Source organism: Nycticebus coucang, chromosome 16 (genome assembly GCF_027406575.1).
Source record: "Nycticebus coucang isolate mNycCou1 chromosome 16, mNycCou1.pri, whole genome shotgun sequence".
Lineage (NCBI taxonomy): Eukaryota > Metazoa > Chordata > Mammalia > Primates > Lorisidae > Nycticebus > Nycticebus coucang.
This window is the reverse complement of record NC_069795.1, coordinates 77,158,524-77,282,117: the sequence shown is the minus strand read 5'-3', so window position 1 is coordinate 77,282,117 and position 123,594 is coordinate 77,158,524. Positions and strand designations below refer to the sequence as shown.

General features: G+C 43.0%; 3 protein-coding genes across 9 annotated transcripts; 1 reads left to right on the top strand and 2 right to left on the bottom strand.

Annotated features, from left to right (window-relative positions):
- Positions 1 to 21,778: 21,778 nt before the first annotated feature.
- NCBP2 (nuclear cap binding protein subunit 2) lies at positions 21,779 to 58,603 on the top strand. Of its 5 annotated transcripts, XM_053565070.1 has the most exons (6): positions 21,779 to 22,346; positions 41,853 to 42,063; positions 45,173 to 45,318; positions 52,868 to 53,049; positions 56,213 to 56,351; positions 57,156 to 58,603. In XM_053565070.1, the coding sequence occupies exons 2-6, from the start codon at positions 41,853 to 41,855 to the stop codon at positions 57,225 to 57,227; spliced, it is 750 nt and encodes a 249-aa protein (XP_053421045.1). In that variant the 5' UTR covers positions 21,779 to 22,346; the 3' UTR covers positions 57,228 to 58,603. The 5 variants fall into 5 exon arrangements, with proteins under 5 accessions (XP_053421045.1, XP_053421044.1, XP_053421047.1 ...); XM_053565069.1 differs by lacking the exons at positions 21,779 to 22,346; positions 41,853 to 42,063; positions 45,173 to 45,318 and adding an exon at positions 49,146 to 49,295; XM_053565072.1 differs by lacking the exons at positions 21,779 to 22,346; positions 41,853 to 42,063; positions 45,173 to 45,318 and adding an exon at positions 49,305 to 49,459.
- On the bottom strand, positions 43,383 to 49,089 carry NCBP2AS2 (NCBP2 antisense 2 (head to head)). Of its 2 annotated transcripts, none has more exons than XM_053565075.1 (2): positions 48,724 to 49,089; positions 43,383 to 43,582 (listed from the first exon to the last, which is right to left on the bottom strand). In XM_053565075.1, the coding sequence occupies exons 1-2, from the start codon at positions 48,989 to 48,991 to the stop codon at positions 43,398 to 43,400; spliced, it is 453 nt and encodes a 150-aa protein (XP_053421050.1). In that variant the 5' UTR covers positions 48,992 to 49,089; the 3' UTR covers positions 43,383 to 43,397. The 2 variants fall into 2 exon arrangements, with proteins under 2 accessions (XP_053421050.1, XP_053421051.1); XM_053565076.1 differs by lacking the exon at positions 43,383 to 43,582 and adding an exon at positions 48,253 to 48,622 and having other exon boundaries at positions 48,724 to 49,087.
- Positions 58,604 to 59,834: 1,231 nt separating the features above from the next.
- On the bottom strand, positions 59,835 to 122,793 carry SENP5 (SUMO specific peptidase 5). 2 transcript variants are annotated; one of them, XM_053565048.1, is made up of 10 exons: positions 122,598 to 122,793; positions 99,477 to 101,014; positions 90,994 to 91,099; positions 90,734 to 90,872; positions 90,438 to 90,485; positions 85,486 to 85,563; positions 70,906 to 71,043; positions 66,100 to 66,183; positions 64,605 to 64,655; positions 59,835 to 63,735 (listed from the first exon to the last, which is right to left on the bottom strand). In XM_053565048.1, exons 2-10 carry the CDS (start codon positions 100,981 to 100,983, stop codon positions 63,625 to 63,627), a joined length of 2,262 nt encoding a protein of 753 aa, XP_053421023.1. In that variant the 5' UTR covers positions 100,984 to 101,014; positions 122,598 to 122,793; the 3' UTR covers positions 59,835 to 63,624. The 2 variants fall into 2 exon arrangements, with proteins under 2 accessions (XP_053421023.1, XP_053421024.1); XM_053565049.1 differs by lacking the exon at positions 66,100 to 66,183.
- Between the last annotated feature and the right edge of the window lie 801 nt (positions 122,794 to 123,594).

The following is a 123,594-nucleotide window of genomic DNA, read 5'->3' as shown; positions in this document are numbered from 1 at the left end:
CTCAAGAATGTTCACCATCCTCAGACGTGACCTGTGAGCTTCAGTAAAAGAGGGTCTGGCAAGCGTGGTTGTTCATGCCTGTAGTCCCAGCACTTTGGGAGAACAAGAATGGAGGATCACTTGAGACCACAAGTTCCAGGCCAGCCTGGGCAATATAGAGAGACCATGTTTCTATTAAAAAATGGAAAAAAAATTAGCTGGGTGTGGTGGCACATACCTATAGTCCCAGCTACAGGCTAAGGTAGGAGAATCTCTTCAGCCTGTGTGTTTGAGGTTGCAGTGAGCTATGATTAGGCCGCTGCACTGCAGCCTGGGCAACAGAGTGAGACCCTGTCTCTGAAAAAAAATAATCATTGGCTATATCCTGCCACTAGGACTCTGGAATTCTGCCCACTCCCTCCTTCCCTTCCTGCCCCCTTTGGAAGGCTTCCTCCAGACTCCAAGTCCAGCCCTTGATGGAGTCACCATACCCCTCATAAACCAAATCCGTATCTTTGGAGCACATTGCAGGGGCAGAGAGGAAACCTCTTCTTTAAAAACAATAAAAAGAGGTTTTATTGATCATAGGTTCACCTACATCTTTTCACTTGCAAAGATCTATGTTCAAGCTGTGTGTGTGTGTGTGTGTGTGTGTGTGTGTGTGTGTGTGTGTAGGGGAAGGGGAGCTGTAACCATAATGATGAAAGTTACCCTCCTAATATTTCTTAAAATATTGGCCTTGTAGAGAAACTACTTTGTATGATACCATAAGGGTGGATGCATTTGTACAAACCCATAGAATATACAACCCCAAGAGTAAGCACTGATATAAGCTATGGACTCTGAGCGACAATGACGCGTCCACATAGGGCCAACAATTGTAACAAATGCACCCCTCGGTGAGGAATGTTGAGAGTGGGGGAGGCTGTGCACGTGTAGGAGCAGGGGGTGTATGGAAAATCTCCGTACCTGCTGCCAAATTTAACTGTGAACCTAAAATTGCTTTTTAAAATAAAGCCTTTTTTAAATGAAGGGGCGTGCCTGGCCAAAGAATAGACTAATGGAGTAACTGCCCCCAGTACCTCCAACCCCCCTCCTTATGCCCCTCTGCTTGCCCTACCCTGTGCATAAGAATTGTCACCCTATAATTATGCAGCTGTGGGAGTAAGAATGAATAAATGAGTGAATCATACAGCACCAAGCCCAGGTTTCCATCCTGGCCTGGAGTCCCTCTGGCCCACTACCCACTAGCATCCTTTGGGTCAAGTTTTTTTTAGGTTTTTCTGTTTGTTTGTTTTTTAGAGACAGAGTCTCACTCTTTCACCCAGGCAGCAGCATGACCATTGCTCACTGTAACTTCAGACTCCTGGGCACAAGCAGTCCGCCCACCTCAGGCTCCTAAGTAGCTGGACTACAGGCACACACAACCATGCTCAGCTATTTTTTTAATTTTTTGTAGAGATGAGGTCTTGCTGTGTCACTCAGGCTGGTCTCAAACTCCTGGTCTCAAGAGAAATTGGCCTCCTAAAGTGTTAGGATTATGGGCGTGAGCCACCACCTGGCTAGGATTTTTTAGCTCCCTTTCTAACCCAATTGCCTCCAAGAAGGAAACCAAGTCCCTTGCTGAGTTGTAGGCCCTGAGTAAGTACCTGCAGACTCTGGCAGGAAGTCAACCGGACTGATCCCTGGGGACAACTAGTCACATTTTTGGACTTGGACTTAGAAATTTCATAGTTTGGATTCCTCTTGTGCCTTACCCAGAACTTTGCAAAGAGAAAGTTGTCTCCCTGAGTTGTGGCTCTGCTGTCCTGTGATGAGACCACCCATAATGGAGGCCACCAGCCCTTGGGGAAGAGCCCCAGGTTTCCTGGAAAACCAGGATTTCATTCTGGAAAACCAGAATGAGGCATCAGAGTGGCCTCCCTTGCTGTAGGGGATTTTCTTTTTAAGACAAGTCTGATAAAATGTATCCTAGAACAGTAGCTGGACAAATGGCCAAGACAGAGGTGTAGTAATGTTCATTCTAGATTTTTGCTAATAGCAAAATACTGGAAACAACCTAAATGCCCATCAGTATTGGGTTGGGTAAGTAAAGATGCTACTTACTTCCATCTGCAGCCATTAAATGAAGGGTAGAGCTATATTTGCTGATGAGGAAAGGGTTCCATGACATATTGTTGAGTAAAAAGAGCAGGTTATGAAACAGTATATAATCCCATTATCATAAAATCTCACATGCACACTCACACACACTAACACACACAGAGCCGTCTGGAAATCTGTTCACCAAACTGTTAACAGTAACTATCTCCAGTTGGTGGAATTTAAGGGTAATTTTTACTTTCTTTAAACTTTGAGTTTTGTTAAACTCTTTATTTTGAATTTTAAAACATTGGAAACAATCGATTTCATTTCAGACTGAATAAATAAACAAGCAAACAACAACAAAAAATAAAACCTGCTACTTGTACTATGCCAATCAAATTTGATGTCTCCTGCTCTGGTCCCTGTATGGGCTTGGGGGGCGGGGGGTGGCTCTGCCACCAGCCATGTGACCTTCAAGGTCACTCAGCCCTTCAGAGCCTCCATTTCTTCCTTGAGCGTCTGCCTTGTGGGCTAATTGGGAGGAGTAAATAAGAGATGGTCTTCTGGGGTGAATAGAGTGAGGCCCTGTCTGCCAGGCCAACCCAGAGCTCAGTCTCAAGGCTTCACACACCAGAAAGCTACGGCTGACATTCTGTCCTCTCTGATTTCTGCAGCTGCCCGAACCCACAGCTTCTGCCAGGCATGGACAAATATGGGAGGACGAAAGGGAAGTCTACAAGGCAAGATCAGCCTAACAGACATGGACTAAAATCAGGCGTAGTGGGGCAGCAATGGGTAGCTGGGCATCAGAACCCAAGGGCTGAGGGAAAAGTGCGGGTGGAAAGGAAGGGCCTAAGCTGGGCAGTCTGAGAACTGCATTGGACAGTCTGCTTCAGGCAAAGCAGGGGTGTGGGGCGGGTGGCAGAGGCAATCTCCTCCAGAACCCTCCACTCAGCACCCCTCACTTATTCACACTGCTGGCTCCAAACCCCCTTTCCCTGAAGTGCATGGGCTTGTGTAGGATGCTAGAGCTGGAAGAGACCTCAGTGAATCAGCTTGTCCAATCAGCTCATCTCACCCCCTCATATTTCAGGAAACCAAAGCCCACAGCCAGGACTTTCCGCTGATGGGATGTGGCAGTCACGGCTGCAGACTCAAACCCGGAGTTTGGTTCCCAGCTGTGGAATAACAGGACACGGTGTGCGGCACCCAGTTGCAATAGCAGGTTCCCTCCCACCAGCTCCCAACCCGGTTCACCACCTGGGAAGGTCTGAACAGTTGCACCACAGCTCTGAGGCCCTCGTTGCCAGCTGGCCAGGAGGTGATCCAGCGCCAACATCCCTTTTTAGAGTCTGTTCCTGGATCCTTCCTGGCACCAACTGTTATAGGTTGGATTCCCAGGAAAACACACTGTGAGACAGAGATTCGTGTGCAGGTTTGCTGGGGAGTGCCCTCAAGAACAACGCTGTAAGGGGGTATGGAATCATGTGGCAGCCAGAGAGGAGCTTCACGCCTGAGGGTATGCCTTCCGAGTTATCGTGCCTTGGAGCAGGAGGGCCTGGCCTTTAAATCCCTGCATCAACCCTCATGGATGCAGGTGTGACTTTGAGCAAGGCGACTGTCTTCAGCTGAGGGCAAGTCTCAGACAGAAACGCTGCTGGGCTCCATCAACACCACTCCAACACCACCACTGCAACACCACTGCAGCAAGGGAATGAAGGCCTTAGTCCTGACACGGGCTCTGGGCCGTGCACTGACATGTCCACTGGAGAGGGGAGGTGACCCGCCTGAGGTCACATAGCCAGTGAATGATGGTGCAGAATTCACACCTAAGGAGCCAAAGCCCATACCTTAATCCCAATAATAATATGAATATCTAACACTTAGAGGGCCTGTTAACGTGTGCCAGGCGCTACCTCTAAATGTTATCACTTAGCATTCAAAACAACATCAAGACCAGCATTCTGGCTCACACCTGTCATCCTAGCACTCTGGGAGGCTGGGGCAGAAGGATCACTTGAGCTCAGGAGTTTGAGACCAGCCTGAGCAAGAGTGAGACCTCATCTCTCCTAAAAATAGAATAACTAGCTGGGTGTCTTAGTGGGGTCTGTACTCCCAGCTACTTGGAAGACTAGGCAGGAGGATCACTTCAGCCCAAGAGTTTTGAGGTTTCTGTGAGCTAGGCTGAGGCCATAGGACTCTAGGCCTGGGACAACAGAGTAAGACTCTGTTTCAAAAAAAAAAAAAAAAATCGTGGAAAAGATGTTAATATTACAGCCACAATTTACAGATGAAGAAACTGAGCAGTTTGGAGATGAGGAGTAACTTGCCCAAGGTCACTGGACTAATAAACCAGGATTTGAGCCCAGGCAATTTGACACCAGAGCCACTACCTGATAAGGATATGCTGACAAATTGAACCTTGCCCAGTAGCTTGTGGCTAACATGCATTTTTAGAATATTTTTGTAGTAAAGGGAAAAAACGGTGAAGCTTCACCTTAGCCCTGTGGTCTGCAGACTGACAGCCACTCTGAGGTGTCCAGCTAGGCACCCTGTTTGAAGCCTTCAGAGCTCAGGGAGTGCCCCCCGCTCTGAGGAGTCATCTCCCTCCCCCTGTGCTCAGGGAGTGCACCCCATCTGAGGAGTCATCCCCTCTGCTCACACCTGTCATCTGCACAGAGCTGCTGATGCCCACTCCCGCCAGCCAGCCTGGGGTTCAGACATATAATCTCTACAGAGCCCTGGACTGGGAGAACCTTGGTTTACAGAACTGAAAAAATGGATCATCACTATTATCATCATTGTCACTGCTCCCTCGAGTCTGTTTGAGAGAGCTGCTAGTGAAAAATGACTATAGCACACATTTTAAAATGCAGTGTCACCAGTCCCAGTAGAAGTTGACCTTTGACAGCCAACCATTCCACATTCCTTAGAAGTAGGACCTTTCCTCCCTGCAGAAAGGGGGCCCTCTCCACCTGTGACAAGCTGTCCTGGGAACCCAGATCCTCATTCCTCAAGGCCTGGCAGCCGCATGAGGGAAAGGGACTACCATGGAGGAACAGACCACAGGTCCCCTGGCTGTCCTCCAGCCCCACCTTCTCTGTCCCACTCCATTAAGAGGCTGCATTTGGGAAGAGTCTTCCTCCCCACCAGGCTACATGTGAGCTCTTTTAAGACAGGGATGGAGTGTGCCTTCTGCTCAGTGCATACCCAGTCCCACGCTTCACCTGTAGGGACCCAGTAAGGTATGAATGAATAAGTGAATGAATGAGATGAGGTGAGAAGATGTTAATTTTATGTCCAGATGTTGGATTGGTCCCGGGGGAGTTCCAGGAGTGCTGAGTAGCTTGGTCCTCCCAGCAATTCCTAGAGCAATGATTTTCAACTGGTGTGCTGAGCCATGGGGATGTGGCATGAGAGGATCATAGGTGTGCTGTGAAAATTTTCAAAGATCACTAATTAAATTATTTTCAAAAGACGTTCAAAGCACAGCAAGTAAATTCTTTTTTTTTTTTTTTTTGATCAACATAATTTAAGTGTGCCACAAAAGTTTAACTACAGGTTCAAGGGAGCCATGAGATGAAAAAAAAATGGTTGAAAAACACTGTCCTAGATGACAGCGTTGATAAAGAAGGGACCACCATTTCCATCTCCTCTGGCCAGTGTCTATCCCGGTTCTGAGGCTGACCTGGGAGCGTCAGTTTGCTAGGGTTGCCCAACTAAGTACCACAACTTGGTAAACACAGCAGTGTAATATTGTCTCCAAGTCCTGGAGGCTGGAAGTCTGAGATGACGGTGTCAGGAGGCTTAAGTCCTTGACTTGAAGAGGCAGCAGCCAATCTCTGCCTTTATCTTCACACAGCATCTTTCATGTCACCAGGTGTCTCTGTGTCAAAATTTCTCCTTTATATAATGACACCAGTCATACCGGATTGGGGCCCACCTTAGTGATCTCATCTCAACTCATTCCACCGGCAACAACCCTATTTCCAAATGAAGTTGCATTCTGAGATAGTGGGGTTGGAACTTCTACATATGAATTTTGGAGGGCTGCAATCCAGCCCCTAACACTTGGCTACTGTTCTATTGGTCAGGGCTGGGCACAGAATGCCTCGTAGTCTCTGCCCCACCCACCTCCTGTCTCTACTCCAGTCAGTGCTAAAATACCGGGATGGGTGATGTCTAGGTGAGATGCTGGCCCCGACAAGGTCGATCCTCCTGGGCATCACTGTGCCAGCCACAGGTGCTTGGACCCTCCACTCACCTTCCCTCAGCAAAGAGGCAAAGAAGCAGGTGTGACAGGTCTGACCGGCAGAAAGGCTGGCTTGGGGATCTTTCTGGCACCATTTTTGGCACATCTGGGAGGAGGAGAAGCCAGCCTTCCCTGTGCCAGGCTCTGGCCCCGGGCTCAGGGCTGCTGGGTGCACTCCTGCCGGCCCAGCTCCCTCATCCACTCCTTCCTTTCCTTTCTCTGCCTCCCTCCCTCCCTCCCTCTCTAGCTCTTCCTGTTGCTGGTTGCTAGAACCCTGGCTCACCCCTGTGGGCTGGAAATGAAGCATTTCCCAAGGATGTCATGTTTTGACTGTCACTTACCATCATTTGGTGTGGCCTCCTCTTCTCCCTCCCACACCCCCGCAGGGGGCTGTTTATATTCTCCCTGTCCTGCAGGACTGGGAAGTGAGGGATGAGAATTGAGGGACTTGGGATTTGAGAGCCGGCACACCCAGCCCCACAGTGTGGTGGTGGCAAATCTCCACCAGGCCCGACTGGGAAGGCAGTGCCTGCCACGGGGCTGACTAGGACTGTCAGCAGCTTCTAGGACACCCCAACCAAAGTCCAGGTGCAATTTCCTTTATCTCCTCTGCTGCGTATCTCCATAATCATCTCGGGGCAGCTGTCAGGAGGCCCCAAGAGCAGGAGGCCTGGTCAGTCTCTGTCTGAGCAGGGGCTCATGGCTGATAACAGAACTGCAGGCTTTGCCAGTGTTGGAGACAGGTTGGGGACTGGGCTTATCTTTGGGAGAATGAAATTCCACAGCAAAGCTTTTCAGCCTGCACTGGCCTCTCAGCTGGGCCGTGGTCAAGGTATGGGCTCCCTTCCCCTTCTTGCACGGGGTACCAGGAGAGGGGGTCTGCCTGCACATCTCCTCTGTTATCAGCCCTCCTCGCTGAGGGCTGTCTGGCTCCAGGAAAAAATGACTTGCAGGGATGATCAGAGTCACCTACCCTGGATAGAAAGTTCCAGAGTGTGGTTTGATTTACTTATTTCTTCCAGTACTAGATGCCAGCCTGTCTGAGTGCTGAGGCAGGTACCCACGTGTACGGGATGGGTGTGTGAACACACAAGGGCAAGCATGTGCACCCCTGTATCCAGAACAGAAAATACGGATCCTGCCCAGCCGAGGGCATCAGGAAATGTCCTCGCACAGGAGACTCTCAGGACTCCAAATTTTTTTTAATGTCAGATTAATATGAGGATACAAATGTTTAGGTTACATTGTTTTCATTTCTATGTAAAGTTCAAGTTGCAGTTGAGCCTTTCACCCGGGGGGATGCTGAACACTCTCACACTGTGCACATTAGGTGACACCCTGCCAATCACCTTCCAGCTTCCCCCACCCTACTTTCTTCTCCCCTCCCCCTCCCTAGACTATACTTGTCTTTTTCTTTGGTGTGGACTTGTAGTTGTCTGTATATCGGTTTCATATTAGCATTGAGTACATTAGATACTTGCTTTTCCATTTTTGAGATACTTTACTGGGGTTGATGGGCACTTGAGTTGATTCCACAACATGACAGTTGTGAACTGAGCTGCCATAAACATTCTGGTGCAAATGCCCTTGTGTAAAATGATTTTTTTTCTTCTGGGCAGATACCTAGTAATGGGCTTGTGGGAGCAAATGGAAGGTCAACTTTTAGTCCCTTGAGAATTCTCCATACTGCTTTCCATAGGTTGTATTAGGACTCCAAATATTTGATGCCCTCACTCTGTTTTTCCCATTTTCATCCTCATCAGAGGCTAAGAACTTTTTAAAAGCCAGGCTTCCTCTCCTTCTACTCCAACCTCCACTTCAGCAACTTCACCAAGGGGTAGAACAGAGGTTACATTGAAATGCAGCTGCTTTACAGAGTCTCCTGTTAGGCAATTTTATTTTTTCTTATTCCAAAAAGCACATAACATAAAATTTACCATTTTAATCTTTTTTTTTCTTTAGACAGAGTCTTGCTCTGTCATCCAGGCTACAGCACAGTAGTACAATTATAGCTCACCTCAAAATCCTGGGCTAAAATGATCCTCCTGCCTCAGCCTCCTGAGTATTAACCATTCTAAGTGTACAGCTCTGTACCAATAAGTACATTGACCTTGTTGTGCAACCATCACTACCATCCATCTCCAGAACTTTTCAGCCCCAATTAAACACGAACCCTCCTTTCCCCAGCCTCTGGCAGCATTGTTCTATTTTCTGCCTCTATGAATGTGGCTTTTCTAGAAACCTCATATAAGTGGAATATACACAGTGTACAAAAAAAAATATACACATTTTAAGAAAGGAAAAAACTGTATTAAAATTGTAATACTCGACCCGGCACCTGTGGCTCAAGTGGCTAAGGTGCCAGCCACATACACCTGAGCTGGCGAGTTCGAATCCAGCCCAGGCCCGCCAAACAACTACTATGGCTGCAACCAAAAGAAAAAAAATAAATAGTTGGGTGTTGTGGCAGGCGCCGGTAGGCCCAGCTACTTGGGAGACGGAGACAGGAGAATGGCTTGAGCCCAGGAGTTGGAGGTTGCTGTGAGCTGTGATGCCACAACACTCTACCCAGGGTGACAGCTTGAGGCTCTGTCTCAAAAAAAAAAAAAATTGTAATACTCAAGTCACACTTGACTTCTACAGTAATAAGGAGTGTTCAACGTGACATATTCGTCTTTTGTTATGTATGGAATATTACGATTTTAATATACCTTTTTCCTTCCTGAAAATATGTACATATTTGTTGGCACCCTCTGTACACACAGTAGTTATCCTTTTGTGACTTGCTTATTTCATTTAGCATAATGTCTTCACGATTCACCCATGTGGCAGTATATGCCGGAATGTCCTTCCTGTATAAGACTAAATAATATTTCATAATAAGTATGTGGCGCATTTTGTTTATTCTTTCATCTGTCAGTGGACACAAGTTGCTTCCATTCTTTTTTTTTTTTTTTGAGATAGAGTCTCACTCTGTCATCCTGGGTAGAGTGCTGTGGCATCACAGCTCACAGCAACCTCAAACTCCTGGGCTCAAGAGATCTTCTTGCTTCAGCCTCCCAAGCAGCTGGAACTACATGCACCCGCCACAACACCTAGCTCTCTTTATTATTTTTAGTACAGACTGAGTCTTGCTCTTGCTCAGGCTTGTTTTGAACTCCTGAGCTAAAGTGATTCAACCCACCTTTGCCTCCCAGAGTGCTGGGATGACAGGTGTGAGCCACCATGCCTGGCCCGGCTTCCATCTTTTCAATGCTGCTATCCACATAAGTATACAAATATCCAAGTCCCCACTTTCAAGCTTTTTCTGTATCTGCAATACAGAAGTGGAGCTGCTGAATCCTACAGTAATCCCTTGTTTAACATTTTTAGGAATCACCAGACTGTTCTCCAAAACAGTTGTACCATTTTCCATTCCCACCAACAGGGCAGCAGGGTTCTAATTTCTTCACATTCTCACTAATACTTGTTATTTCTTCTTTAGAATAGCTATCCTAACCTGTGTGAGGCAATATCTCATCATGATTTCAATTGGAATGTCCCTACTAGTCATCTTTTCATCTTTTCATGTGCTAATGGCCATTTTTCTATCACCTTTGGAGCAATGTCTATCCAAGTTCTCATTTTTACCTTATAAAACAACTCTTTGTGATGTCCTGAAGGCCGCCATTTGGGAACATTTTCCTCTGAGATTCTTCTCCTAATGCAGATGTCCCTGTGGCAGAGGGTTGAGTACAGGTGGGCAAGAAGGGTCCTTGACCCACCTCAGAACCTGCCCAAGCCAACTGCTGGAAAAATATGGAAACTCAAGCTGGGCTGTGGCCGCATTCTAGAAGATTCCAGCCAGTACGTTGTGCTTCATCCAAGACAGATGCTTCAAGGGGCTTTGCCCAGGTCAGGAGGGCAGCTGACACTGTGCCTCCAGACCTCCGGGACTCCAGACGCTGATAATTTTCCAGGAATTTGCTGTCCACTGGCCACATGACGTCCAGGGTCACACGCACAAACCTTTCTACTGATAGGACAGATTGCAGTCATGTTAATGCCCGGAGGGTAAGTGTCCAGGGCTACGAGTTCATCCTTTACCTCATTTCAGAGTTTATCGTCATTGGCAGCCTAGGAGGCCCTTCTACTGTTTTATTTATCCTTCCCCTTCATCCCTGGGCCCAATTTCTGTTCCCACCCCCCACCCCACCATGGGAGCCATTCTAACGTACCTGATGTGTATCCTTGCAGCTTTGTAAAATACGTATGTTTTCATGTGTGTATCTTTTACTAACATACTCTGACCCGGGCTAATAAGTCTATTCTCTTTCTCACTTTTTCACTTAACATGTTTTAAAAACCAATCCATACTTGGCCAGGTGCAGTGGCTCAAGCCTGTCATCCTGGCACTTTAGGAGGCCAAGGCCAGAGGACAGCTTTAGCTCAAGAGTTTGAGACAATATAGTGAGACTCCGTCTCTACTAAAAATAGAAAAATTGGCCAGGCACCTGTAGTCCAGCTACTTGGGAGGCTGAGGCAGGATCGCTTGAGCCTAGGAGTTGGAGGTTGCTGTGAACTTTGATACCACGGCACTCTACCAGGGGTGACAGACTCTGTCTCAAAAACAAACAAATGAACAAAAAGTCCAATTCATACTCCAGTACATGTTTCTGATTTGCAGAAGATTCTACCCTGGCCCTCATATCTGAGAGACAGGCAACCAGAAGCTACCATCTCTCTATACACTTTCACGCTTCAGATTATTAACTAAATTAATCGAACCATCTATACCAGTGTTTTTCAACCTTCTTTATCTCAAGGCACCTTTGAACCTGTAGTTAGTTACTCTTTCATGGCACACTTAAATTATGTTGATCAAAAAAAGAATATAAAACAGAATATACTTACTGTCCTTTGAACTTCTTTTGAAAATAATTTAATTAATGATCTTTAAAAATTTTTGCTACACACCTAAGATCCTCTCACAGCACACCAGAGTGTCTCAAAAAAAAATAATAATAATAATAATTAGGCAGCACCCACAGCTTAGTGGGTAGGGCGCAGGCCACATACCCCAAGGCTGGCAGGTTCGAACTGGCTCTGGCTAGCTAAAATAACAACAATGACAACTGCAGCAAAGAAAATAGCCAGGTGTGTGGTGGGCGCCTGTAGTCCCAGCTACTTGGGAGGCTGACACAAAAGAATCGCTTAAGCCCAAGAGTTTGAGGTTGCTGTGAGCTGTGATGCCATAACACTCTACCACGGGCAACATAGTGAAACTCTGTCTCAAAAAAATAAAAATAAACTACCAAAGGTGTCATCCCGAGAGGCAAGTAGAGGGAAAACATAAAGGAAGCACTAATTTAAAAATATGTGTGCACACATGTGTTTGAAAATGAAGATATAAAAGAATAAAATGAAGAATAAAGAGAATGAGGGAAATAAAATATTTAAAGAGATAATGGCTATGAAGGATTTAGAACTAGTGAAAAACATACTACCAAAAGTCTAGGAATAAAATTATATACAAAGCATGAAAACTAAAAATAAATCCATACCTAGACATGTCTCAGTAAAAGTGAAGACACAAAAAAACAAGATCTTAAAAACAACCAGAGAGAAAGAACAGGCCCCCTAGAAAGGACGGACAATTAGCAAAACAACAGGCTCCTCAGCAGCAGCAACAGAAGTCAGAAGATAGCAAATGCAATCTTGCAAATGTTGACAAAAATAATTGTCGATCTAGAATTATGAACCTCCTGAGACTATCTTTCGAGATGGAGGGTTTACCATCCAAAACATCCATGAAAGGAAGAAAAATTTGTCTGGTGCAGTGACTCACACCTATGATCCCGGGACTCTGGGAAGCCAGGGTGGAAAGATCACTTGAGACCAGGCATTCAAGACCAGCCTGGGCAACATAGCAAGATCCTATATCTATAAAACTTAGAAAATTTAGCTAGGCATCTTGATGTGGACATGTAGTCCTAGCTATTTGGGAAGCTACAGCAGGAGGATCACTTGAGCCAGGAGTTGAAGGTTGCAATGAGCTATGATGATGCCCCCACACTTCAGCTGGGGCAACAGAGACTCTGTCTCTACAAATTTTCTTTTTATTTTAGAAAAGGAAGAAGTCTGGGCAATAGAAGGACCCTGTCTCTAAAAAAAAGTTCTTCTTTTAATTAGCCAACATGGTGGCACACACCTATAGTCCCAGCTACTTGGAAGGCTGAAGCAGGAGGATTGCTTAAACCCAGGAATTAGAGGCTGAAGTGAATTCTGATGATGCCACTGCACTGTAGCCTGGGTGACAGAGCAAGACCCTGTATCAAAAAAAGTTTTTTAAAGAAGAAAAATTGGATCTCAAAGAATCGTCAAAGGTACAGGATAAAAGAGGCCTTAGCGTAGGATAACGGCCTTCAATAAATGAAAATCATGCATATAAATCAAACATTACCTTTTAAAAATTACTAGTAATTATATTTATGGGTATTATCATATTGCTGAACTCGGAAGCTGTACCCATACAGTCACCAGCGACATAAGAAAGTACCCATTTCCACATCTCTCTGATAGGCTGTTACCATATTTTATGATTTTTAATAACCAATAGGTGAAAATGATACTCAGAGACTTTTCACATTTCTCTCATTATGATATGTTATAGTTAATATTTTCTAATTTTTTGTTTTTGTCTTTTTGGTTAATGATGCCATTATTATAGCCCAATAAGATAAAGATACTTTAATTTCTTTTTTGTTTTCTTTTTTTGTTTTGTTTTTTTGAGGCATAGTCTCACTTTGTCACCCTTGGTAGAGTGACGTGGCGTCACAGCTCACAGCCACCTCAAACTCTTGGGCTCAAGAGCTCCTCTTGGCTCAGTTTTTCATTTTTAGTAGAGAGGGTCTCACACTTGCTCAGGCTGCTCTCCAACTCCCAAGCTCGTGAGCTCAAGCAATCTACCTGCCTCGGCCTCCCAGAGTGAGACATTTTCATTCCTGATAAATCTTGTTCCCTCTCAGCTGTCCTGAATATTCTTACTTGTTCTTGATATTCTTACCAAAAAAAATTCTCTTTGTACTTTTATTGGACTCATTAAGTTTATACACCAACTTAGGGCAAATAGACTTTCTTTTTTTTTTTTTTTGGCAAATAGACTTTCTAAAAATGTAATACACGTTTCCATTTGTTGAGATCTTTTGTATCCCTAGTACAATTCTAAAGTTTAATTCATAAATAGATTGTATATGTCTCATTATGTGTATTTCTAATTGTTTCATTGTGTTGTTGCTATTATTTATTGCTTTTGTTGTTGTTACTGTAAATGGACTTTGTTCCATTAGTTTTTCTAACTAGTTGTTTATCAATGCTAAGTATATAAATTCTGAAAATCAATTTCAAACAGACATTTTACTGCATTTTGCTGTTTGTAATACTTTGTAAATTAATGTATTTTTTTTTTTTAAAGAAGTTTTCGGTTCACAGTCAAAGTGGCTAGAAAGTACAGAGATTTCCTACATGCCTCTTATACATACACAAACCCTCTCTGCCCACAATGCCACACCAGAGTGGTATATTTGTTACAATCAATGACACATGGTTATCAACAAAAGTCCACAGTTTACGTTAAGATTTGTTCTTGGCTCAGCACCCATAGCTCATTGGTTAGGGCACTGGCCACATACACCGAGGCAGGCAGATTAGAACCCCACCTGGGCCTGCTGAACAAAAATGACAACTGCAACAAAGAAATAGCCGGGCGTTGTGGTGGGCACCTATAGTCCCAGCTACTTGGGAGGCTGAGGCAAGAGAATCGTTTAAGCCCAAGAGTTAGAGGTTTCTGTGAGCTATGACGCTACGGCACTCTACCAAGGGTGACATAGTGAGACTCTGTCTCAAAAAAAAAAAAAAAAAAAGATTTTTTTCTTGGTGTTGTAGATTGCATAGGTTTGGACAAATGTCTGATGACATGTACCCACCATTGTGATATCATACAGGATGGTTTCACTGCTCTAAAAATCCTCCGTGCTCCACTTATTCATTCTCCCTCCCCCTGCCCTTATCTCAGTTACTTAGTGTAGGATAACGGCCTCCAGTTCCGCCCAAGCTACCGCAAAAGACATTATTTCATTCTTTCTGATGGCTGCATAGTAGTACTCCACGGTGTATGTGTGTGTGTATATAAACATGCATGAAAATGTTTATGTCAATTATAATGTTTATATATAAGGTTACATATAAACATCAGCATGTATGTTTATATACATACACACACATATGGTTCATTCTTGATCCTGTACATGCTATGGGTTTGGACAAACGTATAATGCCATGTACTGACCATTATAGTATCATGCAGAGTACTTTCACTGATCTAAAAATCCCTGAGCTCTGCCTATTCATCTGCCTCCCACCTATCCCTGGCAAGCATTGATCTTTTTACTGTCCCCACAGTTTTGTCTTTTCCAGAATGTTATAGTTGGAATCCCACAGTATGTAGCCTTTTCAGATTGGCTTCTTCCACTTAGTAATATGCATTTAAGATTCCTTCATGTTTTTTCATGGCTTGATAGCTTATGTCTTTTTAGCACTCAATAATATTCCATTATGTGGATATTCAACAGTTTATCCATCCAACAATTCTTTTTTGGGTGACAGAGTCTCACTTTGTCACCCTAGTAGAAGGACATGGTGTCATAGCTCACAGCAACCTCGAGCTCTTGATCTCAAGAGATTCTCTTGCTTCAGCTTCCCAAGTAGCTGGGACTATAGGCATCCACCACAACGCCCGGCTATATTTAGAGATGGGGTCTTGCTCTTGCTCAGGCTGGTATAGAACCTGTGAGCTCAGGCAATGCACCCGCCTTAGCCTCCCAAAGTGCTAGGATTACAGGCATAAGCCACTGCGCTCAGCCTATATCCATACAACTTTTGAAGGACATCTTGGTTGCTACCAAGGTTTGGCAATTAAGGATAAAGTTGGGAGAGACATTCACGTACAGGTTTTTGTGTGGACAAACATTTTCAGTTCATTTGGATACATATCAAAGAGCTTAGTTGCTGGATTGTGCAGTAAGAGTGTGTTCAGTTTTGTAAGAAACTGTCAAACCACCTTCCGAACTGGCTGTACCATTTCGCCTTCCCATCAAAAATGAATGAGTGTTCCTGTTGCTTTTCATCTGTGCCAGTATTTGGTGTGTGATATTTTCTGAGTCAAATATTTTGAGTTTTCCAGGTATAAAATTATGCCTTCTGGGAAATAATAATGTTTTTTCCTTTCTGATTTGTCTATCTCCATGTTCTGTCTCTTGTAAAATCATATTGGCTAATAAATCCAGAAAAATATTAAATAATAGCTAGGAAAATGGACAAATCTCTCGTTTCTGACTTTAAGTTGGGAAGAGCTTCCATTGTATCCCCCTTAAGTATGATATTGGCTTTTATACTGAAATAAAAATATTTTATCTGTTAAGGAAATACATACCTATGCCCACTTTGTTAAGAGTACTTACCAAGAATAGACTTGAAAAAAAAATTAAAAAATAAATAAATAAGAATAGACTTGAATTTTTCAGTATCTGTGGGGATGATTATTATTTTTCTCTTTTGATATATTAATATGGCAAATTACATACATTTCTTAATATTAAATCATTCTTATATTTCTGGAAGGTAACCTTTCTTAAAAATCTCCTTAAATGCTTAAAAAAGCAATAAATTTCTCATCTGAGCTAGCTTTTATTTCTGAAGAGAATGTTAAATAAATGAACAAATATGAAAAGGCTGCTCACGGAATGCTCCTGTTTCTTTGACACATCCAAATTTATATACCTGTGTGACAATTTCTAGGCCCCTTTGTCCAGAAAGACTCAGGCAGAGCACCCAAAGGAACCTGCCCCACACCAAATAGGAAGAAGGTTCCTTACCTGAGGACCTGACTGGGGCCCCACCCAGCCTCCAGGTGAGTCACTCCCACTGTTAGGGTCACCAGTCAATTCTGTGAATGATCTGAGATCTTTCTAATGTTTCTCAACTTCTTTCACAATGCTGGGGGCCCACAGCCAGCCAAGCTCATTGACACCCAAGAAACAAGGAACAGAACGTCTGGGTCACCCGGGCATGATATGACCTCTGAGTTCTTTGGAAATGCTTCCTGGGCTCACCAAGGAAATCTGCACTAGTGTAAAATGGGAGGCCTCTGCTGTACAAGTCATATGCGTGTCTTTGCAGCCTCTGTCCTTAATTCTGATGCTGTCTTTATAACTCTTTCTACCCAGCTTGCATGCCCTTGACTCTAAGTCTCTGGCAGCAAGGCCTGGCTGGCTCCTGGGCAGCCATCCACGTCATAGACACATCCCCGGCTTTCTTGGGCAGCACAGAGAATCCTAAAGGCTGTAAACAGGCCAGTAAGTCCACGGGTCGGTCTGTGTTCAGCTGACATAAAGCTGAAAGGAAGCAACCCAGGGCGGTGGGAACCTCAAATATTAGGTAGAACCATAGGAAATTGGATATGATGCGCTGGTTTTGACCTACAAAAAGACGGCAATGTTACATAGTTCAACCAATCCCAAAGCTGCCTTCGAGAATAAAATAGTCTCAGAATCAAATCTGTGGCGCCACCCAGTGGTCTGAATAAGCAAACAGGTTGGTTCACTGATAACAGTGGCAACAAAGGACTAGATAACCTTCCCGGAGCTCCCGCTACGTGCTGGGAATTGGAGTTTCAAGCAAGTGATCATCTAACGCTCTTGTGTCCAGGTAATAATTACACATACTTACTATAATACAAACAGCCTTGCCGAGGTAAGCAGATAAGTACTGTTATTGTCCCCATTTTAGAGGTAAGAAAACGAGACTCAGAGGGTTTAAGTGAGCAGTGCAAGATCACATGGCTGAGAAAGGCAGACCCGGGTCTGAGCTCAGTCTGGTGTGGAGTCACACTCTTCAAATTCAGTGGTTTCTCTCCCACTGTAGGCAGAAGGCGGGACTCCTGACCCTGGGAGGTCCTCAGGCAAGACCCACTGAGGTGCACACAGCTGAATGTCTCAGCACTTCACACCTCATCAGGAACAGAAAGTGTCAGTGAAGCCACTAAGTCAGGCCGATAAGGTAATCTTTCTTTTAGATGCATGATTTTTTAATTTCAAATATTAAGGGGGCACAAATATTTTAGGTTACATGGATAACTTTTTTTTTTTGCAGTTTTTGGCCAGGGCTGGGTTTGAACCTGCCACCTCCGACATATGGGGCCGGCGCCCTACTCCTTTGACCATAGGCTCCACTTTTTGGATTACTGGATAACTTTTGTAATGCTTTAATCTGGCTGTAGGTGTGCCCATCACCCCAATAGTGTTCACCATCCTCAGCAGGCAGGTTTTTGCCCCTCTTTTCCTCCCCCTTCCCCTATTTTAAAAATTGTATTAAAGGCTTGGCGCCTGTGGTTCAGGGGCTAGGGCGCCAGCCACATACACCAGAGCTGGTGGGTTCGAACCCAGCCCAGGCCTACCAAGCAACAATGACAACTACAACCAAAAAAAAAAAAAAAAATAGCCAGGTATTGTGGTGGGCGCCTATAGTCCCAGCCACTTGGGACTGAGGCAAGAGAATCGCTTAAGCCCAAAAATTTGAGGTTGCTGTGAGCTGTGACACTACAACACTCTACTGAGGGCAACATAGTGAGACTCTGTCTCAAATAAATAAATAAATATTGTATTAAAATAAGTTCATTAAAATAAAGAAAAATTGTGTGCTATAAAGAACATTGGTCAAGTAATTAATTATTGGCTTAGTGAAATTCATTTTGGAAAACTCTCTGTCTAAAAATTCCTTAGTATAGGTAGGGAGTGGTGGCTCATGCCTGTAATCCTAGCACTCTAGGGAGGCCAAGGCAGGCAGATTGCTTGAGCTCAGGAGTTCCAGACCAGCCTGAGGAAGGGCAAGACCCCATCTCTACTAACAATAGGAAAACTGAGGCAAGAGGATTTCTTGAACCCAAGAGTTTATTTGAGGTTGCTATGAGCTATAATGATGCCATGGCACTCTACCCAGGGCAACAGAGTAAGACTCTGTCTCAAAAGAAACCAAAATCATCAGCATAATTTGTTTGTGTAATTCATAGAAAATGTTTTGACTCAAATTTTCTTTGAGGATGACAATATCCTTTAAATCTAATGGCAAGATCCAAACATTCCCTTTCCATGCCACCATCAGCTTCCTCCCTTCCTGCGAAACCCAGTGTGGGTAGGTGGATGCGGAGAAGCTGTTTGTCACCCAAGCTGAGGAATGGCAAAGCAGGCAGGATGCCCCTTCCCTTGAGCTGGGCTCCAAGCAGGGGACCCCCAGGGATATCTGCAGACAGCCTCCCCACTGACACCAAGGGATTTTCAGTGCCTGGGCTGTATCAGGTACCTTACCTCCAAGACATTTAGCTGTGTTGCTTTCTAGGGATCACAGTGTCGTGTTACAGATGGGGAAGCTGAAGCGCCCAGAGAATTCACTTACTCAAGGTCACACAGCTCAGTGGAGGCAGAGCTCTCACAGGCATGGTCAATCTGAAAGTGGCAGAGAACCATTATCCCAGCAGAATATCCTCCGCCATTTTGGTTTCGGTCACCAGGTCCTGTGGCTTCTACCTACTGAATTTCACAGCATTGATTTTGGAAAGGTTATTCTTAAACATGATACCAAAGTCAAAGTTATCTTCCCATCATCATCCCTGTGACTGGCCGTCCTCCTCCACTCTGACCTCCTCCCATTCTCCCCCTACAGCTTTTGGAAATGTTCTGAACCAGAAATCTGTCCTTGTCTGCCTAAAAGCATTTCAGTGCCCCACCCCCATCACCCCCAGGACAGTACATGCTCCTTAGCAAGCCACACAAGGCCCCCAATCCCAATGTGCCCCTGGTTACTTCTGTCCCTGCATGTCCCCAAGCCCCATGATGGCCACATAATGCAATCCACAAAACTCCCCAGTCGGTAAGCTGTCAACATGCCCTCTGCCTGAATTCCTTTGATGACCCTCTGTGGAGCCTTCCTGAACCAGACCTGGCTGGATTAATTCAATGCCCCCTCTTTAGTGTCCAGAGCACCAATTGCTTGCCCCTAGAACTAAATCAACCACAATTTATTTTTAACAAAGATGTCAAGGTAATTCAAAGTGAAAATGATAGTCTTTTCAACGAATGGTGCTGAAAAAATGGCTGTCTATGGGGGCAGGGAGTAAGCCTTGATCCTTACCTCAAACCATACATAAAAATCAGTTTGAATGTGTCATAAACTTAAACAAAAAGCCAAAACCATATAATTCTAGAAGAAAATATAGGAGAAAAATTTTAAAACCTCACCCTAAGAGAGTCAAAGATTCTTAGGATAGAAAGTATGAACAAGCCGGGCCCAGTGGCTCACACCTGTGATCTTAGCACTATGGGAGGCTGAGGCAGGTGGATTGCCTGAGTTTTGGAGATGGAGACCAGCCTGAGTAAGAGCAAGATCCCACATCTACTAAAAAAAAAAAAATAGAAAAACTAGCCGGGTGTTGGGGCGGATGCCTGTAGTCCAGTACTTGGGAAAGGTTTTATCTGTTGTGTTGCCTGTTCTGTCTTACCTGATACATCCAAACCTAATTTGTTCCCTGGTCAGAGTTCTCCTAAAGAATGGCTGTCTTGGTAGGAATAAACTGGACACTGGCCAGACAAGAGCCATAAATAACTTTCCTGTTGGGGGGGACACATGGTCAAGGGTGGGAAATGTAGGTAGCCGGCCAGGATAAAGACGTGCCCAGTGAAAAGCACACTGTAAATGCCCACCCAAGTCCCCACGGGCTCAGTCAAGGCAAAGCTAAAGTTTATAACCCTCCTCCAGAGACAGACCATAGGCTCAAATTAGAGAAACCATCACACAAGACCACATGGATGAATCTCAAAATCATTGTGCTAAGTAAAAGAAGCCAGGCACAAAAGATCACAGACTGTATGGTTCTATTTATATGAAATCCTGCGGAGGGCAAAGTATACTGATGGAAATCAGATGAGATTTGCCTGGAGCCAGGGGAAAGGGGACACAAAGAGCTGACTGCAAACGGAGGGAACTGTGGGAGAATAGGATTGTGCTTCCTCCACGGGACCAGTGGTCAAGCCTAACTTCATTTGTCAAAAGTCACAGAACTTGTTGGGATTGCAAATTGATACAGCTTTTTTGGAAAGAAATATGGAGAATCCTCAAAGAACCCAAAATAGATCTTCCATTTGATCCCACAACTCCATCATTAGGTATCTACCTACAAGAAAAAAATCACTTTACAGCCGGGCGTGGTGGCTCATGCCTCTAGTCTCAGCGCTGTGGGAGGCCGAGGCGGGTGGATTGCCTGAGCTCAGAGGTTCAAGACCCATATGAGCAGCAGTGAGCCAGAGTAAGACCCCGTCTCTACCAACAACATCAAAAACAGCCAGCACCGCAGGAGAAAGAAGAAAAAAGAAAAAATCACTTTACCATAAGGACATTTGCACTAGAATGTTCATAGCAACTCATTTACAATCACCAAGATGTGGAATCAACCCAAGTGCCCATCAACCCAGGAGCGGGTTAACAAGCTGTGGTATATGTATTCCCTGGAATACTATTCAGTCATAAAATGATGGAGACTTGACATCTTTTGTATTAGCCTGGATAGAGTTGGAGAACATTCTTTTTAGTAAAGTATCACAAGAATAGACAAGCAAATATCCAATGTATTCAATACTAATATGAAGCCAGTAGATTAACTAATACACATCCACACAAGAGAAAAACTTTTCAATTCAAGTTGAGGGGAATGGGGGAGGGAGAGGGAAGGAAGGAGCCTAATGGCCACAAGGTAAGAATATATGGCACACCTCCTGGGTAAGGGCACACCTGCACAGGGACTTACCTAATGAATGCAAATGTTGTTACCTAATCATTCCTACCTTCATATTAATTTGAAAAAAAAAAAGTCACGCAGCTAATTTCTGGTATTTATTGTATGTAAATAATATCTCATTAAAGTCGTTTCTTTTTGTTTGCTTTTTGCTTTTAATGTGAGGGTTGCTGTGAGCACGAGGGGGAACACAGGTGAAGGGATATTGCCCAGGACTTTGCAGGAACGCATCATGGAGAGGAGAGGAAGGCCGTCCGCCACGCCGGCGCAGCTCGCCCCGGGCCCGCTAGGGGGCAGCGTCGGGGCCGCCGGCCGAGCGGGGCAGGTCCTGGCGGGGACCGCGGGAGCCTGGCCCTTGCCCCGAGCAGGGTATCGGAGGGGTGGTCCCGACGCCGCCTAAGCCCTGCCCTCGCGAGGCAGGGACGCGGTCTCTATCCCCGGGCTCCGCCACGCGTCGCCCAGCAGCTCGCCCGGGCCTGGCTCCTGGGCACTGGCTCCTAACGGACAGTGACCTCCTTTCAGCCCTGGCAGTCGCCTAGGGCAGTCTCCTGTCCCGTACCCGCAGAGCACGGAGAGGGGCAGCAGGACCCTCGTGCGGCTGCTTCCCGGGTGACACGCAGACTGCCGCCGCGCCAGTCTCCTCCCTGACCTTCCCGGCAGGAAAGCAGGTGGTCTCAGCGATAGGAGACCGCGCCCGCAGAGAACTCGGAGAGGCTCCTTTCCAATGACAAAAGAAATATGGCCCCTAGAATTCCTTTTTTTCAATTGCCCCATGTGCTAAAAAGGCTGTTGGCCAGGCGCGGCTCGCCGCGGAGGGCGCTGCTGTGGGAATGAGCCCGAGTGCGGGCGGGGCGCGAGCAGTCACTGCCCCGAGCTGCACGGCCGGAGGGACGTCCGGGCCCTCGCGACCCCTCCACCGTGGCCGCAGCTCGCCACGGGACCGCGGGGGGAGCCCTCGGGGACCCCGCCCGCCCTCGCGTGCGTCCCCATCCCTCTCAGCCCGCCTGGCCCACAGAGAGGTCTGCCTAATTTTCTGGGCACAGCGGCGCTTCCCTCCGCCCCCTCCCGCCCGGTGGTCCCTCAGTTCACCGGGACCGCCTCGGATGCAGGCCGGACGCCGGCAGCGCTGCAGGTGTGGCCCAGACGCAGCGGGTGAGTGGGCCCCGCTGCTCCTGATGGAAGAGGGGTGGGAAGGGAACGGCGATTGGAAACCAGCAGGTGCCAGAGACCCTGATGAAGGAAGGGGAGCTAGGGACCCCCGCATTCTTGCCTGAAGCTTTCCCCTACGCTGGGGTCCGCAGGCTCTGGGCACTGAACTGCCCAGGCCTAGGGGAAACTGGAGGCTTGTGGTGACATTTTCTCCAGAAGGGAAGCTGTGGGCATATTCCACTTTAGAGCACTGGCTCTGGGCCCAAACAGAGGCCTAGGGTTGAATCCTCTCCTGTTACTGGCTGGTGTTCTTAGCTGGTTCTGTAACCTTACGGATTGTTTCCTCATCTATTAAATAGGAGTATGAGCCAGGCATAGTGGCTCAGCCTCTAATCCTAGCAGTTTGGGAGGCCCAGGCGGGAGAATTGTTTGAGGTCAGGAGTCTGCTACCAACCTGAACAAGAGCAAGATCTCTACAAAAAAATAGAGTGGCCAGCTATGTCAGAGCCTGAGGCAGGACCATCACTTGAGCTCAGGAGTTTGAGGTTGTAGTTATAGGATGATGCCACTGCATTCTAGCCTAGAGACAGGGAAAGATGCTGTCAAAACAAACAAGCAAAAAGGAGTCTAATGCTACTTGGCAGGGTGTGAGGTAGAAACCAAAAGATGCTGCAGAGTACTGAGCAAGAAGCTTCGATAGATAGATCAGTGTAATTTTAGCTGAGAAGAATCTCTGGTTCCAGCCTTTTGGCTGCACTTCTGGTCAGGCCTGCCTTCCCAGGGTGACAGGATGGCTTCTTGGCCCAGAATTTGAAAGGCAGAACAGACAGGGCAAAGGCAACCCTGTGGGCAAACACCGGTGTGCTGTTGGTGGCTGGCACAGTTGCTGCTTTCCCTAATGGGGACATTCCTCACTTGGCACAGTTGCTGCTTTCCCTAATGGGGACATTCCTCACTACTCCTCTAAAACGCCATTTTTCACACCCAAATACCTTCTCCTCAGAAAACTGGAAGCCACTGTTTTAATCATTAACATCTCTAAACTTCCTGCTACAGAGCAGAATTTCCATTTCGCAGATGTCAACTTCAAGGTCATAGACGGTTAAATGATGTGCGCCACTTGATGAAAGTACTTTGCTCCCTTCCACTCTCTTTCATGCGTGTTTACTGCTGTGTGTTGCGTTCTTTGTTAGGCAAAGGATAAACATGGGCCTGTTGGGGCAACCAGAGGAAGGAGGCAGTCAGTTAGATCTTCCAAAGCGCTAGCGTTGGCGCGTACTGCAGGGCTTACTGCAGCCCTCAGGGCCAAAGTGAGGATAAAATACTACACCAAACAGGAAAATGGAATTGGGGGAGGCCTCTCACCCTCTACCTCTGGGATGGCGCCCCGAAGATTTGGAACAAGGTCTTGGCCTTGAGGGACAGGGCTATTGGGCGTTTCCGGCCGGAGAAGCAGCCTTCGGTTGTTGCACTAGGGCCCCTTTTCTCCTCCGTAAGTCATAAGCCTGCCCCAAATGCCAGGTCCAGAGAAGGGGCTGAACCTGGGGCCTGCAGCCTTCTCCCACAAGCGACGACCTAGAAGTTTCATCAGGAAGAAGTTTAAATTTGAAGGAAGAGACATTCCTTGGGATGAATCACACCCGGTGGCTGTCGTGCTCGCCAGGGCTGGCGCGCTGCTGTCCCCAGCATGGACGCAGCGCTGCGCACACCTTGAGCGCGGAAGAAAAACTGGCCGCCAGAAGCCACCCACTGGACCGGACAAAGGTCTCTGCTCGCCGTGGCTGCCCGAGCCATCCCTCCCTTCCTCCTTTTCCCTCCTGTCACCCCATGAAGTGGTCCCTTCCCCGGCCTCCCCCGCCGCCGCCGGCCTTTCCCTTGTCACTGAGATGGTCTCTCCCCGCTCGCTGCCCTGCAGCTTTCCTGGCACACGCGAGCAGGATGCCTCTGTCTGGTGGTCACCAGCGCCCATTCCTCCGCCGCACAGTTCAATCCCCGCGGCCTGGAGCGGTCCTTTTATTCTAAAGCCTCCTGTCCGTTCCGCCCCCACCGACCCCCGCTTCCCAGTGGGCCACACCAGGGGCCAGCAAGGTTTGGACCCCCGGCCTGACTGGCGCCCACGCAGAGCCCTTATAAACCGGCAGGCTCGCGTCCTGATTGGGTTTAGGGGTGTGTTCGCACACCCTGTAACCTTGGCTCCGCCCCTAGGACGCGGGGCCCAGGCGGCTGGGCGTGCGGCTCGGAGACCCCGGCATCAGCCCGGGAGGAGCCGGGCGGCCGGCGGATCTCGTGCCCTAGGACTCGGGCACTTGTTCTGGTCAATGTCCCCCTGTGTTGCCACCTATTTGGGCCTACCGTCTGTTCTGTCCTTGACAGATGGGCCGCAGTGGACCGTTGCAGGCTGCACTCGAGGGCTTGAGATGGATCAGAAAGGATCCTAGCCTTGGGGCACCTCAGCCCGACCGGGCAGAGACATAATCGCGCAGCTGTCCCTTGCGCCGGGTGGTGCAGAGGTCTGCACCGGGTCCTTCAGAAGCGGGGTTAGGGAAGGCTTCTTGGTAGTCAAGGCAGTTGAGCAAAATGGGTAATGAGAGCAACCACTTACTATGTCTGCCTTTCTTTTTTTTTTATTTCATCTTCGTAACAGCCCCGAGATAGGTACTCATCTTGTAGATGACATATAAATTGTGGTTCAAAGAGATGAAGTGCTCTTTCACGTGAGCAAGTGACAAAGTGAGGACTTGAACCTGCCTTACTGGTTGCCACAGCAGAACCACATTGGCCTGGCCCGGCGCCCTTGGCACAGTGGTTGGCACTGGCTGGGCCAGGTAAACAACAATGACAACTGCAACCAAAAAATAGATGGGCGTTGTGGCTGGCGCCTGTAGTTTCAGCTACTCGGGAGACTGAGGCAAGAGAATTGCTTAACCCCAAGTGTTTGAGGTTGCTGTGAGCTATGATGCCACCGCACTCTACTGAGGGCGATGGTGTGAGACTCTGTCTCAAAAAAAAAAAGCCACATTGGGCAAGGGAGACAACTAGAGCAAAGAAGCTGAAGTGAGAAACAGTACAGAATAGGGGAGGGGGCTACAGAAAAAAAATATGATTACAGAAAAATGATGTTTCTGCAGCACTTAGTTCCACTCAACAAAGACACGAGAGTGGAGGCTGGAGAGAACAGTGGAGCCATGAAGGCTTTGTCAGCCACAACCAGGAATTTGAACCTGGCCCTGTGGGTGGTCAGGGGCCAGCCCCTCTGCCCAGAGGTTTCACAAAGGGGAGTGATAGGAGGAAGGATGCAGGCAGGAGAGGGAATGCAGAGAGCCTGGTGCAGTCTACTCCAGAGCTTGCTTTTCACCATGTTTTTCATCATCACACACGGAAAATTATTCCTGCCCCGTGCTGTACCAGATTACAAAGGAGGCGGCTGTTGGCAGCCAGCAGCAACCAAACCAAGGATTCCAGCCATCTGAAGTCCCAGCATAGCCACTCCTAGGGCTGAGGAATTCCCAGGCACGTGTACCCCAGTCTCAGCATACCCAGGCTCAGATAATGTCAGTGCAGAATGAAAAACAAGAGCCGTTTCAAGGAATAAGAAAGCAAAGTTAGTATCGCATGGTGAAGGGGCAAAGAAAAAGGAAGACAACTTCTAGGTTTCTGGACTAAATAACTGGACAAACTGCGTTTTTATTATTTGAGGTTTGTTTGAGGTATGTGCAGAAGCCCAACAGATAGTGAAGTAGGCTATGGAGTCAGACAGATTAAGTCCAACTCTTAGCTTCACCAACTTACTAGGTCTGTTACCTTGGGTGAAAAGTCCATTCACGCATCTGTAAGACAGGGACATTAATAACATTATAGTGTTGTGTGAAAGTAAAATGAAACAATGTGCAATGTCTGGAACGTAATAATAGATCTAATAAATGGCAATGCTGTTATTGTTGTCATATTATTTATTATTGTTATCAATAAATCTGAAGCTCAGAAAAGAAGCAATTTCAGTAGCCATCAAGTGGGAATTGAAAACATAAGAATAGGCCTGTGGCTCAAGCGGCTAAGGCGCCAGCCACATACACCTGAGCTGGCAGGTTCGAATCCAGCCTGGGCCCTCCAAACAACAATGATGGCTGCAACCAAAAAATAGCTGGGTGTTGTGGTGAGCGCCTGTAGTCCTGGCTACTTGGGAGGCTGAGGCAGGAGAATCGCTTGAGCCCCGGAGTTGGCGGTTGCTGTCAGTTGTGATGCCACAGCACTCTACCCAGGGCGACAGCTTGAGGCTCTGTCTCAAAAAAAAAAAAAAAAGCATAAGAATAAATGAGATTGATCCAAAAAGTGTGTGTGTGTATATGTGTGTATATATATTTTTTTTAAACAGAGTCTCACTTTGTCACCCTTGGTAGAGTGCCATGGTGTCACAGCTCACAGCAACCTCAAACTCTTGAACTTATGCAATTCTTTTGCCTCAGCCTCCCAAGTAGCTGGGACTCCCGGCACCTGCCACAATGCCAGGCTATTTTTTTTTTTTTTTTGTAGTTGTCATTGTTGTTCAGCAGGTCTGAGCTGGGTTCTAACCCGCCATCCCCAGTGTATGTGGCCGGCCCCCAAGCTGCTGAGCTATAGGCACCGAGCCAAGAGTGTATATATTGAAAAGGGAGGACGCTGAAGAGAAGCACTGACATTGACCGGGTGAACAGAGCAAGAGGAGGAGGAGGAAAACCACGAGAGCCTGGTGTCATGGAGGCCACGTATAGCAACCAGCGGTTGGCCCCCTGCCTCACTTCCTCCTTCCTTATAGAAACCAGTTTCTTGGGCTTAGGTAAGCACTCTTCTCTCAGCAGTACTGCAGAGGGGGCCGGTGGAAATCCCCCATCTCCAACCAGGAGGTGACTCAACATCAGTAATCCCATTTCCCATGCCAGTGATTGGTTTAGGAAGGTGTATTCAGTACAGTTCTGTTCAATGTAATTTGATGGAAAATTTGCTGGGGGACTTCTAGAAAAGATCTCCTTGATCTTATAAAGAGATGTGCATGCAAATCAAAATCACAGTGAGATACCACTTCACTCTCACTAAGATGGATAGAATAAAAATGCCTGAGACAGGCTCGGTGCCGTAGCTCAGCGGTTCGGGCAACGGCCACATGCACCAGGGCTGGTGGGTTCAAACCTGGCCTAAGCCTGCTTCACCAACAAACAAACAAAACAGCCAGGCATTGCAGCTGGCGCCTATTATTCCAGCTACAAGGGAGGCTGAGGCAAGAGAATCTCTTGAGCCCAAGAGTTTGAAGTTGCCTGAGTTGTGACACCATGGCATTCTACCAAGGGCAACATAGTGAGACTCTGTCTCAAAAAAAAAAAAAAATGTCTGAGATAACAGCAAGTATTGGTAAGGATATGGAGAAATCAGAACTCCCAGACACTTCTGGTGGGAATGTAAAATGATACAGACACTTTGATGAACAATCTGGAAGTTTCTTTAGATTGATTACCATAGAGCTACCATATGATCCAGCAATTCCATTGCTCAGTATATACCAAGAGAAATGAAAACATATGTTCACACAGAAACTAGTACACAAATGTTTATAGCAGCATTATACACAATAGCCAAAAAGTGGAAACAACTCAGATATTAATCAACAGACAAATGGATACACAAAATGTGGTATATCCATCCATACGAGGAAATATTATTTGGCCATAAAAGAAAGAAAGTACTGATAGGTGCTACAACATGAATGAAAGTTGAAGACATTCTGCTAAAGGAAAGAAGCCAGCAGCAAAAGATTACATACTTTATGATTCCATTCATATGAAAGTCTAAAGTAGGGAAATCTACAGAGACAGAAAGTGAACTAGTGAGGCCAGCACAGTGGCTCACGCCTGTAATCCCAGCAGTCTGGGAGGCCGGGGCAGGTGGATTACCTGAGCTCAGTAGTTCCAGACCAGCCTGAGCAAGAGTAAGACCCCATCTCTAAAAATAGCCAGGCAGTTGTTGTGGTGGGTGCCTGTCCTCCCAGTTACTCAGGAGGCTGAGGCAAGAGGATCACTTGAGCTCAAGAATTTGAAGTTGCTGTGAGCTGTGACACCACAGTACTCTACCAAGGGTAACAAAGCGAGACTCGGTCTCAAAAAAAGGAAGGAAGAAAGGAAAGAAGGAAGGAAGGGAGGGAGAGAGGGAACTAGTGGTTACCAAGGACCGGCTTAGGGGGATGTGATACCTAAAGGATACAAGGTTCTTCTTGAGGTGATGAAAATGTTCTAAAATCGATCACAGCTCCTATGAATGAATGTACTACAAACCATTGAATTATACACTTTCAATGAGTAAATGGTATGGTATATGAATTATATATCAATACAACTGTTCTATTAATAAAACCAGACACTTCTCAACGTTGTCATGTCTGGGTGGGATGGCAAGGACTGCTCCAGACATCTTGCTGCCAGCATGAGGGTGATATCCTCATAAAGAGAAAAGGGGTGGTGCTTGTAGGTCAGTGGCTGGGGCACCAGCCATGTACACGAAGGCTAGTGGGTTCAAACCCGGCCTGGGCCAGCTAAAACAATAATGACAACTGCAGCAAAAAAAAAATAGCCAGGGGTGGTGGTGCCTGTGGCTCAAGGAGTAGGGCACCTGTCCCATATACTGGAGGTGGCGGGTTCAAACCCAGGCACCCGTCCCATATACTGGAGGTGGCGGGTTCAAACCCAGGCCCGGCCAAAAAACAAATAGCCAGGGGTTGTGGTAGGTGCCTGTAGTCCCAGCTACTTGGGAGGCTGAGGCAAGAGAATCACTCAAGCCCAAGAGTTTGAGGTTGCTGTGAGCTGTGATGCCACGGCACTCTATCCAGGGTGACAGCTTGAGACTGTCTCAAAAAAAAGAGAAAGGAGAGGCCAGGTTCAGTGGCTCAAACCTGTAATCCCAGGACCTTGGGAGGCTGAGATGGTAGGATCACTTGAGGCCAGGAGTTTGAGACCAGCCTGGACAATATAGCAAGTCCCTATCTCTACAAAAAATTTAAAAATTAAAAGAGAAAAGTGGCATCAAGATATTGCTGAGAAGCAGCAAGAGATCCCTAGCAGTACCACACCTGGGTGTCCTGTTATATGACATGATGAATTGTTGAAGCCAGCTTGAGGTGGAGTTTTTGTTGTTGATGTTATTTGCAAACAATCAGGTATTTTAATCACAAGGATTTTAATATAGGGAATTAGCTGCTTACAAACCCTTTGGAAGCACTGGGCAATCAAGTTCTGGCCTGAATTTCCATAAATGACTCCTAGGACCCTGCAAAACTGACTCAGTGGTGGCTACAACTTCTGTCTCCCATCAGGAAAGTGGGAACTTGGGAGGCAACCACTGGAACTATTGCATTTATGAATAGTGCTTTGTGACTCAAGGGTCAGAAAGCCATTACCAAACAACCATAGCTGCCTGTCAGCACTCGCCCCACAAAGCTGGTGAATGACCATGGAGCCCTACTTGGGAAGGCATGCCCAGCTCCTGACCTCCCTTGCCTGAAGAAAACAGCCAAAGCAGCAGAAAGAGAACCTTCACTTGACTCCCACCTTCCTGATGTCTCCCACCTAATGACCATCTTTGCTCTAATTTATTCCTACTTTCACCTCAGATCTTCTATTTGTAATCATTTTTTCTTCTGCCTGATACATATTCTTTAAATTTTTCTGAAGGTCTGCTTGTGAAGATTTTTAGTTTCGGTTTCCCCTGAAATATCTTTGTTTTGCCCTCATTCTCAGGAGATTTCTTTTCTGGGCATAGAAGATAGATTGTAGTTATTTTCTTTTAGTATATGAATATTCTCATTCTTAAGGGCCTATTGCCTGCAGACACTTCTGATACCAAATGGTCAAGGTTCAGTACAAGAAATAGAAACCAGCAGAAAAACAGTTTGATCCAGGGAATTGGTACTAAAAATCACTACGTGTATTAAAAAAGGAACTCTGACTAGGCCTCCAGGAAAGACTGTCTGGACACTGAACACTCTAGAGGAGCTACCACTTCCCCCCCTTTTTTTTTTTTAATAATTGACATTATTTACCTATGCACCCCCATTACGCCCCACTTCCCAACACTGTTGCATTGGGGGTTAAATTTCCAATACATACTTTGGAGGGGACACATCCTTCTTTTTTTTTTTTTTTTGGCCGGGGCTGGGTTTGAACCCACCACCTCCGGCATATGGGACCGGCACCCTACTCCTTGAGCCACAGGCACCGCCCATGAGGGGACACATTCTTTGTCTTCTTGTTATTTATTATTTTTTTATTATTTATTATTATTATTTTTTATTTTTTTTTTTTGGAGACAGAGTCTCACTATGTCGTCCTCAGTAGAGTGCAGTGGCATCAGAGCAACCTCAAACTCTTGGGCTCTGGCAATCCTTTTGCCTGGGCATCTCAAGTAGCTGGGACTACAGGAGCCTGCCACAATGCCCATTTGTTAGGTAAAGTCCCTCTTACAATCGTATCTTGCCCCCAAAAGGTGTGGCACCCCACCCCACTCCCTTCTTCCCTCTCTCTGCTCTTCCTTTCCCCTACCCCTCCCTCCTTCTTTCTCTCTCTGGAACTACCACTTCTGTGACAATCAGAATAATAGAAAAGCCACCTTTGGAACTCAGTCAGGTTTAGTAACACAGCACTGTTGCCACCAAAATTGCATCTGTGACCTATTCCCACAAAAGGAGGCACTGGATACTAGAACGGTCCCAGAGAAAAACCCTATGTCTTCATGATTTTGTTCGCAAGGAGAAAACAAAGAAAACATCAAAAATAGGGCCTGGCATAGTGGTTCACACCAGTAATCCCAGCACTTTTGGGAGGCTGAGGCAGGAGGATTGCTTGAAGTTTAGAGTTCAAGACTAGCCTGGGCAACATAGTGAGACCCTCATCTCTACAAAACATAGAAAAATTAGCTGGGTGTGGTGGTGCATGTCTGTAGTCCCAGCTAGTCGGGAGCCTGAGGCAGGAGGCTCACTTGAGGCCAGGAGCTTGAGGTTGCAGTGAGCTATGATGATGCCACTACACTCTAGCCCAGTGACAGAGCAAGACCCTCATCCGAAAAACTGCAAAAATACAGTTTGTCTCACATCTTCTTTCTAAATTCTGAAAACCCGATTTGTATAACCAACTTAAAGGGAATCCACAAAGTGTGGCTGTTTCCTTTCCAAAATACACTAAATAGGCTCGGTGCCTGTAGCTCACAGTATGACATTTGTACAGGGAGATATTCTAGAAAGAAATAGGAATAGTGGAAGGGAAATCCCTGTTGTTAAGTGGCAGGCAATGGAGGGCCCTGCAGTGGCAGTGGGTTTGACAGTACAGAAGCCAAGGAGACTCCTGGGAGGGCTGTGTCAGCGCAGTGGTGGAAAAGCCAGATTGTACTGGGTGAATGGTAAACAAGGAGTGAGCTGCGGATTCAGCCAATGCAGATGGTTTGAGGGTTCCTGTGAAGAGGAGAGGAGAAAGAGATAGAGAAGACACACACAGCTTCAAGGGGAGTTTGGTTGCTTGCTTTTCTAAGAATGGGAGAATCAAATGTGTTTCTGGGTGGAAGAGAAAGTGTCAGCCAAAGAGAACAGAGGGAGGAAGTGGATACATGACGGGTGGAGAGCTTGCAGCTGGGGGGAGGGGTGCTTGTGATATATGGAAAGATGGTTCTGATATTTTGCTAAGTGACAAAAGCGTATTTTAAAACAAACATTTGTATGATCATTTTTCTGTTTTCAAAATACATTAAATAGGCTCAGTGCCTGTAGCTCATTGAGTAGGGTGCCAGCCACGTACACCAAGGCTGGTGGGTTAGAGCCCGGCCCGGGCCTGCTAAACAACGACAACTGCAACCAAAATAGCCAGATGTTGTGGCCGTTGTCTATAGTCCCAGCTACTTGGGAGGCTGAGGCAAGAGAATGGCTTAAGCCCAAGCGTTTGATGTTGCTGTGAGCTGTGATGCCATGGCACTCTACCAAGGGTGACATAGGGAGACTCTGTCTCAAAAAGTAAAAATATATTAAATACATTGACAGGGGCAGCGCCTGTGGCTCAGTGAGTAGGGTGCTGGCCCCATGTACCGAGGGTGGTGGGTTCAAACCCAGCCCCAGTCAAACTGCAACAAAAAATAGCCAGGTGTTGTGGCGGGCACCTGTAGTCCTAGCTACTCGGGAGGCTGAGGCAAGAGAATCGCCTAAGCCCAGGAGTTGGAGGTTGCTGTGAGCTGTGATGCCACAGCACTCTACCGAGGGCAACAAAGTAAGACTCTGTCTCTAAAAAAAAAATTAAAATAATAATAAAAAATAAATAAATGAATGAATAAATACATTGACAATAATCACTGAGTTGTCAGACAGCCCTCATAGAGACAAAACTCAGTTTCAGGTTCACTGTTGTGAGGCTACACCACTGAGCTGGAGCAGCCCCTGCCAACAGCACCGGCTTGGGCAGGATAAGAGTGGAGAGAGTGAGGTGGAGGCCAGTAGACCCATACCCAGCCTCATGCCCATGAGACTGGCTTGTTCATAGTCCTCATGCCAAAGTCATGATCCCAACTTGCCCATCCTCCCAAACTCTGAGGAGCAACCTGCCATTAGTTCTTCTGGAACCCAATTTCAGAGCCTGAGGCAAAGCATCTCCCCATCTTACTTACTCTCAACAGATGTCCTTAACAATTTTGTCAGGGAAAAGCCATATTCCAGTAAGGGGAAGTTAAGTAATTGCATATGCAAAGCCTTGCAATATACATAGCTTTCCCGTAGCAACCAAATTGTTCTCAGCCACAATTTAATAAATTGTCCCCCTCACACTCAAATCGTACCGGAAAGGTCTACTGACCACGGTTGTCATTTATAAATGACTTAATAAATCATATTAAGTTCTGATAAAAAGCAATAGTGGAGGCTTGGCACCTATAGCTCAAGTGGCTAGGGCACCAGCCACATACACCAGAGCTGGCGGGTTCAAATCCAGCCTGCCAAACAATAATGACAACTATAACCAAAAATAGCTGGGCATTGTGGCGGGCACCTGTAGTCCCAGCTACTTGGGAGACTAAGGCAAGAGAATCGCTTAAACCCAGGAGTTGGAGGTTGCTGTGAGCTGTGATGCCACTGCACTGTACCCAGGGTGACAGCTTGATGCTCTGTCTCAAAAAATAAATAAATAAATAAAAAAGAAAAGAAAAGCAATTGTGGAGACATCCAAGTTCCCCAGAGCTGTCTTGGAACACATCCCAAAAAGCCCTGGTATGACTGCAACACTTCCCTCATGTTTCCTGTCCCCCTCACGTTCAAATCATACCGGAAAGGTCTACTGACCAAGGTTGTCATTTAAGTATATGACTTTCTTAAAAATAACTTAACATGGTTTATATTAACTAAGCTCTTCTCAACTCCTGTCTAAACCCCTCATCATGGCTATTTCTTAAGCCAACCTTACATCAAAGTATTTATATATAAAAAGTATATAAATATATATATATATTTATATATAAATAGTTACAAATATAAACATTTTCCAAGAAAATCATATATCAAAATGTTAATAGCATTTTTCTGAATACTACTTCAGAACTGAGTATAATTTCTATTTTCTCCTTTTTGTTTATTGTCCTTTTTACTTTTTCTACAACAACTTTGTAGACACAAGGGACATAAGTTGTGCTTGAATTACAAAAGGAATATATTTCTGAAAATAGCTAAAATGCTGAATAATATATGTGCTGAATAAAAAGGAAGTTAAACTCAGGAATGAAGGCAGGAATTTAGAGAGGTAGGCAAAGCACTGAAGCCAGATTTGAACTCAAGGACGTATGAAAAAGGGGTGGCTCTGAGTATGTTTTTGTAGCCTCTCAGGACTAGCAGGACAGAAAATAAAGCCCACCCAAGAGAGAAGCCCAATAGGAAACTCCCCCAAAGCTGGGACTCAAGAGGGCTACCTTCTCAGTACAAACATGGCTTAGAAATAAACTCTTCCATCCCCAAAGGACTGCAAGGAAAACTGTCTTTGTCATATCCCAAATCAACCCCAAATATAACCCCAAATCAATGTGTGGGGTATCTCCCTTGAGAATTTGTATATGGTATTTGGTATTTGTATATACCATATGCCTGCCCTCCTGTAGGGTTTCAGCCTGAATTCACATGACCAGGCACTATCTCCCTCCCCAAAAGGAAAAGAGAAAACAAAAAATCCTAGAGCAAATAATTTGATTAAAAATGGTTCTAGGAGGGGATTGTGGGAAGATGGCCAACTAGAAGTGGCTTTCAGGACAACCTCTGAGCTCGATTGGGCAGGTGATGCCATGCTTAAGTGACTTTTGACTGAAATTGGACCTGCTCCCTTTACTTGGTGGAGGCTCTCTGAGCTTAATTGGGTGGGCAGTGTCTGGTACTTAAGCGACTTTCAACTGAATTTTGGACCTTTATCAGAAATAATAAAGGGGAAATAACAACAGATGCCACAGAAATAAAAAGATTCTCAACAATTATTACAAAAAACTCTATTCCCAGAAATATGAAAATGTAGAGGAGATGGACCAATATCTGGAAGCACAATTATCTTCTGAAACTCAGTTGGAAATATTTAGAAATCTTGAATAGACCAATATCAAGCACCAAAATAGCATCAGTTATACAAAATCTACCAGGAAAGTCCTGGATCAGATGGCTTCACACAAAAATTCTATCAAACCTTCAAAGAGGAACTATTTCCTATAATGCATAAACTATTCCAAAATACAGAGAAGGAAGGAATCCTCCCCCAACACATTCTATGAAGCAAATATCACCCTGAACCCTAAACCAGGAAAGGACCCAACCAAAAAAAAAAAAAAGAAAAAGAAAAATACAGACTAATATCATTAATGAATACTGATGCAAAAATATTCAATGAGATATTAGCAAGCAGAATACAACAACACATCACAAAGGTTATATATCATGACCAAGTGGGTTTTATCCCAGAGATGCAAGGTTGATTCAACATATGTAAATTCATTAATATGATACACCACATAAATAGAATAAAAAACAAAGACCATGTGATTCTTTCAATTGATGCTAAAAAGGCTTTTGATCTCTAGCATCCTTTCATGATAAAAAACACTTGAGAAAATAGGCTTAGATGGAATATTCCTTAAATTGATTAGGGCCATCTAAAGCAAACCCACAGTCAATATCATATTGAATGGAGTAAAACTTAAAGCATTTCCACTCAAATCTGGAACAAGACAAGGATGCCCACTGTCTCCACTGCTATTTAATATAGTGTTGGAAGTCCTGGGCAAATTCCACGATAAGGCAAGAGAGAGAGAAGGCAAGAGAAGGAGATCAAAGAATCCAAATGGGGACAGAGGAGGTCAAACTCTCCCTCTTTGCAGATGACATGATCTTATACCTGGAAAACCCCAGGGATTCAACTACAAAGCTCTTAGAATTGATCAAGGAAGATAGCCAGGCAAGAGAAAACAAAAAATCCTGGAGCAAATAATTTTAGCAGTGTCTCAGATACAATCTCTGATTAATACCCCAAATCAGTAGCCTTCATATATGCCAACAATTGTCAAGCTGAGAATAAAATCAAAGACTCTATTCCTTTCACAATAGTGCCAAAAAAGATGAAATATCTGGGGCTATAGCTAACAAAAGAAGTGAAAGATCTCTATAAAGAGAATTTTGAAACTTTGAGAAAGGAAATAGCAGAAGATGTCAACAAATGGAAGAAAATGCCATGCTCATGGCTGGGATGAAACAACACTGTTAAAATGTCCATACTACCCAAAGCAATCTATAAATTTAAAGCAATCTCCATCAAAGCACCAATGTCATACTTTAAAGAACTTGAAAAAATAGTACTTCTATTCATATAGAACCAGAAAAAACTCCAAATAGCAAATACAGTTCTTAGAAATAAAAACAAATCTGAAAGCATCACATTGCCAAGATTTCAGGTTATACTACAAGTCTATAGTGATCAAAACAGCATGGTACTGTAGTACTGGCCCAAAAATAGAGACGTAGATATATGGAACAGGTTAGAGAATCTAGAGATTAACCCAGCCGCATATTGTCATTTGATCTTCTATAAGCCTAACAAAAGCAGGCACTGGGGGGAAGTTATCACTTTCAGAAGACTGAAACTGGACCCACACCTCTCACCATTGACAAAAATTGATTCTCTTTGGATAAAAGGGGGGGGATGGGGAAGACAATTGGCAGAAGGAGGGAGGACATGAGGTGGGATCTCACCTAACATGCACATCGTGAGGGTGTATAATACACCTCCTGGGCGAGGGGTTCTTTTACAACTGGAACTTTACCCTGGAAGTGAGAACAATGTAACCTAAAAATGTGTACCCTCATATTAATTTGTAAAATAAATAAAAATAAAAATGGTCCTAGATTTGCAATACCCATAGTACCTGACAGAAGCAAGTGTAAATCCTTTCCAGTGGAACTCAGGAATTTGCCTTCATCCCTGTCCTCAAAGAATTCCCACAAGGAATATTCCAAAGAAAATAAAATAATTCACTAAATCTGCATGTAAACAGGGCACTAAGTGAGACCAGCAGAAATAAGACAGCATATTCAGACCTAAACTTTAGATGTTGGAATTATTAGAACTAGTAATCAAATAAGTATGTGTGTGTAATTTAATAGATAAAGAGAGAACCTTGACAATATCACTAAAGAGAAAGCAGATGTGGAAAAAACAAACAACTTATAGAAAAGAAAAATATGGCCAGCGGTGGTGGCTCACATCTATTGGGGAGGCCGAGGTTGGAGGATCACTTGAGGATAGGAGTTCAAAATCAGCCTGAACAAGAGCAAGACCTCTACAAAAACTAGAAAAGTGAGCCAGGTGCAGTGGCCTATCGTCCCAGATACTCAGGAGGCTGAGGCAGGAGGATCACTGATTAGGTATGGCTGAAGGAATGATTAGACATGGAAGATAGAACTTATGTGTAATATAGCCCAGAGAGATAAAGATATGGAAAATATAAAATGGAAGTTTAAAAAGACATTGAATATAGACTGAGGCTGTCTACATTTAATCATAGTTTGAGAGAAAGAGAGAGTAAATAAAGAGTAGAAAAGATGATATTTGAAGAAATAATGGAGGAATACTTTCTGTAAATGACACAGACCCTAGTCCACAGGTTCAAAAAGCAAAAAAAAAAAAAGATTCCAACAATGATAAATAAAAAGAAATGTACACCTAGACCCATCATAATGAAAACAAAAACCACAGTACATTAAATATTAAATTATTAAATGGTATACTGTATTTTATAATATAGTGGAAATCCAGGACATAACTTCCAAACTGTTAGGAAGAGAAAGGAATGGAAAGAAAATCAATCCAGGGCGGCACCTATGGCTCAGGGAGTAGGGTGCCAGCCCCATATACCAAGGGTGGAGGGTTCGAACATGGCCCCGGCCAAACTGCAACAAAAAATAGCCAGGCGTTGTGGCAGGCACCTGTGGTCCTAGCTACTCAGGAGGCTGAGGCAAGAGAATCACCTAAGCTGAAGAGCTGGAGGTTGCCATGAGCTGTGACACCACAGCACTCTACCAAGGGCAACACAGTGAGACTATCTCAAAAAAAAAAAACCCAAAATTCAACACTAGGAGTAGAAGGAAACTACCTCAACATAATAAAAGCTAAGTATGAAAAAGCCACAGTGAACATATTCTTTTTTTTTTTTTTTGGAGACAAGAGTCTGACTCTGTCACCCTGACTAGAGTGCTGTGGCATCATCACTGAAACCTCAGACTCCTGGGCTCAAGACATCCTCTTGCCTCAGCCTCCCAAGTAGCTGGGACTATGGGCACCCAGCACAATACCCAGCTATTTTTAGAAACAGGGTATTGCTCTAGCTCAGGCCGGTCTCAAACTCCCGAGCTCCCGATCCCAAGCGATCCACCCATGTCGGCCTACCAGAATACTAGGATTACACTGTGGTGAGCCACACGCCTGGCCTGGATATTTTTTATAATTCAATGTATTGGGAAGTGCCTGTGACTCAGTGAGTAGGGCACCGGCCCCATATACCGAGGGTGGTGGGTTTGAACCTGGCCCCAGCCAAACTGCAATTTAAAAAAAAAAGTATAGTTCAATGTATTTTAATAGTAAACTAACAAGAGCAGCACAGAAGACAGACAACATTAAAAATATGTATTTGCGGCTCAGTGCCTGTGGCACAAGCAGCTAAGGCACCAGCCACATACACCTGAGCTGGTGGGTTCGAATCCAGCCTGGGCCTGCCAAACGACGACGGCTGCAACCAAAAAATAGCTGGGCGTTGTGGCAGGCACCTGTAGTCCCAGCTACTTGGGAGGCTGAGGCAAGAGAATCGCTTGAGCCCAAGAGTTGGAGGTTGCTGTGAGCTGTGATGCCATGGCATTCTACCCAGGGCAACAGCTTGAGGCTCTGTCTCAAAAAAAAAAAAATGTATTCACAGGTAGGACAACTCAGTTTAAAAAGTACAGTGATGGATGGATTCTACTGTATAATAAAAATTCTACAAATACCATTTAGTGGCCATCAATAAGAAGTTTACTTGTTCTTAAAAAATCCAAATGCTGGCATTGTCTAGAAAGATTTTTTTTTTTTTTTTGTAGAGACAGAGTCTCACTGTACCGCCCTCGGGTAGAGTGCCGTGGTGGCACACGGCTCACAGCAACCTCTAACTCTTGGGCTTACGCGATTCTCTTGCCTCAGCCTCCGGAGCAGCTGGGACTACAGGCGCCCGCCACAACGCCCGGCTATTTTTCGGTTGCAGTTTGGCCGGGGCTGGGTTTGAACCCGCCACCCTCGGCATATGGGGCCGGTGCCCTACTCACTGAGCCACAGGCACCGCCCCTGTCTAGAAAGATTTAACAGGGTCATTTATAACTGTTACTAGGTTGAACTGCTGAAACTTGTTCACTGAAGCATTTTGACTTGCATTAATGCTTCACGCTCCTGCATTTATATTAAAAATTCACACACAAATGAAAAATGGAAAACCTGACAACTTCCCTCACCTATTTTTCCACTTGCAATCCTGTACTTAGGTATCTCTTAACCCTGTGGGGAAAAAATATCTGAGGTTCAGAATTTTTTGTTTTTGAGAATGAAATGTTTTCTCATGATGGTGGATTCTCAGGCACATTCTCCAGGCATGCAGTGTGCTAGCTGGGTGTCCTCTGGCATAACTGCTACACATCTGGCATGGGTAGCACACAGGTTGGTGTCTTCAAAAAGGCCAACCAGGTAGGGTTCACTTGCCTCCTGCCAAGCACCAATATCTGCACTCTGGAAGTGCAGACCTGTCTTGAAGTCCTGAGCTTTCTCCCACCAGATGCTGGAAAGGAAATTTGTTAATCAGAAATTCAGAGGATTTCTTGTAGCATCTAATTTCACAGAGTGCCCCAAACCAGGCCTGTGAAGCCATGGTATAAAGGCCTCCTTACTTACCACCCACTTAGACTGGAGCTCAGCAAGGTAGAGGCAGTGCTGGTGTTACATGGTGACAGCCCAGTAGCCTGGATTTTATTATTTGTGCCTCAACTAAGAGTGGGAAGAGTGACTTTGCACTGATCACTTAGATGGGCAAGTTCTGTGAACTAAGTGCCTTCCATGCACCACTCTTTACATAACACTCAATCCTACGAAGCTGATACTCTCATCTGACTTTATCGATGAGAAACCAGAGATTTCAGGATATAACCAGCTTGTTCAAGGCAATGCAGTAATAACAGCAGAGTCCAGATTTGAACCAGGCCTGCAGGACTCCAAAGTTTGTGCATTTCTTTTTTTGTTGTGTTTGTTTGGGTTTTGTTTCATTTTGAGACAGTCTCACTCTGTTGCCCTGGGTAGGGTGCCCTGGCATTAGCTCAATTCACAGCAACGTCAAATTCCTGGGCTCAAGCAATACTCCTGCCTCAGCCTCCAGAGTAGCTGGAACTACAGGTGCCTGCCACTGAGACTGGCTAATTTTCTTTTTATTTTTAGTAAAGACAGGGTCTCGCTCTTGCTCAGGCTGGTCTGGAACTTCTGAGCTCAACCGAGCCTCCCGCCTCAGCCTCCCAGAGTGCTAGGATTACAGGTGTGAGCTACCTCGCCTAGCCAAGTTTTTGCCTTTGTGATGGATATTGTGCCCACCCTCCCTACCCACCCTTGTCTTGCAATATCGTGTTTGCTATTGATAAGGAAAACTATTCTGATCCAACCTTTTGCATCCTAGCACTAAGTTTGACCTTATCTTTTAAAATTTTAATTGTAATTGATAAATAATAATTGCATATGTATTTATGGGGTACAATGTGATGGTCTGACATATGTATATACCATTGGTCTCATTTTCTATCTGAAAAACTCTATTCTAGAAGCCAAGATATTCACTGGCTCTAGGAAAAAAACACAATTCCGTTAGAAAGTTTGAGTAGATAGCCGGGCGTTGTGGCGGGCGCCTGTAGTCCCAGCTACTGGGGAGGCTGAGGCAAGAGAATCGCTTAAGCCCAGGAGTTGGAGGTTGCTGTGAGCTGTGTGAGGCCAGGGCACTCTACCGAGGGCCATAAAGTGACACTCTGTCTCTACAAAAAAAAAAAAAAAAAAAGAAAGTTTGAGTAGAGGCTGCAAACCTTAACTTTCAAGTTCTATGAGGTTTCAGTGAGCACCCAGAGGCCCCCTACTATGTTCTGTTCCATTGCTTCGCTTCATCTTCTTGACAAGTTGTCTGTCTTGATGACATAATGACATTACACTTGAGAGTCATAACTAAGACCAGGGTTTACAATGCTAAGGTCAGGAAGTCAGGGTAAAGTCACCATTTCTGGAGGAGTGACAAACAAGTTGTCAAACTTGCCTTCCTGTTCACCAGAGATGTTACTCCTGCATGCAATGGACTCAGATATTCACTGATCTTTGAGTTGAGGGAGTCAGAATTCTCATGGAGAGGAGTTATGTAAGTTCCCATCACGGTCCAAAAGGCAAGTTCCAGCGGATGTGAAAGTCTTAGCAAGTAACAAGGCTATATCAACAGAGGCCTCAGTTTCACCATCCATAAATAGGTATAGCAAGTCCTCAGATTGTGGAAAAGATTAAATAAGATATGCATAAAAGTGCCTGGCACTTAGTGAACATTGAATGGCTTGATGGCTATGTAATCCTAGAACTTTGGGAGCCCAAGGCAGGAGGATGAGAGAGACCCTGTATCTACTAAAAATAGAAAAATTAGCTGGGTGGTGTAGTGGGTGCCTGTGGTTCTAGCTACTCCGGAGGCTGAGGGAGAAGGACCACTTTGAGCCCAGGAGTTTGAGGTTGCTGTCAGCTGACACCACAGCACGCTAGCCTGAACAGAGTGAGATTCTGTAAATAAATGAATAAACAAATAAACAAAAGTAGCTACGATCATTCTCCTCACTTTTATTAAATATAGATCGATTTTGAGTTTGTTCAGATACTTGAACATATTGTTTTACATTATGATAACTAACAATGTTACCTCCAACAGATGCCGAGCTGTGGATCCAGAGTAGCATCTGCAGCAGCTGGGAAGTCATTCCAGGCTCTCAGCCTGGAGTTTTGGCAACAATTTGATCTGAAGATGGCAGCCAGGGTGCTTTGGGGCAGCCTCAGCCTGCTCCGAGTGCTGTGGTGTCTCCTTCCGCAGACAGGCTACGTGCACCCAGATGAGTTCTTCCAGTCACCTGAGGTGATGGCAGGTAAAGCTCCCATGTGTAGTTAAGATGAAGTTGCAGCAGAGTCTGGCTGAGGCTCTGGTGGGCTACTTTGTGGAGAGGGAGAAGCATATCTGTACAGATGAGCTGCAAATCCACAAGCAAAGTGGCAGAAGGCCCTCTGGGTTAAGAACTTAGAAGTGGGACTTCACTTCTCCTTCCTGACCTTCAGAATGATCCTCATACCTCTTTGATGTTTTCCTTCTTAAATAGCACAGCTCATTTAGAATGAAAGTTGTGTTGGACCTCTCGTTGGAACAATTTTAGAGTTGGGCTTCCCTGGGAGTCAGGAAAGCGTACACAGGACTGTGAGCTGAGGTAATGAAACATTTCTTCTGTAGGTTCATGTGAGGGAATACAGATCTATGATCTCTGCTTGTTAGAGCTTCTCTGCTAGGTGGTATAGGGCACGCCATGAGGATGGCTGCCAGGGGCCTTGAGGCTTTTCAGATGCTGTGGGCTTATGGCTTCTTCTTCATGGTTCAAGGTGGCTGCTTGAGTGCCAGCTATCAAGTCCAAAAATAGGTTTTCCAGCTGACAGAAGAGATGGGCATACTTACTCTCTTTAAGTCATATTTGTGAAGTCACATACTTTTGACCCATTTATATTTTATTGGTTGGAGTGTATCATAACCACCCCTAGCTGAAAAAAAAAAAAAAAAGATGGGAAATATTCTTTTTATACCTGACCAAGTGCCCCGCTAGAGAGACTAAGGAAGAATAAGGACTAGATAATGGGCAGACATACAGCTACCTTTGCTTAATAAGTGGATTGTTTTTTTTTTTAAGTTAAAAGGTTCAGGATTCTTTCCCACATATTTTTAAAGCCCGATCCAGGCCATACACAATGCCTCCTGCCTATACTCCTAACACTTTGGCAGGTTGGGATGGGAAGATTACTTGTGGCCAGGAGTTTGAGACCAGACTGGGAAATACAGCAAGATCTCATCTCTAAAAAAACTGTTTAAAAAATTAGGCTGAGCACAGTGGCTCAGGTCTATAATCCTAGTACTCTGGGAAGCTGGGGCAGGTGCATCATTTGAGCTCAGGAGTTCCAGACAAGCCTGAGCAAGAGCGAGACCCAATTTCTACTAACAATAGAAAACTAGCCAGGCATTGTTGCAGGCACCTGCAGTCCCAGCTACTTGAGAGGCTGAGGCCAGAGGATTGTTCAAGTCCAAGATTTTGATGTTGCTGTGACACCATGGTACTCTACCCAAGGCACAGAGTGAGACTCTGTCTCAAAAATAAATATAAAGGCTTGGCACCTGTGGCTTAAGAGGCTAAGGCGCCAGCCACATACACCTGAGCTGGCGGGTTCAAATCCAGCCCAGGCCCGCCAAACAATGACGGCTGCAACCAAAAATAGCCGGGTGTTGTGGCAGGCGCCTATAGTCCCAGCTACTTGGGAGGCTGAGGCAGGAGAATCGCTTGAGCCCAGGAGTTGAAAGTTGCTGTGAGGTGTGAAGCCACAGCACTCTACCAAGGGCGACAGCTTGAGGCTCTGTCTCAAAAAAAAAAAAATATATATATATATACATATATACACACACATATGTAAAATAAAATAAAAAATATTAGTGATGTGTCATGGTATGCGACTGTAGTTCCAGCTCCAGAGGCTAAGGTGGCAGAATCTCGTGAGCTCAGGAGTTTGAGGCTGCAGTGAGCTCTGATGACACCACTGCACTTTAGCCCCAGCAGCAGAGCAAGACCTTGTCTCTAAATAACAAACAGTAATAATAATAACCAAAACCTGAGCCAGTAAAGAGCAGCCAGATTGATCTGATCCTAGATTTTCTGTTCCCCTTTTACCATCTGACATCGATACATAAAATGCTGGAGGAGTAAATAGCAGAAGCAATGAGCCTGAATGATCCCCAGGCCACATAAGCAGCTCTAAACAACCAGCAAGGTTATCTAGCCTGAAATGCTGTGGACAAGGGGCGTTGGAGTGGAGCTGCAGAAATTAAGAGTTTGAACTCTCACCCCCACCTCTCAGGTTTTGGGGGCATTGGGATGCAGAGTCACAGACCAGACAACAAGGTTGTTTTGGGGTTTTTTTGTTTTTTTTACCTTTTTAAATTATTTAAATTTTTAGAGATGAGGTCTCACTATATTGCCCAGGCTGGTCTCAAACTCCTAGGTTCAAGAGATCTTCCTGCCTCAGCCCTCTGAATAGCTGGGACCACAGGCAAGAGCCACTGCACCCAATTTATTTTTTTAATGGTAGAAGTACAAGTTGGATATATTCTTCTTATAAAAAATTTAGGGTATCACACACAAAATCTCCTTTGACAATAATCCTGATGGCTCACCCCCTCCACTGTCACATCCCCTTTCCTGGAGAACAATCACAGAGATGAGTTTCTGACTGGTGAGAGCTTAGAACTCTGAGAAGAGGAATAAAGCCTCTTCATTCACAACCCTTTTCCAGGGGACATTGTCAGCCCATCTCTCAGGCATGTTCCTTCCACCCCCTTCACAAGGTGGGGCATCACCTTGAGCTTCCCCATATTTGCTCCTATTGCTACATCAAGAATCATCCAACCTGGCAGCCTCGGACTGCACCCATCTGTGAGTTTGTAGTTCCGCAGATCAAAAGTCCTGCATGGACTCGCTGCTCAGGGTGTCATGAGTTTGAAATCAAGGTATGGGCAAGGCTGGAAGCTCTCTAATTCTAGCAGAATTTAGTCATTTCAGCTATGAGATTAAAGTCCCCATTTTCTTGCTATCAGCTTCTACAGGCCACCCACATTCCTGGCCAGTGTCCCCTTGCATCTTTTAAGCCAGCAGTGGACATCGCATCCTCCTCCTGCTTTGAATCTCTGCCTCTTCTGCTTTCACTAGGAGAAAAATCTGCTTTTAAAGGGCTTCAGTACCAGGTCAGGCCCACTCAATAGTCCTTTCACTTTACGGCCAGGCTCCCATATAACATAACCTAATCACAGCAGTAAAATCTGTCCTGTGCCCAGTCCAGGGATTACGCAGGGTGTGTGCACCAGGGAGTGGGAAATCTTGGGTACCATCTTAGAATTTTGCCCATCTCATCCCTAAGTTTGGAATCAGCTCACCTCTGCCTCTCTCTCTGCAGAGGACATCCTGGGTGTGCAGGCCACCCGGCCTTGGGAGTTTTACCCCAGCAGCTCCTGCCGCACGGTGGTCTTCCCTCTACTGACCTCTGGCTCTACCTTCTGGCTGCTCAGGCTCTGGGAAGAGCTGGGGCCATGGCCTGGCCTGGTGAGTGGCTACGTACTGCTGGTGGGCCCCCGGCTCCTCCTCACTGCCTTCTCCTTTGCCCTAGATGGGGCTGTGTACCACCTGGCCCCACTGTGGGGGGCGAATCGCTGGAATGCTCTGGTCCTGCTCTCTGGGTCCTACGTCACCCTGGTCTTCTACACGAGGACCTTCTCCAACAACATTGAGGGGCTGCTCTTTGCATGGCTGCTGGTGCTTGTGTCCCCCCGTATTATCAGGAGCCCCACACTTAAGAAGTCTGCTCCAGGTCCATGGTGGCACAGCTGGCTTCTTGGGGGCATCGTGGCTGCTGGCTTCTTCAACCGGCCCACCTTTCTGGCCTTTGCTCTTGTCCCCCTTTTCCTCTGGGGCACTCATGGAGCCACAAACCCTGGTTTCAAGCCCCTAGCCAGAGAGGCCCTGACACTCTTCCCTGGGGCAGCCCTCACAGCAGCAGTGTTTATAGCCACGGACAGCTGGTACTTCTCCAGCCCCTCTCAATCCAGTACCCTTGTTCTTACCCCTGTCAACTTCTTATACTACAACCTTGATCCCCAAAACCTGGCCCGGCATGGCACCCATGTGCGGCTCACTCACCTGGCAGTCAATGGCTTTCTGCTCTTTGGGGTGTTGCATGCCCAGGCCTTGCAGGCTGCCTGGCAACAGCTCCAGGTCTGCCGCCAGACCTTTGCACAAATGGGCTTCCAGAGGGCGCTGGGTGCCTGGCCAAGCACCAGATCTTACCTCCTTCTCCTTTACTTCATGCCCTTGGCCTTGCTGTCTGCCTTTTGCCACCAGGAACCTCGGTTCCTAATCCCCCTCCTGGTTCCCTTAGTCCTGCTTTGCAGTCCACGGACCCGGCCTGTGCCCTGGAAGGGCACCCTGTTTCTCTTCAATGCCCTGGGTGCCTTCTTCTTTGGCTGCCTGCATCAGGGGGGGCTGGTTCCCGGCCTGGAGTACCTGGAGCAGGTGGTCCACACCCCTGTGCTCCCAAGCACCCCCACCCACTACACACTCCTCTTTACCCACACCTACATGCCCCCCCGGCACCTCCTCCACCTCCCAGGCCTGGGGTCACCAGTAGAGGTGGTGGACATGGGTGGGACAGAAGACTGGGTCTTGTGCCAATCACTGAAAAGCTTCTCCAGACAACCAGCCTGCCAAGCGGCTGGTGGGCCGTGGCTCTGCCGCCTCTTTGTGGTGACCCCTGGCACCACCAGGCATGCTGTGGAGAGGTGCAGCATCCACCTCAAGAATGAGACTCTCATGTTTCCTCATTTGACCCTGGAGGATCCACCAGCCCTGTCTTCCCTGCTGAATGGGGCTTGGAGAGACCATCTCAGTCTTCATATCATGGAGCTGGGGGCTGAAGCCTGACAGTATGACAGAGTTATGACAGAGCAGCCACTGCCTGAGATCCAGCCACAGAAAGTGTCACTCCATTTTCTACTTGGGCAGCTGGGCTGGATACCAGGACAGGGCTGTGGTTCTCCTTTGGAATTCCCACTGCTGCCTCTCCTGGGGACAGCTATTGGCTGTTCTGCCTTCTGTGTGAACTGGCACTCTTCCCTAAGAGACCAAAGATCTGACCTGTCACAGTCCCAAATTCAAGGTCCCCAAAGGACCCTGATGTAACCAATGGCAACTAATGTCTATTCCTGCCCTATTCCTTCCAGCCACTGTGATGTTTTAAATATATAATAGCGCCTGGTTATGAAAAAAGACAATGAGCTGCTAATGACATCCTTAAATGACCTCTCCCAAACTTTTCATGGTGCCTTACTTCTTACTATCATGACAACCCTTGGGCTTTCTAAGGCCAATCTGACCTTCCAGATACATGGAAAGCAGTGTGGCAAAGTAGAGAACAAGTGGTTCTCTACTTGGGTCTCTACTCAGGGGACCCAAGTTCTGGTCACTGGTCTGTCACCACTTAGTGTGTAATCTTGAGAAAAACACTTCTACTCAGCCCATTTCCCAATCTGTACAACACCTCTCTGAGCAGCCTGCCACCTAACACTATGTCATTCTTGGGAGTCCACAACATTATGTCCCTGGCTCAACAGGCACATCTCTTAGTAAGCACTTTAAGCATGGAAGTGGAAGGGGCAGTGTACTCAATGGCATTTTGGTGCCAACTGCCTCAGTGTTTATTACCCATACAAATCATTCTGGAGATTTTCTCCCCCTTCTCTTCTCCTGTACCTAAGAAATGGTGGGAAATTCTCCAGTCATTCCTGCACCTGCCCTTAAGAATCATTTCCCACCCCCACCCCCCAAAAAGAATCTTTCTCCCAGATTAGGGAGGCCAGATGTTCTATCTTCTCAGTAGTGCTGTGGGTCTTAGGCCGTCTCATCCTACCCCAGTGGGAACCGAGAACACACAATGCTCAGTATCTGGTTACCAGCCCAAAAGCTTTTCCTATGGCTTCAAGCTTCCTAGAGTGCATGATTAACCTTGTAGCCTAATTAGAAATGATCAGAAATTGAGCTAGGAGGATCAAATTTCTGTTTATAATGGGCTCTTTAATCAAGGGTCCATTCGTTAGACCATAATATTGGTTTGCATCGTAGGACCTCTAAAATGGGGAATAGGAATCTGGGTAGCTTGTCCCGTGGTAAGCAGTACTCTTACCGCCTGGTGGTGATGCTGGGGGAAGACAGGCATTGAGCATCAGTGTAAATGTCGCAAAGAGCTGTGACTTATGCCCTGGAGTCAAATGACTCTGCTCACATCCCACTCGTAAGGCTTTGGACAACTTAAGAAGTAGTTCACCTCCTTCTATGAATGTGGTTGTAATAAATCAGAGGCACTACCATAGAGTGCAATGATTAAGTACCAGCACAGTATAAGCACTCAGTATGTGTCAACTATTATTGCCATTATTGCTTATAGCCCCCAGTATCCATCTTGTCTGAGAAGTACCACACTCATGCTTCTTAGCTCACATATTTAATCAGAGGATTTGGGCAGCTGCAGGCTTCTCTCTATCCATGACCTTCCCTGGAGTTAATTGTCCTGCGACAGCACCGCAGCTGCAGCTGCATCCACTAAGAGTTTTAGTCCCATTTGCGGAGGGAAGGCTCTCTCTCTGGCTGTGGTTCGTTCTGTGGTTCTCGGTACCTGCTGTGTCCAAGTCCAGTCTATACCTCTGTCAGGCTTCGGGGTCTTTCTCCACACTGTGCGCTGTCCAATCACAGGACTTCAACCGGGATGTCGTTTTAGCCTAAGTTCTTACGCATGGGACGTCCGCAGGCCAACAATCCGATTCGGGATTCGAAGCCGTGCTCACTGCTCTGGATGATTCTTTAACGCCGAGGCCGGTGTAGAGCCCAAAAGGAAAAGTAAGCGACCTCGACCCAACCCAGGCAGGGGTTAAGTGCTAGCACCCGGGCCCCTCTGGTTACCTGGCGGTGACCCCGGGCGGTCCCGAAGGCCGCGGCGTAGCTCGTGGGTGAAGGTGTCCTTGAATCGCTCAGCGCGGCGGCCCAAGGACCCTGCAGGCCCAGCCGCGAGATCCCGCAGGCGGCGGGCTGCGTCCTGGCCGCGTAGCTGGGCCTGCAGCAGGGCGAAGGCTGTGAGCTGCGCCGCACGTCGGATGGGCCACGACTCGGCCAGACGCTCCACCAGCTGCGGGCTGTGTAGCAGAACGGCCAGCAGCCGCCGGAGAACCATCTTCCTCCCAGCGCCCGGGAACCGGGAGCACGCCGCTCTCACCTTCCGATCGGCGTCGCTCCACGACGGACCAGGTCGGCGCCCGCGCCGCCTGATGACGACACTGCCACGCTCGGATTGGGCACGACGAGTCCCACTTTTGGCCGCCGCGCGTTTCCGCTTCCGCCGACGCCATAGGTGCCTCGTTTTCCCGGAGTCGCCGAGTCCCTGTCCACCTCTCTGCATTATGTCGGGTGGCCTCCTGAAGGCGCTGCGCAGCGACTCCTACGTGGAGCTGAGCCAGTACCGGGACCAGCACTTCCGGGTACGGGGGGTCGGGCCGCGAGAGGGGAAGGCCCTGGGCCAGAACGCCGAGAAACGCTTTGCACTTGTGTCTTTGTGTCGTACCCCATTCTGCTTGTGTCCCCAAACGCCAAATGGGGCTCCAGTTCCTGCGGGGGAGGCAGCGAATGGATGCTGGAAGAATTTGTGCGTATCACTGAAGCCACTTTCTCTGGAGGAAAAGAAATCTGAGCCTTGCTTCCCGGTTCCCTTGCAGCCGCTCCCCGCACCGGGCCAATGCAGAGAGGTTTGAGCGGCAGTAATAGTGGTGACTACCATTTTCCTGGGCTTTGCTTCAGCACAGTGATTGTGATGAGGGGAAGAGTGTCCTTTTCACTGCTATCGCATGCAGAGGTGATGTGCCTTCCTGAACCAGATACAAGAGTTTTTTTAACCCCAGGTCCTTTCCTTCTCTGGTTGGATGGTATTAGGAAGTTCTGCGCGGTGGTTGGCGAGAAGGCAGAGTTTAAGTAAGTCCTGACTCCGCCGTCGTTGAGGCCACAGGGTAGGAAGGTGGACCAGGCCAGCTAAGCACGCTGAGGATATCAAGATCTAAGAATTGCTGGATGTCAGAAAAGGGAAATTTTAGTTTAGAGTATGTTAATATATTGTGGAAAGGGGAAACACGGCAGATATTCAAGGTAGGTTTTTAGTATCAGCAAAGGTGGTGGGAGGGGGGCGCTCATTAACCTAATTATTTAGTAAACTTTTATTGAGCGCTGTTGTCGAAGCCTTCTGCTAAGCCATAGAGGGAGAGGGAAGACACTTTCTGCACCGTTAAGAGTTTATGACCCTATAGTAGGCATTGTAAATGAAGGCAAGTAATCAAAATCCAAAGCAGAAATGAATGGAAAGGCTGTGGAAGATTCAGAAAGTGGGGGAAATGAGAAGGCACGTGTAGGAGAAGGTAGTCGTGAAGAATGTGAAAAGTGTGTTAGGATAGGGAAGAAGAAATTTTGTTTGAAGCCAAATTGAGGAAGCTCTTAAATTCATTCAATCAACAGTTTCTTTTTACTTTATTTTATTTGTTTTTGGAGACAGTCTCACTATGTCGCCCTCGGTAGAGTGCTGTGGTGTCATAGCTCACAGTAACTTCCAACTCTTGGGCTTAAGCAATACTCTTGCCTCAGCCTCCCAAGTAGCTGGGACTACAAGGCTCCCACCACAATGCCCAGCTATATTTTTGTTGTTGTAGCTGTCATTTTTGTTTAGCAGGCCCTGGCCCGGTTCCAACCCATCAGCCCCAGTGCATGTGGCTGGCGTCCTAACCATTGAGCTACGGGTGCCGAGCCAATCAACTGTTTTTAAATGCTTAAGTGTTAGGCACCGTATCACTTTTACCGTTCTCTGCCAGAGGTATCCAACTTTATTTTCTGCTGTACACTGGAAAACGAGTTGCTTTAGACCACATATTACACACAAACACTAATTAAAGCTGACTAGCAACAACAACAACAAAAAGGACCGTGCATACTTCCCACAGTGTCTGACACCACAAATTAACCCCTGCAGGTGGGTGGATAGTTCCACATCATAACCAACTTGAATGTAAAGCATTCTGTAAGATAAAAACTGAAAGAATTCAGCTCTTGCTGAATTGTTAATTCAGCTGAATTGCTGAATTCAGCTTTTGCTGTTATTTATCTGTCTTTGCAGTCTAAAGCCTATTAGCGTCATTTAGATACTAATAAGATGCTGTCATGCAGAATTTCTAGTGTTCCCTGAATGTACTCCATATTAATATACCTTAAGTACTTACACCATAATTGTCTTAAGGTGTAGGCTATTTGGACATTACTTACATGTATGAGTAAAGACAGACAAAAGAAAATGCGTCCTATCCATAATTTTACATTTTGTCTCATTCCAAAGTTCTGAAATCGGTTTTTATCATAACATTTGTCCTGTGGATTTATAAGGGCAATATGGGATTGGGAATAATAGTAGGGTTTTACTTTTTTTTTTAATTTTTTATTTTTATTTCAAATTAATATAAGGGTACAAATTTTTAGGTTATAGTGTTCTCACTTCCAAGGTAAAGTTCAAGTTGTAGAAGAGCCCTTTGCCCATGGGGTATGCTGAATACCCTCACGTTGAACGCATGAGGTGAGATTCCCACCAAATCCTCTCCCTCCAATCACCATAAGACTGGGTTTTAATTCACCTACTATGTACAACTACTGAGTAATTTTTTGTGACCTTAGACATGTTACTTGTATTTCCTAATGTGTAAAACGGGGATAAATAAGGGCCTAACTCATAAGACAGTACACATGTAACTCTTTGACCTGCATTTTCTTGAGGCAGACATACTTACCAATTTCTTGAATGTGGTATCTGTGCATGTTCGTGCTTTTAACAAGTTTAACTTGGAGCACGTCCATCATATTCTGTACCCTGCTTTTTTTCACTTTGCACTCCATCTTGGAGATACTTCGTATCGCTGCATGTAGATACTTCTAGCGGCTGCATAGTTTTACAGGTACACCACAATCCATTTAATCTGTTTCCTTTTGATGTGGGTTTAGACAGTTTCCCAGTTTCTCTAATCTACACTGAATGTGATAAGTAAGATCTGTTACTCTGAGCACTGTGCTACAAAGAGGTCGGATGAGTAATGTAAAGTCATTCTCAGAATGAAGGAAACTGGATCGGCATTACATTTGGAGTAGTAAATGAAGGAGGGAGGAGTCTTGGGAAAGTGCCCTCTAGGGTGACTGTGGATCTACTCTGCTACTGTCCAAGTTGGAATACCACTATATGGTTAATGTCAGAGCCCTAATCTGGGTCAGAAGGGACTGAGACAGCTGATGGACCTTCTATTTAATCACATTTGTCCTCCCTCATGTGGAGGCTAGGTCTAGGGACAGCTACATTGGTTTCTGTGAAGGGGTCTCAAATGCCATTTCTAGCCCACCATGAGCCATCTTGTTCCCAGGAATTGTCAGGTATTGGCTGAAGCCCAGTTATATTCTTGTCTCTGGCTTCATCCTGTCTTCCAATTAGGAAACTCATTAGGAAAATGAGATCTCTTGTGTTTCATTGATCACTATATTTTCTTCTGAACTCATAGGAAAAAATATGAGCATGTTAATTGTCTAAGCAGCTGTTGCTTTGAACAGTCTCTATGGGAAACTCTAATCTCTGAAAATCCACTTATTTTTCCCTTCAGAGGATGAAAGACCCCTTTCTAATAATATTGGGTCAAGGTCTGGAACCTAAACATGGGCCAGTAGAGAAGGATCCAGTGTTGAGAATATGGCATGTGTAGGGAAAAGGCATGCTACTTATATGGCACTCTGGTATAGAAGTTTTACTGTTGTATGCAGTATAACTTTTCAGCCTTGTCCCTCTGCTAATAGCAGTCTGGACCTTGCAAAAGTGCTTCATAGAATATGAACTTTTCTCCCTTTTTGGCAAAGGATTTGTGGGGCACTGAGATGCAGATTTGATTTCCAAATCAGAATTAATGAATATTTTACCATACTTAGAAATATTTAAGCAAGACTCTTATTAAAGCGTATTGCTTAACTTTGTCTCTATTTGAAATTGTAGGGTGACAATGAAGAACAAGAAAAATTACTGAAGAAAAGCTGTACGTTGTATGTTGGAAATCTTTCCTTTTACACAACTGAAGAACAAATCTATGAACTCTTCAGCAAAAGCGGTGACATAAAGAAAATCATCATGGGTCTGGATAAAATGAAAAAAACAGCATGTGGATTCTGTTTTGTGGAGTATCCTTGTGTGTCTAAGTGTCTAATGTAGCTGTAAACCAGGGTAGAACTGAAACAGGTTACCTGTTTAAAAAAAACGAGGATATGAGCTTCATCCTTACACTTATCTCTGCTTCTTCCTTCATCTACTTCCTATCTCTGTCCAGTGTGTCTGCTCTCTTTTAATGTGAAAACTGGTGATATTTACATTCTGTTCTGAAATCTGTGCTTTGTTCATTGTTCTTTTAAAAAAAATACCATTCAAGGGCAGCGCCTGTGGCTCAATAAGTAGGGCGCCAGCCCCATATACTGGAGGTGGCGGGTTCCAAACCTGGCCCTGGCCAAAAACTGCCCCCCCCCAAAAAAAAAAAAAAAAAATCATTCAAGAATACATATCTTTGGTGTTAGAAAAATGTCTAAAGTTTATAGTGAAAATGAAACCGCTGACACTGTTTCAAACCTCTAATTCCTTTCCCCAGATTTAGTCAGTTACTAGTCTTTTGGGTCTTTCCAAAATAGTCCTGTGGCCATGTGGCACCACATTGCATGTGCTGTGTTTTTTTGTTTGTTTGTTTTTAGAGACAGTGTCTCACTTTATTGCCCTCGGTAGAGTGCCGTGGTGTCACACTTCACAGCAACCTCCAGCTCCTGAGCTTAGGCGATTCTCTTGCCTCAGCCTCCCGAGTAGCTGGGACTATAGGTGCATGCCAGAATGCCCAGCTATTTTTTTGTTGCAGTTTGGCCGGGGCCAGGTTCGAACCCGCCACTCTGGGTATGTGGGGCCGTGCCCTACCCGCTGAGCCACAGGCACTGCCCATGTGCTGTTTTTTTTGTTGTTGTTTGTTTAATATCTGCACATACAGGTCTACCTATTTTTAAAGTGGCTGTATAGTTTTTGTTATGTAGAAGTATATGAATTGATTTTACAGGTAAAAATCAGGATTGTATTCACTTGGGATGATTTATTCTTTCTAAAAACTGTTAATATTATAATTCCTGGATTCTTTGGGTCTTTTTACTTATAAATTATTATTATTATTATTTTCATTAACTCACCACTACACAAATGAAGATTTTTACTAATATATTTTTTTTTGGTCATTTTATTTTATATTCTTATTCTGAGAAATTTCCAGACCTGATATGATGTATCTTTTGAATTTTTTTTCTGTGCCCTGAATTGTTTGTTTTGGTTGTATTTATGTTGTACATTTTCCTCAAATGTCTAATGAGCCCTGCATTTCCATTCATAATTAAGGAAAAGAATACTTGCTTACTAGAGCTAAGCAGAGCTTCTCTCTCAAATTGCTGTCTTGTTTTTTGGCTATGTGGGTTTCTCAAATGCCACAATGAAAAGAGATTTTATTTTGGCCTGCTAGCATGCCAAAGAACTAGGTTTTCTTTTTTGAGACAGAGTCTTACTTTGTCGCCCTCGGTAGAGTGCCGTGGCATAACACCTCACAGCAACCTCAAACTCTTGGGCTCAAGCAATTCTTTTGACTCAGCCTTCCGAGTAGCTGGGACTATATGTGCCCACACAGTGCTCAGCTATTTTTAGAGACAGGGTCTTGCTCTTGCTCAGGTTATTCTCAAATATGTGAGCTCAAGCAATCTGCTCTGAGCCTCCCAGAGTGCTGGGATTACAGGTGTGAGCCACCGTGCCCAGCCTGGAGTTAGGCTTTAATACAAGTGATTTTCAGCTGGTGTGCCATGAAAAATTTTAAAGGTCATTAATTATTTTCGAAAGTTCAAAGCACAGTAAGTCTATTCTTTTTCTTACTCTTTTTTTTTTTGAACAACATAATTTAAGTGTGCCACAGAAGTTTAACTATAGGTTCAAGTGTGCTATGAGATTAAAAAAAAGTTGAAAAACACTGCCTTAGTACATGTGGTATATGTCTGGTCTATGAAAATTAGGTCAACTTAAGGAGGTGGTCTGTATAGGATGGTACTCAACTATCGGGGTTCTACTGTATTTCAAACTGTGACTTTGTTGCTTCCATCAGCTTTTGTTCAGTCTCTAGTCTGCTGCTGGCCTCTTCTGTTCTTTAAATGTGTATGCTGCTTTCCTTTCATTTTAATAAGTATTAACAGGAATAGCCAGGAAATCATGATCAACATAGCCATATTTCATTCATTTTAATGTATCTTTGAGAAAGAAGTAGAAATGTGTTAACTCCTACCAACTTGAACCAGAAGCTCTGCTTGTGAACCTATTCTCTGCTTGTTATTTTGGTATCTGTTTTCTGGGCTCAGCAAGCTTCTTCTGTTCTACCATTAGACATAAGGGACTAGGCTGCCCAAATACTGCTTTTTGCCATTGGTAACAGTGGCATAAAATAGACAGGGGACAGGGAGAACAATGAAAATTCAAGTCAAAGAAAACCTAGCTAGTATATAGTCAGTCTCTGAGAATCAGATTGTGTTTTTCCATTTTCCTGGTAGGTCAGAGACCAATAGTCATTAATGACAGATGCCTAAAGAGAAGCTGCTGTTGCTAGCTAGTCTGTTTGTCCACCGAGCATTCATTTCATTCATTCAGCATAAAATTACTGAATGCCTACTACATGCTAGGCATTGTCTAGGTGTTAGATACTGGAATTTCAGCAAGTGTTTCTTTACCTATGTAATTAAAGACAAAAGTATAAATCACCATTTCCCAAATTCCACTCATAATCATCATTGCTTATAGAGATTTTTAAAGTACCATTCTAAGGAGATGGGTTTAAGAACCTGGGTGATACTTCCAGCCTTTCCTTCTAGTGAAATGTGATGGCAATTCCACCTGCACTGTGACCTCCTTCTCTTTTTATGAAAGTTGTTCTTGAATGCATAGTGTCTAATTTGCATGTCACTATTTCTTGGATAAGAGGTACACAGTGTGTGATCTAAACCTGTACAGAATATATTTGATATTTTGCAAACCAAAATATGGGGACAATGGGAGCAAAAAAGTATTAACAGGAATAGCCAGGAAATCATGATCAATATAGCCATATTTCACTCCCAAAGTGCTTATGGACCAACCTCAAACAGGCCTGTCCAAGCTAAATTATCTTTGAACTCCATCTGGTAGGATTAGCTTTTGTAGTTTTTCTTAACAACTCAGCTTCATTTACATGCTGCTTCCTCTGTTTTCCAAAACATGGAGAAATGCTAGTGTTCCTTAATATTTATACTTAAGATACTATTCACGAGCAGATGCAGAAAATGCCATGAGGTACATAAATGGAACTCGTCTGGATGATCGGATCATTCGCACAGATTGGGATGCCGGCTTTAAGGAGGGCAGGCAGTACGGACGTGGGCGATCTGGGGGCCAGGTATGTAGGAAGGAACTCTGGGCTCAGCCTTTGCCTGAGATTCCAGTCATGATGACAGGTGTTTTGTCAATTTTTATTTACATTTTTTTTTTTTTTTGAGACAGTCTCATTTTGTTGCTCTCAGTAGAGTGCTGTGGCATCATAGCTCACAGCAACCTCAAACTGTTGGGCTTAAGTGATTCTCTTGCCTCTGCCTCCCAAGTAGCTGGGACTACAGGTGCCTGCCACAGTGCCCAGCTATTTTCTGTTGTTTTTGTTGTTGTTGCAGTTGTCATCGTTGGTTAGCAGGCCGGGACCAGTTTTGAACCTGCTAGCCCCAGTATATGTGGCCGGTGCCCTAACCGCTGAGCTATGGGTGCTGAGCCATGTATTTACTCTCCTGCTATTCTTACAGCACAAAACTACTTTGTGCCTATAAGCTTGCCTTGGAGTAAATCTGAAAACTATCCATTGGTTTTGGTAAATTACTTTAAACCTTAAAATAGTATATACAATTTACATTTGTACATTTCTACAAGCAACCATTATTGAACTTATGCTAGGGCTAGATACCTGCATCTGCAGGAGTGTTAAGTTCTAACCTGTGGGTCACGACCCACAGGAACTGTATTAAAGGGCTGCAGCATTAGGAAGGTTGAGAACCACTGGTCTAGAACAAAAGCAAAGCACACTGCAATGAGTGTAAGTTCTGCTTAAACGTTCTATGTTGTCTAGAAAGATTTAGCAGGCTGTTTGTCTGACATGTTTGGGGAGGCAGATCTTTTGCACTGTCTTCTTTATAACTTTGTGTTCTTTTCAATTAAGGTACGAGATGAGTATCGGCAAGACTATGATGCTGGAAGAGGCGGCTATGGAAAACTGGCACAAAACCAGTGAGTGGTGAGAGCTCTGAAAAACTCCTTTGGTTTGTTGAATTTGTTGAAGAACATTACCCAAGGTCTTCAAACCAGCTTAGTTTTACGAAGCTTTGAGCAGTATCTACTGAGCTGGAAGCAAGGACAGAATTCAAAAGAATGCCTTTAATTCTAGTATTAGAATACTGGCCATGTGTCAGGTTACCAGAATGATTTTCTGTGACCAGGTTGAAAACTGTGTTCCTTGGCAACAGATTTGATCTATAATGTTGATTAAAACACTATACTTCTTTTAGGAAGACTGGAGAAATTTAGAAATTTGTTTTACCATGTTTGAGTCTTAAATAGGTTCATGATCTATATTGGGGCCTGGAATTATTGTTTAAGTTTGCATGAGATCAAGTTTAAAAAATGGAATTTTGCTATGTTGTATAGCTTTGCTCTAAATTAGGAATAATTAAGAGCAATAATAATAGAAATAATAATTATTAGAAATGATAATTTCACACTGAATTTGTTTTCTGTGAATTCTGATCTCTAAAGGAAAACTTAGTAGTCACGGAACCTTCCTAAATAGTTGGTGCAAAAGCTAGCCTTAGACAGTCCCAGAGACACCAAGCTTCCATGCTTTACATATCAGGAAAGTAGGTGCAGGGCTTGAAGAGTATTTACTAAATGCATTTTTTCAAAAAATGTAAATATTATGCCTAAAGCTAAAAATAAATAAGTTTGTAATGTGGAGAACCTCAAATATTCTTAAGGTGGGGGGAGGAGACATTATCAATAGGAAATGGGATGAAATACCAGAGACACAAGTTACAACATTGCCTTGGCATGATGACAGTTGCTATCAGAGCCATCTGATTTATTCTTTTCACTTTCAGTGATCTTGGGAATGGAGTGGGTTTTAAAAAAGAGCTTGAAGACTGAGAGAATGCTTAACAAAACAATCAGAAGCTCCCTGCAGGAGATGTCTATTCTAGCCAATTCTTACACTGAAGTCTGTTTTCTTTCCAAATTGTGCTTACTGAGGTTCAAGCCTTGATAGTGAGCTGATAATCTCTATAGAAAGGGGAGTCTAGAGGATTTATTTTGCATTCACAAGGCAAGACGTGATTTCTCTCTAATGTTGTGAGCTTATTGCTCATTTAAAAGTGTTAAGTCCAGTATAATTTTCCCTGACGTGGAAAAAAATGTGTTTTTTTTTTTTTTTTTTTTTTTCATTTAGCAACAAAGTCTGAAGCACCTCAGTGTGAACACGTTTTGTGTTTGTAGGTTTTCTCACTGAATTCAAACTGGTCATCTGAATTGTTTTAAAGTGCTTAGAAAGAAATTATTTGTAAACATTTAATTTAATGACATATTGTTCATTTTTTAAACTTCTTTTTACACTGTAGTTTCAATGAATGTATTTTATATTCTTTTGTAGTAAATATAACTCAGATTTCTACAGGCCTGAAAACCACAAACAATGATTCTTCTTTGAATTGTGTCTTCTGTAACAGGTTTCAATAAAGTTGGACCAACTTATCATTGTTTCTTCTTTCCTACCCTATAAAGTACATGTTCTGGAATTCTCTCATTCTATTTATGAATGAGTTCTGGGGGTTGTTTTTGAATAATGTACAGAATTTGCTTCTATTTTGATTTGACAGCCAACAGTAAGTTATGGCTTCATGTAAGGGAAAGAGTGGCTGTTCTGGATCTGCAGAAAGCATAATTCTTTTTTTTTTTTTTTTTTTTTTTTATGTAGAGACAGAGTCTCACTGTACTGCCCTCAGGTAGAGTGCCGTGGCGTCACACGGCTCACAGCAACCTCTAACTTTGGGCTTACGCGATTCTCTTGCCTCAGCTCCCAAGCAGCTGGGACTACAGGCGCCCGCCACAACGCCCGGCTATTTTTTTGTTGCAGTTTGGCTGGGGCTGGGTTTGAACCCGCCACCCTTGGCATACGGGGCTGTTGCCCTACTCACTGAGCCACAGGCGCTGCCCCATAATTCTTTATTAACAAAGAAGAGATTCATTTTGCAGTTATTCTCTGGATGATTGGAGGGGAAGGGAAATTGGGGTTTGAATTAAAATGACTTTACGTTTCTTGGGCTGGGAGACACTAAATATGACAACAGACTTTCTCTGTCCCCTTGTTTGCTATTTCTCTCAGGAACAGCATCTGACCTGTTACTTACTTTAACCGGAGAGAGTGGAAGTTCAACTATGTACAATAACATTAGAGAATATAATATGTGGGTGCTATCAGATCTAGCCAGGCTGGGATCTGTAGATTGACTTGTCCCTATACATTAGCTAATGTGCCTAACTTGAAACTTCTGTAGAGCTCTGCTATCCAATATACCAGCTATCAGCCACCTGCGGCTAATGAAAATAAAATTAAACATTTAATTTCTCACCCACACTAACCACGTATTAATGCTCAGTAGCCAGTGTGGCTAGTGGCTAGTGGCTACTGCAGTGGATGAAATAAAGAACCTTTCCACCATTGTAGAAAATTGCTCTAAGGGTAGGCTGGTTAGGGTGTACGCTGGTCCCTGTTCTTAAATGCACTTTGTCATGACTGGAATGTCACTGGGAGAAGTTACAGTGTATGTTATTCAACACAAGAGAACACAAGTTTATAAAGGCATTTAGTTTATTTTTCAAAAAAATAGTTTGCTAGTAGGGTTGAGTACTGTAATTTTACATGATCATAATCTTTAAATAAATTCTTTTTCTGACCAACAGGTACCATTTAAGTGGACAGCTTGTCTAAGTCTGCTTTTGTAATACCCAAATAACATTAGCACTTCTCTGATGGTATTCCCTAGATCGTCTTAATTATCTACAGACCAGGAGGCAGAGCCTAGCACATAACAAAGTATGTGCTTTATAATTCAGTTTCTTAACATAATTAAGCAGAGCAGGTAATTAGTATATATAATTCACACTGTTAATACATTGTTTCTTGCCTGTAGGGTCTGAACCACCCAGACACCCTAATTATGTCTTCTAACCCAGGGAAGCAGTAAACCGCAACAGAAAAGAAAAGGGGCAGTTCAGAGTAGACTAGTGCTGGCTGTGTCCCACTTAGGTCTGTTATTGTTTTGCTCCAACTATACACTCAGGATGTTATTCAGATTCGATGCTAAGTAGGAAACAGAAAAAAAAAAAAAAAAAAAGCCAAAACTGGGCTTGGGGGATTACTGGCAGCAGTTGCTTCTTTTCCCTTTCTTAAGAGGCTAACTGAAAGTTGATTCTCTATGAGTCTTGAGTGAACTAAAAGTTGAATTAAATCTATATCCACTGCTATAGATTTAAGCAAAGGAAAGACCAGTAAAATGGTGCAACTACCACCTGATAAGTTAGCTGACAGAAAGGACTGGGCAGCCTGTGGACAGGTGGTCAAAAGTAGCCTTTACACCAGGCATGGTGGCTCACACCTGTAATCCTAGCACTCTGGGAGGCCAAGGTGGAGGATCTCCTGAGCTCAGGAGTTCAAGACTAGCCTGAGTAAAAGTGAGACCCCATTTCTGCAAAACAATAGAAAAATTAGCCCCACATGGTAGCACATGCTTTTAATCCCAGCTATTTGGGAGGCTGAGGCAAGAGAATCACTTGAGCCCACAAGTTTGAGATTGCTGTGAGCTATGACCATGCCACTGCACTGTAGTCCAGGGAGTAGAATGAGACCCTTTCCCCCTTGGGAAAAAAAGGTAGCTTTTAGTTTGCCTAAGGTCTGCCTGGCCAGGCACAGTGGTTCACACCTATAATCCCAGCACTCTGGGAGGCCAAGGCAAGAGGATTACTTGAGGTCAGGAGTTCAAGAACAGCCTGAGCAAGACCCTATCTCTATAAAAAATTGAAAAAATTAGCTGCATGGTGGCACACACCTGTAGTCCCAGATACTTGGGAGTCTGAGGCAAGAGAATCACTTGAGCCTAGGAGTTTGAGATTGCAGTGAGCTGTGATGGCACCACTGCACTATAGCTGGGGTGACAGAGTGAGACTCTTGTCTCCACCAAAAAAAAAAAAAAAACAAACAGGCATAAAGGTCTGCCTACCTTGTAGGCACCCTGAACAGTTTAGTGCCAAGCTAGTAGCAGTAAAGCAATGCCTGTCTCTTTCACCAAAAGCCCAAAGTATTTTCAAAAAATGCCTTTCTTACCGAGGAAGCAATCTCTGTAAACATCAGGAAGAAAAACATTCTAATTTAGGATTTGAGTTAAATATAATTTTATGCCTAATGACAAGAAGGAAAGGAAAAGCAACTATGTGTTGAAACCAAGTTTCATAAATGGCAGAAACATTTAAAAACAGACTTTTAAGATACAACATTTAGGCTAAACCATGCTGAGCAGTGCACTTCAAGATGCCCCAGTATGCTGTGAGTGAAAGAGTAACTTGCCTTGGCCAGCTCTCCTTAAGGTCGCTATGCTTATCCCTGCTTATGCCTTAGTGCAGCTAAGCTCTGGGCATTGAGATTCTTGCAGGGACACAATTATTTTTGTCTCTTCTGTATGCCTGGTTTCGGCATTGAGGAAGTCAGCAGCTTCCTTACTCTGAAGTTCAAGACATTTTGAATCAATAGCCTAGTTACTGGTTACTTTGGTATAGCAAAAAAGAGAGAGAAAACCCAGAAGATGTCTCATAAATTTTGAAAAATTTCACATTTGTAAAATTATGTCCGGAAACATCTTCCAACTTTTAATTGTTACCTTTCCTAATGCCGACACAACCCTACCTGTAGCAGCTGAAGTGCCTCTACTCTCAAGTCTTTTGAACGACTTGAAGCACAGTAAGAAATACTGACCTAGTTCTACACTGAGGAGGAAAGTGCTGGGGCTGCTTCCCAGTGTCAACACTGGTGCTGGGAGCCCCACATGTAAACATGGTCTGATTCAACCCTCAAATGCCAGCGGCAGGCCTTTTCTCAGCCATACCTTACAGCCAAGTTAAACTAAACATTTCAGCTTTTTCTTTTCAACACTCCAAACCCAGCAGGCATAAATTCAAGTATCTTCTGCCATTCTGTTGACATTTTTCCATACAGGCCTTCTGAGGTTTTTACACATAGGTTTTTTCCTCCCCTGGTTTAGAAAAGATAATTGAGCAGACTTAACATACATCTTTCCTTATTTCTTTTCCTTTCAGATATGTCACAAAAGGCCAGATGATAGATGTAAGAGCCATTACTTTAGTCTTAAGGCAGCCATGTATAAGAACAGGGCCACTTTGGCCTCTCCCTCAGAAGATAAGGTTCAACAGAAAGGAGAAAAAGAGTGCCAGAGTGTCAGGATTGCTCATACAGAAGCCAAATGAGCCCTGCATGTTGCTGAGATCACCAGAGACGAGAAAGAAACCTCTAATGCATTGGTTGCACTCCCATGGAATCGAGTCATTTTTATAATCTTCCCTTTTCTCCCCAGCCACCTCCAAAAGGTGTCTTTGACTCTGAATGTTTATATTTCAGATATCCTTGAAATAGAAATTTATTTCATCTCTTGCATATGGGAGGCAACACAAGGCAAGTTACTACTTATAATTAAATTACTCTTGGATAGGCCAAATTCTCATTTGGTTGACCACTAACATCTCATTTGGTTGATGGATGTTAAATTTTTTACCAGATCAAAACTAGAAAAAAACCAAAGAACTCAGTGTACCAGCAAAATCCTTTGAGATGTAGGCCATGTATCATAATCCTTAAAATCCGACTGAAATCTCTCATTTGTTAAGATAACTGGCCCCCAAGGTTGCTGTCTTTTTCTCACATCTTGATCAACTCTTTCCAAAGCAGATGCAATGCTTACAAGTGCGCCTCCATAAACACAACACACATAAATCTGTTTATGGTCACTTCCACCTCACCCTTCAAAAGGAATGCATGTCACTCTAAGACTCACTTGGGGAGGGAAGTCAGTGAAAGGTGCCACTGGTAAATGTAAAACAGGCCTGGCTTTCTCAGAGCCACTCCTCGCTACCATTTATGCTCCAGGGAACATCTACTATTCTCAGAGTTATGCTGTATCAAAAACATCTTGCATTTTTAAGTGCTGGGATTAAATTTGAAACCTGTATTCAGTTCACATCTAACTAAGTTTCAAAAGCTGCACCAAATCTACTAAGCTTTTTTTTTAATACTCTTCACTGCATGCTCTGTCTATATGCATGCATTTGAATAAATATTAAATATGGGGGGATGCACAGAATCCATAAAATAAAAAAATGAAACCAAACTGAACATTAAACAGAAGTACATGGTAGCTAGAGAAATGAATAAGGGCAAAAAATAAATCTGAGGTAACAATAGTGGCCCAATACCACTGATCTGAAATATCTGTAAAAATTCAAATAAGTGTTTGGAGATTCAAGTAACAAACCATCTGCTCCAACTTGGTCAGACTTCTCAGAGTCCCTGCTGAGTCTCAGTCCATGAGCCGGCACTCACACAGCTCCTTGTAAATCCTCTTTCGCACTCGGGGCATGTCTTCTTGTGAAAACTGGAAAGGCTGCTCTAAGGCGAGGCACTTGCAGTACTGCAAAGGTCCCAGAAACACTTGAGTGGCTTGGGGAGTTGTACACCAGTACATTTCATCTTACCAGATGCAGGCCTAATAGGGTCTAGGGCAGCATTTTAAAGTTTGCTCAAACTTGTAGAATGACACACTTTTAAAATATTTACCTCCAAATTATAGTCAACTTTCCAGGCAAATGTATGGCTTGGAATCTCTCCTCCCTCCTGACCCAATTCTGTGAAAAGCAGCATTTGACAAAGAGGCCTCAATTCCTTCCTGAGATGTAAACTGCTGAGAGTGCAGCCAGACCTAATATGGCCTTTAAGTAGGGACTTGAATTTGTTTAGAAACCCCAAACATTCATGAGGTATATGAATGAGCCTATCTTCCAAGATATTTGCAAATCTCTAAATTTATGGATTATATAATTTTCTTCATAAATATATGCATAACTGAAATTTTTTCAGTCTTCTTAGACCTCTAAGTAGACCTACAACATGAGATGGCAGTTTTAAAATTTATTTAAAATCTAATTTCTCTATGTCAAAGACCTGCAAGTTGCCTGCCAATGATATAAAATTTTTTTAAAAAGGTAATTCTGCAAAAGCCAGTGGCCTCTGATAAGAAAACGTTTGAGTCAGTGTCCAATGCGACTTCCTTAATAACTTCTGGTAAGACCCAGGGGATGCCCATTGCCCATCTTGGCCCTGGAAGGAGGTTTGTCCTAATGTTAACATTTGAAGATGCAGAAACTATTACTTCTCAACAAAAAAGGAAAGGAGGGAGGGAAAGAAAGAACTCTCCTGCTTGTACTTAGTATCACGTACACATATAGGAACTTCAAATTTAATTCATCCATTTTAAATTCTGAAAAAACAGTATTTCTTTACCTGGAGCACAAACACTCCACAGTCACTGTCATTTTTCTGTTGTGGAATACACTGAGGGGAAAAACAAAATGGTCATTAAAATAAAATCAAGTACTCCGCTTCAGGTAAGAGAAATTCTATCATGAAAAATGAGCAAAAGATAGGAAATTTGTCTCTATCCAGGACAGCTGGTATATGCCTCTAGTAGCGTAAGTGTCTAATTTTATGGCGGCATCTAGCCACATAAAAACAGTTATGAAGTGGCAATCACAATTTAGAGAACATTTTGCCTAAATGTTGAGAAGTGGTGAAAATAACCTATTTCAAAAGCATCCAATCTGGATAATTAATTTTGCTATGAATTCACTGATAATAGAATCAAAATGGAACTGTGGGTCACAGAACATATGCCTGGACTCTGAATACTTAGATGGTTAACAACTCTGCTTCTCAGTCCTCACCTTTTTATATCAGACTGGATATTACACAATTTTGTCTCATTCTTTGAAAGAAATTGTGGAGGTAAACAGTATGTTTTCTGGTTAGTGAACTGGTTAGTGTATCCAGCCTAAAGTGAGAGTATCAAAGATCCTAACTAAATTTAGAATACCCAGCTATTCTAGTTGGGTAAATTCAAAAAATTTACAAGTTCAGTTCTGATTTGAACTGGAATACTAGGTTATTCAAAACACAAATCTTAAGCTAATTTTAAAGTTTAGCATTTGGTTCTGTTCAAGGATGAACTAATACATTTTGTTGCTTTGGATATGGATTAAAGGTTTTATTCAAGACCATGCCTATAACACTGTGTCACTGATCTCTGGATTACTACTGAAGTTAAAGGACCTGATTCTATCCACAGTTTTGAAGTCCCTGGGGAAGGTCATACCTACACATCCATCTTTTCATCTATAGAATAAAGATAATGTTTATCCCTCAATGACCCACCTACCTCACATGTTCTAAGGATCAAATGGAGTCACAAACACAAAACGCTCTGAAAATAATAAAGCACTGACAAGACAATGTAAGACACTGGCAGTCATGACTGTACTGAGAGACTGTACTGAGAGACTCTGCCCCACAGTGTTAATGTCTGTGGGCCAAAACGGTGCTGCTCCAAGCTTGTGTTCAGCCTGAAGGCCACTGTATGCCTGCCAAGCAGTCCAGTGCGCATTGCCCCTTAGCACATCCGAAGAGTCATTTCGGCATTTCTCTAGGCCTATACGGGTTATTTAGAAACAGCCATGAGGGAAGAGGCAGGTATCACCCTCCCACCCCCTCGATTTTTTTTTTTTTTCAATAGAGCAACTACATCAGTAGCAACTGCCTCAGGGATGAAATTGAGCAGCCAGATGAAGAAAGCTAAACTGAGGTTTATTTTGAGCTACCTCCCTGGAGCAGGCAGGCTCTCAGTATCTCTGTTACCAGTCTTCAAATGCTCTTAAAGGCACCCACCCTTTAGATCACTCCATCCCCTGGCCATGCCTGGGTTTCATTTTTATCACATACTTACCTTCGTAACAGCAGTCTGCCAACCCTGAAGAAATTCAGGTCTATTTTTTTCTCTGGCTTCAGTCAGCAAATACTTTCTTATGTTCTGGTTAAAAAGAAACCACAACACAGATGCTGTGTTCCATCAGTTGGTGAAAAATGGAACATGTCCACAGCAGACAGAAGCAAAGGAAGAGGCTGTAGCCCCATGACTGGGCAGAGTATGTACACAATGAAGAGTTCAAAATTGGAACTTTATTTCAGATCTTTCATTTCACATTGTTAAGGAGGACTAAAACCTTCTGTACTCAAGACATGCACTTAGACTATGAGCACTGGTATTTGTTTAATTAGAAGGTTTTATGAGATTGTTAGCCTTTTCTCAGTTATGTCAACTTGCTGTATTTGAAACTTACATACTGGCAGATCAAAAAGAAATTCTTTTTTTTTTTTTTTTTTTTTTGGTAGAGACAGAGTCTCACTTTACAGCCCTTGGTAGAGTGCCGTGGCGTCACATGGCTCACAGCAACCTCCAGTTCTTGCACTTACGTGATTCTCTTACTTCAGCCTCCCGAGCAGCTGGGACTACAGGCGCCCGCCACAATGCCCGGCTATTTTTTGGTTGCAGTTTGGCCGGGGCCGGGTTTGAACCCGCCACCCTTCAGTATATGGGGCCGGCGCCCTACTCACTGAGCCACAGGCACCGCCCAAAAAGAAATTCTTAATCACTGCCAAGGTTTAATAAAGAGCAGGAACCCATGGCAGAAATTGTTAATAACGAAAATTAAATGAAAAACATTCCAAGCCAGACACAGTGGCTCACACCTGTAATCTGAGCACTCTGGAAGGCCAAAGCAGGTGGACTTTTTGTTTGTTTTGAGACAGAGTCTCACTCTCACCCTGGGTAGAGTGCCATGGCATCATAGCTCACAGGAACCTCAAACTCTTGGGCTTGAGCAATCCTCTTGCCTTAGCCTCCTGAGTAGCCAACACTACAGGCACCCACCACGATGCCCAACTAGTTTTTTCTAATTTTAGTAGAGACAGGGTCTCACTCTTGCTCAGGCTGGTCTTGAATTCCTGAGCTCAAGCAATCAAGTGGACTGCTTGAGGAAAGGCGTTTGAGAACAGCAAGATAGATCCCTGTCTCTACCAAAAAAAAAAAAAGAGAGAGAGAGAGACAAAGTAAGAAAAATTATCTAAACATGGTGACGAACACTGTAAGTCCTAGCTACTTGGGAGGCTTAGGCAGGAGAATCACTTGAGCCCAGGAGTTGAGGTTGCTGTGAGCTATGATGCCACCACTGCACTCTGGCCTGGGTGACAGAGTGAAACCTGTCTCAAAACAAAACAAAAACACTCCAGCCTTAGATATACTTCTTATTTTTTGAGAGCTGCAAATTAGGTAACATTTAGTTCCTGGAAATTATACTCAAACCCATTCTGAATACTAAATATAGTCAATTCTACTACTGAAAACTCAAGCAAGATGAAGGCTGATGGAGTTTCAAGATGCCCCTAATGCCCTCAACTTCTTTGTGCGTCTCTCTCTCTACATCGAGGGTGAAGTCAGAGGTTATGTGAATTTCATACATCTTCCAAAGGTGGAGGAGAAGTAGAAGCTACCTCTTTGAAGAAAAAACATTTGGTGACTGCAAATACTTAATATTGAACAAAGTAGAAATGCATTCTGCTCTTCTCCCTCCAAATAAGCAACTCCAAGGTCTCATAATAAGAAGTATATGTAAATTCATAAATAAAATATAGGCCAAAAATATAGGCAAGAAAGAACATCCTTAAAAATGGTTGGGCACTGCATTGAATAAAGCTGCTGCAGTCCCCTGTTGTCTTGGAATCTACTTTGATTTGGTAATTGTTGAAAACATTTATCATCAAATCTTTAGAAATACAGTCTCCCCTGCCCCCAACTCTCTTTGGAGCTACTTTTATTAAACCATATCCTCTTAACATAAAAAAGCAGCCTAACCCCACCAGCACTTGGGGTTAGGATGACTGCACTTGGCTCTAAATGACTTCTAGGTATCATCAAAAACAAGTCTGCTCTTAAGGGTCTTTTTGCAAAAGTGCAAGATGATCAGGCCAACTGTAATTTTGCTAAAAAAGGTTAGAATTTTGAAGGAGGGCTTGGGCAAAAATTCAGAAGATGAGTTTTTCAATGACTGTACAGAACCAGGCCCCAATAATCTAGAATCAACTTTAGAAATCAACTGCCTGGGCGGCGCCTGTAGCTCAGTCGGTAGGGAGCCGGCCCCATATACCGAGGGTGGCGGGTTCAAACCCAGCCCCGGCCAAACTGCAACCAAAAAATAGCCGGGCGTTGTGGCGGGCGCCTGTAGTCCCAGCTACTTCGGAGGCTGAGGCAAGAGAATCGCTTAAGCCCAGGAGTTGGAGGTTGCTGTGAGCTGTGTGAGGCCACGGCACTCTACCGAGGGCTATAAAGTGAGACTCTGTCTCTACAAAAAAAAAAAAAAAAAAAAAGAAATCAACTGCCTGTTTTATGCATAATATTCTGTTTAACCATCATTTACTCCATGAAGATAAATGTTTGTGAGGCCCCTCCTTGACCCCCAGCACCAGTGCTTGGCACAAAGCAGAGGCAGAATAACTATATCACCGTTAACAGATGAAATTATTTTCTTGACAGCTCTGCCTGTCAGAATCTGGTTCTTAAAGGCATCGATATGGCTACTTTTATGTTTACATCTTTTCAAGTTTATCTAGGAATAAGAAAATATACATGGGCTCTGGCAAGTAAAAGGATGTATTAGCTGACAGACAGGCAAGGAATTAGGGCAGAGAACTGGCACTTACACCTAATATTGTACCCACTCTTCTGAGATGGAGCTGGAGAACTCTGGGGCCAGAAGTATTCTTCTTCTTTATTTTTTTTCTTTTTCTGGATTTCTTAGTAACAAAACTTTGGATTTTGAAAACTTGATTTTCCTTGTAGTTTTTCTTTATACTTAAGTTTTTAAATTTTAACTAAACAAGTAAGATACGAATACATTCTCCTTATAGAAAAGATTAAAACAAGGCCAAATCTGGGTGGCACCTGTGGCTCAGTGAGTAGGGCATGGGCCCCATATACCGAGGGTGGCGGGTTCAAACCCGGGTTCAATGAGCCTCCTGGTACATGGCCGATTTTTGTGTGGATGTATTTTTTTCATAGTAGATGCCAAGATAAATGAGCTGATACACAATAGGACATGCATCTTTTTAATTTATAAGGCACTTAGAAGTGATCAGAATTGCAATTGTCCTTAAACAGCCACGTCAATTTATATACCCCATCAGAAAAATATGAAAATGAAATAGTTTCTTTATAGCTTCATAAACTCTTGAATATCAATGGGCAAAAATAACCCTAATATAGTTTTAATTTGCATTTCTCTTATTTCTATGAGGCTAAACTTCTCCCCATAAGTTCAATGGTTATTTGCATTTTTTCCCTAAATTTACTGTATCGTCCTTTGTTCATTTCTATTAGATCCTTTTTTGCCCCTTATTTATTATATGAGTTCTTCACATATTCTGGACAGTAATTATTCATTATATGTATATCACCAATATTTCTCCAAGTCTGTTGCCTGTCTTTTAAGATTATGACATACCAGAAATTTTAAATTATAAGATGGTTAAATTTTTCAAAATGTTTGTGTCTTTTTTGTGTGTTCTTGGAGTAGAGAAAGTTTTTTCTGCTCCAAGAACAAATAATCTTCTATATTTTATGCAAATACTTTTACAGTTTTGTGGGTTATATTAGGTCTTATTCCACCTGGAATTTGTTTTTATAAGTAATATAACTGAACAGTTTGTCCCTTCCCAAGTTTATCTTATACCTAAATACCCACATATCCATGAGTTATTTCTGGATCCGTTATGCTGTGCCACCAAACTATTCCTAAGCGGATGTAAATATAGCTTTAATTATAAAAACTTTGAGAAATGGCTTGACATCTAGCAGAGCAAGTATTCCTTCCTTCACTACTCTAGTTCAAAATTGTTTTAGCTATTCATGCATATGAATTCTGCAACATGAATTCTAGGAGGAGCTTACTACATATTAGGCTCCATTCAAACTCCTATTGGGAAACTGATTAGGGTAAAAATTAGAATATATAAGTTTGGAGAGAACTGGTCTCTTTCTTTGTTTTAATTTTTTTTTTTTTTTTTTGAGAGAGTCTCACTTATTAACCCTCTTGGTAGAGTGCCGTGGTGTCACAGCTCACAGCAAGCTCCAAATCCTTGGGCTTAGGTGATTCTCTTGCCTCAGCCTCCTGAGTAGCTGAGATTACAGGCGCCCGCCATGACACCCAGCTATTTTTTGTTGCAGTTTGGCAGGTGCTGGATTTGAACCCACCACCCTTGGTATATGGGTCTGGCACCCTGCCCACTGAACCACAGACACCGCCTAGAATTGGTCTCTTTCTAATATTTAGTCAGTCTATCTTTCCATCATTCAGATTTCTTCTAAATATTTAAATAAGGCTTTAGCAGCTTCATCACAAAGAACTTCTACATTTCTTGCTAGGGTATAATTCCTGTGGTATTTGTTTTGTTGCTTTTGTAAATGGAATCCTGGGTTTTTGGCTACATTTTCTGATTGGTTTTTGATAGCGCAGGAAATTAGGAAATCTGATTTTTATTGCTTTTGTATCCCATCATCTTGCTGAACTGTTTAGCTAAATTCTAGTATTTTGTCAGTTGATTCTTTTTTGACTTCTGCTGTTCTGTCTAGAACTGAGATGCTATTTTTCCAATCACAAGATAAATGAAAAAAATAAAAACAGGCAATTTATTAACTTACCTCTACACAAAACTTAAAATGAATGCCTTGAGAATCATAAAATGAAATAATTCGATTAGAGAGTGTCACAGTAATGAGAGACCAGTGGACTTCCAGGTGAATAGGAATCAATAGAAGACTCTTTTTAAACAAATCCACCTGACCAAGAAAAGAGAAAAAAAATGCAGATATCACCACAGGCTATCAAACTAACAACACATAGCAGGTTCCATTTACAGACCTCTGACATGCCCAAGGTCATAAAACTAGGAAGCAGTGAACCAGAATTTGAATGATGGTCTTACTCTAAGCTCATGCTTATAACTACTAAGCCATAATACACAACAACAATAAGAAAAACTAAGATATAGAAAACACTATTTTCCATTTAACCAGCTTAAACCTGTGCTTAGCAACTGCCTGATATAAGTTGGCCCCTTTTATTGTGGCACATATTTGGCCTAGATTAAACTCTAGAGTCATGGTACTAGAAAATAGTGTAAGATATAAGTCTTCCATCTTTCTTCAGACATGATATAGTAGTTAAGATCATGGCTCTGAAGCAAGTCTGCTCAAATTAACATTTTGGCTCTTCCACTTATTGGTGAGATGATTTTGGCAATCCTCTTAGCCTCTTTGTGTTGTTGTTTTTTTTTTTTTGAGACACAGTCTTACTCTGTCTCCCTGGGTAGAGTACTGTGGCATTACAGCTCACAGCAACCTCAAACTCTTGGGCTCAAGTGATCAAGCCTCAGCCTCCTAAGTCACTGGGAATACAGGCACCTGCAATAATGCCTAGCTAGCTTTTCTACTTTTAGTAGAGACAGGGTCTCACTCTTTCTCAGGCTAGTCTCCAGCTCCTGAGCTCAAGCAATCCACCTGCCTCGGCCTCCTTGAGTGCTAGGATTATGCATGAACCACTGTGCCCAGCATTCTTAGCCTCACTGTGCCTTGACTTCTTCAACTATAAAATGTATAAAACAATAGTACCTACCTTATGAAGTTGTTGAGAGTAATTAAGAGAATATAGGTAAAATGGTTAGCATGTTATAAGTAGCCAATAAATCTTAGCTATTATTACCCACTTGGGTCTCCTATATATTAAAATTGAGAAATACATCTTTTTTTTGAGACTTGGTAGAGGGTCACCCTTGGTAGAGCACCATGGAGTCACAGCTCACAGCAACCTCAAACTTTTGGACTCAAGTGATCTCCTTGCCTCAGCCTCCCGAGTAGCTGGGACTACAGGCGCCACCACAACACCTGGCTCTTTTTAGATACAGGGTCTCACTCTTGCTCAGGCTGGTCTCAAACTCCTGAGCTCAGGCAATCCACCTGCCTCCACCTCCCAGAGTGCTAGGATTACAGGTGGAGGCACTGCACCGGTCAGTAAAACATCCTTGATTTTTTTATACACCCTTTAGATCCAAAGACATCCTTTATAATCCTAACACATCCTCTCATAACCTTTACAATCTAGAAATATTTGCTATTCTAGTCAAAATTCCAGTTGTGAATTACATGATAAAACAGTAGGTGCTCAATAAGCATTTCTCATTTCAGGTATTTTTTGAGACTATTTTAGTGACTCTTTGGGTTAAAACATTTTAAACTACATCAAATTCTCAAGAGGTCATGTGTGGTAGCTTGTGCCTATAATGGCAACACTTTGGGATGCCAAGGTGAGCATCGCTTGAAGCCAGGAAGTTAAGACTGGCCTGGGCAACCATAGTGAGACTGTGTCTCTACCAAAAACTATTTAAAAATTCTTAGAAATTGGCTCAGCGCCTGCAGGGCTCCTCAAACTTTTTAAACAGGGGGCCAGTTCACTGTCCCTCAGACCGTTGGAGGGCCGGACTATCGCTTTAAAAAAAAAACTATGAACAAATTCCTATGCACACTGCACATATCTTATTTTGAAGTAAAAAACAAAACAGGAACAAATACAATCACACCACCTCATGTGGCCCACAGGCCACAGTTTGAGGACCCCTTATAGGGCGCCAGCCACAAACACTGGGGCTGGCGGGTTCGAACCCGGCCTGAGCCAGCTAAATAATGACAACTACAACAAAAAAATAGCCAGGCATTGTGGTAGGTACCTGTAGAACCACCTACTTGGGAGACTGAGGCAAGAAAATCGCTTAAGCCCAAGAGTTGAAGGTTGTGAGCTGCGATGTCATGGCACTCTACCAAGGCTACATGTGTCTCAAAAAAAAAAAAAAAAAAACACAACATTCTCAGGGGCGGCGCCCGTGGTTCAAAGGAGTAGGGCACCGGCCCCGTATGCCGGAGGTGTCAGGTTCAAACCCAGCCCCAGCCAGAAACTGCAAAAAAAAAAAAAAATTTCTAAGATTCTAATTTCTCATGCCTTCCTTCTTACTTTTTATTTTATATTCAGATAATTCTCTGCTCTAAATGAATCTTTTACAAGTCTACATGATCTTAGAACAAAGCACTAGAGCACTTAGCTTTTCAGTTTCTGCATCCATAAATCTTGGGAATGAGGTGGGTAGGAGGAAACAGACAGAATAGACAACTAGTCCTTTTCAGCTCAAAAATTTTGAGTACCTAAATCAAGGAATCAGGCCAGGTGCAGTGGCTCCTGCCTGTAATCCTAGCACCCTTGGGAGGTCAAGGTGCGTGGATCGCCTGAGCTCAAGAGTTTGAGACCAGCCTGAGCAAGAGTCAGACCTCGTCTCTACTAAAAACAGAAAAAACCAGCTGGGCCTTATGGCAGGCGCCTGAAGTCCCGGCTACTTGGGAGACTGAGGCAAGAGGATCTGCTTGAGCCTCAGAGGGAGACCCTGTCTCAAAAAATAAATAAATAAATAATAATAATAATAAAAGGAATCGTATTTAAAATGCAGCATTAAAGAAGACCAAATTTACATCCTTCTCAAAAAGAAACTTTTTTCTGTTAATCATAAAATATATTTTTGTATAAAAATTAGAAAATATATGGGGCGGCGCCTGTGGCTCAGTGAGTAGGGCGCCGGCCCCATATGCCGAGGGTGGCGGGTTCAAACCCAGCCCCGGCCAAACTGCAACAAAAAATAGCCGGGCGTTGTGGCGGGCGCCTGTAGTCCCAGCTACTCGGGAGGCTGAGGCAAGAGAATTGCGTACGCCCAAGAGCTGGAGGTTGCTGTGAGCCGTGTGACGCCACGGCTCTCTACCCGAGGGCGGTACAGTGAGACTCTGTCTCTACAAAAAAAAAAAAAAAATTAGAAAATATAGATAAAAAAAATACACTTCAGGGCGGCGCCTGTGGCTCAGTCAGTAAGGCGCCGGCCCCATATACCGAGGGTGGCGGGTTCAAACCCTGCCCCGTCCAAACTGCAACCAAAAAATAGCCGGGCGTTGTGGCGGGCGCCTGTAGTCCCAGCTACTCGGGAGGCTGAGGCAAGAGAATCGCTTAAGCCCAGGAGTTGGAGGTTGCTGTGAGCCGTGTGAGGCCACGGCACTCTACTGAGGGCCATAAAGCGAGACTCTGTCTCCACAAAAAAAAAAAAAAAAAAGATACACTTCATATATCTTTCCAAATCTTCTAACACATTAATTTTCTCTCTCACACACAATTTTATACAGGTTAAGTATCCTTAATCCAAAAATATGAAATCCAAAATGCTCCAAAAATCTAAAATTCTGACATGACACCACAGATGGTCCATATTGGTGGCTGAGATCATGACACATAGCTCTGTTATGGTTCAGTATACACAAACTTTGTCTCATATGCAAAATCACTAAAAATACTGTGTGAAATTATCTTTAAGCTATGTATCTAAGGTGTATATGAAACATAAATAAATTCTGTACTTAGACTTGGGGCCCCTATTACCAAGATATCTCATACATATATATATGTTAAAATTCCAAAGTTTGAAAAAATCTAAACACTTCTGTTCCCAAACATTTTGAACAAGGGATATTCAATCTATACATATAATTAAGAATCATATATGTAGCGTATTGTATTATTGATTTTAATTATTTGTAACTTTTCCTGTAAGATTATACCGACCTGTCTATTTCCATGTGACTTCTCTTCCCCTCCCCAGAGGGAGAAGAGTAGTTCTGTCATGTGATTTGCTTTAACCGATGGGATGTGTAATAAGCAAAAGTTATGTCACGACCAATGGAAGCTTTGTGAGCTACTAAGTGAGACGGCCCTACGTCAAGATAGGTGCTGTTCATTGAGTTTGTGCCCCATTAACAGAACAAAGAAGAAGAAACATAGGATCACCTTCTTATCTGTAGGAAAAGCATTTGACTGAAATTCAATGTTGATTCATGATTAAAAATACTTAGCAAAAATAGACATAGTAGAAAACTTAACCTGACAAAGGGCATTTACTAAAAAAACTACAGCTGACATCACACATAATAGTGAAAAACTGGTTGTTTTCCTCTCAAGAGTGAGAACAAGGCAAAGCTGTACTCTCATTACTCCTATCTAACATTGCACTAGTAGTCTTAGTGCAATAAGGCAAGAAAAAAAAGTTCAGAAAGAAAGAAAGAAAATTGTCACTACAAACATGATTGCCCATGAAACCTCATAGAATTTACAAAAGGCTTCTAGAGCTAGTGAGTGAGTTTAGCAAGGTAATAAGATATAAAGGTAAAGATACATATCAACTATATTATTATACACTAACAAACATTTAGAAGATAACATTTTAAAAATTTTGTTTATAGCAGTTTCAGAAATGTGAAATACTTACAGATATATTTAACAAAAACATAAATAAGACCTGTACACTAATGATATACACTAATGAAGAATTACAAAATACTGATGTGAAAAATTAAAGATCTAAATAAGTGGGAAGGTATACCATGTTCATAGCCTGGAAGTCTTAGTATTGTTAGATGTCCATTCTCCTCAAGCTAATGCATAGACAAATACTGTCTATAAATTAATCTGTGATGAACACAATCTCAACATAATCCAGCAGGCTTATTAAAAATAGAGAGCAACAAACTAATTTTAAAACTTACATGAAAATACAAAGAACCTAGAGTTGCTAAAGCAATCTGGAAAAAGGATAAAGCTGGCAGATGTACCCTGATTTCAAGATACGCTATAAAGATACAGTAACCAAGACCGACCAGTATTAGCATAAGAACACGGAGATCAATGTAAGAGAATAGACAGTCCAGAAAGAGAACTACAAATAAATGGTCGATTTATTTTCTTTTTTTTTTTTTTTTTGGCCGGGGCTGGGTTTGAACCCGCCACCTCCGGCATATGGGACCGGCGCCCTACTCCTTGAGCCACAGGCGCCGCCCGGTCGATTTATTTTCTACAAAGACGCCAAAGCAATTAAATTGGAAAAGAAAAGCCTTTTCAACAAATGATATTGCAACAACTGAATATTCACAGGGGGAAAAAAGGACCTTGATCCTGCCCTACCTCACTTACATAAAAAATTGAGATTCATCAGAGATATAAATGTAAAACTGAAAACTATAAAGCTCTTGTAAGTAAACATACTTGGCAAACATATTTTAGACTGGTGTAGAAAGCAGCAACTATAAAAGAGAAAATGTGATAACTTAGATTTCATCAAAAGACATGATTAAGAAAATAGACAAGCTACCATAGTCTGAGAGAAAACAATCAGAAAACAGACTTGACAAAGGACTTTTATCTAGAACATAAAAAGGTTTCCTGTAACTCAGTTTTAAAAAAGACAGACAATCCAATAAAGAGCAAACAACTCTAACAAAGACTTCACAAAAGATGTTATACAAGTTTCAATTTTGCAAGACAAAATAGTTCTAAAGACTGGTTGTGCAACATTGTGAATATATGTAACACCACATTGACCTGTACATTTAACAATGATTAATATGTACACTGTGTGTAAAAAAAATACTGAGTATAGCACTGGGCTATAGAAAGCTCTTATTTTTGTAACGAATATGTAATATCCCAATTTCTGAAAAAGATATGTAAGTAGCTAATAAGCACATGAAAATGTGCTCAATGTCATTAGTTACCAAGAAAATTTAAAAAAAAAAATTTTTTTTTAGAGACAAAGTCTCACTTTGTTGCCCTCGTTAGAGTGCTGTTATGTCACAGCTCACAGCAATCTCTAGCTCTTGGGCCTAGACGATTCTCTTGCCTCAGCCTCCTGAGTACCTGGGACTACAGGTGCCCACCACAACAGCCAGCTATTTTTTTGTTGCAGTTTGGCTGGGACCAGGTCCAAACCCACCACCCCCGGTATATGGGGTCAGCGCCCCACTCACTGAGCCACAGGCAATGCCCGAAATTTAAAAAATTAAAACTACAATGAGACAATCAATACTACATATACCCATTAAAATGATATAATTAAAAGGAATGATAACACCAAATGTGAGGATGTGGAGCAAAGCAACTCTATACATTGCTGGTCAGAATGAAAAACAGTACATCACTCGGGGAAGCAGTTTGGTAGTTTCTTGGAAAGTTAAGTATGCACTCACCGTATGATCTAGCAATTCTACTTTAAGATATTTACCCAGAATATTAAAAATATACATCCACACAAATGTTATAGAGCAGCTTTATTCACAATAGTCAAAAACAGAACACAACTCAAATATCCACCAGCTAGTGCATGACGAACAAAATGTAAATACTAGTGGAATTCTACTCAGCAACTAAAAGAAATAAACGATTGACACACGTAGTAATATGGCTGAATCTCCAAACTATTATACTGAATGAAAGAAACCAAACACAAAATAGTACAGAGGATGATTCTACTATACTTACATAATTCTAGAAAACGCAAAATAACTTACAGTGACAAAAAAACAGATTAGTAGTTTCTTGATGTGGGGCTAGGAGAAAAAAGATTCTGCAAGGAGTTATAAGGAATCTTTTGGAGGTGACGAAATTGTCCTGTATCTTGATTGTGGTGATAGTTGCATGGATGCATTCAACCATTAAAGCTCATTGAATTATACACTTCGAATGATTACAGTTTATTGTATATAAATTATACATCAAAAAAATGACGGGCAGCGCCTGTGGCTCAGTGAGTAGGGCGCTGGCCCCATATGCCGAGAGTGGCGGGTTCAAACCCAGCCCCGGCCAAACTGCAACAAAAAAATAGCCAGGCGTTGTGGCGGGCACCTATAGTTTCAGCTGCTCCGGAGGCTGAGGCAAGAGAATCGCGTAAGCCCAAGAGTTAGAGGTTGCTGTGAGCCGTGTGACGCCACGGCACTCTACCCGAGGGCGGTACAGTGAGACTCTGTCTCTACAAAAAAAAAAAATGACAAAAATAATCCAGTGGGGACGGGGGAGTGTGTAGAGATAAACACAAAAATGGCAGAATGTTAATTCTTGAGGTTGAGTAACCTCAAGAATTTGTGGGGACACATTATGTTATTCTGTTTATTTCTGTTTTGTAATTCTTAGAGATAGGGTCTCACCCTGTATCCCTGGCTGAAAAACAGTGGAGTCACCATAGCTCACTGCCTCCTCCAACTCCTGGCCTAACGCCATCCTCCCACCTCAGCCTTCCAAGTAGCTGAAACTACAGGCTCATGCTATCATGTCCACCTAATAGCACCTGGATTTTAGACTGGATTTTGTTGTTTCTCTTTTCATGCATTCAAATCCTTTGGTCATTCTGTAAGTTAACCACTATGACCTAATTTTATGGACACTTAATTTTTTTATTTCTTTGTTAATAATAAAGGCATTCTTTAAAGCCATTAACTTTTCCCCCAAAACAGCTTTTATTATGTTTCAGGGTAGCTGGTAAGATGTGTTCCCCTTTATATTCCTTTCTAAATGGTTTGTATATATAATTCATCTCTCTCTTTCTCGACAGACTCTTGTTCTGTCGCCCTGGCTACAGTGCTCACAGCAACCTCAAACTCCTAGGCTCAAGCAATCCTCCCGCCTCAGCCTCCCAAGTAGCTGGGACTATAGGCCCACACCATCATGCCCATTTTTTTACATTTTTAGTAGAGATGGGATCTCACTCTTGCTCAGGCTGGTCTCCAACTCCTGATGTTGAGTGATCCTACGCCTCAGCCTCTCAGAGTGCTAGGATTACAGTCATGAGTCATGTGGCCCACTATTTTCTTTTAGATCCAAAAATTATATTCAGTAATACATGTCTGTAAAATTTCCAAATTGTTGAGGTTTTACATACCTTTCATTATTTATTTTGACTGAATTGTGATCAAAGAATAATGTCTATAATAATTTTCTTTGTGGTCAAGTACATGATTGTATTTTACAAATGTTCCTTAGATATAGCAATAAAGCATATTCTCTTTTTGAGAGGTATAAAAATCTAAGTATATGTCTACTAAGTCAAATACATTGTATTATTTCTATTTATGATCTTATTCTGCCTCCTAGATTTACCCAGTTATGAGAAGGTCTTCTACTATCACTGTATTTTACCAAGGTCTCCTCGGTTCTGCTGTAATTGTACTACATGTATTACATATATTAGCAATTGTGTCCTTTGGTACATATAGATTAATCACCTTAAATTCTACCTCATGTGCTTGTTTTTTTGAGACAGAGTCTCACTATGGCACCCTCGGTAGAGTGCTGTCGCATCACAGCTCACAGCAACCTCAAACTCTTGGTTTTAAGCAATTCTCTTGCCTCATTCTCCCAAGTAGCTGGGACTACAGGCGCCCACCACAACACCCGGCTATTTTTTTCTTATTTTTTATTTTGTTGCAGTTGTGATTGTTGTTTACCTGGCCTGGACATAGCATAACCGCTATGCTATGAGTGCCAAGCCAACCTACCTCATGTGCTCTCACTTTATTTTGTTTTGGCTTGTATTTGCCTAGTGCCTCTCCAAGTATTACTTTATTATTATTATTATTTTAAGACAAAGCCTCAAGCTGTCACCCTGGGTAGAGTGCTGTGGCATTACAGCTCACAGCAACCTCCAACTCCTGGGCTCAAGCAAGTCTCCTGCCTCCGCCTCCCAAGTAGCTGGGACTACTGGCACCCGCCACAATGCCCAGCTATTTTTTGGTTGCAGCTGTCATTGTTGTTTGGTGGGCCCGGGATGGATTCAAACCCACCGGCTCAGGTGTAAATGGCTGGCGCCTTAGCTGCTTGAGCCACAGGCGCCGAGTCGTATGACTTTATTTTTAATCTTTTTACTTTTTTTCTTACTGCTAGACAATGTGGGATATTTTTAACCTTTCTTTTTTCATATTACTTATGTTTTTACTTCCTCTTTTTTTTTTTGCAGTTTTTGGCCGGGGCTGGGTTTGAACCCACCACCTCCAGCATATGGGGCCAGCGCTCTACCCCTTTGAGCCACAGGCGCTGCCCGTTTTACTTCTTATATTCAGTGTATAGCTAGGGAAAACCAATGCAGAGTTAGAGGACGGAAACTTTTTTTTTTGCAGTTTTTGGCCAGGGCTGGGTTTGAACCCACCACCTCCGGCATATGGGGCCGGCACCCTACTCCTCTGAGCCACAGGCACCACCCAAGGATGGGAAGTTTTTTGCTTTTTTTTTTTTGTAGAGACAGAGTCTCACTGTACCGCCCTCCCTCAAGTAGAGTGCCGTGGCATCACACGGCTCACAGCAACCTCTAACTCTTGGGCTTACGCGATTCTCTTGCCTCAGCCTCCGGAGCAGCTGGGACTACAGGCGCCCGCCACAACGCCTGGCTATTTTTTTTTTTGTTGCAGTTTGGCCGGGGCTGGGTTTGAACCCACCACCCTCGGCATATGGGGCCGGCGACCTACTCACTGAGCCACAGGCACCACCCAGGATGGGAACTTTTGACTCCACGCCTTAACTTAAGGGGAGGAGAGAGGGAGTAAAGGTTAAAATGATCACCAATGGCCAGTGGTTTAATTAATCATACCTACATCATGAAGCCACCATAAAAACCCAAAAGGACTGGCTTTGGAGGCCTTCGAGGTGGCTGAATATACAGAGGTCTCTGGAGGGTGGTGTGCCCACTTATCAGATTTTCATGCCTCCTCTCTTCTCTGTATCCTCTGTAATAGTTTTTTATTTTTTTTTTTTTTTGTAGAGACAGAGTTTCACTTTATGGCCCTCGGTAGAGTGCCGTGGCCTCACACAACTCACAGCAACCTCCAACTCCTGGGCTTAAGCGATTCTCTTGCCTTAGCCTCCCAAGTAGCTGGGACTACAGGCACCTGCCACAATACCCGGCTATTTTTTGGTTGCAGTTTGGCCGGGGCTGGGTTTGAACCCGTCACCCTTGGTATATGGGGCCGGCGCCCTACCGACTGAGCCACAGGCGCCGCCCTAGTTTTTTATTTTTTTATTTTTATTGTTGGGAATTTTTTTTTTTTTGAGACAAGAGTCTCATGTCACCCTCAGTAGAGTGCCATGGCGTCACAGCTCACAGCTCAAACTCTGGGGCTTAAGTGATTCTCCAGGTCCCCAAGTAGCTGGAACTACAGGCGTGTAATAGTTTTTATAATAAAATATAAATGCTTCCCAAAGTTCAGTGAGCTGTTTTAGCAAATTATTGAACCCAAAGAGGAGTTGTGGGAACCCCAACTTGAAGCCAGTAGGTCAGAAGTTTTGGAGGTCTAGACTGCAATTGGTGCCTCAAGTTGGTGGGGGGAGGCAGTCCTGGAGACTGAGCCCTTAGCCTGTGGGATCTAATGCTATCTCCAGATAGACAATATGAGAAATGAATTAGAGGACACCCAGCTGGTGTCTGCTATAAAACAGCTTGCTGCCTTGGTGTGTGAGGGAAAGCCCCCACACATGTGAACACAGAAATTTTCCATACTGATTGTTGTTGTGGTGTGACAGCAGAGGAAAAAACATTTTGAGTTTTCCCACATGGGCACACAGCAGTAGCAGATACTTAGTAAATAACTGTTTAATGAATAAATGAATGCTAAGGACAACCTTGTCTATCATACATACACCCCAACCCTACCAGCCTGTGCTTCTAGAACTCAAGAACCAAGCTCTTTACCTGTCCTACATGGCCCCATATGACTTGATCCCTACCTACTTCCCTGATCTCCTCTGTGTAACTTCCCCGATCCCCCAGGCTCACTTCTGCTTCACAGCCTTTACATTCACTATTCCATCTACCTGGAACGGTCTTCTCATTATTACATGGCTGGTCCTTCTCACCACTAAGTTTTCAGTGAAATGTGGCCTCTTTAAAGAGGCCTTTCCTTATGAGCCTATCTCAAAAAGCTAGCCCATCTTCTTCCTCCTCCTGCTTGCCATCATTACTCTGTATTCCCACACTGTTCTAATGTTCCACAGAAAAAAGCACGTATCACTCACTGTTTAATTAGATTTTAGTTACTGACTTACTTATGAACCTCATGAGAGCAAGGGCTTTACCTCATATCCCCAGTATCTACAAAAGTGTTTGGCATATAATAACAGCTCAATAAATATTTGTTGACAGACTGAGTATCTGCTGGTAAACCCCATTAAATATATAAGAAATCTCCCTCCCCCTTCCTCCCTCTCTCACTCCACACCATTATAATTAGCTTCCTCAATCCCAAGATTAGGTTACATCAGTCCAGGCCCAGTATACCTAAGAAGCCATTAGCAACCAAACATAACATGTTTCTCAAACTTTATTAACAGGCCAAAGTTTTACCTAATTTTATTTTCTACAGTTTACATTATAAAAATTTTTTACTGGCATGGGCGGCGCCTATGGCTCAAGGAGTAGGGCACCGGTCCCATATGCCAGAGGTGGCGGGTTCAAACCCAGCCCCGGCCAAAAACCACAAAAAAAAAAAAAAAAAAAATTTTTTTTACTGGCCATGTGTGGTGGCTCACCTGTAATCTCAGTACTCTGGGAGGGCGAGGTGGGTGGATTGCTAGAGCTCAGGAGCTCGAGACCAGCTTGAACAAGAGTGAGATCCTATATCTACTAAATAAAATAGAAAAAACTAGCCAAGCATGCCTGTACTGGGGAAGCTGAAACAAGAAGATTGCTCAAACCTAAGAGTTTGAGGTTGCTCTGATACCATGGCTCCCTAGCCTGGACGTCCAAGTGAGACTCTGTCTCAAAAAACAAAACAAAACAAAAACCTTTTTACTGTTTTCCAAAGACAAAATTATAATATTAGATATGTTTTTCACAATATCCTTCCTCTCCTAATTTTGATTTTTGACCCTGGTTGAGGGATGTAAAACAGGGATTTACCAAGAACTACCTCTCCTAATTTTGATTTTCGACCCTGGTTGAGGGTTTGTAAAACAAGGATTTACCAAGGACTACCAACCCTGACAGTTCTTCTATTACTGGAACCTTATGGGTTATTTTCCAACTCTCCCTTTCTTTTATTCATTTGGTCCCAGACGACTACACTCAATGCAGATTCCTCAAACCTTTCCTCCACAATCAGTTGCCTCATTATTAGTGCCCCCCCAGCATTTGATATCAGCTTTATTAGTATATATCTTATTTTGGCATTATTTTATTCCAAGTTTCTTGTTTCTTTACTCTTTTTGTCTGTTTTCCTGCTAGCTTGTTTGTTTTTGAAGACAGAATCTGACTCTGTTGCACAGGCTAGAGTGCTGTGGCATCAGCCTAGCTCACAACAACCTCAAACTCCTGGGCTCAGGTGATCCTCCTGCCTTAACCTCCCAAATAGTTGGCATTATAGGTGCCCTCCACAATACCTGGTAATTTTTCTATTTTTGGTAGAGACAAGGTCTTGTTCTTGCTCAGGCTGCTCTCAAACTCCTGAGCTCAAGAGAACCTCCTGCCTCAGCTTCCCAGAGTGCTAGGATTATAGTAGGCATGAGCCCCTGAGCCCAGACAAGTTTTTCTACTTGTTAGACCAGTACTGTCCAACAGAACTTTCTGTGTTGTTGAAAATATCCTATATCGGGCGGCGCCTGTGGCTCAGTCGGTAAGGCGCCGGCCCCATATACCGAGGGTGGCAGGTTCAAACCCGGCCCCGGCCAAACTGCAACCAAAAAAAATAGCCGGGCGTTGTGGTGGGCGCCTGTAGTCCCAGCTACTCGGGAGGCTGAGGCAAGAGAATCGCTTAAGCCCAGGAGTTGGAGGTTGCTATGAGCTGTGTGAGGCCACGGCGCTCTACCGAGGGCCATAAAGTGAGACTCTGTCTCTACAAAAAAAAAAAAAAAAAAAAAAGAAAATATCCTATATCTGTGCCATCCAATACAGAAGCTACTGGTCACACATGGTGACCTAAACACTTGAAATGTGACTAGAGTTAACAAAGAAACTGAATTTTAAATCTTACTCTATAAATTGGATAGTCAAATGTGGCTACTGGTTGCCATACTAGATAGTCAATAAAGCCTTATCCTAGATATCTTTTTTTTTTTGTTTTGTTTTGTAGAGACAGAGTCTCATTTCATGGCCCTTGGTAGAGTGCCGTGGCATCACATACTTGGTTGCAGTTCAGCCAGGGCCGGGTTTGAACCCGCCACCCTCAGTATATGGGGCCGGTGCCTTACCGACTGAGCCACAGGCGCCGCCCTATCCTAGATATCTTAATATTTTCAGTTCTCAGCCTGGTGTGGTAGCTCATGCCTATAATTCCAGCACTCTGGGAGGCCGAGGTGGGAGGATCGCTCAAGGTCAGGAGTTTGAGAGCAGCCTGAGCAAGGGTGAGACCCCGTCTCTACTAAAAATAGAAAAATTAGCCGGGCATGGTGGTATGTACCTTGAGTCTCAGCTACTCAGGAGGCCGAGGCAGGAATATTGCTTGAGCCCAGGAGTTTAAGGTTGCTATGAGCCAGGCTGATGCCACAGCACTCTAGCCTGGGCAACAGAGTAAGACTCTGTCTCAAGAAAAAGGAAAAAAGAAATATTTTCAGCTAACTACCAAAGACACAGGACATAATAGACATAAACGTAAGCTACAGAATAGAAAATATCTATTTTCTAGAGAGTATATCATATACAGAAATAGAGTATATCATATACAGAAGAATCTCTGTAAGCTGACCACCCAAGGGACTGTAACAAACTGGTCAACATACAGATGCGGTCAAATAAGAAACTAGGTCTACGGTACTGACACATACATATGGTACATATCTGGTCTATGAAAACTGGATCAACTTGAGGAGGTGGTCAATATAGGAAGGTGATCAACTATGGAGGTTTTACTGTATAGTACAACAGCAGGTACACAGTTTGGGGAAATTTTTTCAGTTATGCATTTGATTTTATATATTGTGATTTTGTTTATAGATTTTATATATTGTGACTTTGTTTATAGATTTCTCCTAATGTAGAACAATTTATTTAACTATTTAGAGACAGGATCTCACTTTGTTACCGAGGCTGGCCTTGTACTCTTGGGCTCAAGCTAGCTTCCTGCCTCAGCCTCCCAAATAGCTGAGACTACAAGCATGAACCACCATGCCAGCAAAAATTTTTTGAAAACCTCCTTAATGAGCCTACCAAATAATGTCAGCTCTTTGTTCTATTATTGAACTGTTTTATCACTGTAATTGAGACCAGGGGGCAATTAAAGTCTTTCAAACAGTAAGATTAAAAAAAAAAAATTCTTAAAAAAAACAAAGTTCTTATGTTTCCATCCAAAGTGGCTTATCATCTCCATTTCAAATTCAGACTAAAGAAATAAAGAGAATACCTTTTTAGTCCATCTTTTTACTCCATTATATCCTTTGGTTACCAGCTGTCTATGAAAAAAGCTGTTGAAGAAGTGAACCTAGAAAAGACACCAAATACAAGCAACCAGATTATATTAGGTTATGCCCAGACTCAACTTTAAAAGCAAACAATTTTTTTTTGTTGTTAGATAAGAGTTTCACTCTGTTGCCCAGGCTAGAAGACTAGAGTCCTGTGGCATCAGCCTTGTTCACAGCAACCTCAAACTCCTGTATTCAAGTGATCCTCCTGCCTTAGCCTCCAGAGTAGCTGAGGCTATAGGTCCCAAGACCTGGCTGGCTAATTTTTTGTTTTTAGTAGAAACAAGCTGGTCTTGCCCAGGCTGGTCTCAAACTCTTGAGCTCAAGGAATCCTCTCACCTTGGCCTCCCAGAGTTCTAGGATTACAGGCATCAGGCACTGCACCCGGCCAAGAAAATGAAAATGTAAAAATGCTTGAACATGTTATAGAGAAAAAAGAGAGGAAAAGTTTATTCTCAAAAATAGTGATGAAAATATATTACATCATTTATAGAAATTCTGTTGCATATTTAGCTGAATAAGGCAGTAGATTTTCTGAATGCAGACCAGAAGCAACCTGACATATCTACTATCTCAGGTGATAAAGTTGAAAGAGGCTATGAAAAACCGAGGTAATGACTACCTGAACTCAGGTCAGGGGATGTGGACTACAGAACCAATGCCATCTGAAGGATGGGTATTTGGAGACTCCTGTTACAACTATGAAAAGGCCTTAGTGGGATTATTTCTAGTACCAAAAGAATTATCCTGGTCATTTGGAGCATCGGGTCTTGCATTATTGGCTTCAAATTTCTGACATATAAGTGGCATCAGCTTATCTGAGATAGTAAACATATTCTGGTCTTACAGGGTTCACTCAGTAAGCTTGAGATAATAAAACTGTTCCCCTAATGCTGTGGTTCTCCAGGTGTGGTCACCAGACCAGTAGTATCAGCATCACCTGGGAACTTGTTAAAAATTCAAATTCTCAGGCCCCACCCAAGATCTACTAAAAGAGAAACTCAGAGGACCAACTATTCTGGTTTTATGAACCTTCCAGATGATTCTGATACATAATCTTTTGACAATCATTTGGCTTACATATACATAAAAAGAGTTTGCAGTAACTGTCCCCAGAGCAGTGATTCTAGAATTTAGCGTCAATCACAATCATCTGGAGTCTGTCAAAACACAGATTTGTGATTGCCATGGAATTCTTCTTCATAAAGTCTTTCCTCAGGCCAATATCTTCAAGTGTTTTCCCCACACTTTCTTTGAGAACTTTTATTGTTTCATGCCTTAGATTTAGATCTTTTATCCATCTTGAATCAATTTTTGTGAGGAGAGAAAGATGCGGGTCCAGTTTCAGTCTTTTACAGTTCTCCCAGCACCATTTATTGAATAGGGATTCTTTCTCCTAGTGTATGTTCTTATTTGGTTTATCAAAGATTAGGGACCTATAGATGTTAGTTTCATCTCATGGTTTTCTATCCGGTTCCAGATGTCTAGGTCTCTATTTTTGTGTCATACCATGCTGTTTTGATTACTATGGTCTTGTAGTACAGCCTAAAGTCTGATAGGTTGGTGCCCCTAGCTTTTTTATTGCTAACAATTGCTTAGATATATGAGTTTTGTTTTTTTTTTTTTGGTTCCACACAAAACGAAGAATTATTTTTTCAAAGCCTTTAAAGTATGATGTTGATTTTTCTTTTCTTTTCTTTTTTTTTTTTTTTGAGACAGAGTCTCACTATGTCACTCTTGGTAGAGTGCCATGGCATCACAGCTCACAGCAACCTCAAACTCTTGGGCTTAAGTGATTCTCTTGCCTCAGTCTCTCAAGTAGCTAGGACTATAGGCACCCACCACAACACCCAGCTATGTTTTGGTTGCAGTCGTCATTGTTGTTTGGCAGGTCCAGGCCGGGCTCGAACCTGCCAGCTTCAGCATATGTGGCCAGTGCCCTACTCACTGAGATATGGGTGCCAAGCCTGATGTTGGTATTTTAATGGGGATGTCATTGAATCTGTAAATTGCTTTGGAAAGTATAGACATTTTTACAACATTGATTCTTCCCAGCCATAAGCATGGTATGTTCTTCCGTTTGTTAATATCTTCTGCTATTTCTTTTCTTAGGTTTTCATAATTTCCTTTATAGAGGTCCTTCACCTCTTTTGTTAGATATATTCCTAGGTATTTCATTTTCTTTGAAGCTCCTGAAAAGAGGATAGTGTCCTTAGTTTCTCATCCTGGCTGTTTTTGGCATATACAAAGGCTACTGACTTGTGGACATTGATAATTATTTTTTTTTTTTTGGTTGCAGTTTTTGGCTGGGGCCTGGTTTGAACCCACCACCTCCGGTATATGGGGCCAGAGCCCTACTCCTTGAGCCACAGGCGCCGCCTAGACATTGATTTTATATCCTGAGACACTGATTTTTGATCACTTCCAGGAGTCCTGGGGATGAGTCTTTGGGGTTCTCTAAGTATAAGATCACATCGTCAGCAAAGAGGAAGAGTCTGACCTCCTCTGCTCCCATTTGGATGCCCTCATTTCCTTCTCTTGCCTGACTGCATTGATCAGAACTTACAGCACTATGTTGAATAGCAGTGGCGATAGAGGACAACCTTGTCAGGTTCCAGTTCTAAGTGGAAAAGCTTTCAGTTTTACTCCATTCAGTAAAATATTAGCTGTGGGTTTGTCATAGATGGCTTCAATCAGTTTAAGAAATGTGCCCCTTTTGTCTGTATTCTTCAGGGTTGTAATAAAAAAAGGATGTTGAATTTTATCGAATGATTTTTCTGCGTCTACTGAGAGGATCATATCGTCTTTGTTTTTGCTTCTGTTGATAAAATGAATTATGTTTATGGATTTGCTTATGCTAAACCAGCCTTGCATCCCAAATCTACTTGATCTGGTCATCTACCCAAAAGAAAAAAAATCCTTTTAGGCTCGGTGCCCATAGCACAGTGGTTACAGCACCAGCCACATAAACCAAGGCTGGCGGGTTTGAACCCGGCCTGGGCTAACGAAACAATGACAGCTGCAACAAAAAATAGCCAGGGTGCTGTGATGGGTGCCTATAGTCCCAGCTACTTGGGAGACTAAGGCAAGAGAACATCTTAAGCCCAAGAGTTTGAGGTTGCTGTGAGCTGTGATGCTACAGCACTCTACCAAGGGTGACATAGTGAGAGTCTCAAAAGAAAAAATATCCTTTTATCATAAGGACATTTGCACTAGACTGTTTATCGCAGCTCAATTTACAATCACCAAAATGTGGAAACAGCCTAAATGCCCATCAACCCAGGAATAGATTAACAAGTTATAGTATACGTATACCATGGAATACTATTCAGCTATTAAAGGAGACTTTACATTTTTTTGTATTAAACTGGAAGTGGAACACATTGTTCTTAAGAAAGCATCACAAGAATGGAAAGGCAAAAATCCTATGTACTCAATTCTGATATGAGGACAATTGATGACCTAGAACATGGTGGGGGTTGGGGTGGGGGATAGGAGAAGCAGGGTAGAGGGATAAGGAAGGAGGGAGGGGGATGGGGGCGACAGGGTATGATACGTCTCTTGGGGACGGGACACAATTATAAGAGGGACTTTACCTAACAAATGCAATCAGTGTTACCTGGTTCTTTATAACCTTAATGAATCCCCAACAATAAAAAAAACAAAACAAAAAAACACACACTGCTGAGCCCCACCTCTTGTTTCTGATTCAATAGCTCTGGGCTAGGGTCTGAGAATATGTATTTCTTTTCTTTCTTTTTCTTTTTTTTTAAAGAGAGTGTCACTATGTCACTCTCAGTAGAGTGCTGTGATATCACAGCTCACAGCAACCTCAAACTCTTGGGCTTAAGTGATTCTCTTGCCTCAGTCTCCCAGTAGCTGGGACTACAGGCGCCCACATGACACCTGGCTATTTTTTGTTGTTGTTGTTGTTGTTATTATTGTTGTTCTAGCTGCCTGGGCCAGGTTCAAACCCACCAGCCTTGGTGGATGTGGCCGGTGGCCGGCGCCCTACCCAGCGAGCTGCGGGTGCCGTCTGAGAATATGTATTTCTAGTAGGTCCCCAGCTGATGCAGATGCTGCTGGTCTGGGGACCATACTTTGAGAACCACTGCCTCACAGTTCTGTTAAACCCATGAAGTTTTAGAATTAAATGTAGAGACAAAGTCAGGCTCATTTCTGTAATCCTAGCACTACTGGAGGTCCAGCCAGAAGGATCGCTTAAGGCCAGGAGTTAAGAGACCAGCCAAAGTAAGGGTGAGACCTCTATCTCTACAAAAAATAGAAAACTTGGCTGTTCTAAGTACAGTGGTATTTACAACTAATTGATCACAACTGTTCCAGATTCCTGTGTTTCTTCTACACTCCCACTGCTTCATTTAACTATCTAAAAAATAAAAATAAAAAATGAAAAATAAATAGAAAACTTAGCCAGGGACTGGCAAAGTGGCACATGCCTATAATCCTAGCACTTTGTGAGGCTAAGGTGGGTGGATTGCTTGAGCTTGGTTTCCAGATAAGCTCAGAGCAAGAGTGAGACCTTAACTCTAAAAATAGCCAGGTGTTGTGTTGGCTGCTTATAGCCCCAGCTACTTGGGAGGCTGAGGCAGGAGGATCACTTGAGCCCAAGAGTTTGAAGTTGCTGTGAGCTATGACCCCATAGCACTCTACCCTGGGTGACAAAGTGAGATTCAAGTCTCAAAAAACAAAAAGAAAAGAAAAAAGAACTGGTTTACTGGAACTTATGCTCAACCCTAGCACATGATCAAGACAGAATCAAACCCTTTTTAAAATGTAAGGAAAATCAAATAATTACATAAAGTTTAAAAACAAAAAAATACTACTTTTAATATACAAGGATACTCTCTCTACAGAAGGGGGAGTTTTCACTTACTTTGTCTGGAACTGCATCCATGATCAGCTCACCATACATATTAATGACCTAGAAAATCAACACAAAATCAGCTTACTAACTATACAATTCAGAATATTCCAATCAGGATGAATAATATATTGATACAGCTAACAGTAATCAAATCTTTTAAATCCTGAGGTAAGTCACATTAGTAAGGAGTAAAAAATCCTTGATTCCAAAAGATAAACTCTGAGGCCAACCCAGAAGTTATAATTACATTCTACTGACCAATATCCTCAGCAGCTTTCCACGCTGAGAATCTACAAAACACTAACCTGGTCATTCAGCCAGTTCTGACCATCCAGGGTGGCCAGGTCATCCATATCCAGCATGTGCTTATTGTAGAAGATGCGGAAGTTGCATTTTTGATGTCTGGCCCGATAGTTTGTTATTTCCCTATTGATAAATGGTTTTCTGAAACAGAAAGATTTTGAAAGAAATGGTAAATAACATGAGTTCTACTCAACGTATTGCTAAGTATCTTTTTTCTCCTAAATCAAGAGAGAAGTCCTATAGGCCAGCATCACTTACATACCTATTAGAAAAGTCTTCATTAAAGACATCTTTTAATCTTCCAAGGACATCTTTTTCACTGAGTGGAACCAAACTGCCATACTTCTTCATAACTTCATCTAGGAATCCTTAAATATAGGAAGAAAGAAAAACGAGGATGGAAAAACAAACCACTTTCAGTAAAGTCATTCTCTCAACACTTTACCTAAACACAAGACTTAACATATACAGTACTTAATCTATATTACTACATAGTATTATATTACTCTATAAAGAAGTCTCTTAAAATTTATGTATTTTGGCTACTAGGGAGGCTGAGGCAAGAGAATCACTTTAGCACAAGAGTTTGAGGTTGCTGTGAGCTATAACTCCATGGCACTCCCCGGAAGGCAAAAGGTGAGACTCTGTCTCAAAAAAAAAAAAAAAGTTATGTATTTTGTAAAACAAACCAAAAGAAACATGATTAGGGCCCTCATCATTCCAATCTAGAGAAAAATACTGTGAGACATCATTTCACAGTGGATTTTTAAGCTACTAATGCAGTTAGAAAATAGTTAATATTAAATATTGACATCTTCCCATAGCTTAACCTTGGAAATGAATCCTATCTCCTGAAGAATGACATCTAAAGGACTTAGTCACCTAGTCAAATGTGTCTATCCTTTTGGTAACTGAAGGATTTTTTTTAAGCAATTAGAGGGCATTATTCAGTGTAATTGCTGTCACCCATTATTTGTCAGCAAGGGACAATACAATTTGGTAGTTGTCATATTCATGACACAGAATAACCCTGTGAGCTTACCTCGATATGTGTAATAACTAGTGAGGCATATTTTAAGATAGGAAATACAAACAGTGACTTTTTGGCCTGACTACAGGATAGTCTTCAGGTCAATTTAAATAATGTATATGTGTGTGCGTGCGTGTGTATTTAATCCACTAAGACAGCCCTAGGAAATAAAACCAGGATATCATTTCTAAGCAAACACAAAAAGGCTGAAATAAGGTTTAGAAGCTAATAATAGGACAGAAATGACTTAGGCATTCACTGATGCTGAATAGGGAGAGCAATAGCCCAGCCAATGATCCCTCTGCCAATTAAGTCTACTGAGCTAAGATGGAAAAATGAGGACTGTTAGCCACAGCTTACCCAGCTCCCTTTGTAACTCCAAGAATGGCCTCTGCTATGCATCAAGACAAAATGGACAGGAGAGATCACAACCGAGTGTTCTGATAATTTTTCTTTCTGTTAATTTCCTACCAGAGTAGTTCTGAATTTGAAAGACTTAAGACAAGAGGCAAAGGTCAGGGTCCAGTAAATTGGGAAGAGGGGGCTTGCCTATGCCTGGCTCAGGTCTAGCCTGTAGGCAAACACAGAAGACAAGAAGGTAGTCCCATGCTCCAACAGCATCAAGTAGGAGATAAGGATCTGTGTGTGGCTTCTCAATTATTAATAGAAACAAGACATGTATTTACTATATCATAATTTATAGTTATCTAAGCACAGCTTTGTGTTTACAAGGGAGAATGGGCCCAATGGAAGATAAGGAATCCCAACATTTGAGAAAACTACATTTAAGGAACAAATTTTTTTTTTTTTTTTTTTTTGTAGAGACAGAGTCTCACTTTATGGCCCTCGGGTAGAGTGCCGTGGCCTCACACAGCTCACAGCAACCTCCAACTCCTGGGCTTAAGTGATTCTCTTGCCTCAGTCTCCCGAGTAGCTGGGACTACAGGCGCCCACCACAACGCCCGGCTATTTTTTGGTTGCAGTTTGGCCGGGGCTGGGTTTGAACCCGCCACCCTCGGTATATGGGGCTGGCGCCTTACCGACTGAGCCACAGGCGCTACCCTAAGGAACAAATTTAATAGAAAAACAATGCCCCTAACAACAACAAAAATTAAACTTTAGAACCCAGAATCTTGATTGAGATTCTTCAAATAAAAAAGCAGTCTGCTCTACCAATGGAATATGGACCCCAATTTCAAAATATTATCATGAAAAAGAGGTGGTATTCTAGATGGTATTACTGAGATTTTAAGTTATATATTCTATCTTCTTCTTATCTGTATTTTTGTTTTGACTTTTTCTAAGATGTGGTCTTACTATGTTGCCCAAGCAGGTCTAGAACTCCTCAGCTCAAGTTGCCCTCTCACCTCAGTGGAGGATACAGATGTTTTTGCTTTCAGAGAGTAAACATGGATTCCTCATGCAGCAGAAAGACCCTTGGAGGATTTTCAAGGAGAACCCTAGATGACAATGTCTCACTGACACACACCATTATCTCACACTGGGATCAGAAGCATAGTTAAAGAACACTTATCATAAGACAAGCACTAGTGCATCTCATTTAATGTTTATAGCTACTGTGTGTTGAGATCACTTGAGCTCTGGAGTTTGAGGTTGGAGTAAGCTATGGTGATGCCACTGCATTCTACCTGAGGTAACAGAGCAAGACTCTTGTCTCAAAATAAATAAGTAAAATAAAAAGGAAAAAAATACTTGGAATTTGTTTTACTCCAAAATTTCAAAGTGACCCAAGAAATCATGGATGAAATATTAGAGAAAACAAGAAACAAAAATTAGAATTCAAATTATAATGCATCCTGCAAGTATAAAATTTTAATAATATGAAAAACAAAACCTAAGGTGTTATTTTAGAAGTTAAATTGCCAACAATGGTAAACTAATTGCACTGGACAATTCCCATTCCATCCTGAATGTGGAATGGGGTTAACATTGTACACAAAAGAACGTAACCACCTGGTTCTCTAACAAAAAAAAAAAAAAAAACAGTGGGCGGCGCCTGTGGCTCAGTCGGTAAGGTGCAGGCCCCATATACCGAGGGTGGTGGGTTCAAACCCGGCCCCGGCTGAACTGCAAACCAAAAAATAGCTCACAGCAACCTCAAACTTCTGGGGTCAAGCAATCCTCCCAAGTAGCTGGGACCACAGGTGGGTGCCACAATACCCAGCTAATTTTTCTATTTTTAGTAGAGACAGGGCCTCAGTCACAGCTCAGTACATCCTCAAACTCCTAGACTCAAGTAATCCTCCTGCCTCAGCCTCCCCAGTAGCTGGGACTATAAGCACACACCACCATACCTGGCTAATTAAAAAAATAATTTTTTTAGAGATGGGGTCTTGCTATGTTGCCCAGGTTGATCTTGAACTCTTGGCCTCAAGTTACCTTCCCACCTCAGCCTCCCAAAGTGCTGGGATTAGAGGCATGAGCCATTGAGCCTAGCCTTTGCCTATTTTTGAAATTGGGCTATATGTTCTTGCTGTTGAGTTTTTTGAGTAGGAGACCATTTTTATAATCTTACACTGATTAAGACATTTTTATGTGTGGTAAGAAACTCAGAAGCAATGGAAATATACCAAATTGACTCTAAACATTAACATTTTGTAACTGTTTATATTTAAAACTCATAAATGAAAAAAAATTTTTTTTTGAGACAGAGCCTCAAGTTGTTACCTTGGGTAGAGTGCTGTGGCATCACAGCTCACAGCAACCTCCAACTCCTGGGCTCAAGAGATTCTCCTGCCTCCACCTCCCAAGTAGCTGGGGCTATAGGCACCTGCCACAATGCCTGGCTACTTTTTGGTTGCAGCTGTCATTGTTGTTTGGTGGGCCCAAGCTAGACTCAAATCCGCCAGCTCAGGTGTATGTGGCTGGTGCCTTAGCCGCTTGAGCTACAGGAGCCGAGCCCCATCTCTATAAAATTAAAAATTAGCTGGGTATGGTATCATGTGCCTGTACTCCCAGTCACTCAGGAGGTTGAGTCAAGAGGGTCTCTTAAGCCCAGAAGTTTGAAGGTGCAGTGACCTATGATGATGCCACTCTATCTGAACGTAGGAAACAGACCCTGTCTCAAAACACACACACAAAAAAAAAAGTGTTGTTTTTTTTTTTTTCTTTTAGTTCTTTGAAGAGAAGCAAGAAGGCTGGGCACAGTGGCTCATGCCAGTAATCCTAGTATTCTGGGAAGCCAAGGCAAGTAGACTGCCTGAGCTAAGGAGTTTGAGACCAGCCTGAGCAAGAGTGAGACTCTCTCTAAAAAATAGCAGGGGCATCATGGTAGGCACCTATAGTCCCAGCTACTTGGGAGAGACAAGAAGATCACTTAAGCCCAAGACTTTGAGGCTGCTGTGAGCTATGATGCCACAACACCCTACCAAGGGTGACAAAGTGAAACTCAAAAAATAAAATGAAGCAAGAACTTAAAAGATACTTGCAAAGTAATCTGATTTTCATATAGTCCCTCTATCTTTTATGGTTGTCCTGAAAAAATCTAACTCAGTATTACTTTTTGCAGCAGCAGCATTAGTCAGTCATCACAAAGCATTCAACTTGGTTTTCAAAGATGTAATTTTCTTACGCTCATATTTCGTAAGTTTATAGTACAATACCAAATAAACTGATGAAACAGCAATAAATAACTTTCTCATAAGTACAACTTTTAAATATAAAAATCAAGTGGAAGGAGCACAACACACAGGTACATCAGAGATGAGCCAGCATTCAGCATACCTCGAACTCAAAACTGCCTAATGCTACGGAAGCCAGTTAGGCAGCAATTACTGTACTCATTGCCCTATACTGGATTCCTATTCTGATCCCTCCATAAATCCTGACTACTCAAGTTTTTATTCTTTCATTTCTTGCATTTATCTCTTTCATAGTACTGGAATTTGTCCAATAGTGACAGATTGAGATCTCGTCTTCACTTAGATAACTTGCTGGGGGACAGAGGGGAATGGTTGTGTTAGGCAGTAGCTGCTGTTCTGCTGTGAACTATTTTTGGTGGAGCAGGAATGCTAAAGAACCTCAGCTAGAGTTCTGGGAATGGATGCTCCTCATTCTTGCCAGGTGTTATGGGAAACATGGCGATGGAGATCACAGATGTACTGTCTCCTGTTCTTAGAATCTGGCTCAACAGCAGGTATCCTTTTTTGCTGATATGTGGTACAGGCAAGGAGAGATTCAACCGTTTACCTTGAGACTCCCCCCTTTCCTCCCTACTTCTACCAACTCCAGAAATGGGAGCCCTTCATGTCCACTTCATGCTCCAATCTTCCTTCTCCCACCTCTGTACCTTCCCTCTATTTCTGCCTTATGTGAGCTTCTCAGCTTCAGATCCACTAAAACTCTCTCCTCGTTCTTGAGCATGGAGATACATGTGTTTTGTTTTGAGACAGAGCCTCAAGCTGTCGCCCTGGGTAGAGTGCCATGGTGTCACAGCTCACAGCAACCTCCAACTCTTGGGATCAAGCGATTCTCCTGCCTCCGCCTCCCAGGTAGCTGGGACTACAGGTGCCTGCCACAATTTTTTGGTTGCAGCCATCATTGTTGTTTGGTGGGCCACCAGCTCAGGTGTTTATGTGGCTGGTGCCTTAGCTGCTTGAGCCACAGGCCCCGAGCCGTGTTTTGTTTTTTGAGACAGAGCTTCATTTTGTCACCCTTGGTAGAGTGCTGTGGCACCTCACAGCAACCTCAGACTCTTGGGCTCAACCAATCTCTTGCCTCAGCGTCCTCCGTAGCTGAGACTACAGGTGCCTATCACAACGCCCAGCTAGTTTTAGAGATGGGGTCTCACTCTTGCTCAGGCTGGTCTCAAACCTGTGAGCTCGGGGCAATCCACCCACTTGAGCCTCCCAGAATGCTAGGATTACAGGCATGAGCCACTGCACCCAGCCTGCGTATGTTTTTTTAATACATTTTTCATAATTTCTATGCATTTGGTAGGAGGGGGCAAAATTCACATCCTTTCTTCATCCTCTTAAACCTGAACTGCTATTGGTTTCTGACAGACATCTTTGGTAAATGAAAAAAGTTTCCTTTATTCCCAGTTTTCTCAGATTTACACACAAAGGGAAGCCAAGTTTCTTTCTTTCTTTTTTTTTTTTTTTTTTAAGACAGAGTCGGGTGGCACCTATGGCTCAAAGGAGTAGGGCGCCGGCCCCACGTACCAGAAGTGGTGGGTTCAAACCCAACCCCGGCCAAAAACAGCAAAAAAAGAAAAAAAAAGACAGAGTCTCACTTTGTCACCCTAGGTACAGTGCTGTGGCCTCACAGCTCACAGCAACCTCCAGCTCTTGGGCTTAGGCGATTCTCTTGCCTCAGCCTCCTGAGTAGCAGGGACTGCAGGTGCCTGCCACAATGCCCAGCTATTTTTTAGCTGTAGTTTGGCCGGGGCTGGGTTTGAACCCACCACTGGTATATGGGGCTGGCACCCTACACTGAGCCACAGGCGCCATGCGAGAAGCCAAGTTTCATTAACAGGCTTTTCAGCACCTGCTGAGATGCCATGATTTCTCTCCTTTAGCCTATTAAAATGATCAATTACATTATAGATCATTAACTATGAATGCTGTACGAATTTCTACTTCCCCAGGTCATGCTACAGTTTTCCTATGTCCCATATTCCATTTATCAGTTGTATCTGGAAGTGTTTTATCTATAAAAGTTAATTGGTATTGTGAGTAAATATTAGTTATTTTTCTGGTTTAAGTATCATGGTTCTGCTAACCTCTTATTAGGAAAATTTAATATTTATTCTAGGACAGTATAAACAACAGAAATTTTTTAAGATTTGCTAGGACTCTGTACTTTGTGGTTCTTTGTGGGAAGAACTTCTTACACAAACCTAGTGCTTAGAAAGAAAAAATGCTCATAATTATTCAAACTATCAAGAAGTAACCCTCCTAACTCCCTCAAAAAAGCCATTAACAACCAATTTGATATATCTGCTCAAATATGTCCTTATGTGCACATGTATATACATATACTCATCCTATCTATATGAATGTATATCTTTTTTTTTTTTTTGGTTTTTGGTTTTTGGCCAGGGCTAGGTTTGAACCCGCCACCTCCGGCATATGGGACCGGCGCCCTACTCCTTGAGCCACAGGCACCACCCTGAATATATATCTTTTAACAAAATGGTATCATACCATTTTGCAACTTTTTTGGCTTCATATAGACATCTTACAGTATCAAAATATAGATCTAATTTATTCTTAAACAGCTGCATAGTATATCATCACTGGAATATTCCATAATTTATGCTTAAATAGAAACACTTGTTTTGGTTGCAGTATTTTTTTTTTTTTAACTATAATAATACAAGTAATGCCCCTATACAAACATATTTGTACTCCTTTTTATCTAGGATAAATTCTAAGAGGGAGAATGGATCAAAGACTAATATTGCCTTTTTTTTTAGAGACAGAGTCTCACTTTATTGCCCTCAGAAGAGTGCTGTGGCATCACAGCTCACAGCAACCTCCAAGTCCCGGGCTTAAGTGATTCTCTTGCCTCAGCCTCCCAAGTAGCTGGGACTACAGGTGCCCGCCATAATGCCCAGCTATTTTTTTGTTGTAGTTTGGCTGGGGTAGAGTTCGAACCCACCACCCTCAGTATATAGGGCCAGCTGAGCCACAGGCATGGCCCTAATATTGCCATATTGTCTTCCAAAAACATTTATATCAACTTCATGAGGCAGAATTTTGATGAAAGGGCTTTTAAAGTATGACATAAAAACTAGAAGCATAAAATCAAAGACATAAATTTTACAACGTGAAGAGCTGAAAATTTCTGTTAAGCCAAAATACCGGGCGGCACCTGTGGCTCAAGGAGTAGGGTGCCGGTGCCATATGCCGGAGGTGGCGGGTTCAAACCCACCCCTGGCCAAAAACCACAAAAAAAAAAAAGACAAAATACCATGAACAATTTTAGAGTACTGAAGGCTTTTTGTGAGAAGCATTTATTATTAATTAGTAATCAATTAATCAATCTTTTTTTTTTTTTGAGACAGAGTCTCACTATGTCACCCTCGGTACAGTGCATTGGCGTCACAGCTCACAGCGACTCAAACTCTTGGGCTCAAGCGATTCTCTTGCCTTAGCCTCCCAAGTAGCTGGGACTACGCCCGGCTATTTCTTTGTTGCAATTGTCATTGTTGTTTAGCAGGTCTGGGCCATGCTTGAACCTGCCAGCCTTGGTGTATGTGGCTGGTGCCCTACTCACTGAGCTATGGGCACTGAACCTTTTTTTTGACAGTGTCTCACTTTGTTGCCCCAGGTTGAGTGCCATGGCATCATAGCTCACAGCAACCTCAAACTCTTGGGCTCAAGCGATTCTCCTGCCTCAGCCTCCCAAGTAGCTAGGACTACAGGCACCCACCACAATGCCCAGCTATTTTTAGAGACGGGGGGTCTCACTCTAGCTCAGGCTGGTCTTGAACATGTGAGCTCAATCTGCCCGCCTTAGCTTCCCAGAGTGCTGTGATTACAGGTGTGAGCCACCACACCCAGCCCCAGTTGAAGATTAAATAAATTATAGAATATCTACATGATGTAGTGATATAAAAGGCTTCAAGAAGAATGTCTAACTTCTTTAAGGAAAATCCACGGGTGGAAGGAAAAACTAGATTCTTTCAGAAGGGAAAATTGTCAGCAGTATAAGCCACAGTTTGGGGGAGAAAAAGGAAGAGCGCATACCAGAAAGACAAATTGACAGCTGTTCATCATCCACTGGAGACCCTTTCTGATTGTTCTTTCCACCAGCCATTTGATTTTCTAGTTTGAGTCCACTGCACACCAGGGGAGCCTCCAGTGGACTTTTACAGTATGGGTGGTCCAGCAACTTAGAACTGAGAATGTTCTGCTTGAGAGATCCATCCTCCTCCATTTGGCATGAGTTCTCGCTTTGAACAGTCTCTTCAGATACAGGGCCATCTACACTACTCATAGATTTATCTGTTCCAGACTCTGACAGTTTTACTCTGTCATCACTGACAGTACTTCTCCGATTTTCCTGACCCAGAGTCATAATTTCTCTCTCAGTTTCTGAGATAAACACATTACTAGAATGATGTTCTGATAAGGGGATGTCATGAATCAACTCTGTACACTCCCACTTAGGAGAAGAACAGGGTGACTGGTCCCAGGTGTATGTGGCACTGCCATTCTGTTGGTCAGGAAATGCTTCCTCTAAACTAAGCTCCTTGTCCAAGAAAGGACTTCCTTTAGTGTGGCTATCAGGCTTATGAGAGTTCTTACCCTTCACCACTGCATTGTCCATATCTGGAAAGTACGGCTGATGCCGACAAGAAGGATCTTTAGGTTCTGGGGAAGGAAATGGGCTGCAACTGCCACCCTCACCGTTCTCCCTAAGTGTCTCTTGATGGTCCCTAGTGACCTTCTGCACCCAGCTTCGCTGGGCTTTTCTTAGCTTACAAACTTTGCTCTTTGTTCTGAAGTGCTGCGATCTCAGACTCCTGTACCGACATCTAATCGTGGATAATTTTTCATACATCATAAGAGGAGACCGTTTTCTTCTATGTTGGTCAGGTTGGAACTTTTTTGGAATTAGGGGTCCCCCATTCCTATGGTTCTCCAGCCCCTGGTAGCAGCCATAACAACAGCGCTTTCTCTTATGGTTGCTCAAGGTAACCACAATCGTGCCACTCTCATCTGGACTTCGGTTCTCCCCATTGAACTTCATGGGAAAGTCAGAAATTTGCGGCTCTGTCCTAAGTTTGTGACCATTGGCCTGTCCTAAAACACTATTTGCTGGAAAGTCAGAAACTGCCTTTAAAAGACTTTTCTCTCTACCGTATTCATTATCAGAGTTCTTTGCTGATGTCAGAAATGTCTTGGTTTGGAGTCTCAAGAGAGTCCTCGAGGAGGAAATGAAGTGTTTAGTGTCCCTTCTTTTTACTTTAGAGGACAGAGTACTAACATTCTGGGTAACCACACTGGACTTGGTCTTAGCACAATGAGGTTCATTCTGGATCCACGTTTTCTGGATCTGAACAGCCTTCTTTCTATTCTGAAAATGTCTCAACTGTCTATTCCGAGTAATTGGCCTTCCAAACTTAGCTTTCAGAATGCACAAGTGTTGGTGAAAATAAAACGTCTCAAAGCCTCCAAATCCAGTATTCCATTTCTCAGAAAAGGCAAAGTGGATTCCTTTCCTCCATAGAAGTTTCCTCTGCTTTTTCATTTTCCTGATGCATAATGATATCTGGATACAGCTGTTAAAAGGAGAAAGAAAGTTACATTTTGATCTAAATATAAGGTCATGGAGAAATATTCACAGCAATTCAAGTAAAAAAATGGAAAAAAAAAAAAAAAAAAGACCATTACAGTATTACCTCATTTCAGACTATCGGACACAATGAAATCCTACCTGATGAAGGTTTTCATCACAACGAACAAGAGGAGGAAGGAAGACATGAGTACTCTAAAAAGACCCCACCTGCTACACACCCACCTCTAACAGAAGTTAAGTTCCATTTTCCCATATGCAGTTTCTGATGGAGTACACAGGACAGAGTCAAGAGAATATCTTAGCAATTGGCCCTGCTTCTCATTAGCTAAGTGATTTTAAAAAGTCACCCAAATTCTGTGTTCTCATTTGTAAAGTGAAGGATAGGGAAGGGAAAAGAGATCAGTATCTCTTAAAACTAATTCCACATTCTTTTTTTTTATAATTTGCTCATAGCAAAACAATTTATTTCATATAGAAAATTTTTTAAAAGGCAGGTACTTTTTCTCTGTACATCTCAAGAGAGATACCAAGCTCCTCTGTCATCGAAGACGCTCTGAGTAACTATTGAGGGACAGAACTCTAGCTGGTGCTTTCACCCAGTTATGGTTCCAGAAGGAAAATGAACCAACACAAGCATACACACATGAACTTCAAGAACACACTGACAGGTGAAAATGAGTGACAGGTGGGCTGGGTGTGGTGGCTCACGCCTGAAAACCGAGCTTTTGAGAGGCCAAGGTGAGTGGGGTGCCTGAACTCACGGGTTCGAGACCAGGCTGAGCAAGAGTGAGACCCCATCTCAAAAGAATAGCCGGGCATTGTGGGGGGGCACCTGTAGTCCCAGCTACTTGGGAGGCTGAGGCAAGAGAATCACTTGAGCCCAAGAGTTTGAGGTTGCTGTAAGCTGTGACATCATGACATTCTACTGAGGGCAAGAAAGAGAGACAAAAATAAAACAAAACAAAAAAAAGAAAGAATGCTAGTCAAAACCAAACTGACTTTCCTTCAGGATTTAATAAGACCTTATATTACGGAAGGCTCTTCAGCCTAGAAAGAAAGGTGCCAGACCCTGCAGGTAGGATGGAAGAGATACTAGATTATGAACCAAAAATTAATATTCCAATTTCAGCTTGCTAAAAACTTACTAAGAAAGCTGCATTACCTTTCTGTGCATCAATTTTCTCTGAAAATAAGAATAAAAAAATTGGAAGACTGAACACATGTTTATCTCAGTTTCCACTAAAAAACCCACTGAGAAGACAAATCAGATGTTTTTAAGGTAAGAACCTTCAAGAACAAAGACAATGAAGAGGAGACAAGAGCAATAGAATCTTTGAAAGGAGCTAGCAGATGAATGAGTAATAACAGACTTAACAGCCCAACAGGGCTCAAATCTAAGGCAACAGTATGAGAGGCCAAGAAGCACACAAGACCCAGGAAAAGCTTAGAATTGGGGGTAATAACCCATGAAGGTCAAGAGCATGGGGGGAGCTCAAAAAAGACTCTGTCAAAAAAAAAGAAAAAAGAAAAGAAGGACTGGCTGGAAGTCTGCATAAGAAACAGACCCATAAATCCTTTCTCCTACCCTAGCAAATAGCCAAAGTTTCACTTTCTGGGGAAGCTGAACCAGGATACGTGGGTACATCATGTGTAGCTGAGAGCAGAGGTATGCTATGAGAAAAAACAAGTTTACACAGTGAATTCCCTCCTCAACCCTCCTCTCTCAGCTTCCACAAGACTGGCAGTCAGGTACATACCTGAAGGAAACGAGACCCTCCTGGGAAAGAACAGATCAAAGAGAAAAGACAACAGGTAATGAAGTGACATTTGGGGATACCTCAAGAAAACAGGCCTAAACAATTACTCAGTGTATGCTGAAGTTTAAGAAGCAATTAGGCTACAAATCACTCTCTAACACCTCATTACAGGAAACTCCCCTACCCAAGGCTGGAAGTTTATTTTTTAGAAAGGGTAAAATGGACAACTTGGCACCCATAGCTCAGCGAGCAGGGCAGCTGCCACACACACCGAGATGGGGGGTTTAAGCCTGGCCTGGGCCTGCTAAACAACAATGACAACTGCAACCAAAAAAATAGCCGGGCATTGTGGTGGGCACCTGTAGTCCCAGCTACTTGGGAGGCTGAGGCAAGAGAATCACTTAAGCCCAACAGTTAGAGGTTGCTGTGAGCTGTGACGCCACAGCACTCTACCGAGGGCACAGAGTGAGACTGTGACTCTAAAAAAAAAAAGAGGGTAAAATGGACAAAGGGATTCCAAGTACAGTTTGAAGATGGAATAACATATTGGACATGATACTCCAAACATTTTTTCCCTGCTCATCTTCTAGAATCTTGCCAGTTTGTTTTATCCATCCAAGCAGAAGATTAGAAGATCTGTCTCAGGAGAACAGAATTAGCCTAAAAGAAAATCCATAAAGATGGGCGGCACCTTTGGCTCAAGGAGTAGGGCGCTGGTCCCATATGCCAGAGGTGGCGGGTTCAAACCCATCCCTGGCCAGAAACCACAAAAAAAAAAAAAAAAAAGAAAGAAAATCCATAAAGACACAGATATTCCCCACAAAATGCAATGCCTTCACAAGGCCCACAATGCACCACAAAGTTGATATGCCCCACCATGTGTTTAGAGTTTCCAAGCCACTTCTTAGTAGTCATTCTTAAAAACTGGATGAGACCAGGCTTGGTGGCTCACACCTATAATCCTAGCACTCCAGGAGGCCGAGGCAGGTGAACAGCTTGAGCTCAGGAGTTCAAGACCACCCTGGCCAAGAGTCAGACCCCGGGCATAATGGTGCATGCCTGTAGTCCCAGCTACTCCCAAGGCTGAGGCAAGAGGACTGCTAAAGCCCAGGAATTTGAGGTTGCTGCGAGCTATGACACCACAGCACTCTACCCAGAGCCACAGAGGAACAGAGTAAGACTCTGTCTCAAATTAAAAAAAAAAAAAACTGGATGATAGAAAATCACCAGCCTGCCAGGGATAAAAAGGAGACCAAAATAAACAGAACCAAAAATTATGCATATATTAGTCAACTTTTAAGGATAGGGAGAAAAGGGAGCTCCTTAAATTCCAAATTTCAGTTTGGGAAGATAAAAAGTTCAGGAGACAAATGGTGGTAGTTGTTCCACAACAATGTGAATGTATTTAATGCCACTGAATGGCACATCTAAAAATGGTTAAAATGTTAAGTCTTATGTACATTTTACCACAGCTTAAAAAAGAGAGAAGGAAAAAACAGTAACAACGCTATCTTTAAAGAGGCAAAAGAATATATGATATCAATTAGAAAAAAAAGGAGGGTTGGGCACGGTGTCTCACATCTGTAATGCTAATACTCTAAGAGGCTGAGGCAGAAGATCGCTTGAGGTCGGGAGTTTGAGACCAGTCTGAGCCAGAGCGAGATCCCATCTTTACCCAAAAAACCCACATAGAATTAGCTGCATGTGGTGACAAACACCTACAAACCCAGCTACTGGGGAGGTTAAGATAGGAGGATCACTTCAGCCTAGGAGTTTGAGGTTGCAGTGAGCAACAAAGATGCCACTGCACTCCAGCAGAGGCAACAGAATGAGACTGTCTCAAAATAAATAAATAAATAAAATACTGGGAGGCCAAGGTGGGTGGATCATATGAGCTCAGGAATTTGAAACCAGTCTAAGCAAGAGCAAGACCTCCATCCCTAGGCTTGGCGTCTGTGCCTTAAGTGGCTGAGGCACCAGCCACATACACCTGAGCTGGTGGGTTCTAGCCCTGCCCAGCCCTGCTAAACAATGACAACTACAACCAAAAAATAGCCAGGTGTGGCAGGTGCCTGTAGTCCCAGCTAGTTGGGAGGCTGAGGCAAGAGAATCACTTAAGTCCCAGAGTTTGAGGTTGCTGTGAGCTGTGATGCCACAGCACTCTACCAAGGGTGACACAGTGAGACTCTGTCTCAAAAAAAAAATCATAATAATAATATAATAATTAAATCTAAATAATTAAATAAATCTAAAAATTATATAAATTATAATTTTATATAAATATATATAACAAATATATATTATAATAATTTAATCTATAAATTAAATATAATAATTAAATCTAATAATTATATAATAATTAAATCTAAACCAGAATGCAGAAAACCCCCAAATGAGATACAAATAATAAACTGTATTTCAAATAAATGGCACCACCCACACTGAAAGGAGTAGATCAGAATTAACCAAAGTAACTATGGAGAGTATATTGCCTGTATGCTCTAACACTAAAGATCAAAGGACCGTATACAAATAATGTACACTGGCTGGCAGATTTTGTTTTTCACAGAAGTATAAGTTAATTTTGAGACTATAACTATTCTAAAATTGAGCAAGTAAGTAAATACGTTGTAGATAATTACAGCCAGGTTTCTCCCTACTAGAAAAAGGAATTACAAATAACAAAAGAGACAAAGTGAGAATGAACCCATAGTGCTAGACTGAAATTGGAGCTGTCAGTATGAACTGGTAGTATTTAATATATATAAAATTGCTCAAAAAGTGACATGTCAAAAGGACACAGGAGCCAACCCAAAGGGACTCACAAGGGCCAATAAACTCTGGACAACCAAGGACATGATAGCAAATAGATCATAACCCAAAAATTAAATATCCTTCAGTTTATAATGATACTTGAAAAAATGGAATAAAGAGGGAGAAGGGATACATACACATATACACATTTCCTAGCTCTGTCCACTTAGAGGGCCTAGAAGCAACACCATTCCAACAGCAATGAACACCCCTAGGACCCAGTTTTTGGTTTCCTAATGTTATTCATTTAAAAAATTGCTGATTCCAGAGCCGGGGCAGATGAAAATAAGACAAACCTAAAATGTCATTAGGGTGCCAGAAAACATAAAAGTGATCAAAAAATGACAAATCAAAAAGTCACAAGAGCCAACCTGAAGGGACTCACAATGGCCAAGAAACATTGAGCAATTAATGCATTAAAACCCAAGAATAAAATAAATATACTTGAGTTTATAGTGATATTAAAACAGAAACCTGACTAAATAAACAGGGGAAAGTGGGTAGCTCTTGGTTACAAAGGATTTCACGTTAATAAATATAGAAAGAATGATGGAAATAGAAAAATTACAATTTGCAATTCTCTCAGAAATAACTGACTCAGGCAAGAATCAATAGATGCCAAAATTAGAAAATGAAAGTATAATGAAAAACACGATATATACATAGTCTCAAAGTATCATTGCAAAATACTTCAAATACAAAGGGAAGAACGGTAACTTTCATTGGAAAAACCTGGCAAATATCATCTTAAACAGATGATCAGGGTAAAATCAACGGTATGAGACAGGGTATCATAGGTCTCCTGCTGCGGCACATCACTTTTATAGTGTGCTTGTCAAAAACATAACCTGAATTTAATCATGAGAAAACAAAAAACAAACCCAACTTGAGGGACACTCTACAGAATAACGGTCTAATACTTTTCACACATGTCAGTCAAGGTCATAAAAGACAAAGACAGACTGAAGAACAATCCCAGACTAAAACTAAAGGGACATACATGACAATTAACGCAAGGTACAATCCTGAATTGCATCCTAGTCCAGAAAAAGAAAATTAATGGGAAAACAACAAAATCTGAAAAAGATGTGTAGATCACTTGACATTATCTTAATGTTATTTTCCTGGTTTTGATAAAAGTGCCTGTAATTCCATAATATGCAACTGGAGAAAGCTAGGTGAAACATACATGAAAATTTTGCAACACTTTTGCAATTTAAGTTTGAAGTTACTTCAAAGTAAAAAATTTTTATTTATTTATTTATTTTGCAGTTTTTGGCTGGGGCTGGGTTTGAACCCGCCACCTCCAGCATATGGGGCCGGCGCCCTACTCCTTTGAGCCACAGGTGCCACCCAAAGTAAAAAATTTTTTAAAATGTACTTTTAAGCTGGGCGTGGTGGCTCACACCTGTAATCCTAGCACATGGGAGGCTGAGGCAGGTGGATTGCCTGAGCTGACAGGTTCAAGACCAGCCTGAGCCAGAGCCAGAACCAGAGGCAAAGTGAGACCTTGTCTCTAAAAATAGCCCAGTGTTGTGGCAGGCACCTGTAGTACCAGCTACTTTGGTGGCTGAGGCAAGACAATTTTGAGGTTGCTGTGAGCTATGACGCCACAGCACTGTACCAAGGGTGACAAAGTGAGACTCTGTCTCAAAAAAAAAAATAAAATAAAAATGTAGGGCGGCGCCTGTGGCTCAGTGAGTAGAGCGCCGGCCCCATATGCCGAGGGTGGCGGGTTCAAACCCAGCCCCGGCCAAATTGCAACAAAAAAATAGCCGGGCGTTGTGGCAGGCGCCTGTAGTCCCAGCTGCTCGGGAGGCTGAGGCAAGAGAATCGCGTAAGCTCAAGAGTTAGAGGTTGCTGTGAGCTGTGTGATGCCACGGCACTCTACCTGAGGGCGGTATGTGAGACTCTGTCTCTACAAAAAAAAAAAATAAAATAAAAATGTAGTTTTAAAATTTTGAGGCTATCTCCCAGAAAGTACCACAAAATAACTGAAAATAACACAGAGAGTTAAGAAAATTAAAAGATCAGGCTCACACCTGTAATCCTAGCACTCTGAGAGGCCAAGGCAGGTGGATTGCTTGAGCTCCTGAGTTCAAGACCAGCATGAGCAAGAGTGAGACCCCATCTCTAAAAAAGCTGGGTGTTGTGGTAGGCACCTGTAGTCCCAGCTACTTGGGAGGCTGAGGCAAGAGGATGGCTTGAGCCCCCAAATTTGAGGCTGCTATGAGGTAGAACACCACGGCACTCAACCCCAGGGCAACTGGGTAAGACTCTGTCTCAAAAAATAAATAAATAAATAATCAGGCCAGGAGATTAAAATCCCAATTTTCAGAGAGAAATTAAGAAAGTAATTCAAGGGCGGCACCTGTGGCTCAGTGAGTAGGGCGCCAGCCCCATATGCTGAGGGTGGCAGGTTCAAACCCAGCCCCGGCCAAACTGCAACAAAAAATAGCCGGGCGTTGTGGCGGGCACCTGTAGTCCCAGCTACTCGGGAGGCTGAGGCAAGAGAATCGCTTAAGCCCAGGAGCTGGAGGTTGCTGTGAGCTGTGTGATGCCACGGCACTCTACCAAGGGCCAAAAAAAAAAAAAAAAGTAATTCAAATATATAATTCAAGAAAATTTCCAGAATTAAAGGACATAAATTATACAGGGAAAAACCCTATCAAATGCCTAACAGTGAGCGAAAACAGTTGTGTCATCCCACAGCATATCAGGATGAAATTTCAGAACGCAGGGCAAAAACAGCTTTCTACAACCTTCTGAGAGTGACAAAAAAAAAAAAAAAAAAGGACATATATAAATACAAAGGATTGGGAACAGAATGGCAATGGACTTGTTAATATCAAGGCTGGAAAAAAGAGTAACGCCTTCAAAGTTCTAATTTTCTATATTGAAAACTATTTTCAACATAGAACTTTAGATCCAGCCACATTATCTGTTGCTAATTATCTTCAGACTCTTTCTCATGTGTCTGTATTTCCTTGTCCCTGCAATGCCTGGCTGTTTTTTCCATTCATTAATATACCTATGTATCGTGGTAAAGATGATGGATTGAACATATACATTTAATGTCTTTTTAATTTCAGATTAATATGAGGATACAATTAGATTACATTGGCATTTGTTAGGTAAAGTGCCTGTTGTAGTTATGTCCAGCACCCAGTGAGTGTGCTATATACCCATACCTTGTGCCCATTAGGTGGGAGCACACCAATCCCCTTTCCCTTCTCACCCTGACTTGAACTGAGTTTTTCTCTTATGTTGGTGTGTATTAGTTTGTCTACTGGCTTCATATTAGTATTGAGTACACTGGATACTTGCTTTTTCATTCTTGTGGTACTTTACTAAGAAGAATGTGTTTCAATTCCATCCAAGTTAATACAAAAGATGTGAAGTCTCATCTTTTTAATGGCTGAATAGTATTCCATGGTATACATATACCAGTTTATTTACCCATTCCTGGGTTGGTGGGCAATTAAGGTTGTTTCCACATCTTGGTGAGTATAAATTGAGCTGCAATAGATAAACAATCTACTGCAAATATTCTCATGATATAATGATTTTTTTTTCTAATGGGTAGATGCCTAGTAATGGGATTGCAAGATAAAATGGGAGGTCTAATTTGAGTTCTTTGAGGATCCTCAATCTTTCTTTCCAAAAAGGCTGTATTAGTCTGCAGTCCCAATGTACATTTAATTTCACACCAGCCTTAAAACACCACTGAAACAGTACAGGAGGTTTTTTAAACCTTAAAATGAAAAGAGCACTGACAATATTTAGGAAGCTGGAAAGCAGAAAAGACTAGTTATAATTAATTAGCTAGCAGACTTCAGAAAGTCAAATCTTAAATCAACAATGGCAAGCACTAACAAGTAGCTATCTTACTGAACATTTTGTTTTGTTTTGTTTTTAGAAACAGGGTGTTGCTCTTTTGTCCAGGCTGGAGTGCAGTGGCCTGATCATAAATTTGCTGTAACCTTGAACTCCTGGGCTCAAGTGATACTCCTACCTCAGCCTACTAGTAGCGAGGACTACAGGCATGCAACACCATGCCCTGGCTAATTTTAAAAAATTGTTTTATTAAAAAAAAAATTGTTTTATTTTTTGTAAAGATGGAGTCCTGCTATGTAGCCTGGGCTGGTCTTGAATGTCTGGCTTCAAGTGATCCTGCCTCAGCCTCCCAAAGTGCTGGGATTAGAGGCTTTAGCCACCATGCTCTGCTGAGAATTCTTCATTATCCTATTTATCACATGATAATGAGCGTCCCTGGACCCCAGTGCTACATGTCAATACCAACCTGAATTCATTCACAACCACCAGGAATTTCCCATACATTTCCAAATGCTGGGGTAGGGTGTGCTATGCAGTATCTGGTTAAGAACCATTGGGTTAGATCAGTGTTTACCCTGTTATGATTATATAAATGGCTGTATAGTATACTATGATTTATAGCCAGTATTTTTCCTTTCTTGTACAATTTTTTGTTGTCCCTGAAATTAATGATTGTCTTTTGGTTAGTATTTTCTATGTCTGTTGCTAATTATCATCAAACTCGTTCTCATTTGTATTTCCTGTCTATGCACTGATATACTTGGTTTTAGATTTCAACATGTTGAATTTGAGGTGACCACATGAAATCCGAGTGGGAGAAAAAGAAAAAATGTTGGACACAGTAGTTCATGCCTGTAATTACAGCTACTTGGGAGGCTGAGGATTGCTTGAGCCCAGGAATGAAAGACCCCCAACTCAGGGCAGCACCTGTGGCTCAGTGAATAGGACGCAGACCCCAAGAGCTGGAGGTTGCTGTGAGCTGTGACACCACAGCACTCTATGGAGGGTGACAAAGTGAGACTCTGTCTCTTAAAAAAAAAAAAAGACCCCAACCCAATGAAAGAAGGGAAGGGGAGGGTAGGGGAGGGGAGAGGAGGAAGAAAGAGGAAGGAGGAGAGAGGGGAAGGGGGGAAGGAGGGAAAGAGGGAGGGAGGGAGGGAAGAAGGGAAAGAATCCAAGTGGATTCACACTGTTAGAGCTCAAGAACTCTGCGAAGGATTCGTTTGTTTTGTTTTTTCTTTTTGAAACAGAGTCTCGGGTGGTGCCTGTGGCTCAAAGGGGTAGGGCGCCAGCCCCATATGCTGGAGGTGGTGGGTTCAAGACCAGCCCTGGCCAAAAACTGCAAAAAAAAAAAAAGAAACAGAGTCTCACTTTGTTGCACTCAGTAGAGTTCTGTGCCTCCCGAGTAGCTGGGACTACAGGCACCTGACACAACACCTCGCTATTTTTAGAGAGAGGGTCTCCCTCTCAGGCTGGTCTCAAACTCCTGATTTGAGCTATGCTATACCTCGGCCTCCCAGAGTTCTAGGATTACAGACGTGAGCCATTGTCTGGCCAGGATTCCAGTTTAAATCATCGTCTTACAATAACTGAAGCCATAAAAAATATCACTTAGGGAAAATCTGTAAAAGGCATAATAGAATGTACCCTAGAGCAGTGTCCTGGAGTTCCAGGATGTAAGAGTAAAGAAAAGACAGATAACTACTTAGCAAAGGAAAATAAGAAGGAATGATCTGGAGATCAGTGGGAAACCAGGTAAATGTGGTATCAAAAAAGCTAGAGAAAGTTTCTATGAGGAGGGAAATGGTTAAAGGCTGTTGAAAAGTCAGGCAAGATATGAATTCAAGTGTCCACTAAATTTTCAGACATTTGTAAGAGAAATTTTAGTAGTATGGAAGGGACAAGAACAAAAACATTTTGGAAGTTGGAATGCAGGCTGATTCAAAGAACTAAGGAAGTTAAATCTCAAGCTTATAGTAACAATCCAAACAACAGTACCTCAAAATAGATCAGGAATTAGCAGCACCAGAGGTGAATAGGATGCTAAAACAAAGGATTGATCAATAATTTTGATATCTTCCCACACTCCACAAAACCATCCAACATTATAGAAGCCCAGAGCTTCATCCTCTAGACTAGAACTGCACTGTATAATAAAACTTCTGCAATGATAGAAATATTCTCTGCATGTCCAATATGGTAACCTTTACACAAATATAGCTATTGAGCACTTAAAATATGTCCAGTGCAACTGCAAAACTAAGTTTCATTTTAATTATTTAGATTTAAGCTGCTACATATGGATAGTGGCTACAAGGTAAAACAAAGGACTCCTAAATTGGAAAACATTACAACTGGTACAGTTAAGAATGAGGCATCAGGCAAGATGGCAGCTGAGTAACAGCTTCCTTGCATCTGGGCACCGTGAGTCTGGGGAGATAGGACTCCAGGCATCTCTGGCTGGTAGGATCTGCCTATCATCACCCCTGAGAGGATACAGGGAGTCAGCGAGAGACTTCTGGACCCCAAGAGGAGGACTAAAACAGTGGAAAACCGACAAGTGGTCGCGTGTGTTCAACCCGTCTAAACCCTCCCGCAACTTCCACAGGCACGAGAACTTAAAGAGCAAGAGGAAGTGAAAGGAAAATTAGGGCAAGGAAACAGATAAAAGAAATCACTCATGAGGAAGAATCAGCAGAAAACTCTAGGCAACATGAAGAACCAGTCCAGAACAACCCCGCCAAGGGACCATGAGGTAGCTACTGCAGAGGATTCCACCTATACAGAAATGTTAGGAACGACAGAAAGGGAATTTAGAATACACATGTTGAAAACAATGAAAGAAATGATGGAAACAATGAAAGAAACTGCTAATAAAGTGGAAATTAACCAAAAGGAAATTCAAAAACAGAATCAAATAAGAGATGAACGATATGAAGAATATAATAAGGATATAGCAGAGCTGAAGGAAATGAAACAATCAGGGAATTTAAAGATGCAACGGAAAGTATCAGCAACAGGTTAGACCATGCAGAAGAAAGAATTTCAGAGGTGGAAGACAAAGTTTTTGAGATAACTCAGATAGTAAAAGAGGCAGAAAAGAAGAGAGAGAAAGCAGAACGTTCACTGTCAGAATTATGGGACTTTATGAAGCGTTCCAACATACGCGTTATAGGAATTCCAGAAGGGGAAGAAGAATGCCCCAGAGGAATGGAAGCCATACTAGAGAATATTATAAAAGAAAATTTCCCAAATATCACCAAAGATTCTGACACACTGCTTTCAGAGGGCTATCGGACCCCAGGTCGCCTCAACTCTAACCGAGCTTCTCCAAGACACATTGTGATGAACCTGTCCAAAGTCAAGACCAAAGAAAAGATTCTGCAAGCTGCCACGAGTAAGCGCCAGTTGACCTACAGGGGCAAATCCATCAGAGTGACCGCAGACTTCTCTAATGAAACTTTCCAAGCAAGAAGGCAATGGTCATCTACCTTTAATCTACTTAAACAGAACAATTTCCAGCCCAGAATTCTGTACCCTGCTAAGCTAAGCTTCAAAATTGACGAAGAAATCAAATCATTTACGGATATACAAACATTGAGGAAATTCGCCACAACAAGACCAGCTCTACAGGAAATACTTCAACCTGTTCTGCACACTGACCACCACAATGGATCAGCAGCAAAGTAAGAACTCAGAAATTAAAGGACAGAACCTAACCTCCACACTGATGCAAAAGATAAAACTAAGCAATGGACTCTCACAAAATAAGACAAATAGAATACTACCACACTTATCAATTATCTCAATAAATGTTAATGGCTTGAATTCCCCACTGAAGAGACATAGATTGGTTGACTGGATTAAAAAACACAAGCCATCCATCTGCTGAAGAAACACACCTGGCTTCAAAAGACAAATTAAAGCTCGGAGTCAAGGGTTGGAAGACAATTTTTCAGGGAAATGGAATTCAGAAGAAAAGAGGAGTTGCAATCTTATTTTCAGATACATGTGGATTTAAAGCAACTAAAGTCAAAAAAGACAAAGATGGTCACTTTATATTGGTCAAGGGAAAAATACAAGAAAACATTTCAATTCTAAATATCTATGCACCCAATTTAAATGCTCCCAGATTCTTGAAACAGACCTTACTCAGTCTGGGCAATATGATATCTGAGAATACCATAATAACAGGGGACCTTAACACTCCTCTTTCAGAGCTGGACAGATCCTCTAAACAGAAATTAAACAAGGATATAAGAGATTTAAATGAGACCCTAGAACAACTGTGCTTCATAGACGCATATAGAACACTCCATCCCAAAGATAAAGAATATACATCCTTCTCATCACCCCATGGAACATTCTCCAAAATTGATCATATCCTGGGACACAAAACAAATATCAACAGAATCAAAAGAATTGAAATTTTACTTGTATCTTCTCAGACCATAAGGCACTAAAGGTGGAACTCAACTGTAACAAAAATGCTCGACCCCACCCAAAGGCATGGAAATTAAACAATCTTCTGTTGAATAACAGATGGGTGCAGGAAGAAATAAAACAGGAAATCATTAACTTCCTTGAGCATAACAACAATGAAGACACAAGCTACCAAAACCTGTGGGATACTGCAAAAGCAGTTTGGAGAGGAAAATTCATTGCTTTAGATGCCTACATTCGAAAAACAGAAAGAGAACAAATCAACAATCTCACAAGAGATCTTATGGAATTGGAAAAAGAAGAACAATCTAAGCCTAAACTCAGTAGAAGAAAAGAAATATCCAAAATCAAATCAGAGATCAATGAAATTGAAAATAAAAGAATCATTCAGAAAATTAATGAAACAAGGAGTTGGTCTTTTGAAAAAATAAATAAAATAGATAAACCATTGGCCAGACTAACGAGAAATAGAAAAGTAAAATCTCTAGTAACCTCAATCAGAAATGATAAAGGGGAAATAACAACTGATCCCACAGAGATACAAGAGATCATCTCTGAATACTACCAGAAACTGTATGCCCAGAAATTTGACAATGTGAAGGAAATGGATCAATATTTGGAATCACACCCTCTCCCTAGACTGAGCCAGGAAGAAATAGAGCTCCTGAACAGACCAATTTCAAGCACTGAGATCAAAGAAACAATAAAAAAGCTTCCAACCAAAAAATGCCCTGGTCCAGATGGCTTCACTCCAGAATTCTATCAAACCTTCAAGGAAGAGCTTATTCCTCTACTGCAGAAATTATTCCAAAAAATTGAGGAAGAAGGAATCTTCCCCAACACATTCTATGAAGCAAACATCACCCTGATACCAAAACCAGGAAAAGACCCAAACAAAAAGGAGAATTTCAGACCAATCTCACTCATGAATATAGACGCAAAAATTCTCAACAAAATCCTAGCCAATAGATTACAGCTTATCATCAAAAAAGTCATTCATCATGATCAAGTAGGCTTCATCCCAGGGATGCAAGGCTGGTTTAACATACGCAAGTCTATAAACGTTATCCACCATATTAACAGAGGCAAAAATAAAGATCACATGATCCTCTCAATAGATGCAGAAAAAGCATTTGATAAAATCCAGCATCCTTTTCTAATTAGAACACTGAAGAGTATAGGCATAGGTGGCACATTTCTAAAACTGATTGAAGCTATCTATGACAAACCCACAGCCAATATTTTACTGAATGGAGTAAAACTGAAAGCTTTTCCTCTTAGAACTGCAACCAGACAAGGTTGTCTTCTGTCACCTTTACTATTCAACGTAGTGCTGGAAGTTCTAGCCAATACAATTAGGCAAGACAAGGAAATAAAGGGAATCCAAATGGGAGCAGAGGAGGTCAAACTCTCCCTCTTTGCTGACGACATGATCTTATACTTAGAGAACCCCAAAGACTCAACCACAAGACTCCTAGAAGTCATCAAAAAGTACAGTAATGTTTCAGGATTTAAAATCAATGTCCACAAGTCAGTAGCCTTTGTGTACACCAATAACAGTCAAGATGAGAAGCTAATTAAGGACACAACTCCCTTCACCATAGTCTCAAAGAAAATGAAATACCTAGGAGTATACCTAACGAAGGAGGTGAAGGACCTCTATAAAGAAAACTATGAAATCCTCAGAAAGGAAATAGCAGAGGATATTAACAAATGGAAGAACATACCATGCTCATGGATGGGAAGAATCAACATTGTTAAAATGTCTATACTTCCCAAAGCAATCTACCTATTCAATGCCATTCCTATCAAAATACCAACATCGTACTTTCAAGATTTGGAAAAAATGATTCTGCATTTTGTATGGAACCGGAAAAAACCCCGTATAGCTAAGGCAGTTCTCTGTAACAAAAATAAAGCTGGGGGCATCAGCATACCAGATTTTAGTCTGTACTACAAAGCCATAGTGCTCAAGACAGCATGGTACTGGCACAAAAACAGAGACATAGACACTTGGAATCGAATTGAAAACCAAGAAATGAAACTAACATCTTACAACCACCTAATCTTCGATAAACCAAACAAGAACATACCTTGGGGGAAAGACTCCCTATTCAATAAATGGTGTTGGGAGAACTGGATGTCTACATGTAAAAGACTGAAACTGGACCCACACCTTTCCCCACTCACAGAAATTGATTCAAGATGGATAAAGGACTTAAATTTAAGGCATGAAACAAGAAAAATCCTCCAAGAAAGCATAGGAAAAACACTGGAAGATATTGGCCTGGGGAAAGACTTCATGAAGAAGACTGCCATGGCAATTGCAACAACAACAAAAATAAACAAATGGGACTTCATTAAACTGAAAAGCTTCTGTACAGCTAAGGAGACAATAACCAAAGCAAAGAGACAACCTACACAATGGGAAAGGATATTTGCATATTTTCAATCAGACAAAAGCTTGATAACTAGGATCTAGAGAGAACTCAAATTAATCCACATGAAAAAAGCCAACAATCCCATATATCAATGGGCAAGAGACATGAATAGAACTTTCTCTAAAGACGACAGACGAATGGCTAACAAACACATGAAAAAATGTTCATCATCTCTATATATTAGAGAAATGCAAATCAAAACAACCCTGAGATATCATCTAACCCCAGTGAGAATGGCCCACATCACAAAATCTCAAAACTGCAGATGCTGGCGTGGATGTGGAGACAAGGGAACACTTTTACACTGCTGGTGGGACTGCAAACTAGTACAACCTTTCTGGAGGGAAGTATGGAGAAACCTCAAAGCACTCAACCTAGACCTCCTATTTGATCCTGCAATCCCATTACTGGGCATCTACCCAGAAGGAAAGAAATCCTTTTATCATAAGGACACTTGTACTAGACTGTTTATTGCAGCTCAATTTACAATCGCCAAAATGTGGAAACAGCCTAAATGCCCACCAACCCAGGAATGGATTAACAAGCTGTGGTATATGTATACCATGGAATACTATTCAGCCATTTAAAAAAAATGGAGACTTTACATCCTTCGTATTAACCTGGATGGACGTGGAAGACATTATTCTTAGTAAAGCATCACAAGAATGGAGAAGCATGAATCCTATGTACTCAATTTTGATATGAGGACAATTAATGACAATTATGGTTATGGGGGGAAACAGAAAGAGGGAAGGAGGGAGGGGGTGGGGCCTTGGTGTGTGTCACACTTTATGGGGGCAAGGCATGATTGCAAGAGGGACTTTACCTAACACTTGCAATCAGTGTAACCTGGCTTATTGTACCCTCAATGAATCCCCAACAATAAAAAAAAAGAATGAGGCATCATACTGAAAACAGCTGAGTTAAATGAACATGAATAAGTATTTATATACTGAATGCTAAGGTCTTCAGAGAGTCCCTCAGTTTAGCTATCAGAATACTTGATGTCCAAGCAGGAGAGCTGAAGATTCTTCCAGGAATCTAGCTCCGAAGAAAAGACAAAGATAATGGTATTAAAGGCTGTCCAATAAAATAGTCCAGCCAGTGAACTTTAAAATTGAAAAATTGCAAGCATGTGCTCAAACCACATGTAATTAAAAACAACTACTACATGGGGGGTCCCTCTACTTTTCTGCCCCTATATTCCAAGCCATGCTGTTGTATGTTTACATTCACCAAATACCAACATTATGTTTCTTGACTTAAAATTACAGGAGCGAGTTTACACTTTGCCTGTGTAGGCAAAGCTGCTGTTCTTATCCTACACATTACTTCAGAGATAAATCACACAAGAAAAATAGAAATGAGCTTTTAACTCTTGCTAGATACTGACACCAAGATAGCCCTATCCTAAACAATTCTTAAGGTGCCCAATATTTGGGTGAAAGTTTGCTCAACTTGTAGAGTTACTGCCACTACACAGGTTAACTCAATCACCATTATGAAAACATTATTTTTCCTAGAGGTAATAAGGCAGTGATGAGAATAGCTGTTGTATAGTAAAACAAATGGGCAAAGTTACCCACCCCAGAAATATGAGACAGAATTAATGAATTTGTATTAATAGTAGGAAATAAAGGTTTTTTTAACTGCCTATTGGGCAATTATCAGAGGGCACAAAAAAAAAACTTTAAAAAGATTAAGATGCGGGGGTGGTGCCTGTGGCTCAGTCAGTAAGGCGCCAGTCCCATATACCGAGGGTGGTGGGTTCAAACCTGGCTCCGGCTGAACTGCAACCAGAAAAAAAAAAAGATTAAGATGGGGAACTGGAGACTTGTGAATTTGTGCTACCTAGCAGTGATAGTTCTATCACATGCAGTCCCCAAATACAGTAGACTAAGTATCCAATTTTGGTCTCAAATCCTTACAGACAGTAAAGCTGCATCAAGGACCAGCAAGGAACTTCTAAAGTTCACTTTTCATTGGGTTGTGGCCACTCCCCACACCCACCTTTGTTCCAAAATTAAATCTGTAGTATCAGTTTAGATTAAAATTGTGACCTTGAGTTCATACCTATCCTTCCTACATACCTCAACTTGGAAAATATCCTCTGTCAGAATCTGAAATTCAATACTTGTTTTTCGTTTTTATTTTCTTTTATATCTTTTTTTCCTACAACATTAATTTTAAACTTCACAATTAAGGTATTTTTGACACAAAAATAAAAAATGTAGAGTCTCAGCAGCTTCATTTTTCAGTCTTGTACCAGATGTTTCTCTCTCTAGACTGAATTTATAGACTACCTATGTGTTCAGTGTGTTAACGTGTCTTTTTTTTTAATCAGTGAATTCAGAATGCCCTTTGTATATGGTTGTAGAAAGTCAACATGCTATAAACATGGTCATTGTTAGAAAATAATTCAGAATCTTGTTTTAAAGGTGGATCCCCAACCCCCAAGCTATCGGGCACCAGGCCACAGAACTGCCTCCCAACTTCCATGGAAAAACTGTCTTCCAAGAAACTCAGAAACCAAGCTGGGTTGCACAGGGGGAGGCGAGCTGGAGCTGCAGGAGATCAAGCAAAGCAGATTCACCTGTATTTACAGCCGTCCCCATAACTTGCATCCTAGCCTATGTCCCACCGCTCACCCTCCCACCCCCATCCCCACAGAAAAATTATCTTCCATGAAACCAGTCCCTGGTGCCAGAAAGGTTGGGAACCACTGCTTTAGAGATCTGTGATACAGAGTTCTCTTCTGGCTGGCTCTACTAATAACATACAGTAGGAACTAATGAAGCAATGAGAAGGCTGTCAAAGAATAACTTGAGAATGAGACTATCTCTCTAAAAGAGAACATTTAACTCTGCCTGATGGCCTACTTACCTTAATGATTTTGAAAATATTACCCCAGCACACAACAAAAGTCACAGGATTTCACTATAATGGGTAAGAAAAATACATGTGAAGCACTGTGACCACCACCATCAGTTTGATCCAAATTCTTTAAATCAGTAATACAGTATAATCCAAACAAGAAAAGAAAAAAGGACTAAAAATTCAAGGACATCCTTAATAAAGCAAATGCTGAAGAGTATCTAGTTAAATCAAGACATTTATAAGGCAACTAGAGAAGCCCAGAACCCAATTCTCAAACTGAACTTCACAGGATGCTGCTAATACAGCATACCCAGGATGGAAGCCTGTGTATACAGCACTGGGTTCATGAAAAGCTAGAACAAAAGCAAAATATTGTTAAATTGGAATTTTTCCATGGTTTGTTAAGACTCAGCATAAAATCCTACCAAAAAAAACATAAAGTGGTATAATTTTTAGGTCTCCCAACAAACAAACATATGCAATATTAAGAAATTGTAATGTGGGCGGCGCCTCTGGCTCAGTGAGTAGAGCGCCGGCCCCATATGCCGAGGGTGGCAGGTTCAAACCCAGCCCCGGCCAAACTGCAACAAAAAAATAGCCGGGCGTTGTGGCGGGCGCCTGTAGTCCCAGCTGTTCCGGAGGCTGAGGCAAGAGAATCGTGTAAGCCCAAGAGTTAGAGGTTGCTGTGAGCTGTGTGACGCCACGGCACTCTAACTGAGGGCGGTACAGTGAGACTCTGTCTCTACAAAAAAAGAAAAAGAAATTTTAATGTAACACGTAGTAATTTCATTAAAAAGCAGTAACGAGTCTAACTGCTTAAGAAACTATAAAAACAAAATTACACAAAGCTACCAACTTAAAAAAGGTTTTGTAATTTCTGGGCTCAAGGCACTATAAAACCTTTATTGATTCAATTAAAGTTACTTGACGAAGAAGAGGAAAAAAATTAAGGCAGCAAACTAGCTGGGAATGCACGAAACTTCATCTCTCTGAGCCTGTTTATAAAGTAAAATGTGAAACTTTACCTGCACCTGAGTTTTCAAATCATGATTATCACCTGAGAAGCTATCTAAAAAAACACAAATAGGGCAGCGCCTATGGCTCAGTGGGTAGGGCGCCAGCCCCATATATCGAGGGTGGCGGGTTCAAACCTGGCCCCAGCCAAACTGCAACAACAACAAAAAATAGCCCAGTGTTGGGCGGCGCCTGTGGCTCAGTGAGTAAGGCGCTGGCCCCATATGCCGAGGGTGGTGGGTTCAAGCCCAGCCCCGGCCAAACTGCAACAAAAAAAAAAAAGTAGCCGGGCGTTGTGGCGGGCGCCTGTAGTCCCAGCTGCTCGGGAGGCTAAGGCAAGAGAATCGCATAAGCCCAAGAGTTAGAGGTTACTGTGAGCTGTGTGATGCCACGGCACTCTACCGAGGGTGATAAAGTGAGACTCTGTCTCTACAAAAAAAAAAAAAAAATAGCCCAGTGTTATGGTGGGCGCCTGTAGTCCCAGCTACTCAGGAGGCTGAGGCAAGAGACTTGCCTAAGCCCAGGAGTTGGAGGTTGCTGTGAGCCGTGTGACACTACGGTGCTCTACTGAGAGCGATAAAGTGAGACTGTCTCTATAAAATAATAATAATAAACACAAAGAATGTTTTTTAATTCCTCAACTGATTATAATGCCCAGCCAGTTTTTCAAACCAATGGATTAGATGACCCACAATGTACCTTCTGTATTCATCACTTATAATCCCAAATGCACAACTCTACACCAAAGGAAGTGAAGTCTGTACCTACCCTGTTTCCCCAAAAATAAGACATCCTGCGAAAATAAGACCTACTTACAGGAAAGATAAGACGTCCCCTGAAAATAAGACCTAGCGCATCTTTGGGAGCACACCTTAAAATAAGACACTGTCTTATTTTCGGGGAAACAGGGTATCTACATACATGGTTAGAAGCCATTATTATCATGCCTCACTTAGGAAAGGAAAGCATCCTTAATTTGCCTGATCAAGAAATGGTAAGAGCAGATGTTACTCACTCAAGTAATTCACTGCATCTTTCTCCTTTTGGCCCCTCAACACTTCTCTAACTTGGGGTCCCTTAAACTACACACCAGTGAAGATTCTCTCTCCAATACAGAGAAAGGCATCGCTTCAGATTAACTTAGAACTGTAATATCCAGCCATTCAAAAGATTCGAGTTCTTGCATTTATTCTGTGCACATTTTCAATTAACATGAAATGGTTCAGAGACAGAGTGAGGGGTCCTCAGAAATACATGCAGAGGAGTCTCTCTAAAGTGGGCCAATGTGCAAATGAAGCCTGCCCTTTTCTCCTAGAAAGGACCCACTGTGAAAAAGCTACCTAGGGCAAAATTGATTTAAGTCTTCTCTCATATACTAATAATGTTTTATCAGTAAGATGAGACATGTGAAAGAGTAGGAGAGTCTTGTTTCTTCCCGATGTTGCCCAGCCAAAACACAGACTAGTCAGGTTCAGACCATACAAAAGCCTGGTATCTCTTCCAGCACCCTTCTCCATAATGAGCTTAATTCTGGATAAAAGGCAAAACAAACAAACAAACAAAACCAAAATCATAAGTAGGACCCTATCAATAAGTGTCCCGGATATTCTTAAACCAAGTGTAACTAAAATCCTAAAACATCTTATGACTAACGTTCTGCTTTCTTCATTTAATTCTCTCAATTTAAATAGGCATTAGGAAGACCCGATTTACGTGCAATGAAAAAGGTTAATGTGTCTAGCATGAGATTAAAACCACCACCAAAAGGTGCGCTTGGCCTTCAACTCAGCTCTTCTGACTCAAGTCCACAACTTCCACGTTCTCTCCACATCCCTGTTCCCCCAAAAGAGTAGCCACAGACTGTAAAGGGGGTTGTAACTCCCCTGCCTAGCAGAGACAGAATAGAAAAAAAAAGGCTTCCCATCACCCTAATGTTCAGTTTCACTAGAAACGGGTCCCAGGAGTGTGGAGGAAGGAATCGGGCAGGAAGGAGGCAGAACTGTCCAAACAATTAAAAACCTTTGACTTCCCAGAGGGCAGCAGCTAGAGGGCCTCCAAACAGCAGCTCCTCCTCTCCAAGCCTTCTCCGGATTCGGGAGGAGCGGCCGGGGGCGCTCGCTCTCTCGGTGACTGCGTCGCCCGGCTTGGCTGGAGAGCGCGCGGACGCAGTGGTCCCCCGGGACGAGCTCCCTTAGCTCCCACAGAAAGACACACTGTGCCCACGGGAAGACTGCGGCCTCCAGTTAGAGCAGAGGAGAGGGCAGTGCTCAAAGCCTCCGGGCCGGGACGCGAGCTGGCGCCCACTGGCGCGGGAATGCCCAACCAGCCGGGTCAGGCGATCAGCCTGTCATTCCGCCGACTGGACGCCCGTGCTCCCACTTACCTGAGTCCCTGGCTCCTGGCACCTGCCCCGTCGGCGGCCCAAACGATGCGGCAGCCGGAATGGAGCCCTGCCTTCGCCAGTTCTTGCGGAAGCCCAGCCAGCCAGGTGGTGTCCGGCCTGCCCGCAGCGGCCACGGTCACGGAGCTACCCTCTAGAGCTGGGCTACTGCTACTGCTACTGCTGCTGCTGCTGCGGCTGCCGCTACGCCGGCGCTCACTTACGTCGTCACCTCCTCCAGGGCCCTTCCGCCAGCAGCCCCGCCCGCGCCCCGTGCGGGGGGCGGGGAGAGCTGCGGCCGGCTGGCGCTAGGGGCGTGGCGCCGGCGCCCTTGCTTCCGCCGTGGGCTTCCAGGACCCCGGACTGCCGGCTGCGGTGAGCTTCCTGGCCGTCGGTCCCTCAGCCCGCTCCCACCCAGCGCCTCCCTGCGAACGCTCCGGGACTTGCAGGAACTGTGATCAAGAAACTGCGGAGACTCTACAAAGCGCTTCTGAGACTTCTGTTCAGCATCTTCTCAAGATTTTAACCCAATCAGACCACAGCTTTTATACGACCCTGCCCTCCACAGATTTCTTTACTGAAAAGCAAAAAACCACATGCCTGCTCCGGATTGCCCTTTTTGAGCCCTGGAGCAGTGATTTCCTCTCTGGTTTTCCCATCTTAATCCCACCCCTTGGAATTGTAATTTGCCTATTTATCTGGGCCCCCCCGCCCCACCTTCCCCAGATGTGAATGTTTTCCAGGCAGGGCAGAGCTTGGTCTCATTTGCCATTGTAGACTTAGCTTAAAGTACTGACTGGCCTACAAGTGCTTAGAAGTCTGTGCAGTAAATCTGTTATTCTCTTTCTGACAAGAGAGGAAAGTGACTTCAGTCTTAATTGTTGAAGCACTATTCATTCAATAAGGATTTTTTTGTCTGTGACCATAAAGTAGTCTTTCTCCTACAAGACCTGAGTCTGATTGGTAGGAAAGAGACATAAATAATTACAATCCAAGGTCC

What these genes read in the sequence shown, in the direction of transcription:
- SENP5 (XM_053565048.1), bottom strand. Translation starts at nt 100,983, where the DNA reads ATGAAAAAGCAGAGGAAACTTCTATGGAGGAAAGGAATCCACTTTGCC. An exon ending in AGAACTGGCTGAATGACCAG is followed by an intron (nt 90,486 to 90,733) that starts GTTAGTGTTTTG and finishes TTGATTTTCTAG; the next exon opens with GTCATTAATATGTATGGTGA. An exon ending in TGGATGCAGTTCCAGACAAA is followed by an intron (nt 85,564 to 90,437) that starts GTAAGTGAAAAC and finishes TGTCTTTTCTAG; the next exon opens with GTTCACTTCTTCAACAGCTT.
- NCBP2AS2 (XM_053565075.1), bottom strand. Translation starts at nt 48,991, where the DNA reads ATGGTTCTCCGGCGGCTGCTGGCCGTTCTGCTACACAGCCCGCAGCTG. An exon ending in CCGCCCGGGGTCACCGCCAG is followed by an intron (nt 43,583 to 48,723) that starts GTAACCAGAGGG and finishes TTTTTGAGACAG; the next exon opens with AGCCTCAAGCTGTCGCCCTT.
- NCBP2 (XM_053565070.1), top strand. Translation starts at nt 41,853, where the DNA reads ATGCCGAGCTGTGGATCCAGAGTAGCATCTGCAGCAGCTGGGAAGTCA. An exon ending in GTCACCTGAGGTGATGGCAG is followed by an intron (nt 42,064 to 45,172) that starts GTAAAGCTCCCA and finishes CTCTCTCTGCAG; the next exon opens with AGGACATCCTGGGTGTGCAG. An exon ending in GTGGGCGATCTGGGGGCCAG is followed by an intron (nt 56,352 to 57,155) that starts GTATGTAGGAAG and finishes TTTTCAATTAAG; the next exon opens with GTACGAGATGAGTATCGGCA.